Here is a 144,179-nt window from a genome sequence, read left to right on the forward strand (position 1 = left end):
AATCTTCTCTGACAAATCTCTCAGGCTTTCGCTGGCCAGCTGAACGTATCCTGCATCGCTTTCCTCCCACTTCGCATAAATCAATAAATACATTAAGTGTAATGCATTTAAAATACTTGCAATGTCACAAAATTTGAAAACGGTAAAGGTGTGTGAATACTTTTGCGAGGCACTGAACACAGAACAACTCGCATTCTTCCAAAGAAACCTTAAGTTGAGGCGTCACGTTCACCGTACCCTCCAAATGACCTCTTGTCTCCTACCAACACCTCCTACCTCCTAACCCTCCAGTCATCCAACCTCGCCACTGTTGCTTCCCTTGTTTCATTTTCATTACAGCCCTCCTGTGGGGACTTGAACTTGTTGCCCTGTCTGAACTGAGGTGACAGCTCAGTAAATCACAACCTTTTAGTGGTCCTTTTTTTTTTTATACACTTTAATCACTAGACTCCAGTTACCAGGAATATCAAGCCCAGTGTGAGGAATTCTGCTCGTAAAAGAAAAGGAGTGGGCCGCTGGTGTGCTTCCCATGGCAGAATCACTGCTAGAACTCATCTTGTTCCTGCTGAGACGGTGGCTTTTTGGCGGAGGCCGGCTGTGTGGTAGAAAGGTTGTTGGTGTCTGTCTGTGTGTGTGTGTGTGTGTGTGTGTGTGTGTGTGTGGGGGGGGGGGTGACTCGAGAATGGGTGACAATCAATCGCTCAGCAGAAGCAAGTTTTGGGCTATAAACATGAGGTCATCTCCCATCTGGGCAACCGTTTCTCATCTTGGGGATGCGTGCTTTGATGGTGGTAGGAGACCTTGGATTTTGTTTGTTATTTATGGTTAGTCACAGCTTCGGGAATGGTTCGGTATGATTGGAGGCTATCTTTCACCCGCAGTCTGTCACTTAAAAGTGTACCCGCTCTGCCTCGGAAGAGCAAGAAAGCAGTGAAAATACTGGGGTTTTTTTTTTGCAAATGCATTCCAATCCCAGTTTTTTTTTTTTTCATTCTACAACCACACACTTTAATCTATTTTGTTAGGATTTTATGTTATTGACCTAAAAGGGTAGCCCATGATTGTGAAATGGAAGGACAAAGGAGACACTGTCATCAAAATTAAATCAAAATTAAAAAGCTAAAAATCCCGTCCTCAGCATGGAAACTGTTGGTGGCAGCATCAACCTTTGGGATGTTTGTCCTCTCTGGAGACAGAGAAGCTGGTTAGAGTTGATGAAAAGATGGATGAAGGTAAATACATGGCAGAGAACCTGATAGATGTTGTGAAAGTCTTGGGAATAGGGTGGATATTTACCTTTCAGCAGGGCAATGACAGTAAACCTCCAACCATGACTTCATTTCAATAGTTCAGATCTAATCCTGTTCATGTGACAGAATGATCCTCTCAGATTCAAAACCTAAGAAATCTGTGGCAAAACCCGAAATTTATTGTTCACAGATGGTTTCCGTGCAATATGACCAACCTTGAGCTGCTTTTAAAAGATGAATGGGAAGAAACTTTAGTCTTTAGATGTACAAAACTGGCAGAGACATACCTCAGAAGGCCTACAGATGTATTTGCAGAGAAAGTGGACTCCACACTTTTTAGATTGAAATATGTTACAAGTTCTAAAAAAACTTGCAGCAAACTTTCTTTCTACTTCAGAAATATACACTACTTTCTACTGATTTATCACATAACATCAAAATAAAACCCACCCACTGAAGTTTGTGGTTTTAACGTGACGCAATGAAAAAAGTTAAATGGTCGGAAAACTTGAGCCAGGAACTGCACATTAGTCTGATTTTCCTTTTTGTAAATGAATCCTGCATTAAGGAAGATGGATCTAAATTTATACCAAATTCTTTTCCTTCGACTAATTCTTCCATCTATATATTATTTACCTTCTTTGATCAGTCACTCTTCTCAGCCCTCATCCCCTCTCTGCCTTCTTTTCTTCCTCTTCTCCTCCTTTTATTTAATCTCCAGCTAAACATTAATCCTTATCCTCCCTGCGGAAGCCCACTCCGTGGCGCAGCGAGGGTATTTAGAGACTGTGTTGACATTGGACGGCGCGTTAGATAAATATCCCCAACTAGAAACCGCGAGACAAATGGCAGACCTGAACTCTCTGTGTTCTGGCAGCGTGTTTGCCGGTGTGGCTCAGCTGTGGCCGGCTCTCCTGCAATGTTGACGTCTTAGTACTTGAATCAGTGACAAAATATGTGGGATCAGACGGAAGGTAGAGAGCGATGGAAATAAACAGGGCACCTTTCTGGATGTGTTTCAAACCATTGCTTCTCTTCCAGAATTGTGTTAAGAAATAAAAAAAAAAAAGAGGAAAAACCAGTAATAACCAATAATAACCAGGTGGTGACTTTAATTACTGGCGCTCATGACATCACGTTGAGGTGGAAGCACGCAGACAGCCCTTATAAGCGGACAAGGCCGCATGACCTTGACAAGCTATCTACACACGCTCAACACGAAAACCACATGTATACACACATACACACGGAGAGATACGGGCCCCACTCTGTCAACCACCAAGTTGCCTTGGCATTGGTCGGACCGGAGCGATCCAAGAAAAGCAAAGCAGACCCACGAGAGGGCTGGGGCTTTTGTGTTTGTGGAGTGTCACACTTCATCACGAGGGAAACCCATAACAGGCCCGGGAAGATCTTTGAAGCTCTGGGAGGGGTGTGTGGGAATCGCCTCTGTGGCTACGTCTGATGTCAGCTTCAATATTCTGATTGCAGGCCATTTCCTGGATTAGGATTGTGTTTGTCGGCTGGAAGGGAAACCGTTGCGGGGATTGCATATCAGAGAGCAGACGGGGCTAATCACCGAATCCCGCCAGACAATTTGCAGATTATAAACTATTTCCCCAACACTTGCCTCTGGGATGCCTCTGTTTGTGTTTTCCACTGGCATCCATGTGAAGTGAAGCTTTTCTATCTTTAGCTGATCTTTTTTGCATACTTTGTAAAAGTGTCTTCTTTTAGGCTCATAGTAATGAACTAAACAGACTGGAAGACTCCTGGTTCCTTATGAGGATATATTCAATGATTAATTTGGATAAAACTATGGATGGGCCATATATCCGAACGGTTTGGATTTCTCAGAGGAGAACGTCTTTGTAATCACCTGAGAACTGTTTGAGACTGCAGGGTCAGGTGAACGCAGTGCATGCAGTTTGCTTTGGCTCGTTGATAATTAGAGGAATGGTGGCGCACTGTAATGGATCACATCCTTTTGGCTGGACCTTCACGGGCCCCAACCACTTGCGCCCTGATTTGATTCTAAGAGGCCAGAAGCAGGGAACAACAATCTAATCAGGGAGAATTATTCAGGAAAATACATTTGTACTTTGACTATAAAGGATGATTGGCCGGCTTGGCAGATGGAAAGCTCCCATTTGTACCGCACTGTGTGGATGAGAAAGTAATGATTTCTTTAAGATTTATTTTGAAAGTCCTGGTTAATGCAAATAAGTCTCCATTAGACTCTTGAAGAATGCAACTGTTTTTTTTTATTTTCAGAAATTATTTTCAGCAGAAGTAAACTTTGATGCAATCTACCAGTCCATTAGAGACGGACTGTTTCATCCCACCACCCCTTTTGCAGCATATTTATGCTGCTTCTGCTGGATTTCTGAACACTCGACCCAGTCCTGTATGTCCTGGCAGTCCAGAAATAGTTTAAGTGATTAAATGCCTTCTCCCATCTTCCATCTTAAACGTCAAAAAATACCCAGATGTTACACTGTCTTTGCGGTTTAAGTTGCTTCTCTCTTATTTTAATTCAGAATGGGAGTTCGGGAATAAAAAACGGAAAGTGTCTAATGGGTTCAATGTATTTCCTAGCTAAATCCTGCATGCAGAAATTGCATCGTGCAGACCCAATCCAAACCTTAAGGGGGTCTTCTACCCCTGTTGAGCAGCAGGAAGAGTCCTGTTTCCCCATGATGCAAATATGCCAAAGATGCGTTTTCCAACATATTGTTCACCATATTGTTGGTGGCTTTGCTTGATGCCTGGAGCCGGACAACAAGCTCCACCTCCAGTGTCTTGCAAAAGTCGTCAACAGACACGGCACATCTCTCTGACCATACTACGCCCGCTGGGAAGCACAGCGGTGGACGCATCATGCTGTGAGGAATTGTTTTTCAGCAGAGACACGAAAACTGGTTATAGTTGATGGGAAGATGGTTGGAGCTAAATACAGTTTAGCTCCAACTAAACTGGGATCTAGACTGGGATCGCTTGTTCAATTGCTAGCAGGACAGTGACCTAATAGTACAGCCAGAGGTACAATGGAAAGGTTTGGGTCAAAGCACATTTATGTGTTATATAGTATGCTTTACTGTTAATATTTTTGTTTATGAGTTTGATAACTGGCGAGGAGTGCAACACAACACACCTGTTAAGTTGTGACGCAACCCCCATCATGTTGAAACACTGCTCTAGACTTGCTAAACTTCACATTTTTACACTTCCTTGTGTTGATTTATCACAAATAATACCTAATAAATACATTAATTATGACGACCTTTCCTGAATTGGATTGATCTATAGTTGGAATTCCAGTAGTTGGTTAGAAAATAATTTATTTAACTGTTCCAAAAATTCAAAATGCAAACAAGAAACCTCCCCAAAAGTGCTACTGCTCTCCTAAAGTCTTGTATACGATCACCTTTTTTTCATCTGTTACTAAATATGAAAAAAAAAAAATATATATATATATATTTGTAACGTCTTTCGCTAAACTGCAGCCAAATGGAGCTGCTGTCGATCAGATCCGAACTGCAAGATGAATAAAGGCAGCGCTCATTCAGCGGCACTTTTATAATTCTCCTCCAAACAAAAGGGCACTTTCCTCACAAAGGCAATCTGAAAAATCAACCAAATCATAGGCTATCAGAAAATGATCTGATGGCTCTCACGAAACAGAAGCAGCATATGAAGTGAAACATTTTTCACCCATTGCAAATCTTTTCTTTTGTCTAGAAGCCAACTGGAACAGGCACACAAGCCAGATTTTCATTGAGCAATTTAGAAAGAGCGAGAGAAAAAAACAAAAAAACTCCCTTGGTTACTGTTTGCAGATTGAGGCTGTTGTTAAGGACGATGTCATGATCAAACACAATTTGGATCAAACCACGACCTTATTTCACATTCTCTCACATTTGCAATCAAGGACCGATTAGCCTCAGACATTAATGAGCCTACTAATCCATTTGGGCCCTCATGATAACAGTTAATTGTCTGTAAAAATGTGTACAGATCCCCGTTTGGGTTGTTTACTAACTGATTTGGATGTGGTTGGGCCCTAAAGAGGTATCATTATGCTGATAGTTCTTTGGAAAATGAGCCCCTGATGGAGAAAACACCCGAGTGAAGTAGAGTCAAGAATACTCAGGGCTGCATTCAGCTATCACTCACTTGAGTTCAGATACATCACTGTTCCAGTGTAACATTTGGCTGTCATCAGTGCTCATTCAGCTTTATCTATAGTTAAAGTGAGTTTTATGGTCTGCCCATTACACTTAGAGAAAGACGTTAAGGAGCTGTTTCCCTTCAGTGACGTTTTGTTAATTCACTAAGACCAGTCTGAATAAAAAAAACTTTAAAAAAGAAGAAGAAATTGGACAACCAGACGTTCAAGAGCAAGGGGTTGAAGATTGCCCATCTTCTTTGCCACCTGCTTTATGTTTGAAGCACAGTTTTAAATTGATGGACCCTTCAAAGTCAAAATAAATGTTGTGCATTGGATTTGACTCATGAGGTTCTCACCTAGAACAGTTCCTGATGAAAAGGCTAATGTTAGCGAAATTGAAAACATTCATCTAGTGTCAACTAAAGACAAACAAATCGTTGACATTAATGTTGTTATGGGGCATTGATAAAACATTTTACAATCTTTTATTTTGTAGTTGAAATGTGTGGTGTGAAAAAAATGATCATATGATTAAAGATCAGGTATTATACATTTAAAGCAGGGTTAGGGAAATCTCACGAAGCACCTTTCAGTCCCTCATCGGAAGAAAAAGGAAGGGCATCACACAACTGGCATCGCTGGATGAGTGGGAGAGTCTGTGGACAGAGGAACTGATGGATACATTTTTACACAACCAAATACAGAAGGAAAAATTATATTCATGCATTGGAATGGCCTAGTCAAAGTCCAGACATAAATATGTATAATAACTCAAAAGCTACTATTCACAGACACCCTAAATAAAATCTGCTTAAGACTTTTTCAATGAGAACAGACAGATTCTAACTGTAAACAAATGTTGAAAACCATGAATAATTTTTTATCCATTCACAACATTGCTCTACTTTGTTTTGATCTATACACATAAAACCCCAACAGCGTACAAACAATGTGAACATTTAAAAAAACAAAAGAAGAGCAACAATAAAGAAAATGCATGCAAGCTGTGAAGTCATTGACAGATACTATTAGTTTTAGTTGGTTTTTTTTAAACATTCTTGCCATTTGGGAAAACCCTGCACTTTAAAACAAGTTTAGTTAACTCATTAAATCAACACTGTGGAGGATCATGTTCATTGAGATGACATTAGATGTCAGGACAAACAGTAGCAGGTCAAACATTATTTCCATCATGGGAGAAGACGTGGAGGTGGTTGAGGAGTATAAATACCTCAGTGTTCACCTGAACAAGAAGGGGCAGAGCAGACTGTTCTTCTTGAGGAAGCGTAGGTCCTCCGGTGTTGGCAGCAAGATGCTACATATCATCTATAAGTCTGTAGTGTAGAGTGATCTCTTCTGCCATCATGACTTATGGTAACAGCATCAGAGCAATTGACTTAAGGGAGCCTTAGGCGAGTGATGTTCTAGCGGGTAAAGCAGTGTGCTTGCACTCTGAGAAGGCTGCAAGTACCCGGTTTGATCCCTGCAGACTATCACTATGGGTCCCTGAGCAAGACCCTTAGCTCCAGATTGTTGCCCGGGCGCTGTAAGCTGCCCACTGCTCCCTGGGGGATGGGTTGAATGCAAAAGACATTTTTTTTTCTGTGGAATTTACAATTGCAATCACCAATAAAGATTTCTTTCTTTCCTAAAGAAGCTGTACAAGCTAGTAAAGATGGCCGTCTCTGTTCTGGGTACTCCTCTGGAACCTCTGGAGATGATTGTGCAAAGAAGGATTCTTCACAAGATGAAGATGTTTACAGATCTGAGCATCCTCTTCATCAGACTGTCATACAACCACAGAGCGTCTTCAGTCAGAGGATTCTTCAGAACTGCGATAAGACAGGCTGCTACAGAAGGTCCTTCCTACCAGCAATCATCAACTTCTACAACCAGTCTTTGAAGAAACCTGCATGTTATGAGTCACAATATCTCATTAATAAAGTGTTTTTCAATTGAATTTATTTTACCTATCCCTACCTATTATATTTTGTTGTTGGAGACATTATCAGTGTTTTACCTGTGTAGTTATTTCCTTTTGATAAATACATGCCGGTTTCAGCTATGGCGTTTATGATTTAAAATACATGATGCACCAGAAACTGTTTGCTTGCTTTTCTTTCATTTTCTTGAAGGGACTACCACCACGTACGCGAGTTTGTATTCTGGCCACCAAGCCTGCAACCTTGGCCGGCCTGTTCTGACACTCAATTTATTGTCTTGTGATTTCTCATTACACCCAAAGTTTTTGTGTCCTTGTGTGGCAAAAATTAGCTTGTGTCTCCGTGTAAATCACCTGTCATATGTACATGCTCCTTTAAGGAAAGGCCAAGGGTGTCATTTGATTCCCGCTGCCTTGCTTTCATATTTATGCGTATCATATTCACATCCCCTGGCTGTGTCTCTTGCGAGCTATCCATCAACACTTTTTATCCCCGTCGCACAAACAACGTGGACATAAAACCTTCCTTTACGTCAGCAAAAAAAAAAGATGCTGCCACGAATAAAGTGCAAACAACGCACCTCTTTATTTGTCTGATTACTTGGCAATAAACAAAATAAATTAAAAGCGATAAGTGACACAATTTGCATTAGTCAAATACTTTACGCTCGGGCTTTAATGGTATTACCTGAGGAACGGAGGCTGTAATAGAAAGTATAACTCAAGAATCGGAAGACATAGATGATATATTAACGAGTTCAGAAAACTGAAGGACGTCCAGACCCAGGGGTGTGTGTCCTGCTTTCCGAAGAATGGTCTATTTTTCAAACTAACATGTCAAAGGAACATTTTTAAAACTGTATCACTCATTGTACCAAAATAAATTTGTAACTGAGGTACAATAACAAATTTATTTGCTGTTGTTTGTTGTCATGGGGAATCAGATTGGCTTTGGTTCCCCTGCAACACTGTGTCAATACAAACTACATGTCAGATGTTTATTGGGGCCTTATCAAATTAAATAGGAAAATGGTATTGTAGGCTATCAATAGATAGATTGGTTAAACAAATTAGGAAGAAAACATAATGAGGTACAAAAATATAAACATCATCAGCTATAATACATTTTTAGAATGGTTAAACACAAACACCTAATTCTTACAGATTTCTTAATTTTCTGCTTTTCTTGGCCACACTTTTTAAATCCTAAAACAATGTTTTTACATCACATGAGACAACATTAGAAACTGCATAAGGATGCTTTCAAATGATTATTGCTTTAGAGGATTTTTTTAATCAAAACTAACCATGCCCTAGGTGAGGATATAACTGAATCCTTGTGAATTTAACACATTTTCAAAAAGCTGAGCTTCTCTCTCTCTCTCTCTCTCTCTCTCTCTCTCTCTCTCTCTCTCTCTCTCTCTCTCTCTCTCTCTCTCTCTCTCTCTCTCTCTCTCTCTCTCTCTCTCTATATATATATATATATATATATATAAATATAGATATATATATATAATATATATATATATATACATATATATATATATATATATATATATATATATATATATATATATATATATATATTATATATATATATATGTATACATGTAAAAAAAAGATCATGTTCTACTCTAAAATAAATAAATAAATAGAAGAACAGAGTTTGGTAAGGGTCATAACACCATATCTGAGGCTTTGGGACTCCAGCAAACTAATGTAGCTGATAACCAGAGAAGCCAATATTCAGCCAGACACAGCATTGAACTTTAAAAGGTAATGTAAATAACAACTCTGCTGCTGGTAGGAAAATTCTCAACAGGAGCGAGCAGAACGATGCTGGTTGCCGGCTGCTCACAGCAGGAGGGCTAAGGCTGGATCAGAGGCCAAAGCAAAGGCTTGTGTCATACACATAACAGAAGCAGGACCCGGCAAACAGATATGCTGGGACTTGGCAAGGTTCATGGTTGTGTTTCGGTCCAGGTCGTGTCCAGAATAAAGAAGCCAAGGAGATGTCTGACGAGGGCAATGGGAGACAGGGAAATTCAGGAAATAAGAACTTGGTCAGGATCAAGCAAGGCAGGCAAAGAATGCTGGGCATCTATTCACACAACGGCTTTCAAATAATCTGGAGCTGGATGTCTGTGGTCACCCAGAAATATAAAGGCAGGAGAACAGGTGAAGTGAACAGCCTTGATTGTGCTGCAACGGGAGTCGCCTCACAAGAGGATCTTGATTGCAGGGTTGCAGGACGAATGTCGAATGCAGAGCACAATGATGACTCATCTAGGAGATGATGGAGAGGCAGACACCCTGTCTACTTTTAAGACTAGGTTTAAAACTTTACTTTTTGACAAAGTTTACAGTTAGAGTGGCTTAGATTATCCTGAGATATCTCTGTAGTTATGTTGCTATAGGCTTAGGCTGCTGGGGGACATAAAGATCTACTTTTCTCACTCAGATGAACTCTTTTCCTATTTGCAATGTTGTTATTTCAACTTTTAACTTTTTGTTCTCTGTCATTTTTTTCTCTTCATAGCAGGTACACCTGGTCAATGTGTGCTTCTGTGCTTTTTTGTCTCTCTGCTCTGTCTTCTCTAACCCCCAGTCGGTGGAGGCAGATGACTGTTCACACTGAGCCTGTTGGAGGTTTTCCTCCCTGTTAAAGGGGAGTTTTCCTCTCCACTGTCGCTTCATGCATGCTCAGTATGAGGGATTGCTGCAAAGCCATTGACAATGCAGACGACTGTCCCTGTGGCTCTACGCTCTTTCAGGAGGAGTAAACACAATTTTTCAAGACTCAATGCAATCTTCTGGGTTTACTTAGAAAACCTTTTGACCAATCTGTCTGGAGGATTTGATTGAATTTGACCTGTAAAGTGCCTTGGGATGATGTGTTGTGAATTGGCGCTATACAAATAAAATTGAATTGAACTACAAACTAACAAAAAACTAAATCTAAGCCTGCAGGCATCGCTTCCCTTAGTAAAGGTCACTTATCATGATTAAATAAGAGGAAAGGGAATGGGGTAAAAATGGTATCTGTGGAAGAGTTGAAAATTACTGGTGACCAAAAACAGACAAAAGTCTGTCTAAAATTAAACAAGAAAAACATTTTAATGATCAAGGTTTGGGGTAGCTTTGCTTCTTCAGGACCATGATGATCTTCATTTTACAGACAATGAATTCTGCTCTCTTCCAAAAAATCCTGAAGTAGGTTGTCCAGCCTGACCCTAAGCTCGAACACAAATGTATGACGCAGAAGTACGTTAATTGGAATCAAACCTACTAGTTTACCTTTGAAACCAAAATAAAAAGATAAGGTTGTGGAGTGGCCTAGTCAAACTTTAAAGTTAAATCCACCTGAGAGGCTGTGGTATGACCAAAACAGATTCAGGTTTGCATCAGGTTCAAATACCCTTGTTGGTGGTGGAATACAAAGTACTAAAATACGTAAGGAATACCGGGCCAAAATACCTCCACCACAATATAAAATAAAAATTTTTTTTGCCAGTTATCGATAATGCTTGATAACTGTTGCTGTCCAGGGGTTGGCAGCACCAGTTATCAGGTTTTAGAGGCAATTACTTTTTCACATGGGGCCAGGTTGATTTGGAAAGCTTTTCCCCATAGTGCATAAAAATCAATCAAAATTTAAATCCGACAAATAAGCAAAAACTGAAGAAAACTCTAAGGGTGCAAAAGAAATTTCTGTTTGACATTCATGCAAATTGCACATTTCTGTAACTAAATTCATTGAACGGTAATGTAGTCTGTCCAATTTTGTGACTTGAAAAGGAGTCCATCAGCAGCTAAAGACTATACGCACGCTTAAGCCCCTAAGGAAGTGATGCGGTTGGCCAGTGCAATCAATTTGTTTATGACAAAAAGAAAAAGAAAAGATGAAGATCATGTCTTGTTGTGTCTGCATGTTATGTGTGTTTATGTGCATTCTGAGCCGTCTCTGCCTCACCCAAATTTCATTAGAGGAACACATAATAAGAATAAATCTTCTTGATTCTTGATTCTATACAGCTATATTTTCCCGATTTTCAACCTAGTGTTGCTATATCACAACTAAAATTATGCTCATCTGCAGGTTGTTGATTTTGTCAATTATTCTGAAAGAGAAAAAAAACACAAAAAGAAAAAAAACAACAAAAAAGGCAATCTAGTTAAAAGCGATGGGATAAAAGGACGTCTCTCTCAATTTTGTACTCTCAGACGGAATCAGTTGCCTTTGGCCCGCTTAGGGGTAGAAGGTGAGGGAAGCGCACAAAAAGCAGTGCAATTATTCTGCTCTGGCACAACAACAGAGAGCAAAAAGAGCATCAAAGGCTTTCCTCTGAGCAAAATAGGGCTCCCTCAGAGGAAAAGCACAACCTGCCTGTGAATACCACTGCCTGGACTTTTTCGTCCTCTTTCAAAACATAAGAAGTACAGTATCCAGTGCTGTAGTTGCTTTCATTTACCTTAAACTTTGAACTTATTGTTTTCCCTTTATAAATATGTAAAGCATTTCTCATTAATGTGAAAATCCCATAAGTATGTCCCACTAACAATCCCATTATACTAAATCCAACTGGAGCATTTCTTTTATTTATTTACCCTACCAGCGGGCACAGTGAGCATAATGGTGAACAATGTTAAAAATAAAATGTTTGTCAAACCTCTGCAAGAACATTTGATACTATTTACGTGCTAACTCATTGTTTGAGAATGATATCAGACCTAAACCTGTAGATTTTTACACTTCAACATAAACTGTACTCATGTGCTTTGGCGAGAGGAGACTATCACTGAACTTTTTGGCAATGAACACCTGTGGATGATTTAGTAGAAAACATATGAATAATATGTGCTAAAGAACTTTGTATCTAGTTTTAGGTATGGTGCAGGATCTGTTTTAAATATCGGGCATTTTCTGCTAAAAACCCATGACTCCTGCTAGTAAACTGAAAATAGGTTATATTTGAGTTTGATATCCAAACCATCTAATCAAATCACAAGTGGCTCATGAGACATAAATGCACACATTGCATGAAATATTGTTGTTGTTTTTTTTTGTAATTACAAAACAAACGTGTTTACACATGGCGATTGAACATGCCTGAATTGTTATCTGTGTTAAATGTTAAGACTAGAAAGTGAAATCATCTTTTCATTCAGTTACCTGTAATGGGTTTTAATATTATGCCTCGCTGCTGTTAGGTTTAGTATTTTAGTATTTTGGAATTATGTTTCCTTAACATTTCACAACAAAGTGCTTTGCGTTACAAATAGGCCAACTCTGAGGCCAGAAAGAACTCCTTGAATAATCTCTATCTGGCCTTAAATACACTTAAAATGTATGCTAAACCACAAAACAATTAAATCATTATGTGTAACAATTATTAAAGAAACATTTGGATTCAAACAGGGAAAAAGTTTTTCTTGCCAACTCCTGAAGCTTAAGGGTCAAGGAGCTTGGGAAGGGACAGTTAAAATAGAGGGAAAACATTACTGTAGATTTTGTTTTTAAAAATTTTAATTTGCAGATTTGTTTCAATGATTTGATAAACTAAGAGAGTATCGGTATGTTCAAAGATCATATAGATTTTTAATTGATAAATTTAAGCAGTTACAGTTACTACAGTTAAACAGTTATTAAGTGGTCAAAAGTGAAAAATGAATTAGTCATGTAAAATAATTTTTTTTAAACTTCATTGCATCAGCATTTTACAAGTTTGTTTTGTCTATCTTTTTATTTAATTATGTTTCATGTATTTTACAGTTTTACGTCATGCTTCGTTCGTTTTTGATGTATCATGTTTTTTTATTCTCTTCTATTGATTTTCCTGCAAAACCGTCCTCTTTCCTCAATGTGTAACCCTTTTATCACTTTCATTAAAATTGTCCCTCCTAAAAAACACAATATCCTCTACCCCTTCTGTGTTAATGCATAATTCAAAGAATTATATTATATAGTCTGCAATTACTATGTCTGAATCATCGTTTTGCAACTTTGTATTGTTGCATAAGGTGTTAAGCAAAACTTTCAAATAACATTTTTATTTAAACGTTGAAAAGGGAGTAGATTTTCATTCAGGCACATTAAAGGTCGTCTAACAATCCCAGCGGGGTCCTTGTCAACCCGGAAGCTTCCTCTCACATGTTGTTATGTACGTTCAGCGGTTGCTATGCGCGGCTATCAAGCTGTCACTGTAGTTTCTTCTCACTTTTCATAGCAACAGACTAATAATCGGGTTAGAAGAAGATGAAAGTGGTTGCGTTGATCAGGTAATCACAACTCTCTTTTTTTAAACGGCTCATAGTCATGTGTTGTGTTTTCAGAGCACCAAAAAAAGCATCTTAAAGAGGCTGTGTCTGTGTTCATTAAAAGCTAGACTTTTTGCGATCACGCCGCCTGTTATCGTGCATACGTTCAAACAATTGACTATAGCAGTGTCTTAAACCAATGCAAGCGTGGTATTCACATTCGCAACTCAGTCCTTATAATAACAGCTTCCCCTTCACTGCTTAAACTGTTGCCTGTTTGTGATGCTGTGTTCCAGTGGGGGCAAAGACAGCTGCTACAACATGATGCAGTGTGTTGCTGCCGGACACAGGATCGTGGCTCTGGCCAACCTGCGCCCTGCTCACACAGGTGAGGAAGATGCTCTGATGTGGGTTTACCGGGCTGCACAGAGATCCTCAAAGGCAGCATTTCTTATTTGGGTCAGCCAGTTGGACCTCTTGTCGACATGCATTTGTCTGTGTCACAGTAGTGGGACACTCTGCAATAAATAAGTACATTAAGCTATTTTGTTTTATATATATATATATATATATATATATATATATATATATATATATATATATATATATATATATATATATATATAGAACATACTACTACTACTAACAATAATAATAATATACAAATTGTCGATATTTAAGTTCAGCTTTATTTCTACTTCAGATACTCAAAGGAAATTGCCTTGTAAAACGCCCATGAAGTCCAGTGCATGCATTCATTTGCACCTGTTTTTTTCATAGTTTTTCGCTCTTCAGCATCTGCATGGTGAAATAAGAGATAGAAAGGAAGTGCTTTTATCATCTCCAGGTCTTAACCTTTTTAGGCAAGTCTCAAAATTGTAAGAACAACATCTAACTATGAGGGGAGAATAATGCCAGAGGATGGGGTTTCGAAAGGAATTCCTCACCAAATGTAAATATTGATGCTGTTATTTTTAGATTGAATTTACATGATTGTTTTCTGTTTTAATGTTGAATTTAGGACAAATTGAATGATAAGGGGGAGATTACCAGTAATTGTATTACTTTTCACAACCAGATATATTCCTTATGCTGCTTTCAGACCAAACGGTTTTTGAGCATCAAGTCTATGGTGGAAGTGCCTCAAGGGGCTTTGAGATGTCTCGCAGTGTGTGACGCGCATCGTGTGCTTTGAGTTTCGTACTGCCCGATTGGCTTGACATGCTTTAAGCGCCTCTAGAGTGCGGCCGACGCAAGAGTTAAAAAATCTGAACTTTTGCAGCTGGACGCGGAGAGTCAATCAATCAGAGAGACTCCACTATGTGACGTAATGGGGGATTTTCCGACGGTAAAAGTATTTTTACTACGGATCACTGATGAATGTTAACCACAAGCCTACTGAACGATGCCCACTAACCTGAGACAGATGCTCTTCAGCTGAAATGGGGCGCCTGTACCTGGTCTCCTGGCTGGAGATGGGGGCACAGATGCGGGTCAGCAGGTTGTCAAACTGGGCTCAGGTGAGACGTACATAGCGCTGAAAGTGACCCTCGTCAGCGCGGCGCTCCTGCAGTTGGTGATTAAAACTCACCAAACTCAACACGCCTCTGAATTATTTGATGAATTCAGACACGGCGCAGATTATATTATATTATTCAGTAAATAAAGCCAAGCCACTCTCTTGATTTCATCCGCAATTTTACAAAGAGTAGGGCAGAGGAAAAGAACAGGGTAGCTCCTCCCAACTTTGCCAGACGCGCCGTCAGGGCGTTGAGGCTCTAGACAGCGCGTCAGAGTTTTATGTGCACCAAGCGTCCCAAGTTGAGGTGTTGGACAGTCTTTTTGATGCTCAAAAGGCGTTTGGTCTGAATGCAGTATAACATTTTTGTATTGTTAATTTTACAGTGAATTGCTTCATTGCTTATTTGCATTTTGTTGCACTCCTGCTCACATCCTGTTTTTTTTTTACAAACATGTAATTAATGCACTGCTATCAGATTTTGACTTCAAACACTTTGCCCCATTCTACAGATGAGTTGGACAGCTACATGTACCAGACGGTGGGTCATCAGGCTATAGAGCTGTATGCTGATGCAATGGAGTTGCCTCTTTATAGACGTACCATCCACGGTTCAAGCCTGGACACGAGCAGAAACTACCGTGAGACAGAAGGCGATGAAGTGGAGGACCTGTATCAGCTACTAAAACTAATTAAGGTACTCTCTTCAAGAAGAATTTGTGGAAGGATTCCTTTTTTTTGTCATCCTTACATTCATTGAACCTGCATGTGACTAAAGGAGCACTAAACCTCTGCAGAAAGAATTTAAACTGCCAAAAAAAAATTTGTTTATTAACCGTTTTGTACGGTGGCAATTCAGCTAAAGGAAATGAATGGCATGAATGAGTAACTGCAGTCCAGTCAGTTTAAAGTCCCCTATGTTACAGGAACAGTCAGCTCAAACGTGCAACCTACACTGAAATGTGAAAGTTTCGATAAAGGTTTTGATTAATAGAACCATCTTTTTCATTTAGGCCCTCTTCACACTGAACTAAGACTATACAGCGGCATAAAAAAATCAGCAAGAATAGGCATGATCTCTGTATGGCCTTGGAGAAGGCCCCTGTGTGGCATCAAATATGAATGATGGAGCTTGAGAGTTCCTCGATTTCTTTCAAATAGCACAAAACCTCTATGGTGAGATCATGGCGGCAGCTCAGTAGAATCTTCAGGGCTGTGTGGAGGAGTCCTCACACCGTAAAGGAGCGATAAGCGACATTACATCATTTTAGATAGAAAAAACTAAAAATAGTTTTGCGAAGAGCGTAAGGCGCCTTTTTAGATGGAATATGTTACACACCAATATGATGTCACAGAGCACCTCTATGTGTTGTTCTCCAGTGTTTTGTTTACATAGCCGGGCCGGCAGCGCTAGTGCGTACATGCATGTGAACAGCTGCCATTCAGGACTTAGCCCCTCCCTCCCCAAAAAAATGCCACCACCGTGTTCACCCGAAGACGATCGGTACCCATTATTACCACAAAAAAAACAGAGAAGTTGTCAGATAAGGAAAGATACTAAACAAGGGTTAATATTGGCCTCGGATTTCCAAGGCGGAGAGCATTTTGAGAGCAGAAACAGCTCCAGTTTGACTCGGAAATAGCTTCTCTCTTCCGGGCAGGTAAATAACAGTGTGCAGTTGCATTTGTTTTTGTTGGTGTCACAGTCTTGTTAGACCCGTGTTCCTATGTTGATTTCATTCAGTGTAATCCTACAATTGTAGCATGTGGGTTAATAGTTGGAGTTTGACCAGCAATGGGCCAGGCGTTACTGTAATGTGATGCGAGTAGCCGCTAGCCCAGCTAACACAGCATTGTTTAATTCAGCCTGGCGGGCTCTTGAGCTGCCCGCTGTGTTCCTCACGTACATTCAGGGCGTCCGCATATTGACAAAAAATATTACACTGAATCAGATTTTGGAGGTAGAGAGAGGCGTGGCTTGCCGAACATCTTGTTTTGGTCCACAGCCACCCTTTTGGTGAAATTTCAGTCGTTGCTTCTTTAATCTGATTGCTTCAAGTAATAAAATATCAGCAGGTAATGTGGAAAATGAATCCTGCCACAGCTCTGGTTGCAACAAAATTGTTCTCATCAAACGGCATAAATAATACATAAAAGTCCGGTCCAACAAATAAGGAAATAAATGCGATGCTCAGGCTACTTGCACATGGAGATCAGTATTCGGCGGGCTCTTGGTGCAACACCTCCAAATTGTGCAAGCAGGCAGGTTGAGCGAAGGGAGTAGGAATTTTTTTAATACTGTACTTCAAGTGCAACATGTTGATGCTGTCAAAGAGAAATCCTGGCACAGTATTTAGTTATGAAAATGGGAATAAGAAGGAGGAAAATAATGGAACAGCAGCTTATAGGCCCTATAATATACCTTTACAATGACGGCATGCTGGATGGTGAATGGCACTTTCTACAGAAAGGATCTTAATCTGTACCTCACATTGCTGATAAACTGATGAAAGTCCTGATTGTATTGTTCCCCCACAACAATGCTGAAACTGACGGTGCATGTACAGGAACCTCTCATATGCAGGAAATATATGGAGATTGTGGGAAAAAAAATGAGAGTGCAAATGTGATACTTGTGGTGGCGGCATTGTGATTGAATCAAGTTTGAAGGGAAATTTAGTAAATAGTTTAAAAAAAAAGATTAAAACAAGAAGTTAACATTTTCTGTACTACTTAGCCTTTTGTGTAAAATTGTATACAACTTAAGGCTGGCTCGCCCGGCAATACTTTCATATTGGTCGGCTGATTTTCAAAGCCTGAGAGACACCACACCTACCAGTAGAAAATCGTAGTAGGACAGGTTTGCTCGCATGGTGTGATGTCCGGTCAGACGGCAAGCGCAGCACCCCACGCACCAACAGATTTCACTCAGGAACATTCAGATGTCTGATGGGAAATCTTGTGAAACCTCCCAAGGTTAAACGTGAGTTCACAGTAGAAAAACATGGAGGGTGAGGAAGAACAATAGCCATAGTTTGTAGACTAATTTTAACAGAGAAAAAAGAGGGATTTTCAGTATCATGAAGTTGGTTAATTTCTTACCAGGCTCTGTAATCCCGGCACACAGGCATTGATCTTGAGAAGTTTGATCTGGCATGTGCAGGATGGCCTGCTGCCAGGTGTCTCTTGAAGTTGCTGTTTTTTGCCAGGTATCGTCTATTCACAGGTTTTCCAAAAATTCCTTAATAAAATGTGAAACAACTCCATATGTTCACCTATTTTCCTTCTTTCTGGTGAGGATCACTTCCTGCCACTCAAGAAAGATTAAGTCTCTTTGGTTATTTCCAACCCCTTCCCATCCTGGTTTTATTTGTTCACCCAAAGGTTCAAGCGTCTTTTGGCATGGAGATATAATCTCTATAGTTATCATAATTCTAAGTGAGCTTTTATTTAGTTTTGGTGCTGTTTTGCTACGAAAGAGGTAGTTGATGAATGCATGAATGATGTATGATGGATTCCTAACCTTCTGTTTGCCACAAGGAGCTGCTACTTATGTTGTAGCATCATCTGAGCTGCTGCACTCTTCCTGACATCTATTATCATGTGCAACTGATCTGCTCAGAAAAGTAAAAAGTCATGTTAGTGCTTTTACTCCGTCTCATTTAGTATGCCGCAACTTGACTTCTAAGTGTAGCAAGTTTTCTACTCGCCCTGCTCCGTAACAATAGTGCACGCCGCATCAGTTGATCAAAGTTTTATGTGCAAAGTTGGAGAGAGGTGCCCTTCAACAATGGCTTCACGGGAAGTTGCGTTTTTTTATTTTTTTTAATCTCCGTTGACAGAAGATCAGATACAAAAATTAATCACCGAATGAATATTTCATCAAATGGCACGTTTGTCGGGACACTGAGAAAATATTCATTTGATGGCAAATTATGTATGAGGACCTCGGTGGTCCGCTGCGGTGCAGGGGTGGCTGACTGACAGCTTTGAGATAAGTGCATGTGTGGTTAACTCAGCGCTGCCTATCTGACCGCCTGCAGCCATGAGGAAGCTACCTGGACAGAAACTTCAACAGCGGGAAAAGCTCTTCCTGCTGTCAGCGCAAACAGTGCGCGGGGATTGATCCTGTGTAGGGTAACGCGTTATTCCCGCTGCATACCCCCCCCCCTCCCCCTCACATCATCCTATATTAGCCAGATGCATCAAAATTTAAACGCCTGTTGTGGGATTTTGAAGTTTACTCTTCAGATGAGAGTTGGCTCCATGTGCTGGAAATAAGACGGATAGTTGTTTTCTCATGGTCCTTTCTAAAGATGTGATGTGGAGACATGTTTATCTGGAACGCCGGGCTTCTCCAGGGCTTCAGCATGTCCACACATTCAGACGTAGAGGCAAGGGCCAGTCATTCTGCCCGGGGGCTTTTCAAACCCCCTGCCTGCCTTTTTTTTTTGTAGTCTTCTATATCAACCGCCTAGCTTTTACACTCTCTTTTAAACGGGGGAACCTCTTGATGTAGTCTTTTCCTTTGATTATAGGCAACTTCACACACCCTGGTTTCTGTTTTTATTCCGTCTCCTAATAATTTACATTTAAACATTTCTGCTGCGTGTGATGCAATACCATCCTTGCCTGTGGCCGTTTCTCTAATTGCAAAGGCCTGCTAATTTCCCATTTCCAGGGCTCTTCTGGCCTGACCTCTCCAGTCTGACTGGCCATAGATCAGGCCGCTTGGACTCCCATGGGGCCCTTGCAGGCCTGCAGAAACTCCAGTCATGTCCCCATTTACCCTTCTCACCGTCATCAACAATCCTTCACCATAAACAACAGGCTTCCTCTTTTGCTTACTGAGTGATGGCAACCATAAGAGTACAACTTGATGGCTCAGATTTCAGTTCAGCTGCTGCTCTCTAAAGCTGTTTCCCACTTGGATCTTGTGCTTTGCATTTATACCAGTGGTCAGTTTGATTTATTTTGTCACCTTTCTTAAAATAAATGCAACTTTAACAAATCAGTTCAATGTTTTATGGTTGTTTTCTGTGTGGTTAGTCATTCTTTTCAAAACAAAAAGCAAAACTGTATGTTTGGGTTCGCAAAGTATTTTAGTTCTTTTCTGGTAGCCGAGAAATTGATAGGAGGATAACCGTTGATTAGAAAACGAATTATCAAAATTTCATGACATAAAATTATTATAAAAAATCCGAAGCATTATCATTTATGAAAAACAATTCATCAAACTTTTTATAAAGCACTTTACATAATAATTGATGTAACAAAAGTGCTGCACAGAGGTTAAAAAGAGACATAAACAGAAATGTCACATTAAATAAGCTAAAAGGGAAAGAAAATACATTTTAATTAAAAATGTATTCAACAAATGCTAGAAATAAATTGGAAAAAAATAAATATAGTAAGAAAACAATGCAAAATACTAATTTGAATTCTACTTTTTAGAAGTTTCCGTTAATTTTAAGTTACATGATTTTATCTGGCAAAAAACCGTTGCATGTAGCTGAAAGATTTTTTTTTTCTTTTCTCAGATCCAAAGTCTGTGACTTTTTGAAGCTGGTATTCCTCCCTCCTGGTCGGCCTCCTCTTGCAAGGCGGCCAAAACAAACCCGTATCATGAGCCAACAGTGCCATCTATGGGTCATTCCTGTTATCTGCCAAGCCACAGTTGTCTGACAATGTTTTAGGCCATTCAGAAAATTCAAAAGAAGAGATCATATTCTTAAGAACCTTTGTTGATAGATGAAAAAACTGCAATTATATTAGAGGAAAAAAAAAAAGAGCTATCCTTTCCCTGGCAGTGGCAATATTGGCAGAATGACAATGCGGCTCTTCAGTTGGCCTCTGTTCTCTCATCGCTGGCTGTGCATGGCAGCGTGTCTTTGAAGTGTGTAACCTGATAGACATGCAAGCCACGCCGTACCCTGTCCCATCCTGCTAGGTGCGGATCTTTGAACTCTTCCTTTGAGGAGCTGAAATAACAGTTTTGGTGAAGAAGTTTTTTTTTTTTTTTTTAACGTCTCTCTTTTTTCCCCCCCTTTTTTTTTTTTTTTTTGCTTGAGGCTGCATTTCCACTGAATAAATTGCATCTTGGTGTCATCTGGGAGATAAAATCTAAGAGTCTTAAGTGCAAAAAAGATTTTGTTGTTGTTGTTGTTGTGGTTTAGGGTTTAAACACATTTTCTTTCAAACAAAAGTGCTGCTTTTGCGAAGGCTCACGAGTTACAAAATGTTATTTTGCAAGTCGTGTGCCCATACTTGACTGTGAGGTTGGTCTGCTCTGCTCTGTATGATCCGCTCTGATGTGTGATACAGATCAACAGTGCCAGTCACCCCTGGCTGTATCGCCAGTCTCCCCACTGCCCAAAGCCTGCAAAACCCCTCATATTAGTCATATCAAATCCCTCAAGTCCTATATCCTTCTCTCTGCGCTCTGTGACCTGACACAGTGGCTCTTTATGCCCCGTGACCCCCACTTGTGTGTGTGTGTGTGTGTGTGTGCTCATTGCATGCTCGTCTGTTCAAGGTCATTTCTAACCGGGGCCCCTGTTACATGATCACAGGTCTATCTCTGTTCTCCTTGCACACCTTTCCACAGGTTTGCCCTCTTTCAGCACCCCAGGTTAGACAGCGGTGCTCTCGCTCCTCTCGTTCATCCATGCACTCTGTTTTTCTCTTTGCCAGATCCAGCTCCAATCATGGCACGGATTAATAGTTATCAGTTGTTTTTGTTCCTTCTTTTTCTTCAAAACATAAACCATGTTCTTAGAAGGAGCTGAACAAGTATAATGTTGAGTTTTTGGGAAGCTTGTTTTTAGCTTTAGCTGTTCTAGCTGACATCGCAACAAAAAACTTCAGTTTGTTCTGTGGGAGTTTGTCCGATCGCCTGACACAAAGTCGTGCATAACTGAAGTGGAAGTACAACGATAAATGGTTTGAAATCTTTTTGCTAATAAGAATGTGATAAATGCTGTGCATTTTTATTATTCGGCCCTCATAAATCATTACTTTGTAGAAACTCAATTTAATGTGATTACAGCTGCAACTTTGTCTCAGTTGGCTCTAGGTGTGGACTTTGACTAGGCCATTGTAAATCATACACAGCACTTTGATCTTAAACCATTCTATTGTAGCTCCTGCTGTAAGTTTAGGGTCATTGTCCTGTTGGAAGTCGAACCTCTGCCACAGTCTGAACTTCTTTGCAGCCTTTCACATGTTTTCTTCCAGATCTGCCCTGTATTTAGCTCTGATAAATAAAAGCATCCCCATAGCAAGAGGCTGCTTTTGCTGCTCTTTAAGGGTGATGCACAGTGTTAGTTGAATTTTTGTCTATTCTTACCAGAGAACCTTCCCTGGCGTATTTACTGTTTCCTGTATATGGCTAGTAGCAAACAGAACTTCATATCGCCTCCTGTCAACAATGGCTTTCTTGTTGACATTCTTACACAAAGGCCAGATTTGCAGAGTTCAACACTAGTTTTCCTGCTGACAAGTTCTACCACCTGAGCTTTTGATCTCTGCAGCTCCTCTAGAGTTTTCATGGGTCCCTCGGTTGGTCCTCTGAATGATACTCTCCCTGCCCGACCTGTCCGTTTAGGTGGATAGCCGCGTCATGATGGGTTTTCAGCCGGACCGCTCTTCAGATGATGAATAGGTCAGCACTCTGTGAGATGTTCAAAGCTTGCGATGTTGTTTTGTAATCTAACCCTGCTTTAAACATCTCCACAACTTTCTCCCTGACCTGTCTGCTGTCTTCATTTGCCTTCATGATGATGTTTTTTTTCACTGGAGTTTTTAACAAATGTCTGAGGCGTTTACAGAACAGCAGGATTTATACTAAGCTTAAATTACACACTGGCAGACTCTGTTTACTAGTCAGGCGACTTCTGAAGGTAATCTATTGCAGTGGATTGTATATATGAGCTTTACAGTAAAGGGGGTTGAATACATATCCTGTCCACACTTTGTAGACTATTATGGACGTAACGGAGTTTGAAATAATGTATTGTTCTTACCCCGAGGCTTGGTGGTTGTAACATGACAACACGCGGTAAAGTTGAAGGTGTGCGAATACTTTTGCAAGGGAGACTATCACATCGACTCTGCAGCCTTTGAGCTGATGAATAAAGACAAAGGCATTTAAGCTCATTAGAGTGATGAGGAACAATAGATGATATCTACGCACATGTTCTATTCCGCCAGCTCCAATTAGGCGGGCTGTAACATCTCTGTCGCAGCGAGACCCAGCTTACAGGGCGATGGAAATGTTACTTCAGATCTAATTTTATTTATTTTTTTCAGTCCTTTTAATGTTTGACTTCTCAGAAATACTTTTACTTATGGGTAATATCTTCACACATGAGTCCATTGTTTTAGATTTCTTGTGGGGGCCGGGATGTGTTGGGGGGGAAAAAAGTGAAGAGGCACACTGAGACCTTTGGCCTTTTTTAGATTAAAAAATCCCCTCCCTCTGATGTGGGTTAAAACACCTTGTGTTTAGTGGGATAATCCTTCTCTTGAACTCGCACACACTCTTTCCTCCTCTTCTCCACGTTTCCCCTGACCTTTATTAAATACACACTCCTCTCCCCCCCCCCCCGCTAACGGTTTGTTATTGACATCCGCACACGGGAGTGGGGCCCTTGGAGATTGTCAGGCCAGCCTGTCCACAAGTCCAGACAATCCTCCCACACTCTCATTCTTTCTACCCTTTTCCTCAACTTCTTCTCCCTGGCGTTGCTGTCGCACTTTCATCCGCGCTCTTCAGAAGCTGAGATGTGAGCGTCCTGATTGAGGTGCCTCCTGCTGCGAGGAGAGAAGCCAGAAGAACCGACGGCAGTGGAGAAAGAGCGGAGGGCGGGGAGGTTGGAGGAATCTGTGGTCGAACCGGGAGCCTTGTAGTATCGATCAGGCAGCCGAGGTGTTGGGAGACAAGATGTTGAGGTGCAGTGTGAGCCATGAAAGGTGGTGGGGAGGGGTGGGTCAGAATCAAACACCCCGGCCGTCCTCTGATTACCAGCAGGGTGCCGCATTAGACGTACATCGGGGACCCGACAGGAAAATGGATTTCTTTAAAAAGCTGCTTAATACATAAATCATGACCTCTGGGGTCACTGTGAGGGTTTAGAAGATCAGATCGATAACAAAGCTAATTCAGGCTGGTTGTAGGTGGTTTTGTGGTGCAGGGAGACGTCTAAATGGTGTTATTGGAAGTCGCTCACAAGGAGTTAAGGGCCAGCAGGCAATCGGGTTTTTATGGTTACAGGTGCAACACAATGAATTTATAAAGGCATCCAAAAGTTTGTTTGTTTTAGTTATGTTGTTTGTAACGTAAAACGAGGACAGATTCATTACATGCAATATGAAATAATTTCATTGTTGTACTTCTGTTGATTTTGATGATTGTGGCTTAAAGCAATTGAAAACCAAACATTTACGTTCTGAAGACATTTATATGTTAATATTAATATACAGTATATTATACTCTATGCTTGGCCATGGCTTCTTTTACATGAATTAATTAAGGAAGCCCAAGTTGCTTTTAAAGTGGGTTTCAGCTCCTCTGCATTGCTGGGTCTGCATTGCAGGCTCTGATTTTCTTCTATATTCTTCAATACTCCATAGACGTTCAGTGTATTTCAGGTCAGCCCAGTCTGCTGGCCCGTCGAGCAAAAATGGCCAAAGTCATTAAAGCAGGTATTGGTACTTTTGGCCGTGCGGACTTTGGACTTGATACAAGCACCAGCAGATGGCATGCCTCCCCAGATCCTCCCAGACTGTAGAAACTTCACACTGGGCCTCTTGGATCTTGGATTTTGTGCCTCTCCACTTTTCCTCCACACTCCAGAAGAGCAACAGTCAAGCCGATTTTCTCCCATTGCCCAGGTAAGATCCGGTAACATCTGGCGCTGTCTGCTACGGCTGTAACTCATGTCCTACAAACATCTGTGTTTGGTGGCTCTTGAAACACTGATTCCAGCTCCAGCCAAGACCTTGTGAATCCCCAATAAACTGTTGAATAGGGTACCACAGTTTCTTCTTCCACTAAACTTTTCATTAATATAATTAATAATTCTCTTTTATGTTATTGGTCTTGTGTAATAATTTAAGTTTTCAGTGCTTAATTTGCATTAGCTGTGAGCCATATTTATAAAAAATGACAGTCATAAATACTTTTGAAGTAAAACATATACTAATATAAAAGTACCACTTTTTAAATGGTTGTTCAGAAATAAATCAGATTTTCTATGGTTTTCCACATTATAGAAAAGCACCTTGGCATTCAGCTAAATTTAGGAATATATTCCACTTTTCTCTAATGCACCTTGGAGCAGCTGAATCTCCGGTGCTCCCTCTCTTTGACAGTCCTCTTATCTCTTCCTCGGCTCTGAGATTCTTGTATTTGTGTTGGTCGACAGGCTTGTTTTGAACTTGAGGAAGGATAGCATTAGCGGTGAGATAATGGCACTGTGTATTGTTCACATGGCCGTGTGGAAATGGTGGGACAGGATCTATTAGATGCAGGCCCGTTTCCCACCAGCTGACGCTACCAGTTAGCCGCAAACATGAGATAAAGAGCCGAGCCACCCCGAGCCTTTGTAATTTGTTTGTGTTTTTCTGCTTAATGTACTTTGCTCAATCTTGTTTAGCGATGATGGAAGCTGATAGCCTTATCTCGCCTTACCAAGGGCATGAACCACCACAAACTGCTTGGTTCGAATGTTGTCCCAGTGAAGAATGGGGACTTTTTCCCGGGTGTTTATTTTCTGACACTATGAGCATCATGGAGCTTGTTTGCACTGACGTTTTTGCACCAAATTGGCCCTGAAATAAATTTACAGTGATCAAAATGGCATTCTTGAGTTTCCCTGTTCTCACTGTCCAGGCATTTCATTTCAAAACCTTTTAAATTCCTCAGCACCCACAGCTAGCTCAGTGCTATCTGCCTCATACCAGGCAACATGCTAAGTCTTTCAACTCTGTGCCAATCATCTAACCAAATTCTAGAGGGTTTTTGTTCTGTGAACCGCTCTCCCTTTAAGGAAAATTTGTTGCAGGCCTCATCGCCTCCCGCAGTTAAAGACCAGCGTTTTGTTTTTTTTCTATGCATGGAGTCTGAAGAGTAGCTTAAACCAGCAGCGGGGCTATATTTTCTTCTTATCTCTCTCTGGGGATCAGAGGAGGGGTCGATCATGTCTTGTGGATCTATGGACGATGCAGAAAAGAAAGGTTCCAACGCCAAAAGCCCGGTTTGAGACCACTAGCAAATTAAAGGAAACCATTTACAGTTAGGAGTTTGTGTGTCTGTGGGTATGGACACAAGCACATGACTGTGCGTACACCCTGCAGACCAGGCGTTTGTTTTGGGCCGTAAAAAAAAATCAACTGACATAGTTTACCTCTCTGTGGCGCGAGACCTGCTCTTTGATTTTGTCCCTCTCACTTTCTGAAAGCAGCGTCCTGTCTGACGTGCTCAAACAATCTTTTTTATCTCTCCGTCCAGCCGAATGGGAATGTTGCTATATGACAGTGCTCGGCTCATAACTTGGTTTTGATCCCTCAGGGGGAGCTGCTGGTGCAAACTATTCTTGGAACGTTTTAAGATCTTACCAAAAATGATAAGTTAACTAAAAGCAAACCTTTTAGTGACAGTTTGAGTAAAACCTGGTTAGAAGTTGGTTTGCTTGAACTGCATAGTTCATATCCTTCTCTGCTTCTCTCTGTTTAGTTTTCCCTGTGTGTTGATGAGGAAAGCCCCATTGTCTGTCCTTGGCCTGCTATCACAGTGTTAGTCCTCGCTTTGGCCAAAGAGCCGGTCCTCCCTCCCTGATAACTGTCTGGGCGTGTGTTTACAAAGCTGGATAAATCCTAAGAGGAAGCCCACGAAACGTTAACCTCTATATTTTCAACTCTGATGAAGTTCTACATTTTCCAGCTGTGACGCATGACACATTGATGCTCAGAGTGTTTTGCCAAAAACGATTCTGTCACTGTAAATAAATGACTTTGCATGTGTGGGTGAACTCTATGAAACAGTGCTTTGCAAATTTCCCCTTTTGCCTTTTTTGTAACATTTGGTGATGTCACGACCGAAAAAAGTGTCATAGTTAGGATCTAATGTGAGAAATCTTGATGCTGTAATTTTGGCCAGATCTTTGCAAAACATACCTTGTTAGATTGGATGGAGAGCGTCTGTGAACATCGACTTCCAAGGTTTGCTACACCTCCTCACTTGGAATTTGAGTTGAAACTTTGACTGAGCCCTTCTAACACCTTTATGATCAGATCCATTGCATTGTATCCCTGGTTGTACGTTTTGTGTTATTTTCTGCCTGGAAGACAAACCTCTGGCCAAGTCTCCAGTCTTAGAATCTAACAGGTTTTCTTTCAGGATTGCCCTATATTTATCCAGATTTATCCAGATTAAATTGCACACAGCTTAGGTTCTGAATGGAAGAAAACTTTTTAACTCCATTTGTGTTTTTTCTTCAGTTATTCGCTGCTTTGTGCTGTGATGTTACATAAAGTCTCAGTAATTTACTCGCTGCTGGAGCCCGCACAAATAAACTTCGCAAAAGGATGCCAACATTGCACCTCCATGAATAAATTCAGTGTTTTTCCTTGTTTGTCAGACCCAAATCAGCGCACACTTGCCTGTCACTCCTCCCATTTCTGGTTGATGAGCGTACCTCGTTCATCGGCCTGAAGAGACAACGTGTCATGTCATATCTGCTGTCGGCTGGTCACACCTGCATCGCCGCCTAAGCTGAGGATTATGCTCCTCTGCAGGCTGCTTCCGCCCTCCACTCCTTCGTATCCTGGCCTACATCATCTTCGGAAGTTTATGCACAGCTGGCTTATGGAAACTTTGTTTTCCTTGTTTCAGCACTGTGCATGGTTGTGCCCTGACACATGTTGAGTCATCTAGCTAGCCAGCCTGTCTGCAAGCGCAGAGGAAAAGCCCGTCATTCAGCAGCTGCTTCAAACACACAGCAAGACCAGGGGGAATGTGTTCTTTTTTAAAGCCGTCTCGAACAAGACTTTGCCTAATAGGTGTTTTCTTTATAGACACCTGCTAAGCTTCCAGGTCCTTTTATTGTTCCGTAGATACTCTTGTATCAGACATTTAGTAATAGTAATATCATCTTTATTGTCATTGAAACATACATGGAGTGGATTTAAAACATTAAATGTTAATCATGTGTCATTATTAAAAATGCTCCAAATATTTCTTGAGTATACTTTTTCACCAACTTCAACTTACCCCAATCCTTACTCAGTTTGGTCATGTTGGACCATACAGAAAGATAAAGAGGATCAAATAAGCAGTCTCCTTCTTTGCTCAGACTCAGCTTGCTGTCATTTTAGCATGTCTAAGGTGTCAGGGCACCTTATCGCGCCCCAGGACTTTGTCAGTATTCCATTAAATGCGATCGCTTGACCCCCAACAGGCCCAGACTCTGCACGGCATCCACTTTAGGTACAACAACAACCCCCAATCTCGACGTTTCCCACTGTGGGGACAAGCACAGGAGAACAATCCCATTACATTAAACGGGTCCAGAGTGCATCTAATGCAGACAACGTTAAAACTGTGTCACATCCAGCCACTTACGTGATGGATGCAGGGAAGGTGGGGCGGAAAGGTGGCCGGATGGAGTGGAATGTTGGAGACAAGGCGGTGTAGGATTTAGAGCTATGGGGTCAGACCTGGTGATAATGTGACGTTGTGATTACAGCATTGAGGAGTAGGGGAGTACGGTCGTGCCCTTGTGCAAGCTGTCATTCAAAGCACTTTAATTGAATTCCCCCATGTTCTCCAGTTTCCCAGCAAGCCGATATCACAGATAGAGCTCCTCCTACAACAGATAATAAGTGTATAACACGTATATAAAGCATTATGCTGTACATGTCAACCCTTTTGTAAAAAGAGGCTTTGGGATTTTCTGATTATCAGGACATTGTAAATATTTGGAAGCTGATTTAGCAATTTCCAAAATTGGAAAATATGAAACGTGGATAAATATTAAAATTTCCGTCCGACCGTCCGGCCATCTCTTTTGATTGCAGGTCTCATATTCAAAACGTAATACCTGTAGGACTGCCTGCAATGACTTCAGTTAGATTTAGTGTTTATACTTTAGAAATAAGCCGTTTCTAAGCATCTCTCATGTCAAAAGTCCATGCTTTTCCAGACTCGCGTTTTCGGCATGAAAAATGTGTTGGAGAACTGGGTGATAATTTGTTACTTTGCGTTTGTAATTGGTGCGATCTGGCAGCTCTGGGCTCGGACTGAATCTGGCATTTTGGAAATACCCACCACTCTGCAAATTGGAGCTTTGTATTGTTAGGGTGTATAATTAGAAGCTCAATGTGACAGCCACTGAAAGAGCATTAATGAGGGTTCTGATGTATTCCATATGAATATGAATATTGAATTGTTAATATTTTATGGCTTTCTAATTGCCTTGGTTGCTGTTAATGGCTTTGGCTGTTAAACATTTCCTTGACTGAATATCTAGCCAAGTGAGGAGAGGATTGCAGCTTCCTTCAGTCAAATTTTTGTATGTATCTTTAGTACAGATAGCTTTTGTGAATGAAGGCATGTCTGTGACTGTGAATACATTTGAACCAGTCTTTTACTCCCTTACAAAGATAAATGTACATATAATTACAAAATACATCACGCACGCTACCTGATACAGAGTTTAATGGCCCTATCGTTTCTTTGTGGAGCAAGTCGGCTGGCCTTAATCTTCTCCACAGCTGACATCTTAATAACTCAGGACCCTCCATCTTTTCCACGGGAGACATCCGGATGTGGGGGAATGATTAGTTTAATGAATTTGACAATTAGTAACAGAAGTTAATGACTGCATGGGGCTAAGTATCCTGATGGACATAGCTGGGGGGACTAAGGGCCTCCATTGCTGTAGGCCATAGATCCTCATTAATAGCTTCTCTGCCTGCTGGAGAAGACATGGGAAGTCATGCCATGCCTTTGTTTAGCCTGCCTTTGATGGAGCTCCTAGGGGTTTGGATTGTTGCACAACACAATGCCAGAATAAGACTGGGCATGAGATGATGTAGGGCCCCAATGTCGGAACAAGGTTAGGGTCATTCAATGTCAAAAATGATATTAAAAAGGAAATGGAACACAGAAAAGGGCCTGTGAAAGGTGTTCATGCCTCATCACATTTTGTCCCATTACAATCACAAATGTCATAGTATTTCATTTGTGATTTTATGTTATAGACCAAGGAAACGTTTAACATGAAAGTAAAGTGGAACCAAAGTGATGGATGGTTTTCGAAATATTTTACAAACAATAATCTGAAAAGTGTGGCGTGCACATCTCTTCTGCCCCTTTTTCTCCGATACCCCTATATGAAGATCCAGTGCGACCTGTCCCTTTTTAAAGTCCCATAATTACTACATATGTCATCTGTATGTAATTTAATCTCATAATAAAGCCATCTGTTCTGTGAAGGCTTTAGAGTGTTGTCAGCGGTCATTACAAACAGCCGCGTGAAGACCAAGGAACACGGCAGGCAGTTCAGGGATTAAAATGTAAGGATGTTTAAAGCAGAGTAAGGTTATACAACAGTATCTCCAGGCTACGAACATTTCACAGAGCGCTGTTCAATCTATCCTAATCATTCCATACCATCAAAATACGCACCAAGAACTTTGATTATCTCTTTATCATTTCACCACCTAGTGGGTGGAATATAACATAAGATGATTTAATTTGTCATTGTACATACAAGGTACATACAACCAAATTTCATAGATCAGATGGAGGGTTAGCCTGAGCCGCTGCGACCACCACTAATGTTAGAAAGCAGGGTAACAGTGTCTCCTAAAATTAGATTTGTTGTGTGCAAAAAGAATAAAATTGTGATGTGTAAGGATTTAAATGTGCTCAGGGCCAAATTGTAATGGCTAGACGACTTGTTCAGAGTGTCTGCAAAAGTGTTTTACATTGATCAGTATCTGTCAGAAGTAGTCAATAGAAGGAGCAGCGGTGAATGGACACCAGGAACTGAGGTTATTTGATGCATGTGGGGAGCAAAATGTTGCCCACGTTGTCCAAAAAAAGCTCAAATTGCTTAGGTAAAAGTCTCAGAATACACCTTGCCATGTTGCTTATGGAGCTGCGTAGACCGAACTGAAGTTTTTTTTTTTTTTACTATACATGCAAAGTGCTTTTTGTGACAGAAAACTAACATTTCAAATCACCACCATGAATGGATTGTGGTGACAACATCATGGCGTGGGGAAGCTTTTGTTCTATGGGGAAGCTGGTCAGAGTTAGAGGGTAGAATGAGTTAAATATCCGGCAGTCCAGGAACAAAACCAGCTAGGGACTGCGAAAGATTTCAGACTGTGGTGCACCTTTTTCTTTTAGAAAGACAGAATACCTGCAGCTAAACCTACAGTAAAATGGTTCAGATCAAAGCATGTTCATATGTTAGAATGACCCAGACAAAGTCCATAAATCGATCCAAATGAAAAACTCTGGCTGGCCTTGAAAATTGCCATTCGGGCATTACCATACGTATGGCCATCACAGTTATTCACAATGTGTTGCTCTATCACATCAAATCACAGTAAATGCAGGAGAATTTGTGGTTTGAATTTGTCAAAATCGGGTAATTTATTCTGCAAATTTGCTTCCTCTGACTCAATCGTTAATATCCCTCTGGTTTCACTTCTAACTCTGCCTTGTCTAATTAAATGGCAACTCTTTTCTTTTCTTTGTTGTTCTGTGAGGGAAGCTCGGGAATAATATTCTGTTATATTTTATTCAGTGTGTTACTGAGCTAACTTATTCTTATAATATTTTTTGTTTTAACTATACATGTTTTTCAGCTACCCTAAAATGTCAAAATCTTTTTTCATAGCAATTTCAATTTCCAATTCATCAATCATTTCTAATTTACTCCTTACTTCCAAATAATTCACCTTACTTCTTGGAATAGATTTAGTAAAAAATAACTTCCAGAGCAGCGTTAGCCCTCCTCATTCCAGCCTGTCTCCTGGCGATTCTGTAATGCCGACAAAAACACAGCCATATCCAAAAATAATCATTTCCCAAAGCCTTCGCCAAATGCTCCAGTAGGAAGAGTCTCCAGCGCAAACAGAAAGGGATGTGTAAGAAATTCATCTCATGTTAATAATTAGTGGCGAGCAGGCTGTAAGGCTTTGTGATGGGGTGTAATGAGAGCCAAGGAAGAAAAAAAAAGAAAAGAGTTGCCATTTAATTAGACGAGGCAGAGTTGAACCTTAGAGGTCCAAGTACCCACAACCGCCTGCCTCCTGAGAGAGGCGAGATAGAGCGAGAAAGACAGACTAAAATACACAAAGAAGCTGCTATTTGTTGTTGCTCTGGCACTCTGATTCTCCTGTCAGGTCCTGCCAAGTTTAAAGCCGAGGGACTAAATTGGTGTTGATGTCGCCTGCTCCTTTACAAACTCTCTCCTTTGTGAATCTTCTCGGCTTTCTGTCTGTCCTTCCTAATTCCACTCTTTGCCTCCTAATTTGCCTCTTTAGAAAGTGACAGTTGCATTTAGGCAAAAGGTTATCATTGTATTAGAGTGGTGTTTTCCTCGAGGCTTACCTAGAATTACATGACACCGCCTGCAGCCACCTTTCCCTCTATGCTGGCCTGAAATGTTATCAGTCTGACTTAATTACTGTCACCGGGCAATGGGATTGACTCTAATGTATGTTCTGGCCCTGGACTATCTGGAGAGATTTCCGAACTTGGGGGAAAATCCCTTCTTAAGATATTTCTGTGTCGGACTGTATGTGTTTGGCTTAATACCCCACATCCTCTGCCGCACAGCTAGGACTGTGTATATGCACGGAGCACATCCTTTATCTGATTAGCTGGCACGCCTATGTGGAGCTGTGTGCGCCTGTTTGCTCGTGCGTCTGGGCTCAGCATCAAGCCCCAGGCAGGGCATGGATTTCATTTAGGAAAGTATCAAAGGTTTACACCGTGTTCGCTTTAATCAGCATGTTTATCAGGCAGAGAAAAATTGCAGGAAGGGACCACAGGGAGAGGGAGGAGTGGCAGCGGAGGAGGAGGGGGGGGGGGGGTTATCTTAAGGACCAGTAGCCAGGGAAATTGATAATGGCTACAAGGTAATTTAGTGGAGACTTGGGCATCCCTCCACTGCGCCTGCCCTTGCCTCTCATTCTAATTACAGCCCATGTAATGTTCTAATGAATCTGCAGGTGTGTGTTGGGTACAGGAGGGGGACCGTGGAGGCATTTATGAGGATGCATATCCATCAGCATGTTAGCCCTTGCTTGGGATGGTGTGTGTGTTTGCGTGTTTGAGTGTGTCACTCCAGATTAAGCCTGTTTTTTTCTGTAAGGAGATTGAACGCGTCTCAAGGCTGCGCCAGCATCTCTCAAGTGCATTGTTGTCCCACAGTTTTTGAAGTATGACTATGATATGAAGAGCAATTAGATATGCCTTTAGAAATATTAAAGATACATGCCACTCACAGAGGGAAAGTTCAGCTGGTGCTTCAAGTCGCCACTGTGGCGGCATATTTCGGCTAGATGTGCAGAGGGTGGACACTTTGGACCAGATGCAGATCTCTGCTAATGCGGTTGCATCTCCTCGAAATTATAGTATCTTTAAGAGTCAATTCAGTTAAAAATTAATTGCATATACCATACGTGTTTTTTGCACACAAAGATTGATAAAAAAAATAAAAAATTCCGAATAAAAGGCTTTTTATTACTGAACCGTTATGACTTACCCTCCTTTTGATGTGTGTCAATGAATCTCTTCTTGTTAACTGTCAAGTCAGCACTCTTTCCTATGGTTGTGTAGGTAAGAACATTTCTGTAATAAAATGTTTTTTAGTGGTGTTGTGTAAAATCCTTTTTTTCTTAGAAACTGGATGTTGAGTTTTTATCATTTGTAAGCCATACCTGTCTACCATATGATCAGCAAGCTTGAAATACATCACATTGTAATACATCTATCTAATGAGTTTCATCTGTGCGATAAAATACTGAAATGAACAATGATGCTCTAATTGACGGAGATTCACCAGTAAGATGCAGAAACTATCTTTAGGAATGTCCATGTACATGCATGCAAAACACACATTAAAATTTAGAGACACAAACCTCAAGCTAATAGGTGCATTACCAAAACCTTGATACGACCAAAATGTTAATATCCCCACATGATCAAAAGCAAGTGAAAGCGGGACATTTTTCCTTCTTTATCGTTCTTGTAACATTTTTAGATTTCATTTCAGTTTAGAAAAGGGACGGTTTGCACTGTGAAAATGCGACATACCGGTGCTGGTATAATGCATGTTTTTTTTTTTTTAGGGTCACGATTAAAAACACCAATGAGCAATCAAGGGATTTTCTTTGTCTGTTTGTCCTCACAGGAAAAGGAGGCCATTGATGCTGTGTCTGTAGGGGCCATTCTGTCCGATTACCAGAGGGTTCGTGTGGAAAATGTGTAAGTCAAGCATTGGAGATTTAAAACTGCAAAAGCGCCCTCGCTCCTCTGAACTCAAGTGAGCCACATTTTGCGGTCCACCAAAGGAAAATGGTACATGCTTCAGTTTTTACCCTCGTTTGTGTCCCTAAACTAAACTAAGACAGGGTTCTGTTTAAACATGTGTTTGTATTTTCTTGGAGAGAAAGGGGAAACAAAAACAGAAATGTTGATAACTGTCATGGTTTTTCTGCAAAATGAAAAAAACATCTTTTGCTTTAGAAATAGAAGCATTTAATAATAGAACAAAACATTAGCATGTCTTACTTTTTTCTTCCCTCCTAATTTTTCCCAGCCTACTTTCGTTTTTGTTTTAAGCACAGTGCAGCACAAACGCTATCTTTTTTTTATAACAAATCAGAGATTCAGTTACTCGTACTTGGCATCTTGACACAACCCCATTTATTGGCACCACTGGTAAGCATGTGTCATTCCATGAGAAAATTTCACACACAAAAATACAGCCTTTTATTTCAGTACCGGTATTCAGTAAACTAGGGAATCCCACATTAAGATTTTAATTTGAAGGAGCTTTGCACAAGTTTAAAGGTTAATTATTATTTAGTTTCTTAGCCTTACCTGCCCGTACAATTGCCCGATGTGTAAAAACGAGTTTTCCTTTGTTTACTGCAGTTGCCTCTGTAGGCTCCATTAGTCAGTTCATGAGAGAGTGAGTTGGGCCAAATCCTCTGGACATGCACGTGGATGTGAAGCGCTGCCCGCTCTGGTTCACCTGGGTGTTTTGTTGAGTGTCCGCTACCAATGCAGGCTAACTTCAATATTTATAGCTTTCTCACCACAAAAGACATTATGCCTCTAAACAGAAGAACTGTGCAGTCACAGTGTCAGATGGTTTTCCTCTTCTCCCATGCACGTGCACAACACTGGTGGAATTTCAACTTGTCGCCAGAGGGGGCAGGCCTTTGCAAAAACTCTTGATCTTGCGCGATGCTCCTTTAATGTATGAAATCACATTTGGCACTATTATCTTTGTTCATAATGAGTTTTTTTGGTCTTAGTAAGGGACTTACCTTTTCTTCTGAAACATTTACCAAAGTCGGAGCATACAGACAGAGGAGTCATTGACCTTTCCACTTTGAACAGTCTCTCTGCTATCCAAGGTCCTAGCCCCTCTCTATAATGTAGTCTTTTTAGCAATGCCCACAGTTATGCCATAGAGTTCCATCTTGGGACTGAGATGGCTATGGTAGAATAGCTGATTTTGTGTCTGGGGGACCTTGTCTGTGTTGATTTGGCCATAGGTTTTGGATCATTTTCCTGCCGAAAGACCCAATAAAGATTTTTCAGTTTGCTGGTGGAGTCCACCAGATTATTTTTTTTAAATGATCTGGTATTTAAAAATGTTCATGACTCTTTGGAGCAAAAAACATACATACAGCATAATAAATTTTCCACCATACTTGAGGGTGGTGTTTTTCTAGTATTAGTGGTGGGCATGTACAGCAAATTGCCTCTAATAGTTATACATTTATTGCAGTACATCATATTGTGTACATCACTGTACACAATATGAAAGTCGCAAAGAATTGCTTGCACTGCAGGGCAGTACTTTGTCCCGCACTAGTTTTTGTCCAACTTAGTGGTAAGAAGCTAAAATAAATGTACCTTGGTGTGAAGTCATATTTATACCCCAGGGAAATGATGGATTGTGAAGAAGAGATTCCCACACACTGATCATTCTAAAAAGGCAAAATCATGCCGCTGGCAGCAGTTTAGCTTCATATAGTCAGCCTGATTTTTCAGTTACAAACACACCTTCCTTACATTAGACAGCATTTAGAAATGAAATAAACTTACATGTAATGACAGCGTTGTGGTACAGAAGCTTTTTTTTTTATTGTTTGTCTGAAAACTCCGACTTGAATTCCCCCACAGGAAACAGTCTTCAGTAAAGACCCCATAAATAAACTTCAGCAACTCTTCTATGATTCTCTCGTCTTTCAGGAGTGAGGGGGACCTTCATGCATTTTTTTACCAGCCTTGGACATATCAGCTCTCCTTTTTAGTAACCGCTGTGAAGTTAGTTTAAAGTTGACTGTGGGATATTCGTGCTCCGCGGCTTCCGCAGTGGCTGTCTTCTGTTCGAGCTGATACAGGGAGGCTGATCTGGGGCTGCTGCTCCTCCACCTTCTTCCTCTCAAGCGGAGCAGTCATACATGCTAGCCTGACTCATGGCCATTGCATCAGCTGGGGAAAGGGAAGGGGAGGGGGAAAGGCTGTTTGCTTGATGGTGTGCTCTGATTGGAGAATATGAATTACGTAGAAAGACAACCTGTTTTCTCATCTGACTGTTTTTGAGCAAAGCAACAAAGCTGATTTCCCTGAGCAGGTCCTTTGGTTTTCACTTTTGGCATTCACACAGCCTCAGTGCACAACAGATCATATTATGCCCCCAAAACCTCAGAACTAAATGTGTTGTTATGGCCCCTTCCAAGGTATTGTTTGTGGTAACAATAATTGAACCCCTGTGATTTAGTATAAAATCATTATTTCTTAACATGTTTATTTCTGACTAACTAGTAGTCGTCTGGCAATCAGAAGGTTGTGGGTTCGATTCCAGCTTCCCCTTGCCACATGTCGATGTGCCCCTGGGTAAGGCACTTAACCCCAAATTGCCTACCTAGCTGCGTCTCGGTGTATGGGGAGTGTTGGCTTAGTGGTTAGAGCAGCGCGCTTGCACTCAGAGAAGGATGCAAGTACCCGGTTCGATCCCCAGCGCCTGCACTCTGGGTCCCTGAGCAAGACCCTTAACCCCAGAACGCTTCCTGGGCGCCACACATGGCAGCCCACTGAACCCCAAGGGTGATAGGTTAAAAGCAGAGAACAAATGTCGTTGTAATATATGTTTCAATGTATGTTTCAGTGACAATAAAGATGATATTACTATTATAATTATATTACTATTACTAACTGTACTCAAATTAAAGGTCATATATTTCAATGTTTTTTTTTTTTTATTATTATGAGATGTTGCTGCTGTTGCAGTGAATGCTGAATTTATTCTAAGCCTTTTACACATTTTTACCAGAGATGCCGACACATGTTTCTGCATAGACACAACAATCCCTGTCAGTTCTTTAAGGCGTGGACATTTTGAACAGAGAGTTTGGCTCCTGTTACATCCTGCTTGTTTGTTTCACATGAATTTGGTCTGATGGTGTAACAAATGCCTTTAAATGGGGTTTTATGTTTCCCATTAATGAGGCGTGAGCTGTTGGCCTATCAGGGTGACAGCTTTTGTGTAAATAGAGAAGGTGCTATGGCAAGCTGGCGCTATGAAATTGTTCTCAGTTGGGCAGATATTCAATAATAACCACTTTGCATCCCTCTCCCTTATTTCATAGATGTCTGCGGCTTGGTCTGCAGCCGCTGGCCTACCTGTGGCGCCGAGATCAAGAGTCGCTCCTTTGTGAGATGATTAAATCCGACTTACATGCCATCCTCATCAAAGTCGCGGCCTTTGGTGAGTTTTCGGTTCGTGTTTTGCTTGTGCCCCAGCCAGTTAACCTCTGTTCCATTCACCCATTTCCCTCCCTTTTGTTTCCTTATTCTCGAGGTGCCAAGCCGGTCAGAAACAAGGTATTTGGATAAGTGAAAGATAGAGGGGGAAGAAAAGTGGTGGAGCTAAAAGAAAAAAGAGGAGACGAGTGAAGTAATACCCTACTCATTAATCTGCGGCTTAGCGGCGGTGTTAAGACTTGCGCCAGCGGCAAAGAATTGAACCGGAGAACAATATGAAAAGATAAGAAGCACAAAGGAGGTGGAAGAAGTTGTTATTGCGCTGTCGTATTGGCAGGGTATAGGCGGAGAGACGGCTGGCAGTTGAGAAATACTCGCAGGTGATTGCTCGGCACTTTAATGCAAGCTGTCAATAACCGGCGCAGGTCTGTACCGTGGAGGAGAGGCTCACTTATGCATAGCTCCATTTATGTGGTCCGTGAAGTGAAGATTAAAATCTTGTATCTCTCATTTGCAGTCTTCAACTGCTTCAGCTCTGAGGAAAGAGGTTACTATGGAGTCACACGCTCTCTTCTTGCCTGTTTTGGAGCCTGAGGACAGAAAGATCAGATTACTGTAAAACAGTAGGGATGGAACAAAAAATTTTCTTTTTTTTTTCTTTTTCTCATGTACATGATGTCAAGATCCGTACCTAATATCTACGCGAAGGTGCAGCTGGATCCTCTTTGACTGTTCCTGTGATAGATGATTATTATGGCTACAGATGTTTCTTTTTACGCTTAAATTACTTGAAGGGGGGTGTCATTATATACGCCCTGTTTATGTGCTGTTAAGTGCTTGTTTTCACCTTTGGAGGCAATCAGTCGAATCGGGGTCTGACTGATGACCTGTGAAACCGAGTAACATGTTTAGGATATTCTCTGTATCTTTCAACACTGCTCAAATAACTTCCCATGGCATGCTCTTACAAAGCCATTTTTTTGCCACTGAAGCTTCTGCAGCCGTTTCCCTTTTTTTGGCATTGATAAATGAAAGGGGTTTGACAGTAAATATGACGGCCATCAAAGAAGGAATGATGAGTTCATGTTTTCAAGATCTTATTTCCTTCTAAGAGTAAACAAGCTGGACAGAGTTTGCTTTAAAATCAAATCAAACATGTTTAGTCTAGTTCGCCCTCCATTGGTCAAAATCACAGTTTTTGCATTTGGTTTGCTGTTTTTGTTGTAAATTATTATTTAGCTGCTCAGACTTGATTTAAAGGCAGCAAATAACAGGGGTGGCCAACCAGTTCAAGAGTCGGCTTAAAATCCAGTAGTATTGCAAAGAATCGAAACATAAACTTTGAAAAACCTGATGTTTCATTTTTTTTTCTTGTTTGCTACTGTTGGTATTGTGTAGCTTGACCCGGCTGTAGCCCTCCGGACCAAAATGGATTAGAAAATTGGAGTTGCAACGTCATTTGGCGGTGAACGTCGGAGAGCGGGTCCGTCGACAGCGATGACATGGAGGATGTGGAACCGTTCTCATTAATTAACATAACAACGTAGTTGCTCCGTCGGCCAGATGTGAACAAAACAGAGCAATAAAAAAGCGATAAAAAAATGCAAACTCAAGTGGAAGTTATTATTTTTCGAAAATAAACAATTGTTCAAGATAAAATACCCCACAAAGTGCAGTTAAAGTGAGAGCCTTGAAAGATCAGCCACGTGGCTGCAAGCTACACTGGACAGGGAGAAGACCGTTGAGCTGGCGCGTTTGCAACTCCTACTAGATATGTGCTCTATATACAGATTGACGAGGGGTTTAGTGGAACTGTCAAATGGATTTTCTGTTAAAATTTGCGCAAATGGAAATTTAGTTCCTCATCTACCATTTATGGCCTTATCATAATAAAAACTTAGCCCAGTGAAAGAAACGTTTTTGTCAAGAAGACAGCCGACTCTGAAGACGTGTCACGCTGTAACTCTGCTGCCCTGCCAAGCTTTCTAATCTAAACATTACTTGGTCTGAAAGCAAATTCCCGACATTTTTTGAAAGATCATAATTAGAATAGAAGATTACCTCGGGTGCCTTTAAGTGTATGTCTTGGCCGCCGCGCTGAAGATGTTTGTGTGAGCATGTGTACGTGTGTGTTTTGGCTACAGGTAAAGCGAGCAGATCGTATCAGGCCTGACTTCTCACCTGTCCCAGGGCAGTAGTAATTAGAAAGGAGAGAATTGAATAGAGGGGCAAGTGCCAAAGGCGTTTTAGGCAGCCCTCATAATTGCAGCTTTGGTGGGAGCAGGTCTGAGCAGCGAGGTGTGCTGTTTGGGGGAGATTGGGTAACAGAAGGGCGTACCTGGTGGGCTTCAGCCGTTGTGTGTTTGTGTGTGGCAGAGAAAGAAAATGAGTCTTTGAGGGATTTGCTTGTGCAGACCTTTAGAAAAGGAGAAAAAAAAAAAGAACTTTCCTGGGGCAGAGGTTAAATCTGTGTCTAAAATCCCAACTGCAGCAGCTTATGATATTTTGTAGAAGAACAAAATAGGAGTGATATTTTCCTCTTTGGTTCTCAGAAATGACAAGACATTCAAGATTTATTTTCCATCATTAGTTCTCCAGTCGACAAAGATTGCACAAAAAACAGAAATTCTTGAAGTGCGTCCGTCTGAATGCAGGATGATCCTCAAAGTCAGTCTTGTTGAAAGCAAAGTTGTTTACTGATGAATGTGGAAACCTTTTTTCTTTTTTTTGAGATGCCAAGTCTGTCTCTTAGAGGCGAGTAAGTTCAATCACCCAAGTTTATGCAAATGAATGCTGGGAAATGCTTCTAATTAAAGGAGATTTTCTTGTGTGGTTCGGGAGCTGTCTCTTTAAAATGCAATATCTCTTGGGCTGACCGTGCTAATTGGCATTTCTACAAGGTAATATAAAATATTCATGTAATTAGATAATTGATTGATTAGTGCAGGTATGTATCAGGGCACAGGTTGAGCAGTTAATTGGTCCAGAGCTGCGGGAATAATTGGCACGTGTTGAAATCAAGGTCTGTCTGCGTGAACTTGAATGCAGCCTTTGAATTACCAAAAAAAGAATTTAGTTTATCCTTCAGGACAATTAACAGTCACAAAATTACTAATAAAAGGCTTTCACATTGGAACAATTGAGCTATTTTCTCCTGAGACATTTGGAGTCTTGTGTTTAGCTGATTGCTTTTAGTCAGCTGTTGTCAGTCTTTTCTAGAAGCACAGACACAAACGTATTAACTTCTTTATCATAAGTGCCAGTGATATTAAGGTATAAGATTGAGATTTCTGTGCTGTAGAAAATGCGTAATACCTGGAATTTAATTGAATTTGTTAAATTTTGGATGTGAGCTAATGGATCTAGGTTACAAACAAACTTATATTCAGCATTTTGTAGATATTAAGAATTATTACCTTCACGTCCATAAGAAAAGCATGCTATGAGGCGGGTGAATTCTCAAAGTCATAACTTAACAGAGAAGATGATGAAGTTGATTTATTTCATTTAGCACCCCATTATGAAACAATCCTTAACAGACTCAAGGTGCATATTTACCGAAGTCCAATATTTTGTCCATTAGAGGAAAAAAATTCGACCCCACTTTTTTTATTTGATGGAACATGATTACATTTACGAGTTTCTCTCTGTCTCTCCTTTTGTTCTATATATGAAAATAATGATTTGTACTTGAAATAATATATTTTTTTTCTTCAAATTTTGCTTTCAGCAAAGAATCCTCCAAGCTTTGTTTTTGATTGGGTTAAAAACGTGTGATATAGTTTTCTCATATTTCTCCACACTGAATAATGTATAGAAGTGACAGGCTATGAGGGGACACAAAGGTTCAATGTGGCCTCCTTCACTGAGGGGTATTTCTTCTATTTTACTTTTCTTCTGAAAGGAAGATTACATCCTGATGGGTTTGAAGCGAAATTCATGTTGCCTATTATTCTGGTCGCACCAACAGAATTTGAGATAAGAGCTTGACAAATTTTTACATATCCCGTTAATCTTACCATCCTTTATGCTGTACCACTTCCCTCTCCTTTCTTGTTTCGCTTCTATAATCATCTTTCTGCCTCGCAAAGATTAGGTGATAGTGAACAGCTGTTGTTTTGGCAAAGGGTCTTTTAGAGCGTTGTTTAAAGGCTGATGCGGCTCACCTACGAGGGACGAGATGCTTATTTCATCCATTTAAAGGCTAAAATGTTACACATCATGAATCCAATTTTCTCTGCCTTTTCTCTCTGAAGGCAGGGATTAAAGCGGAGCTGTCAGCTCGCTCACCAGATCTTAAGACAGCCGCGGATGTCTGTAATACTGAGCTCAGCTCAGTTTAGACAGTATCTAGAATCTCTCAGCTTTTTTAATTTGGCATTAGGCTCAGTAAGCAAAATCACAAGCAGTTTTAATTAAATAGGTAACCCAGTGCTGCAGGTAGCGACAACCTACCTTTTCAAGGGTTGAAAGACTAATCGCGGTCTCTAAAAAGATATGGAGGGAGATAGCGTTCGGGAGATAATTGTATTTGACTTTAAGAAGGATAGAAGTTAAAAAAAAGTATTTTCTGACTGAACTTCTGTTATATACAAATATATATATATATTTTTTTCATTAAATAAAAAAAAAAATTGTAAGTGTAAAGAGAAACATTTGAAATTTCACTGTTTTTTGTATTGTTAACTTCTGCTGTTCTTGCTCTGACAGAACAATTATGGCCAATCGCTGTATAAACAATAGACCTCTTATGGTATAATTAAATGTATGAAGTCGGGGATTGTGATGAGTTATTTGGCTTTGTTCAGACTGCCGGTTGGTGCCTACAGTGCAGATGAGGATATGTATCCGTATTTATGGACATTAATATCAAATTAATTTGGGCGTTTTAAAAGTGCATCTGAGCCGTCCTTTTTCCACGGTGCAATAATTATACGACAAACAATTTCAGGGATTTAAAAAAAAACAGTATTCAGTGCTCAAGTTTAATTTCATTTGACTTACACAGATACAATTGTACAAATAGGTGCGTATATATACTTACTCCCCACCTAAGTTGATTTATTGTCCCTTAAAGGCTGCTTCACACGGCAGGATTTTTAGCCCGATATTTGCCCCGATCTTACCCTTCCAAGAAGCGCTGACAAAAGGCGAGGCGCTTAAGCGATAATCCTGCCATGTGTAATGTGTTAAGAGCGATCGGTAGAACATCGAGAGCACTCTAATCTCAAATCGGGGATATTCAACATGTTGGATTGTGTTGCCCCGAAATCCTAGCCTGTCTGGTGTTCCCCGAGGACAAACGAGCAGGCAGCCTGTCGAATGTGACGTGTAGCCAATCAGAAAGCGCGGTGAGGGAAACCCAGAGAGAGAAAATAAAACAACTCACCTCCTCATATTAGTGCAGCAAATGTAGAGCCCCCTGGTCACTCTGTCTCCACTTCTTTAACTTACATCTTTTCTTTTTGTTATGTTTTTTTCTCCATTAAAATTAGTCCACAAACCATCACCATTATTCTTCCTGGTCGTCCATGTTTATTTACTCTGAACTCACGTTTGATCTTCAGAAGATTCGCAAGATTTCCCGTCTGACATCTGAATGTTCCTAAGTGAAATCTGTTTGTGTGTGGTGTGTTGTGCTTGCCGTCTGACCAGACAACACACACTGTACGAGCAAACCAGTTTTATCTAAGATTTTTTATTGTTACGTGTGGTTTCTTTCAAGCTTTGAAAATCGGATGACTATTTCAAAAATCCTGCCGTGTGAACCAGCCTTAAGCAGTTGCACCATCACCATATGCCTTTTATTGCTATCATCAAGCTCCTAGCAAAATTATCACTGGATATTTGACCACTTTTCATATAAGATATGATAGAGTTGGTTTCCAGTTATGGACATGCCCTTGAGTTATTAATTGCCAAACCAGTTTTACTGTCTGTTTGGGATTTTGTCCTGTTGGGTCACACTAGTGTGTTAATATTTCAATCATATACCTGTTTATTCAAGGTGAAGTTATAGAACTTGGAGGTAGTTTTCTATTTCTATGAATCCATCCACTTTGTGGATTGGACCAGTACTGCTAAGTATGACACAAACTCAAAGCATGATGCCTAAATCTTTGTTTGTGCCACATGGTACAGTGTTTTAGTTTTAGCTTTTGAGATATGAAAGCTTTCCCCTTCAAGATATTTGGCTCATAACATTTTGATGTGTGTTTCAAATCTTTACGGTCTTGAACACCCCATGGTCAGTGAAACAGTTCCTAGTTTTCTGAGGTTTGAAAGTTTTGACTCCTCCAAACATAAACATCGTATTGTGGCTAAAAGCCCATCCTTTGTCTCATCTGTCAAATGTCAATGGAAGGCATAAACCCATGTTGTATGCCAAAAAACAGTTGATTATGATAAAATAAGGCTATATACTCCATTCGTCCCTCGAGATAGTTTTTATAATCCTTTTTGAGCCTAAATAGAACCCCATTAACAGACACCATGAGCTTATATAAACAGGCACCATCTACCGTCAATACTATAGAACTATTAGAAAGACACATATTCACCATTGACACAGCTACTAAATAAGTCCCAACTGAGCTAACCGTGCTGTAATGCCTCGAGGAAAACCAACAGGTTGCCATGGTCAAAGACCAACCCGACCTAGTCCTATTTTAACTTCCACTTCTCTTTTTTGCTGGGAGTTCCACACTCACTTGAGTCCATTGCTTCAGCTTGTTGACCAATTGTACCCATGTACAGTGACGTAACCCCAGTCATATGATGTTGTAATGGTAGATATTCACAGAAAAAGCTATATTTACTAACAAATTGAGCAAAAACAAAGAATAAAAGATAAAAATAACAAATACTACGCCAGCAGGACACGACAATCTTTCAGAAAAATGTTGCATATAACCTGAGTGAGTTACTGGCATGTATATTTAAAAAAAAAATGTTAACTAACGCGAATATGTACCTTTAAACTGTTCTCCAGAATAAATTTGTAAAATCTGTTTGGGTAGATAAAAAATGCAATAGCAGGTTATGGTAAAAGGTTATGGTAAAATCGGCTTCATGTTTCCAGTAGTTTTCTGGCATTTTCTGTTTTGTAATGGACCTACAGCTTGGGGATCTGGGGGTTGTCGGTTCAGACGGTTTATACTTAGAGATGGCTGAGCTTTCCAACATGACAATGATCCCAAACAAGAATCAAAACCAGCTCATTTGAATGAGCTGCACCATTTCAGATCAGACGAGTAGCCATTTATTCAGACTGAGCCCTCATGAAGTTTAAAAAAAGCATGCTGCAAAAACACAGAGTTAGTCTACAAGTTGCTAAGTGACATTTATCCAAACATTAGTGTGGGTGAGTGTATATGTTTTGGAATCGGTCCATATAATTTTGGCCCTGTGTGGTTTTGAACAAATCCACAATGAATTTGCTTTTTAAAAAAAAAAAAAACATCTTTAAAAGCCCTAAATTAGTATGATATTCATGGCCGTGCTGAGTGGACTTCTCACCAGCGCTGTAAACAGGCTGGTGTTGTACAATCACATCCCATCACTGCTAAGATTACCTTTGGGCAGCTTGTTGTGGTCCTGGAGGTGGTTCTTGGTTGTTGTTTTTGTTTTGTATTGGTAGAAATTGTCCACTTGTTTGTTGCATTGGACAGCTGGGAGGGCAAATATTGTTTTTCTTTTTTATATTTTTCCGTATTTAGGAAATTGGTTAGTAGTACTGGAATCATACATGTTTTAGTGCTAGACTCACAATTTCTCAACAGAACATTGTATTGCTATCACTAAGCTTGTTTTTACCTTTTTTTGTAAATTCTTAGTTTCAGAAAGTAAACTCCTTTTCCTGGTTTCCTGGTTAACTTCGTCTTCGGCTTTAATATTGCCCCCTGAATGCCAACTGTGCTTCTAAAAAAAAAATGCATTCAGTCATTACTGGACATTGATGTTTTAAAGTTCACTGAATTTAACTGGACTTTTATGGGATAATAAGATGTAAAAGGCCCTTTTAAAAGAGAGTCATTCCTTTCAGTCTCTCTCAGGAAAGCTCGTGTCTCTCCAAAGAGTGGTCTTGCTGTCTCTGGTGGCAGACTAATGGCAGCTTCTAGTGGGCTTATTTGGGTTTAATGTGGCATAATGAGTGTAGGTAATTGGGTTTAGGTCAAGTTGTAAAACAGGTTTAGAGGAGACAGAGATGTGGAGATCATGCAAATGAGTGGTGTTAGATCGCCGATGGCTCACGATGATGGCTTCTTTAAGACTTTGCAAAGCATATATTGTACAAGTGTAGCCTTATCCCAGCTTCCTTCGTGTACAAATGGTTTCAGTAACCTTAATTCCATCTGGAGCATCAATTAGGAAAACACTCACACAAGTGCTAAGTGGTCTTTGGAGAAATAGTTCCACATTAATGCCATCTTGGTACGGTTTTATCACTCACTACTGTCGTCGTAGGTTTCAGTCATCCCTTTCTCTCCTTGTAAATATCAAATCATGTGTCATATATTATTTAAGAGCTGGGAAGTTAATGAACATATTAAAAAACGCTGCAACCTCCCCCCCACCCCCCCTCCAGGAGTTCGGAGCCAATTTTCAAAATTTGTTAAAAGGCATGACTAATTAAAGAGGATTTTTTAATTGGATTGAATTTTAATGCTTTTCTTCACCCTCCTTATTACCTTTGTGGTGGGGTTAAGATGAGAGGATGTTGAGATTAGATATTCTCACACTAATTAAGACTACAGATCCCCTGGGAGGAGAATAAGGGCCTGCTCATTCTATCCTTCCACACCCTGTCTACTCTCCTCCCTTCCCCTCCCTCCTCACCACCGTGGCCCTCCGCCTCTCCTCCCTGAAGCGCCGGACCACGGGGACCCACAGGAGAGAAGCAGCTGGGATTGAGACGAACGCGGGATGGGATGCGACATCCCTCCTTCACATCTTCTTTCCATTTTCCTCCCGTCTTCCAGCCGTCGCACCCCATGGGGCCTGAAGATGACACATTAACCTTTGAGGTTGTCAGGCCATGAGAGACGAGAGATTCTCACATTAGGATTAACTTCATTCGTCTAATTAAACACATGACGATGCCAATGAGCGTGGCCATGTGATCTGCGCTAGCAGAGGAACTATATTGGATTTTCGGGGGAAATCGTGCAGCCATTTCAGCAACTATTTTTAGTCCAGTGGCATTACTGTCACAACTCCACAGTCCATCCATGTAGGTCATCTGTTACTTGTTAATGATTGTGTCAGTCACAGAAATAGCCAGAGGATAATGTACAGGTGCCTTTAAATACATTTAAATATCTTCAACATGTTTTATTTAAGTCGTGCAAGTCAAAAAAGTGAAACTTGTACACGACATGGATTAGTTACACACATAAGACTATATTGTCACAAGCACTAAAGACTTTATCTCTGTTAATTGTGATGATTAAGGCTCTTAAGGCCTGTCTCAGGGTGGCACCAAAATTAAGGCGATCATCTTTGCCAGACCTCAAGCTCCCACAGAATACAGCTGTCCAATTTTTACAAAATGTTATTTTTCTTTTCAGATTTTTGCACTGAGAAAAGAGCTGGGAGTACCTTAAAGGTGGATTGTGCCAGAATCAAAAGAAACCATTTAAAATATGAACCGAAATAAATAAACCAATGACAAAAACCTATCTGCTGAAATAAAATGAAGAGAGGAGAAGGGAGAAATCAAAAGGCCGCCTACACCTACAAACTCCTAAAAATCATGTACAACACTGAAGATGTTCTCAGATGAGAATGGGCGACCTGTTTCATACGCCATCTTCTCTTGGTTAATGGCTCTATCACGCTGCTCACGGAGAGACACCTGCACAGTAAAATTTAAATATTCAGAAAAAATACAGCACTTTATGACAGCAGTCATTACAATGGCTTAAAACCTAACATATTACATAATATTACATAAATCCTAATTTGATACAGAGATATCATCCCCTTTCAGAGTATACCCTCACTACTCGGTGGGAGCTCCTTTTGCATGAATTGCTGATCAGCCTGTGGTTCTGCCGAGGTGTTAAGGAAGCCCAAGTTACTTTATTGTCGTCTGTAGTGCCTCTTATCTTCCTCCATAAGATCTCTGTGGGATTTTGGTCAGGTGAGTTTGCTGGCCAATCAGGCGCAGTGTTATGGTCATTAAAGCAGGTAACAAGCTTTTAAAAGTGTGCTGGGAAATGAAATCAGCTTCTCTGTAAAGCTTGTCAGCAGAGGAAAACATGAACTATTGTGAAAGTGTTATGGCCAAGAGCTGCACTGACTTTGGACTTGACGAAACACATACTTTTGGAGCTTGATTTCCAAATAAAGTCTGAAATTTAGTTTCACCTAAAATTGGGGACTTTGGACCACTGAGGAACGGTCCTGTCCTTGTTGCTCCTTAGCCCAGGTAAGATGCTTCTCACTAACTAAACACAGGGAATGCAACAGTTGTACCCCAGGTCCTGCATACTTCTCCGTGTCGGGGCTCTTGAAGCACTGCAGCACACTTTCGCTCCTCGTGAATCTCCCTGAAACTCATTAAATTGGTTTGCTTCCCAATAATCTCAAAGCTGCCGTCATCCGTAAGTCTTGTTAAACTTTCTCGACCAATCCATCTTTATTGGTCTGATGTCGTCTTCCAAACCGCTGAGAAGCCCAATTTTTTGCTTTTAATTCACTGTCAGCAATCGCCATTACGTTTTACAGAAATAAATCAATACAGTCATCTATGATTTTCACTTTTGTTTTAAATCTAACTCCAGAAATAAATTTCCTTTTCACTTAATGCATTGAGATGCTCCTGTAGAACGTTGAAGAAAGCTATAATGAACGACTGGCTGCACTTGTTTGGTTCCAGCAGCTTTACCCTCGCACTGTTTTTTTTTTTTTAACGGTAAAAGTAGGAGAGAGGGCAAATGCTACATGGTTTGGAATTTCCTCAGATTTAGCATTTTATGTTCATGTCCTGTTATGTTTTTATTGTTCCATTCTTTGTCGTAGGCACCTGGTACTGTAAGCTTTGTTTTTCGTGTGAGCGGTGAAGAATGTGCTGTAGGAAATCGAGGGCCGCACTTTCTCTCCGGGTGAGATGAAGTTCATCATTGTGGCCTCGATGTCAAGTGGCGAAAAAGCAAAACCCGCACCTTGCTGTCGCGAAGGAGTGAAAACCCCTTCAGTTCAGGACAAGCTTAGTAAATTAACTGGTTTATTTTACCGTTCATCTCTAAATTAGATCAGTCAGTGTGTCAATCTTAATCTGAAGCTGCAGAGTGCTTTTCATTCTGTAAATGGTAACTTGGACATTTTTGCCTTATTGTTTGGCCAAGGAGGGGGGGTGAGGGGGGGCAGTGAGCCCGTATTTCTAGAGCATGCCACTGCTGGGTATGTATGCAAAACTGACCCGCACCTTTTTCTTTCCCCAGTTTCTTTTCTCTCCCCGCCATGTGAGTCACTTCCATGCACCATTTCAGTCGAAGGAGAGAAAAAAAGACAAATAAACACGATCTCTTTCCAGAGTTTATGTTCTCAAAGGGAACTAGATGTGCAAGGGGCAGGCAAGGGTGCATTGGGGAGGTTTGTGGCTTGCAATTGAAAATTGTTGCCCTTACAGAGAGAGATCTGTGTAAACTACTTGCAAAGTCAAACAAACAGATCCAGGGTGCAGGTTTCGGAGTGTTTTTGTGTGACTGCCCGTAAACCTCCCTGCCTGTCATCTTCAATCACTGAGTCCGTTTCTGATCAGACCTTTTTTCCCCCCCCCTCTCACTCTCTCTCTCTCCTTTTCTGTGTGCACGGTGTTTGTGTGTGTTTGTGTGTGTGTGTGTGTGTGTGTGTGTGTGTGTGTTTGTCTCTGTTTGTGTTGCTTTGTGAATGTTCTTCTGCGTTTTCCATGCGGACGTCAGGCCTGGATCCAGAGAAGCACTTAGGAAAATCCCTGGGTGATATGCAGCCCTATTTGAAACAGGTCACACAACTTAATACCTTTCTAACTATCTGACCTCAGTCCTTTTTGATATTTTCGTACGTGCATGATTTTTGATTCGTATGCTCAAATATGCAGTTCCAGGCAGAAGTTTACACACATCATCAACAGCATGAAAGCTATTTACATTTTGAGCTTTCAAAGAGAGATTGGAAGTCTCATTCATTTCATATCAATCATTTCTAAAAAACACAATTCAAATTGATTACAAATGTTCTTTTTACAGGGACCAAATGTACTGCTAAAGAAATTAGAGTAAAACTTTAAAATCTGTAAAACTGAAATCAGATCTTAATTGGGGAGAAAAATCATGCTGGATGTCCGTACTGATGTGGAATGGGTAATGCATTGGGAACAAAAGGATTCAACATCATTTGATTAAAAATGAAAATTATCAACCCTCAAAAGGCTTAATCTGATGCAGCAGGCTTGTTCAATTTGCTGAGATATCTTTGCAGCAACTTACATTTTTATTCTGTAGTTTCTATGATCCCCCACATGCCTTTTTGTTTGCCTGGTGCATGCTCCTTATGAGAAGATGGATGGTGTCCTGGGGTACACTACCAATCAAAAGTTTGAACTCACATTAGTCCTTTAGTGGCTTTTTCTTATTTTTATGACTTTCTACATTGCAGATACATTGAGCAGGTAAACACAATTATCTGCCAATGGAATGAGTATTTGACCCCTAAAATAAGATAATCACATATACTGCACTTGACATAAGATGATTTTCCACTGGCAGATCATTTAAACTTGCCGGCTTAAATCAAGGACAAATATGCTCGTTTCAAGAACATTTTACTTACTTTTAGTTCCCTTTTTGCAATGTAAACTCCTGCACCCAGTTTTTTTCTTTCAAGGCTGAAAGTTTGTGTGTTGGAAAGTAAGGAAGAAAAAAATAAAAATAAAGATTGAAACGTTATGTAGAGCGGTCCTTAAATCCTGATGAACACAGAATACCATTCATGGTATTGATTTATGTTGATTTATGATTTATTTAATAAACTTCTGAATGGAACTGCAAGTTACAAAAACGGCTGTTTATCTATTGGTTTGTATGTTTGTAGTATATGGTGAGGTACCATAACACAAACTATACATTGCTGTAAACTGATTAACATCAAATTGTTGAAGGTTTTTACATACCATGGTATAGCTTTCAAATAGTGTTTTGTTTTGCTGGAGCAGCTCTCCAACAAGTATGGAGTCCATATTTGTGGTGAGGGAGGTGAATATGAAACCTTCACTCTTGACTGTCCACTCTTCAAAAAGAAGATAGTCATGTGAGTAGATGTATACGTGACAAAATCTTATCCCCCCTCCCCTGCCCCCCCAAATATCTGAATGCTTTCTGTTTGTTTGCGCAGAGATGAAGCCGAGACGGTGATCCACTCTGCAGATGCTTTTGCTCCGGTTGGCTACCTGCGCTTCACCAAAATGCACGCAGAGGACAAACACGTGGTGAGTCTGGTTTCCATAAATTTAGCCCGCTCCACAAATAAAGTCAATGCCATATCAATAGTTTTGCAAGAAAAAGTTTGAGCCTCTGTGGGGTTTATTGCATTCAAGCAGCTCTCAGGGCCAAACAGTATACCAGAACACAGCCCGTTGGTGCCTGATAACATTGTGGAGGAGAGGGGGGAAAAAACAAAGCTCTGCAGGGTGGGATCCAGATCAACCTCCAGAAGGCCTTTCTAACTCTACTTCCACACAGTCTAGCTCTTGGTCTCTCCTTTCATCTCTCGCTCTTGCTCCTCCAGCGCACATGGCCTAGTTTGACGTCTGCAATATTCGCTGCCGCCTGAAACTAGGCCCGGCTTAATAAACATGTCCGCTCGCATTAAGGCGCTTTGCATTCAGGTAGCTGGCTGATGGAACACAAGCAAGGGTTGTGGGGAAGGAGGAGAAATTGGCTTTTGGGGAATTGGAGGCTGAATTGGGCCTCCAACACTGGAAGAGAAGGACATTCTCCACTCTCTGTGCAACAGTGGACAACGAACTCTACAATTTCTCGAATTGTTATAGAAAAGGCTTAGAGATAATAGATAACAGATAATCTGGCTGGCCAGGTTACCAGTAGATAAATTGTATTTATTGTTTAATTATTCAAGATCCAGTGCTTAATTAAGATCGTACTGGAGGATCAGTTTAGCCTTTTTTTTGTGTCTACCGGAGTATGTGGTCATCACACTGAGGGATCAAGTGTGGGATTTGCAAATCACCTTGTGACATGCTTTATATGCAGACATTTTTACATATGTGCTGTATGTCTTCATGTTAGATGGGGGAGGGCACTGTTATGGACAGAAAACATACCCCCCCATTCAACAACCCCTGCGACCCTGCAGCCTCACCCCCTTAAGCTATATATTTTTTTCCTGCTCCCCTCCCAGCCGCTGCCTCCCCCGACATGCAAATAGACACTCCATGCTCCTGCGGCCCCTCTAGCCCCCCCTAGGTTGCTTGGAGAAAGAGCAGGGAAAACCAGAGCCTGAGAGAGTAAGGAAAGGGAGGGAGGGAGGGGGCGGCGGTGGGGGGTGGGGGGACAACCAGGGGAGAACCTGCCCCGGTTCAGCTTTCTGAAGCTCTTCTCGTCAGGGTGACAGATCTGCGGTGACACCAGCACTAGAGGAAACTGCACCGAGCTCAGGGGGTGGGGATGGACCACCATCATTTGCCCTCAGTTAATGCTAGTCAAGCTATTTTTCATGCTGGCCAGGAGAAGAGGGGCTGAAGTATAATTAATTTGATTATCATATGGCCTAATGCGGCTGACAGGAGACAAGGGGTGGGGGGGGGTGGGGGGGTGAATGAGTGTCAGGCGGCGTGAGGGTTGCACTGAGGAAATATGAAATATGTATTTATACACGTGACACCTTGCAGGATTTGGCAGGTAATATGTATGCCTTAGAGAATGGTAATGATTTGTTATTTAAAGAAGTAGCAGGGCGCGGAGGCAAAGTATAAGCAAACAGATGCAAAAGAAATGGCAGCAACCAAAACATGTCTCAACGATCTAGCGTTGAGTCTTGACTGACAGCCGCCGTGATTGAATCTACAGTATCAGAAAACACCACTCCCTGTTCGCCCGGGCCACGAATATGTTAGCAAGTTGATTCATATTCATTCACCTTGAAGTTATGCGCGTCTGGGTCCTTGTCGTGTGAGACTGACGCGCTGTGCTGCTCGGCGGCGTACGTGGAAAGGGTGGCTAATTATACGGCGTTTTGTCTGCCTTTGCAAACAGCTCCGCGCTCTTTGGTGGGCACTTGGCCTGATGTATTCCCCTGTGGTGCTTTATTGCAGGACGCGGTGGCGAGAGCTTTGCCCCATGGTAGTTGTCCTTGCCAGAGTGCCATTGACAAGATGACTGAGGAGGTGGAATATGCTGATCAAGCTGAATACAACCAGCACACATTTACATCAAGCTGTGACCTTAGTTGTCACTGGGGCCACGGTGAGATTCATTTGTTGTGAGACGCATGCATGCAGACATGCATGCATGAGTGTGTATTTATGTCTGGGTGTGTCAGATGATATCTTTGTGCGCCGCGTGTGCTGCTCTAGATCTGTGTCATATGTGGCCAGCATCATAATCCTTTTGCATGGCGGTTTGACAAGACTTGTCATTTGAGTAGTTTATTTGCAACGGTGCCTGAATGAATTTTTGCTGCTGACATAAAATGCTTATATGTGGCTTGTTTATGCAGAATGACACATTTAAATGTTCATTTAGTTAAAATGTAGATGTTCCAAACATTAGGATTAACCAAAACGTATTTGATTACAGGAGTTCTAACGTCTTTGCTGTCTCTTCCCACAGACAAGCCTCCGTCCTGCTCAAAAAGGTGTTCGAGAGGCTATCAGTGGATCTCAGGTATCCACGGACTTAAGAGCCAAGATCATGGGACTGAGGGCCAAACAATAGCAGCTTTCTCTATGCTTCAAGGTAAAGGGAATGTCATCAATAACGTCTGAACAGAATCATAATGTCATTCCGAGTCTTTGAACTTTACCAAACCTTTGCTCTGATGCCCCTAAATAAATTCCTGTGCATCCATTTCTCTTCAGACCGTCACCTGATGAATACATAGTCCACATATGTTGGATTTAACCTAAGGATAAAGACAGTAAATCGGGGAAGGCCTCAGACTTATGTTAGATAACAGCAGTGAACAAGTAGGATCGTGATGACCGAGGAAGAGAGCAGCCAGGTCAATGAGAAATTTTCTGACGAGTGTAACGCAAAATTGCGTTCTAAAACAGTATGATAAGCTTTGAACATCTGAACGGGAAGAGGAAAGGACGACAGCAAACCTATGAACACAAGGCCATCCAACTTAACTGACAGGCTGTGCAAGGAGAGCATTAATCAGAGAAGCAGTCAGGAGGTCTATGGTAACTGGAGGAGCATCAGAGATCCATAGCTCAGGTGGGAGACAAACTAATAGTTGCACACATCCACAAATTTGGCCTTTGTGGATGTGGGGCAAGAAAAAAAACCTATTGTTTGCAGAAAGTCATAAAAAGTCCAATTTGCAGGTTGCAACAACCCATGTAAGATGTGAAGGATTGTCCTTCAGGTCAGATGGATCCTAAGTAACTGAATCTGTGTTGTCTACATGCAAAACACTGTGTGGAGGAAAACTAGCGCTGCACTCAGCCCCACCACTCCTACCCTGAAACGCAGGGGTGGCAGCATCATGCTGTGGGCATGCTTTTCTTCAGCAGGAGCAGGGCAGCTGGTCAGAGTTGATGCGAAGATGGATGGAGCTAAATGAAGGGTTAAGCCTGAAAGAAAACCCATTGGAGAACAGTTTTTATGTCTTAAAATACTCCAGTCAAAGTTCTGTACCTATAGCCATATGTCAATCTGTGGTATGAGCCGAGCCCACAGCCAAACCAAAATAAACATGGCAGCGCTGGAAGATGCACACGTAGCTGCTGTTATCACATCTGTTTTGTCAGAATACATGATTATGTCACTATCCAAATAAGCACGCCTTGACCAGCGTAACTTGTTGTAGTTTCTCATGGCGGCTGATGCTTACCACATTTTTATTTGATACCGTGATTAGCTAAAACCAGCCTTTGGTAAGCCGCTTTTGGCATCAGCATCGCCTAATGCCAACTTTTTGGTAGGCATTAAGTGGCGCTTTGCCCAATCAGCTTGTAAAGTTCGGCTAAATGTCCCTCCTTTCTTCGAACGGATTCCATGGGAGCAGACCCAGATGGATAATGTGAAGAGCAGAGAGTGCTACACATTATCAATCTGACTGGCCAGGTTACCAGTAGATACATCCTCTGCCCAAAATTGTAGCTGTAATTACAGCAAAAGGTCATTCTACAAAGTATTCACTCAGGGAGGCTGAGTGAAAATACGTTTCACATTCCTCAGCCTATTTTATTTATTTTTTGTGAGATAAGTTCTTTGAACCATCTTGTGTTTTATTTCTGCTTTTATGGACTGATTGGCGGGGTGTTTAACATTAAAACCCAAACCCATACCGTCATAATGAACTTTAAATGATAAATAGTTTTGGAAATAAAAGGATGTGACTCTTAATTCGATGCATCAGCATCTTTCTCTGTCCGTGCTGTGTTAACTGGACTAAGAAAAACAGAAGAACTTGAGAACTACAGCGTATCTCAGAAGGGCTTCTTATCTCCACAGACATACGCCGTGTGTCACAAATTCTGTCTGTCAGATATATGGGAAATCTAACTGGCCGCTAGACAAGGACAAACATTTTTAATTAACACAAAATCATCAGTTTTGCAGCACACACAGATTAAATGAAACGTTGCAACTGAGTAGGGTGAACCAAATCGTGCATAAACTATCTATCTACGAAAAATGGGAAAAAAAACTGTGCAATTAACAGCAGGGATGTAAACAACTTATCGAGTTTGTTGGGAACAATGATGGTTATAAAGTCTAACAGCTGCTGGGAGGAAGGATCTGCGATGGTGCTCTTTAGTGCACCTAGGGGTGCAGCAGTCCACTAAAGGAGATCTCCGGCTCTGCAACAGCTTCATGCAGGAGAGAAATGTAGAGTGTGTTTATCATTTTTTGCCCTGCAGAAGTTTTAAAGCACACACTTTCTCCCACTGTATCTCTTTTTTTTTTCTCTTTCCTTTTTTTTATGATGGAGATGGAGGAGCAAAAGATGAAAAGCATATTTAATGTTTATGGTGGTGCTTGTCTGAGCAGCCCCTTCACAGTGCAGAGACAATATTAAACAAGTTAATATTTAATGAACAGCCTCTTTGTATGGGGGCGAAATAGTGTGAGACGCTAGTGTTGGCAAAGGGAAAACAAACTTGAAGCTCTTTCAGATGATTGTTGGGAGAGAGGGAAGCTTTGCTTTGAGCCATGGAGCTGGCGTTTGCATTCGAAGACCCCAATGTGTGCACGTATTGCGCTGGATTTCTCTCAGTGGAGGGGGGGGGGCACCAGCACTGCATTATACTTAAATCCAGATACAACTGATTTAGTGCGAGTAGGTGTCACTTAGAATTATATTAGAATAAGAGCAAGGACAGGAGGTAAACCAAACCAGACATTTCACATGGAAATATGTTGTAAAAAACTAGCAAGTTTGTGCAATATTCCTCTGATGTCTGCTGACTTAGTTTGTTCAGGTTAGGCAGCGTTTAACAACCTTCTGCCTGTTACCAGATGAGTTGAAAAACAAGGCTTGGAAGCTGAAGAACGTCGTCTTGGTTCATCTCTACGTAAAGAACATGGAAGATTTTGCTTCTGTCAATGAAGTTTACAGGAAATATTTCCACATAAACCCTCCAGCCAGGTAAAAGGTTAATATTCTTGTTTGCGCCATTAAAACTGTTCCTTAGTTTTTGGTCTTTGAAGTTGAATTTCTCCTCATGTGTACGCGCAGGGTTTGTGTCCAGGCACCTCTGCCTGCCGGACAGCTGCTGCAGATGGACTGTCTCCTACATGACTGGACCGAGCCCCTGGAGGAAGGCTGTTTCCGCCACAAGGAAGCGCTGCATGTCCAGAGCCTGTCCCACTGGGCCCCGGCTAACATCGGGCCGTACAGCCAGGCCTTCAAGGTAAGGCTCAGTTAACTCCAGGACGGATAAATGGATGCAATGTCGACAGGATACATTTAGGGACGACAACAACTAGGATAGGTAGGATAAAGTTTTGCTGCACAGTTAAGTGCAAGAATTATTTATAGCTTGGAGAGATTTAGATATAAAATAATAACTTTGTATTGTAGTTTAATTCCAGTTTAGCTAATAAAATTTTTTTTTTCTAACAAATTATCACTATTGTTTGAGGTTTATACAGTATTGTGTTCAGCTTTTAAAAAGAAACTAGTGTCGCCAAATGCACGCACTACAGATGACTATTTTGTAGAAATGCACCAGCAAAATATTTTTGGCCAATTATTGATTTTAGCTATTTTGTATTTGTCTTAAAAACTAGTTAACAGCATTCAAATATATAATTTTCTGTTTTTCCCGCTGTAAGCAGTCAATCATTATTTATGTTAGTAGCAGAGGTGAAGTAGGACCCCTGGTTGGGGGAAGCAGTTGCTATAAAACAGGATTTTATAATTTTAAATGTAAGACAATAATTACGAAGCTGGCATTTTAATCTATCTTTAGGCAAGGTAAGTTTATTTATCAGGCACTTTTCTGTAACGACGATTCAAAGTGCTAATTTTTAGCTTCTTAGATTAGGTGTTTGAATGATTAGCACGGTCTCCGTATGTGAACCTTAGAGAATTTAGACCCTAACTTTAACTCATAAGATCTCCAAAAAGCTTCCAACATTTTCAAATTCAATGAATTCATGACGGACGAATGCTAAATGCTCAAAACGTTCAAACCAAGACAAGACGGGAGGTCCATAAAGAGATACAAATTGACACCCTGTGGCTTCTTTTTGAATATTAAAAGGTGCAAAACAAACATAACTACATAAAGTAAAAAAGGCAAAATGACCTGCACCTGCCAAGGTGGTTATAAACATGGTTATAAAAACTGTTTTCTATTAAACAACTTTTTATTTTATTTATTTTTTTTGCTTCTTCTGAGTTGATATTTAAAAACCTCACTGAGGCTAAAAACAGCTAACTTCAAATTTTCTTCCCGCTGTACAAACGTCCACAACAAAGAGTGCTGTGTTAAGCGCCATCTGAGCTCAGGTATGGTACGGTCACTGATCGGAAAAGGTCTTGATTCGGGGGGTGGAGGGCAGTCACCTCTCAGGGTCAGACAATTTCTGAATGAATGTCTATGATTTTTTTTTTTATTATTATTATTGGTGGTAGTAGCATTTATTGACCCAATCAGAATCCTCAGGTAACAACCAGGGAGAGAAGTGGAAGAGACATGCAGCAAAGGTCTCAATCAAGCCCCACAGACATGTGTGGAGGACCTTTTTCTTGACTAGGTTTGTCTTTACATGTAATTATGTATCATTTTCATACGGCTAATGTGTACCCACCGTTTGCACTTGCTTGTGAAGCGGCATGTCTTTGTCTCTCATATTGTTTCAAGCGCCTAAAGAATGTGGAATTCAAAGGCCAAGCAGAGGAAGTGTGGGCCGCGGTTGCACGGTTGGCTTGGTGTTGTGTTTACCCAGTGTGTATTATATAGGATTACACTTGTCAAAGTACTGTCAACAAGGATAGTGTCCATCTCCTCCACACATCCTTGATCCTTCAGCCAAATCCATCTATGAGTGAGAACATGTGTGGATTAGCCATTCGCTCGGGTCTTGACGGGCGTGCCTCGGCGGCGTGTTGCTGAAGTTCAGTGTGGATTCCATGATATGTAAGAGTTTGGTTCGGTTTTAGCAAGCCAGCAGAGTTTGACATCCTCAATGACGCCTCGGTGAGACATAAAGACGAAGTCCGCTGCCTGAATCAACTTTGCCTCAAGAAAGACAAATTATAATCTCTCATTCGTTTAATTCTAATTCATATTTATTACAATATGAACAAAGTACGAAAGGAGTTTGCTCACTCAGAGCTGTGCACGGCTCTTCACACGCCTCCTGCATTGCCCCCTCTACACGACAATGGCTTAATTTGATCAAAAATGTATTAACAACCCTTCAGTGCAGTGGAGAGTTTTACATATTGATACAATTAGCCCCTTGCTGTGAGCACGCACGCAGCTCATCCACCCCCACTGTCTCAACACGGATCTGCTGCGATTGTCTCCGTCTTAATGACAACTCTCCTCCATGCTCAGAGAAGCACAGAGACAGAAAAAAAAAAAAAAAAAAAAAGTGGCCTGGCACCAGATAAGACGGAAAGCGTCTCCAGTCCTCATGTGTTATTTAGGACATAAAAGTTTAAAACGTGCTTAGGAATTAATTTGTTTTCTTAACCACATCTTCGCAGTGTCTTCAGTTATGATGTCTTTTTAGGTAATGAGCGAAACCTTAATGGAGGAACAAATTGAGCTTCGGCGTCCTCAGCTGAACAGTTCTGGGTAATTGTTTGCTTTATTGTTTATCAGTCGGGGGGCTAACCAGTTGATTCAGCTAAGTAGGGCTTTAAGCACAATGTTTATTGTCCTGCTATATTGGTGCCGTTCCGTTCCTCTTCGTCTAATGATCTGAGAGCGAGCACATGGCTAGTGACAGAAAATGGCCCCGCAGAGTCTGAACCAAGGCGGGCCGCCGCTGGTGGAAGGATAGAAGAAGTGCATATCGGATTGGCATGTGATGGATGCTGGACCTTCAAACTCCATCCATTCATCTGTCTGCTTGGCTTGTCATGTCTCTCAGCGTCAGCTCTCAGAAATGGCAAGCTGACTCAACGTCGACTTGGTCTGGCAGGATGACAGATTCAGATCTGACTTGATTTAGAGAATTAGTTAACCTTTTTAATGTCAAAGCTGGGGGGGGCTCTCTGTGTATTGTGCACTGATATATCGTAGTCCATCAGTTTACTTTAAAGCTGCAGGCGACAAAGATGCAAGCTGTAATTTAATTTATGATATGTTTTTCACTTTGTCATATTGGTCTTTACATGACCGACACATGTTTGTATGTATTGAAGTAGTATTGTACAATAGTACCTGCATCTGTAGCAAATACAGCTTCTTTTTAAATACAATTAAGCACTAAATTATTAATACTGGCAGATTTAGGTTTAAAATAATCTGAATTTTTACCATGTTTCTTTTGACTGGTGGTAATATGAATGTTTTAGAGCGGCCCAGTTGCACTCCTGATTTGAATCTGATAGAGAATCTGCAGAGAGAGCTAAACATTGGGGTGAAAACACTTGGAGCTCATTACCAAAGATGAATCTTTAAAACACCAGTGGAAACATATAAGGAGCTGTATAGATTTTTTTAACATATTAGTTAATAAATCGTAAGCTAAAAACCAAACCTAATTGTTTTTTTTTTTCAATCAAAGCTGTTCTGCTTTTGCATTATTTCATTACCTGTTGTATAAGAAACCAACTTCTTGGTTGAACGGAAATAATTGTTTATATAAATCTGCCGGAAGTTCTGAATAACTGAGCTGAGCTGTAGCTCCTTACACATTCTGCACATTTTAAACATATCATAATTGAAAATGGCTTTAAATCTTTCCCTCACAATTCATATACAACTTATTGTTGTTATTGCAACGAGTAGCAATTTAGCATGGTGCGCTTACTGACTAGAAAAGGATAGAAATTTAGATATTTTTTTTAGAATTATTTTATTGTTATTGTTTTTTTTTGACCAGCCAGGCGTTTTAAAACAGGAGTTTTGAAGTGTTTAGAAAAGTCTTAAATTTGATTTGATCAGTTTCCAATTCTGGATGACAATGACAAGTAAAATTGACTATGAAAAAAATGTTTAAGTTTCTAACCTTTATTAATTATTCCCTGCATTTTTATAAAATTAAATGTATCCCATCCCATCACACTTTAAATTTTGTCTAACAAACGTACTGAGATACAGTTTAGATTTTTGTTTTGTTTTGTTGTTTTTACAAAGTGAAGATCTAAAAAATCTGTGGTTAATGTTGGATGACTCAATCTAAATTACAAGAGTCACAAATCAGTTTTTCCATATGCCCAAAAGAAGTGATAAACAATTACCTTAGGTGTTTCATGATTTGTGAAACATTCATCTAGTAAAACCTAAAAAGTAAGAATTTTGAAAAGAAGACTCTGTAGGGACCCCAAATTCTGCCGCAGGTAAAGCCATATTATGGAATGGTTTAAAAGGACAGTTATTCACTGCATTTAATATTGGTGACTAAAATGTGCTTTTGTCTTTTTTTTTAGCCATCAGTATTCAACTTTTTTGCCAACAAAATGTCATTTAAAGCCACAATTTCTCCTATAAGTAGGTAAATTAGTTATATTGGTTTATCATCTACTAAAGCCAGAGTTGGCATCAAGGGTCTGCACATTTTCCCCCCATGTTTATTTAAATTGATTCTGCCTATTTGGTAACATTCCCTTTGGAGGCACACTTACAGAGGTGTGCACAATAGGCCAGGCAGGTCTGAATAGAAGGACTATCTGTTGAAAGGTTGTTAAACATCTCCTCTTTCCTGTTAAGGCAAGTGGCACACCCCTGGGATATTTGCCGGGAAATTATACTCGCTGATCACATTCTGCGGGGTGCGTTTAGGGAGCTGACTGCACCAGCCGCAGGTTGCTATAGTGCCTACCAATGCTTTTCCCGTGGTCTCCTAATTGTGACTGACAGCCAATACTGTGGGAGATAGTCTTGCGCGAGCCAGCAATAGGATTTGCATTGGGTTTTGAACATTGTCAAAATGGACTGCGAGGCATCAGCAGGGATGTGGAGCTGACGCCGGCTATTAATGTCAAAGGGAGGGCTGCATTGAGGCGGGTGGTGGAATTTGAATAATCTTCTTACAGAAGTCTAAATATCTGAAAGCAAATTAATTGAAGTTTGTCTGTCCCCTTTTTGGAGTGGGAATGTGGAGGTCAAGCTGGGTGTTGGTGAGCCACCCATACTGGAAAGACGAGTTTGTGTGAAAGAAAAGGATATCTGGAGATTTCTATCGTGGTTGAAGCCTACATTTTGTTTCCATAAAGTCAGGGACTAATTAGTTAGCATCCCTGGTAAAGGGGTCTAAAAATCTTTGAAATATATGTATCTTTCATCGCAGCTGCCTATTCTCACACTAAAAAATATTACAAAAATCCAACCTATATTACATTAGAAATGTCCCTCAGTGGGGAAATTCAGTGCATGCAAATCTGAGTGCAAATAAAAGTGTTTGTACTCCTAGTTATCTCTTTCAAAATAGATGTAACAAAAGCATTTACATTTTTACTTTCTTTTTAAGTTGATCAAGAACTTGTAATTAGTAATCTGTGGCTTTCTGGGTCCCTGGAGTATAAATATGATGTGCCACTAAATCCTGTTTCTTTCAGCCTTTAGCGACAAGCCTTTTGATGTCATGCCTTTGCTGTCCTACTATCACAAACATAAATATGTGGCGTTTGCTAAACTCAACTGGGAATTGAACTGGAACCACATGCTTCAGAAAGATTTGACTAAGATTTTTGTGTCAAAAGTAAAGTAGGTGTGAAACGTTGAATAGGAACAGGCCCACACCATCACAGATCTCCACCGTACCTAACAGTGAGCATAAAGAGACACCACGAACCGTCCGATCCAGTGAACAGATCCGTACAGATTTTTTTCCTGACCTACTGGCTGCGTAGAGGCTCCCTCTACGGACCACCGGAATTGCGAGATCAAGTATTGACATGAGAGTATGTACCGAAAAATCCACCATCTTAAAGAAGCGGGTCTTGTGTGACTCAAGTAAAAGCAAAACTACTCCTAAATGTACATTTTGTTCAAAAAGTTACTCAAGTAAACATAACTGTAACTAATCACAAAAAAAAAAAAAAAGTAAACGTAAAGCTAAACTTCTGAGCTCCCACCATGGGTAAGTATACCGTTTATTGTAATATTGTATTGATTATTTATTGAGCCGCTCGTTTCCAGACAAACCTATATGGGGACGAACTAGAAAGTGTGTTGAGTTTACCTTGCGGTTTAGATATTTCATTTTTTATTTTCCCTCAAAGTAGATTTCTTTTACTTTGCCAACGTGTCTCTCTTCCTGTCTGACTCTTGACTATCCTATGAAATTGGGTAGAACTGCAAGAGATTCTGCCGGGCCCCCGCTCCCCTCAACCAGAGGTACGACATAAGACCTACTTTCCCGGCCGCTAGTTCGGATTTGGTGTGTCTCGGCCTTAAGGCCCGTTTCCCACATGTTTGTAACTGTTTTTTCTATTTGTACGTTGTGGCAAGGACGAATATGTGGGAAAGGCCCTTATGTTCTGTGTTAAGCACGTTGGGGGATCTGTGATGCTGTGAGTCGGTTTCTTCTCCAAAAGCCTTTGGATTCTTGTTAGAGCGCATGGCATCATGGACTCTTTGAAATACCAGGAGATTTTATATACAAATCTAGTGAACTCTGCCAGAAGACTGATGATGGTTTGTCTTTTGGACTTTCAACAGGATAGTGAGTCGAAATATACCACCGAATTCACAAAGAAACGGTTTACCCGACAGAAAATCAACCTTATTTCGTTGTCTTCTCTGTCTCTAGACTGAAATCTGATAGAAACCCGGTGGGGTGAGCTGAAACGAAGAGAGACCTCAGGTCTTGGGACAGTCTAAACACAATGTGCAACAAGCGATGGTCACATATCCCTCTATTTATGTTTCAACATTGTTAAATGTTACAAGATCAGACTTAGGGCTGTTCTATTGGCAAGAACGAGGTTGTACAAAGTATTAACACCATGAGTGCCACTAACTGAGACAACACAGATTTAGTTAAAAACTATTACTTCCTATGAAAGTAATTTTTCCCACTAAATTAATGTTCTCAAATTCAATTCCCTTTTTTATCCCTGTTTTCTACCCGTAGAGTAAATTATTTACAAATCAGACACTTTAAAGCGGCCCAGTCATGCATTTTGACCATAAAAAGAAACACAGAAAAACATTTATTCATCTTCAAATAAACCAATATACGCCAAGTGTTTGTGCTGATAGTGTTCCTTTTTGAGCCTCAAAAGAACAATCAGCAGGCATAAACATTGTCCAAAAAAAAAAAAAAAAGGGTTAAATTCTCTATAATGTTCAGTGTGACATTGTGCTACTGCAGTATGAATCTTTACACATCTTTACCAGGGGTACCAACAAATCATTCTGTGTGTGTAGTCCCACTAAATGGACCAAATTTACAAGCCAAAGCGACACCTAAATTGAGTTAAAGACAGTACGTGTCTCCATTTGTCTCCAAATGCAAGCTAAAAAAAACAATGATGAATAGTGGAATTTAAAGATGTTTGAATGTTCTGCTGAGAAAGAGCCAGCTTGCAAAAATACAGCCCTACCACCAGCTCATCACCCCCCCCCCCCTTCATCTCATCTCCCCACCTTCCTCAACCCATATCTAGAGACTACATCTACCTCAATTATCACAGTAGAGTAATTAGCTAAAAAACTGTGTGTGCATGCATCTGCGTCCTGGGAGGTATTCATGCAGCACGAACAGATTAATTAGGACATTTAACTTCATTTCTAATACAACAAAATGAATCCCATAAAGTACGAGGCATCTCAGAGGAGGTGGTGCCTGTCAGCATCTGATGCCTCTCCCCTGTTTGCCATAATCTATTAAAACCTTGCTTTTATCTCACCTCTCCCTTGTCATATTTTATGGATTTTTTTTTTCCCATAAACACGGCCCATACTTCATAAATGTCTCAATTTTCTAGTCTATTAACATTACTTCAAATGTGCTTGATAAAAGAGGAGGGCATGCGTGAAATAATGCACCAATAATACGAAATGCTGGAGGCTAAAAACAGTAGGGGCGGCTCTCCAGCAAGCACGCTCAGACAATGCAAGGGGATGTTATCAGGTTTAATAAAAGAACAAATGATCACTTCCAACCAAGGCGGAGGGGAGATAAGGCAGGGGAGGAAGGGCCGGGCCGAGGAGGAGAACAGTTGTCGAGTAATTGAGCTGATGAAAAATGAGGTCTTGAAGGCTCAGCGGTTTGAGAAGTTGGGAGATTGAAGGCTACTCAAAGCCGCGGCGTTCTTCCGCACGTGTAGTCACTCGCTCCAATTTTCACCAGAGGAAGTAACCCAAATTTGTTTCTCCCTTTTTCTTTTTCGCTGGAAACATAAGCAGAATAGGCTCGTTGTTTGGTTCCTGAACGCCTGATCTGTGCACAGCTCTGTCTGGGGAGAGCCAGGAGAGGTTTTGACTGACAGTCAGGCTTCACCTCAAAGCTTTTCCACAGCTAGCATTGATTCGGGTTCTTTCGCTGCTCGTCACCTCGGCAGTGTTTCGGTAAGTTTGTTCCTAAACAACATGGTCAGCCGTCCTTACTTGAATTAGACAAATAGGAAGCGGACTGATCAAACCCAGTCAGACTTGGGCAAAGATTTTTTAGAGATACTGTTGGACGCACACCTTTGCTCTTTGGAATAGCATATGTGTGACTAGCTGAACTGTTTCTGCTTGTGAAAATGGTGCAATAAATGTAAAAAATATTAATTAAAAGGAGTCCTTTTTTGTGTTTTTACAAAATAAATAAAGCTTTCAAACATCTCAAGCTGTGCTTTTCGGGAATATCTGTTCTTTGCAGAACTGTGCCGTTCAGATGTGATCAGTTGAAAGGGCAGCACACATCAAAAGCAACATACATTTCTTTTAAACCATCCATACCGCCAGCCTCTGAATGGTGGCCGACGCTCCATGGCGCTTCATCTAGCGAGCGATTACGAATCGATTCCATTCAAAAGCAAGAACGCTTCTGATAAAACGAGCCAACGATGAAGCCCATTAATGGCTTCAGTCTCTGCACATGTGACCAAGATGCATTAGATGTTTTTTTGAAGGTGCCAATTGAGGCCAGTGTGTTTTCCCATTTCACATTTTGGACAAACATTGATGGAACGCAGTCCCAACTCATTAAAAAACTTGAATCCAACCCTTTAGGTCAATGCTGTTGGGAAGTTCAAGGCAGATACCAACTTTAGGATCGTTAGCCGATAGCATTTATGTCACTATGTCGCTGCTTCTCTTTTTGACTGGGTACCAAAAGTCCTGCAAGATAAACAACTTAACAGTTCTGGAGGCTTTTTGGATTCTAATGCAACTAAATGTTGTCAGCCAACGTGATAAGAAGTTTTTGTTAGCACGACAGGGAAACCCACGAATTGCTTCACTCTCTTCTTTAAAATAAGAGCCTGGAAACTGGATGTGAGATTTAAAGCCCTCTCATTTAAATCCAGGGCTTATGATAATGATAATAGTAATCTTTATTTTGTCATTGCACTATACATTCCAAGGAAATTCCTCCTCTGCATTTAACCCATCCCTTCGGGAGCAGTGGGCTGCCACTGTGCGGAGCCTGGGGAGCGTTCTGGGGCTGGGGGTCTTCCTCAGGGACCCAGACTGAGAGCCTGTGGGATTTGAACCACTGAATTTGCTGCCTCTCCAGGACGAAATTTCCCTGCTCTGACCATTTAGCCACCACTATTAGCTTACTGGTTTCTGGCTTATTCCGCCAGAAGTCGTCACATTCTGACATCAACAGGATGCTGCTCAGTGAGACAGACGTTCAAACGAATTATCTTGACGTTTTAATTTCACGAGACGTTGTTACACGCCAACGAAATCCATGCAGTCACATCAACGTGACCAAATAAAAATACGCACAGCACATAGTTTATGTGCATTTATATGTAAATATTTATGGATAGTTGAAACCTTTATTCCATATACATTATTTATTCCTCTTTCTTTTGATACATCTTAAGAAATACGTATCTCTTTAAAAATATGGTCTTGTATTCTAGCAGTTCTGGGCCAGTTTAACTTGGGTATGGGTTCTTGCACCTCTAAGGTCAGATACGTATATGAAAGAGGTCAAATAACACCACCTTTTTTAATCTGATGAGGGGGCAGTTTTATGTTCAGTGGTAGACAGCAGCACAGGTAATTATTATTATCCTCTCAGGCCCTCCCACTTCTCCTCTTCCTCTCTGGCTTTAACAGCATGAAGCCTGACCTGGCTTGGCAGTCATCATTTTCAGAAAACATTGCCGCGTTTTTATCTTCTTTTTTTTTTTTCTTTGTTGTTTTTTGCTGCGGTATCGTGCCACTGCTGCAGCTCCATCCTGAGCGCAGGCTGGTATCAGCTTGTACCAGGCGAGGACAGGGGAAGGACTGGATCTGTCAGAGCGCATCGGCTCTCAGGCAGCGGCGTTCGCCTGTGCTGTGCCTCCGCCTCGGCCCCTGCCACACTCCGACTCATTAATGGGGCCGGCCCTGACAACTGATCCTAATTGTCTTTGAACAGCTCTTCATGTATTATTGGTGCCTGACTGCCTTGGTTCATGTCAACAAGCCATAGGAAGTTGGGACAGGATGGCTATCGTGCCTCTTTTTTTTGCACATAGGGTAGAGACAGACGCAAAGACATACATACATGTTGTGTTTGTGTGGCTGCAGAAAAGGTGTGCTTCACGAAAGTGGGGTTTAGATGGCACCTAAATAGGGCTTGGGCTCTCACAAAAAGGAATGGGGCCAATTAACAGCATGAAGGTGTTTAAGGTATTAAAAAGTTTGAATTTTAAAACTACGAAAGGTTTTCATACCATTTCAACGAGTCAGAGTTTTCTCTTAGTGTAGTACTAGGGAAAGCGCCGGATTTGCCATAATTTTCTCCGCTGCGTCGTGTAATGTAGTGTTGCCCCTCCCCCACCTGTTGCTGTGGACTTCACGTAAACTGGCTAAAAGTGAGGTTTTCCCTCTCTTGTATAAGAATGTCGCAATTGGCTGTTTGGGAATATTTGACCCCATACTTGTTGCTGGTTGTATGAAGGCACGTTACTCTCGCTTATAAGAAAGACAAATCTTGGCCTTTTGGGAATATTTCTGATTGCAAAAAAACATGGACAGCCATAGCGTCAAAATTAAATTAGCGGCACCCGACTATTGTATTAGGACAACTATTTTAAAACTGCAGTTGTCCAAAATGGCATTTCTTGTAAGCAGATGATTGCCAGCGCTACTAAAGGCAGATTGATGAATGAATTAATCAGCCAATAGAATACATCACTCTATTAGGAGCAAAAGATTTGTTGTTTTGCAGAATAAGGACTTGAAAATAGATTGTATTTAGGATTTCCCACATCTGTGTATCAAAATAAAAATGGAAATAAATACATTTTGGCGATGTCATTATTTAGGTGTAATAATCCATGTTCTGCTATTATTTGCAGAAGAAATAATGATTTTGTTTTTATTTTAAAAACGCTATAAAATTATTTTTGTTTAAAGTTTTCATGCTTGGAGAATCACCTTCTCATAAATAAGCGCAATTTCTATAGAAGAAATTGGATTGTGTTGTTACCGTCTTCATTCATGGAGAGATTGTACCAAAACATTCAATTATATTTTGATTAATGCAATCAATTATAGTGTTTGAATATAATTACATTTGATAAATGATCGACAGTGCTTTTTAATCTGAGGCGCGCGCATGCTGCATTGGTGTGTGTGAGAGTGTGCGTGTCTGAGAAGATCCTTGTTTGCATCTCACTTTGTCACTGCTGATGAGCAGCGGGGAGGGGGCCAATGGTTCAGAGACATCAAGAAGGCATCTGAAAAGCATCATGTAAAGATCCCACCACCGCAGACATCTGCCAAGACACTCGCGCTATTACAATCGCAATCGCAAACACTCAGTCAAAACACATCAATTATTTGTAGTTTCGTTTGTGAATTATTACCCCATACCCAACTATTTACTTCCCATTTCAACCCTGCACTTCGGATCCAGTAAAAGGAGCAGTCTGATGGCTCGGCTTCTTTATTATTATTTTTTTTTTTTTATTTGGAGAATGAAACAACCGAATACCAGATGCATAGATAAAAAGCATAGCGGCGTGTCCTGTCCACTCCCATCAATGTCTGAGAACGGAGAGATGTATGACCATCCCATTACTATGGTAACTAGCCACTATATTCAGAGCTGCCTGGGTGTGTTTCTTCCCCCTGCAGTGACGAGAGGGCATAGCTGACAGGGCCTACACACACACACACACATACACACACGGTAACAAACAAATAAAGAGGATCTGCAAGAGCTTTCTACATATAGCATATAGACAAAACAATATATGAACCAACTCCTACACAAAGAATGTTGCAAACATACAGACTAACCAGAGGCAGCGTTCGAAAATGTTATTTCATCATCTTTTTTTAATTTTTATCATGTAGAAAAACATGCAGCTTCAACAAAAACAAAAACGAAATCTAAGGGTTTTATTTAATATCTTACTAGCCTACTGTAAATCTTGAATGAAATATTTAACATGATCCATGTTGCAGAGAAAAACTAGGCTTTCAACTCTGCAAACAATCCTTCCTTTATAGCAAGAAATGTGTCCTGTTGCAGGAAATTGAGTGTCTCGTCTATTGCCACAAGGGCTTTTATGGAAAAAACTCCTGCAATTATATCAGCACTGCAAATTCCACGAGTTGTATAAATTTTAACCATCTATCAGTGACTTGCTTCAACATATTACTACTAAAAAAAATGACTAGATCAAATTGCTACCTTCCTGAATTAAGATTATTATTATTTTTTTAAATCTCTGCTACAAACGACTCAGGAGAGCCTCTCGCTTCTCACTGAATTTCATGTGAGAAGGATTTTCAGAGTATTAAATTTTAACTCGGGTTATTCGCTTTTCAAATGCTGTTGTCATCAAACCATGCCTTGCTGCTGTAAAAAAAAATGGCTGTAGATGAATGATGTACTGCCTCTTTTTTTTTTTCCCCTCCCAATACGCCAGCGTGTTCACTTTTAATATTAATTTATCATTCATGCAGTACATTTGTAATAAACAGGAAGTTTATTGTAGCCCTGTGAATGTATGCACTGTTATGAAGTAGATATGTTAGGGCTAAGGGTTCATTCTCCTGATACGGACTAGACAATATTTACTACATGTCAACATTTATTGAGCTGAATCTGAGGTACTGAGGGAAATGCTAATATTTGCTGTCTTTTTCATATGGGATTCTGTGCATTTTAGGAACACTATATCACTTTGCTGTGGTGGCAATATTATTTTATTAAATCTTATTATATTATAAATTATGTATTTGTGGAAAAATATATACATTACATTTATAAAATCTCCTCTGGAGCTTATCTTTCTTCACTTTTTTTGTCTTTTTCTGTGTTTTTTTTGCAATAAAATTGTTTACTCTTTATACCTCTTTATTGAAAACTAAATAGGAATAAAAACACTGTCTATTTTTTATTTATTTATCTATTTTTTACAGAATCACAGTCAGTATTAGTCTTTACATGCTTTATATGATTTCAATTTTACTTTACAATCATTTTTTTCTTGCATTTCTCTTTAGGATTGTGTGGATTGTCCCCCCCCCCCCTCCCTCCCCACGCCAAAAGAGAAATAAAAAACGGAAGTAAATCCAAAGGGACTGTTGATGCTCTCTGGTCAGCCTCCACTACCTTTATGGCATGCTTTAGTGCTGCTGGTGCTCTGTGCGCCCTGTTAATGCAGCCATACTGCCATCTGTTGACCAGAAAGGGAAGTGCATGTCTTTACCTTAGCTACGTTGTAGTTACTGTTTTGTTGTCACTCTTTGTATTGTTGTTGAAGTTGTTAGGCTATTTATCTTTTTTTGTGAGTCTTGGACTACACATTTAGTCCAGTAACGCTGTGTGAGGAAGGAACAGTGACACAAAGGTTAGAAGGCCTGTGTTTGTCTGTCAGGTCCATGCCTAGGCAAATGTATTTATTAGATAAATCGTTAACTATGTCTAATCAGCTCCAGATGCTCATCTTATAAATTTTCTATAATCTCATATTGTCCCTCACAGTCACATATCAGGTCATTTAGCTTCTGAACTTTCTTCTTCATTACACTGTTATGGTTTTACTTCTCTGATTCTATTTGGGATTATTTATTATTTGTGTCCAGGTCAAATTGACATTTTTTTTCTTTTCTTGCAAAGAGATGGAGCCTCACAAGAAAGGAAAGAAATCAGAAAAGACAGAAGAGATGAGATGGTCACAGCTGGGAAGGGAGAGAGAACGGGGGAATGAGGGTTGCAGTTTCAGCATCATTCAGTCAGACAACATGCCCCTCAGCTTAAACAGCGAGAGACCCTCCCCGATTCTCTCGAATTAGGGAGATTAGCGGGGGAAAGCGCATAATGCAGGATGATGGAATTTGTCATAATTTGCATTGTCCTGGAAAGATTCAGCTTGATAGAGCGATGCGTGGAGGGGGCTTGTCATGTCCCACGGGCAGGTCATAGAGGAAGCTTGGCAGAAGTGATTTTTGCGATATGTGCATCAGTCGTAAAAGCCTCACAACCAATTTGTCAAAAAATGTGCGGCCGGGACAGTTGAAGGCAGTGGGGCATTTTGCCTAACCCGATGAAAAAGCATGCCCCTCCATCACTCTTCGTTCACAGCCCCGACTCTGTTGTGGCACTGCGCTGCAGCGCAAAAGCCAATTTCATTACATCTGCCTCGAGTAGTTTGTGTTTCATTTTTGCTGTCTCTTAAACGTTAAAAGCAAACAACAAAATGCAGAAAGGAATGCTATTTTACGATTTATATGTTATTTCCTATCTATTAAAGCAGGTAATGTATTTGTTCTGGGTTTATTTAGGCTGTTTTCCTTGCAGACGCATCTCCCTGAGCATTCAGTAGGCAGCTCCCCTCTGACCTTGGTTATAGTCTGAGTGGCAGCTTCTGACCAGCATAAAGTTGACCAGAGCTGACAGTGCAGGGTTACAGCTCTGCACAGTTCAATGTCTACAGAGTGGACATGTCGAGGCCAGACATAGGAAGCTGAAAAAAAAACAAAAAAACATACAAGCTTAAAAAACTTGGGGGGCAGGGAATAGCCTCTGTCCCCCACACTGACCACACATTGTCTCTACAATAGCTCCTTAAATTTCTGGACCTTTATGTATTTGTTCAAAATTTGCCAGCATTTCCTTTTGGATTTTTTTAACTCGTACTTCTGGATTAAATATTTTTGAACAGCTGAATTAGCTGAGAAATGTCTCGCATTTGTATTTTTCTTGTACACTTTTATATGGCTATTTATGTCGCCGTTTAAAGAACGCTAATGTTTTGTGACAGATGAGCATACAGGGGTTAGGCTCAAACTAGAGCACAAACAGGAAGAGGAGAGGGAGAGAGAGAAAGGGGGGGGGGGGGAGAGAGAAAGAGAAGGGAATAAAATAAAAAAAAAGAAGAGGGCTAATATATTTCCCCTTTCCAATCCAAATGAACAAAGTTTAAGGTACCGCAGGAGAGAGAAAGGTTGCGCCTCTCCTGAAAGGTTTGCATTTGTAGAAATGAGGTGTCAGAGGAGGCAGGATTTCCTCAGGGCGCGGCACAACACGAGCCCGTTTCTTATCATTTCCCACTCCCAGACGTGATCTGCTTTGAATTCGCTAATGCTGAAAGAACCCCACAGACTCGAAGCCCGTTCAAGATGGAATCACGGCACACATCCCTGACAAACTGCCATCCACCGCGCAAGGATTAAACAGTCACTGCATTTCAAATACCTGCCAAAAGGAAGTAATATATGCACTTAAATGCATGCAACAAAACTTCAGCCTCGGGATTTTGATCCTCCCATTTTGAGCTATTTGTCAAGCCTGAAATATTCAGCGAGGCGCGGGTAATTGTGAAAGTGAAAGCAGAATCAGGAAAGAAATCTTAAAATCTTGAAAACTGGTTAAAAGTAACCTAATTATGCCCAAATGAAAGTAGTTCTATTCCTCAATTGCTGGATTAGGTTTTAAATGGTATTTACAGTGCTTTGCAAAAGTATTCAGGCTCCTTGACCATTTTGACATAATACCTCACTGGATTTTATGTTATGGATCAATACAAGTATAATTGTGAAATGCAAGAAAAATTATTGATGGATTTTCTTCAGGATTCAAAATCGGAAAACTGTTGTAGACTTTTTTTTTTTTTTTACTCAAACCCCTTTAATCTGATACCCCTAATAAAATCCATTGTAATCTATTGCCTTTAGAGCTTAGCTATTTACTTAAGAGTCCACCTGTGTGTAAATCTGTCTATGTATAAATAACCACAACAGACACGAAACAGTTTTGCAGGCTTTGAGAATCTCATAGATTACCAAAGTAGACCAAAGCCCGGAAATGTAAAACAAGCGGCGCTACAAACCTACTGAGACATAGCTCAAGTAGGAGAATCTGTTGAGAAGATAACTATTAGACATCCAGTCCACAAATCTGGATGTCTAATAGGGGACAACTTCAGGGTGACCGTCACCACTGGCTCCAATGTCATTAGCAATTGTTTTACCTTTGAAACAATTTCACATCAGTTGTCGATGAATGAGTTTCAAGAAGTAAGCTACCGCTGTTTGAAAGCCGCAAGAAGGGTTTTTGATTTGGCAAAAGACATGCAGTGGACAGAGCAAACCGGGAAGAAAGCGATCTGGTCGAACATTTTGGCCTTCATGGAAAATATGATCAAATTAACACCGCACCTCTCCATCCCCTGTGATAAAACAGGATCATGGCAGCATGGTGCTATGGGGGATACTTTTCTTGAGCAGGACAGGGAAGCTGGTCAGAGCCAACGGGAAGATGGATGGATTTAAAACCCGTTAGAGGCTATAAAAGATTTGAGACTTTTGTTTAACTTCACCTTAGATCGAAGCACATTCATGTGTTAGATTTGCCTAGATGCAGTCTAGAAAATGCAGCTGAGAGACTTGGACAGTACAGTTCACAGTCGTGACAAACAGATGTGACAAAATTTGAAAACCTTAAAGGTATTGTAACAACGCGGTGTAACGCACATCCGGTTAAAGGCTTCACGCGTTGTAACTTTTAAACGTTGCTCAATAATAGATCCCTTAAAAATGGTCTCTTACTTTCATGTTGTTCTCATTTGCTACTAAGACATTTAGTAACATTATAAATACATTGATGAATAACAAATAGTAAGCACCGTTTTGACTTTAGCTGTTGTTTTGTTCCCATAACCCTATTTAAAGTTTTATTAATCTAAACTGTTTTACACACTTTTTCCTTGCTAAATTATGTATAAGGTCTCAGTGGGGAGAAATGTGTCCATTAGCATATCGGTTAGGAATAGTGGAGCCATTTTCCACCCCTCTCTGTCCTTGGAACCAGGGAGGGGGGGGCAACCCTGACTGTTCATCAATACCAGGTAATTTTATCCAACCCAGGATAGTTAATCCACACCGTTCTAAAGTTTTGCTAATGATACTCTGAGGCGTCCTCGGTGTGATGGGGGGACCCAGAGGGCTCCAACACCAATATGAATATAGTCTAGCACTGTCTGGTCCACTCTGGAAGCCTTTTGACAAAAAAAAAAAAAAAAAGCTGTAATTAGTAACACCTCAGATGTACCAATCTGAAATCAGACTCCACCAAGTTCCTTTTGAGACCATTTAATTATGCTATTGTCTGCACCTCAAAGATAGAAGAAATGTCACTGGGGTGTTGACCTTTGGACATGGCACAAGGTTCATTAGAAGAATTATGCAGTTTTCAACTAGAGGGTAACAAAATACGAGGTACAAGGTGAAATCACAGCTCACTTACACATGTTGGACAATAATAAAAAAGTGAACATTGTTTTAATCTTGGTTGTAAAGCTAACCATAAAATTGTTTGGCACAAGGAAGAGTAATTAGAGAATATTACGGCCGTGGGAAAACTCTTTCAGCTCTGTTACATTTTCATCTGAAAGTAAAAAAAAAGTGCTATTCTTAAATTATCATTCAATCAGCCGAATGACAAGAAAGACAGAAACAAGTTACATTCATCCCCTATGCCCTATAGATGAGAACAAATTATCCCTTTTTTCTCTGGGCCATTTAGAGAGCTAAGGGCAGCATTTGAAAAATACTTAACTTGTTAAAAAAAAGTTTAATGTCATATGCAATTATTTGACCCTTATGAATATTAAAGGTTCCCATCTATGGCCTATTAAACATTCATGTGGCATTGTGGTTGTTGATCACATTTAGAACGGCCATGCAAATTGGACTGTCTTCGCTGTCAAGGCCTCAGATGAATAATGTAGTTGTGTTGTATATTCAGGGACACACCATTGACAGTCAATTAACAAGTTTGATTGGTGTGTGAACTCATTCTTTTGAACTGTTAATTTTATGTAAATAGTATTCGCTCTTCCCCTTCCGCCGCCTCTTCCCCCATCCACGACCAGCTCGGAAACAGCTAAACCCAAGATCCCCAATTCCACCTCCCACTAAGAGTAACCAGAGTGGGATCCTTAATAATTGATCATCACACACCTGCTCGGTAGACGCTATGGGAATCTGCCTTTAACAGTCAAGAGGCCCCATGCTTTCACCTTTTGATATTCAAATTGACAAATGGTAGTTGGTCTTTATGAATTCCAAATGCAGGAAGCACTTTTTCATGGGAAGAGGTTGTTAAAAGATTGTAGCCACACGTCCAACCTGATGGACCTCCTCTTTGTTGGAGTGGATATGATGGCGTTTGATGGCTCATAAATGGAATGCCAATTGACAATTTGTTGTTGATGTGTGGGAGCCTGGCTTTTATGTTAGGCAGTCTCCGTAATGCAGGCTCCTGGGCAGATCGTGCTAGCAGGTAAATGATCCGGTGATTGATCCAAATGGTTGAAAGCAGCGAGGGCCCTATCTTCCCTTTCACTCACTCGTGCTCCTCTAACTCGCCTTCCCTCCATCTCCTGTCTCATACACTGTCCCAGTAATTTGCTGCAGCAGAGATGGAAGCTAAAGCTTCATCAAAGCTGACAAGTGAACCCAAGAGCTGAGGATCATGGTTAACCCATTCAATTATGGAAATACCAATGACAGTGTCTGCCCTTTAGCTAAACAGTTGTGCAGCTAACATCTTGTTCTCTTAGTATTTTATAAAAAATACCGTAAAAGGCATACCTCGTCATATTTCCTACTGATAAATCAAAAAATCTTGAAAGTATGAAGCATTTGGCTTTAAGATTGTTTTCAAAGTGAAAACTGTCTCCCCTTTCTGAAGCAAAAGGGAGACGGTGCCATATTTGGATCGTGTTTGTAATGCTACTGTCTGGAAATCTCTCAATTCTCTGTATTTTCTAGACAAAACAATATCTTTTATTAGGAAAATCTGGAATGAATGTGGTGTTGCTTATTGTTGACACATAAAATGGATATATCGAGCGATTTGCAACAAAACAAAGACAAGGGTGGATTAATTTCTCCTCACCCAAAAAAAAAAATAAAGAAAGAAGGAAAACACATTGTTTCACTGTTTGAAGCACTTTAGGACCCAGGATTGTGAAACAATTGGAATTTTCGATTTAGGGGAAGAAACAACCCGAAGCTAAGGGAAGAGGACACATCATTTAAGAATGGGCTGCCAGATCAAGAGGTGACTGCAAGTGTTGCTTATGAGCTTAAAGTTTATCGAGTAAGACACTGTTTTCTTGCATTGATATTAGCTTTCGCCCTGTCTGGCAATGTAGCATTGAGAATTGTTGCCTTGATGCCAAAGAGAGCCCAACAGATTTTACTTTCACAAGTGGAGCCTTACTGCATTCACCATAGTGCTCTGCTTAGTTTATATATGGAAGACTCTTTATTAGATTTTATGCTGGGACTATTTCATGTTCAATGGACACAGAAACGGGAAGGTAGAAGAGGGAAAAAAAGAAGAGAAACAGATGAGACAAAATGCTAAAAGGGAGAAAAGGTGAAAGAGAGAGAGCAACATAACATCCTCTGAGTCTGCTTCTACTCTTGCAAAGAGAGGTATAAAAAGAACAGGAAAACAATCAGATAAAGTATTACAGGTACAAACAACCAACGCCTTGATACCATCACTGAAGAATATCTTCAATATTAGCTTTCCCATCTTTTTTATAATAAAGGAGAACATATTTGATTGCAGATCTTAAGTACTCTAATTTCCCTTCCGGTCACTATGCATATAGCGTAGAGGCTGGAAGGAAAGTTGTACAGTAGTATTAGCTTCAATAGACTTCTTGCCCTCAAATGACATGTGGAGAAACCGCAGACTGACATAAATATGTGTGGCAGAGTGTATTGACTTGTAAAATGTTTGGCTAATTTGCTAGAGTACAGTTAAACCTCTGTGAGTAAAGCACAGATTGATTATGTGGAGAAATGTGAGACCCAACCACTGCATGGCAGCACAATAACAAGTATGCTCTCAGTTTTTACAGAAATTGTATTGAAGAATCCTACGAGCATCATAGTAATAATACTGGTCAGAACTGAAACAGAGAAGACAAAGGCTAACCTTAAAGCAGCAAGAGTTTTAGCATTTCAAATTACAGTTTTTGTCACGACTGGTCTTTCCCGACTGTGTTCAGTTAGAGACATACCGGTCTCACTAGAGTGCTTTTATATCCTTCCGTGGGGTGCTGGTTTGTTGAAGATCCATGCGGTCGCAGAACATTTCCCTACTAGAGAAATTGCACATACACATCTTTATGCTAGCTGGCAGTTAGCTGCTTAGCATAGCTAGGTTATGCAGCAGTTTTCTAAATCACCATTTATTGCATGACTACCTTCCTGTTTATTAACTGTCAAATAAAGGCCACTAGTGTGACAAAATAAAAAAAAACACATCCTTAGTATTCCTTCAAACCGGTAATCAATCCATGCCTAATTTTAAATGTAAAATTCTGTTGACACTCACCCTTTAACCTCCTGAAAAGTCATCGTTAATCAGTAAAGAGCCTTGTTCATGTATCAGCTGATCCCTGCTAAATATTTGTATAAGCATGGAGGTCTCTGTGATTCTTAGCATACCTAGCATCCATTAGCATTGACCAGTACCCAGTGTCCAGGCGTAATGTCGTCCAGCCTCAAACGCTGCTGATCTACTGGGTCTCTAAAGACCTGACCTCCTTAATGTCGCCCCTTATGCCTACTCGTCTGTCTGCATTAAGCAGATAGATTTTTTTTTTCACCTTCCATTATTCAGGGAGCTTAATTCTAACAGAGGCATTTAACAGAGAATTGAGCTTATTATCACATGGTTAATTATGCTTATGAATAACAGCGGCACCGCTGAGATAGATTTGCAAGCATCTAACAAAATACCTGCTCGTATTAGACTTGTGAAATATGAGTTGGTGGTGATAAGATGCTGACAAATGGGAGAAGGAACCTGTTAATTATTGTACTGCTAATGAAACATAGGTTTATAATTAATGTTAATTTGATTATACCACATCTGTGAATGCTGTACTTTTGTTATTTAAAACAAAGCGTGTTTTCAAATTTCCAGGTTAAATCGCATGTTAATTAAAGATTTATTTGATGGAAGTTTTTTGTTTGTTTTTTTAAACTGGATTGCCAAGTTATTCAAACCCTCTTTATAAAAACATCACACAGTTGCTTTAGTAGTTGTTATTTTTAGGTTAGTTGACAAAGTTTCATCACTTTTTTTTCTTCAGTAAAAATAGGCTTTTAATTAAGCACTGAGGTTATAGCAAGATAAATAAACTTGTGAAGGTTTTCATATTGGCCCTGTAGCAATATTATCATTTCATGCTCTAACTAGTGATTGTGAGAGTCTGTTATTTTGAAACAATAAAACAAAATGATTTGTAGTCTGCATTTTAACGGTATTATGTGTCTTAAATTAGTGATTAGCTCAGACTGAAGGAGGTTTTGTGGGTCTTCCCTAGAGAATGTAGATACTTAACACTGACATTTCTTAAAGGTCACTAACATTTCCAAATCCAACATGTTCTATGATAGAGACCGAAAGCTCTAAAAGACAAAACGGAGCGATTTCACTGTAGCCTTTCTGCTATCTGCTAGGGTCTGGCTATGAGGTAAGGCTTCTGTGAATGAAAAACCATATTCACTGTTTATTCTTCAGTGGCTACCTCCACACTGAAGAGTGTTGTTGTCATCTTGACCCTGTGAGGTGTGTTCACTCAGCAGAAAAGGTTCCGATTTTTGACTTTCTCTAATTAGTCAGAGCTAACATATAATATTATTTAGTTTTGTAGCGTTGGGTCTAAATTATTAGGTTTTTACTTTGTTCTTTAGTTGCATTTTAGATTTTGACATTGGTGTAACAATGAACCAATAAATAAAATCAATCAATCAATCTGAAAAACCCTTTGATTCTGGTCACAAACCGATTTCTCAGCACATCTCTAAGCATCTGTTTTCACTAGAATTCATGCCCGGTATGCCATTTCCTCTTTTCCCTTTTCTTCTTCTCCAGGTGGATGAGACGGTGTTCTGTGCAGGTCAAATCGCTCTGGTCCCCTGCACTATGTGTTTGGTAAAAGCCGGCACCGCCGTGCAAGCTCGGCTCTCCTTCAGCCACGTGAAGAAGGTGCTGGAAGCTGTGATCCACAACCTGACGCCGGCTCATGTTGTTCAGGCCCACTGCTACACCACAAGACACCGAGACACTGCTACCATCAGAGCTGTGTGGGAGAGCATGCTGAGGGCTACAGAGGAAGAGAAGGTCAGTCAGTGCCAAGTGAAGGTTTTGAATATCCCCTATATGACTGTGGCAAACATGGGATTTATCACTCTCTTTGTTTTTTATATAGATGCAGAGAAAATATCGATCATACTTATAGTTACTCACCCATACTCAATGAGTTAATGTTTAATAGATTAAAAGATAAATGAACCCGTGCATCAATTAATAGATAAAAGAAAAGGAACTTGCTCTGAAAACCAAGTTTTCCAGAGATGCCTTTCAGAATTGTGTTTTATAGTTGTAGAAAAAAAAAGAAAAAAGTAGGGGCATGTTTCACGCCCTTCTCTGCTCCCAAGAGACCCAAGCCATTGCTACTGATATTTACCAGTGAGTGCGCTCATGAAAAGTTGATGATGTGGGAAACGCTAGTGTCTTTGATAATGCAGAGCTTGGCACAGAAGCAGATGTCTTCCTCAGAGCCCTGCTAATCCTTTGCCCCCACACACCATTTTGGAGCAGCGTTCAAGTCTCAGAGCAGCTTATCCCCCCCCCTCCTCCTCGCTCGTCTCCTCTGCCACCACCCTCCACCCTTTGCTCCGTGCTCCCGCTCTGGCTTACAACCCTTGCTCAGTGCTTCTAATAGGGGCTTCAGTCTCCCTTGGCAGCCCTTCTCCTCCCACAGTAATCTGTCTAACCATGGGAATAGGGCCTCGGGGAGAGACGCAGGGGCCCACCTCCAACATGTGGTTAGTTACCGTGCTGAACACTGTTGAAGACTGGGGCGAGAGTGTCAACTTTACGTCAGTTCTTAGCACAGTATCAAGTCAAACTATATGTAAAATTGTAATCATATTTAAAGTGAGTAATCATATTCATCCAGCTTTGACATGTTTGATGGAAACCTCTGAGTTCCAAAACATCCTTCACATACACCTGATAAGGCCATGTATGGTTATGAGATTTAACACATTTTGCCAAACTTCAAATTACAGTTGGATAGAAAATACATTTTAAATCAAAGACTTGTCAGCGCAGATCAAATTTAACATATGAATGCAAAAAGTGTTCGTTTTCTTGAACTGTGCCATACGTTTTCACATCGCAAACTCAAACTTCAGCATATTTTTGGGGGATTTTATGCCATAGACCAACAGAAATTAGTCTATAATTGTGAATTGGAAAGACAAAGCTGAAAAATCTTTTGAATGAATAAAAATCAGAAAAGTGTGGCATTCATTTGGCTTAACTTAATACTTTGTAGTAATTGAGGGCGACTTAATAGTATGTCTCAACCAGTTTTACACATCTTGACATTGCGAGTTTTGCCCATTTTTCTCTATATAAAAGCCCAAGCTCTATAAGACTGGGTTGGAAAGGTCGTTATGTAATAAAGTGAGAAAATGTTTAAGGGTTATGAGTTCATGACTCTTTATGAATTATTTAGTTAAAAATAACTAAGAACTAAGCTTTGTAAAGTAAATTTTTCCTTTTTACTTCATGTCTGAGGTTAGCTACTATGAAATCATCTATGTGTTGGGCTTTAATGCCACCTCTCACAACAATATAAAGATATAATCTATAAATACATATAGTCCCAATAATATTTGGTTAAATGTTCCTGTACAAGTTGCTCCATGGCCACATGCTTCTTCTAGCCATCAATAAGCTTCTGGCATCCTTCAGCCTGTCTATTTTACCACAGATTTGGTAGATGTTGTTTAATTTGGTTGTCTCCAGGCGCAGAGCCAGCTTTTTTTTTGGCTATTCCACAAGCTTCCAATCGTGTTGATGTCTGGCCTTGGGGGAGGCAATATCCACTACCAAACCAATCCTGTAGCTGGCATAAATTTCCTGCTGGGACACCATATTGTGTTGAACTGTTTTAACCATCTGATCCAAACTGGAACCCTCAGAGAGAAATTAATTGGTTATGATCTACAGGAAAAAACTCAAAAAGAAAAAAAAAAAGGAGCAAGCTGTTTGTAAAATGGAAACTCCTAGCATCACTATTTAAATTTAAATAAATAAATAAAAGTTTACATTGCCATGGACTAAGAGAGGGCTGACCAAGGGCGAATAATCTTCTCCAAAACTGAAACGTTCGATCTTGTCTGAAATTTTTTGCTTTTTTTGTGTTCAGAGGAACCAAAGAAATGGCTGTTTTGGCTGAAAAAACAATGTTTGGGGTAGTCAAGGTAAGGCTTTTAAACCCAAACACAGTATACCGTCTGTCAGGCCTGGTGGTGGGAGCATCATGCATCAAAGTCCCAACAACAACCATAGTAAACTATTACAAAGCCAAATCTGTGTCAGTTCAGATGAACTTTATCTATTCTGCCAAGAAAAGTGGTCACATGTCCAACCAGGATAATCCAGAAGCTTGTTGATGGTGACAAAACAAAGCATGTGGTTCAGATTAAGTTTGGAGAAGGAAATAAAACCAAATATTTTCTCAATTAGTGAAATTGCATAATTATTTAAAACTTGACCAACTAATATTCTTTGTAAATTACATTGAAGTTTGTTGTTGTGTAATTATTATACCCTGTAAACAAGAAGATTTAAGATAAATAGTTAAAAATCCAATGGTTCATGGTTAATGCATGTAAACTCCTGACTGGAACCGTAAATGCGAAGTATGCATTTTCTGTCCAGCTATTGATACCCTGAGACCAAATTGAAAAAATGTGACCTGTGAATCCAACACTTATTTACACTACCAGAAAGCAGGCACATTTCAGTCAACGTCGCTGGGAAGATGACGTTTGGAGCAGAAATGCCTGACTTGTCTTTGAAGCCACAGGGTTCCATAGTTTGTTGTGCGTTGATAATTCCTCTAATCAGGTGGATGAAGAAGCTTGCAGGGTTAATTGGGAGCATACTGGAGTCGCTACATGTGTGAAATTGTATTTACGCTGCATTAAACCAGAAAGAGCCTGTTTGACAACGTGCTTGCCAGAATGTTTGATAAAACAGGAGTTATGCATGTATGTATGAAAGCCAAAATATTTATCGCACTCACCCCTTTGTGAAGGTCTATTTTAAGTGTTTTAAATTAAAAAAATCACTTTTATTTAAATGGGTTACATGTAATTTTTTGGTATGAAGTTTCTTTTCTGAATCACACGGCAAAAATAGTGTTTTATGGGAGTCTAGTTATTCCGGCAATATAAAAATGGCCGCATAATTATAAACTCTTTTACACCCCACTGACATTGCCCTGTGTGTTTCATTTACACAAACAATCTAACAAGCCTCAGAGTGGAATCTGAGAACAGCTAGTGAATAAAAGAGTGAATTGGGGATGGGGGGGGGGGTTGTATTATAGCAGACTGACAGCACTACAGTAAGTGTGGAGACATAAGAAGCACATGCTGAAGGCATCCTGCTGGGCAGGAAATGTAGGGGAACTGGCTAAGCTGTGCAGCCCCATCAGCTCCCTGCTGTTCTCCCCCTTTACACCACTTCCTTATTACCGTGTTTACCGTTCGGCTTTCATGCCCATCGGCCCTCCAACCCACCACACGCTCCAGGCGCATGGGCACAAGTTGGAAGGAAGGAGTGGGGGGGAGGGTGGGGGGTTTGAGGAAAAGGAAAACAAACATAAAAAGAAGCAGGTCACGCCCAATCAGTATAGGGAGCAGAACACAGCAGATTCAGACTGTATGTGCTTTTACCTTGCTACCTACAGAGTGAGAGAGAGCACAGGGGGAATGGCGCATGCCCTGGAACTGAAATGGCATGAAGTAATGAGGTGGTTTGTGTTAAGTGGCTGGCGAGGAGTGGAAGAGAGCCCTTTGAACACACACACACACACACGCACACACACACTCCTGCCACCCCTTGCAACTTGCCTCTCCATCATATATCAAACTCTGCCTTTTATCAGATTAATTTAATTAATGGTGTCTAATATGAAAGTGTTTCCCCCTTTTTTCACAAACTCTGAGACATTTAGGCCGATTAACGGGTGGATACAGAAACGTGCATAAGACGTACGAACTGTTTCTGTAATTCGATTCAAAAAGTGAAACTCATTTGTAGATTTATTACACAAACTGATACATTTTAAAGTTTTTATTTCTGTCAAACTTTACTGTCACAGCAAAAACAAATCCCAAAGTATAGCTCCTCGGATAATTAGGTTATTACATCTGACCATATAAAATATAGGATTTTTGAAACAGAAAAATTATAATAAAGCCTAGTTATAGGAAAGACTGGTGACTTGATTGTAGTCGGCAAAAAGGGTGCGCTGGAAAAGCTCACTGCTAAAACAAAAGAAAACTGGCTGTTCGCAGAATGCTGTGTCCAAGCATATGTAGGGAAAGTTAAGTGGAAGGAAAATCGTAGTATGAAAAGGCATACAAACAGCAAGCATAACAACACCCTTGAGAGAATTGTGACGTAAAGCCCCTCAAGGGAGATTCATTGGGGCCAGTGCTTTAAGAGCCGCTACACTCTGACAGATTCAGCACATGGGCTCCAACGGTCTCAGTCCTTCTGGCAAGTCCCCGCTGGACTAAAGACAGCACTGGAAGCAAAGCTGAAAAAAGACTGGATTGTTTCTCAGTGGTCCAAACTAAATGCTGTATTTGACCTGGTCCCAGATTCTGGAGCAAGAGTGGAGAGGTTGTCTACCTGGAAATGTTCATGCTATAATCTGCTGACAAACTTTGTGGAGATGCTGATTTAATTTTCCAGCAGCACCTGCCCAAGCTGCCAAAAGTAACAGTACCTGCTGTAATGAACTTGGTATCTCTGCATTCGATTGGCCAGCAAACTGGCCTGACCTAGAACCTACGGAGTATCGTCAAGAGGAAGACGAGAGGGAGATGCAAGGCTGCTGTTCCGCAGTGATGCAGAAATGCATGCGAGAGGAGAGCTCTAACCAAGCTCTGAGCACATAAACTGCACTGTATAGGGGCATGCTTCTTAGTCGGACAGCTTTTCTCTATTAAAATCCCTTTTTTATGGATTTTTTTATGTAACATAATTATCTGAGAAACTCAATGTCTTTCCTTCAAATGACCGATATAATCAAACTTTTCAATGCTGTGCTAATTCACTGCCATGCATCCAGTACATTTAGTCACACAACTGTTGGGTGAACTTCCCACGTCATGCTGAATCGCGGTAGGTAGGTAGGTTGGAGGGGGGGGGGGGCAAGGACTGATGTAAACTTATCCGACAGCTCTTATAAAAAGTCAGCAACTGTGCTGTGGCAATAAAATCCTGCCAGAGGCTGAAGCACTCTGCTGAAGTCCTCAAATCCCCCTCACAGGCTGCCGGTCGGGTATGGTACCCTGGCACTCGGGGCCTGCAGGGTGGCCTTTAAGCCTGGCTGAGCAAGAACTCCCCGTCCTGTCACTTCACTCCCTACTTTGCACTCTGTTCCATGTTCAATCACTATTGACAAGCGCTGGAGCACTTCCCCTCCAGGAGAATACCTAGCCAGTGCCAGAAGTGCTAATATAACATTTATCAAAGCGCTGGACACGTATATGTGCTGTCATTCTGCCTGACACGCAGAGCGCTCTGTGCTGACATGGCTATTGTTGTGGGCCTCTTTGATTCCACTACAAACAAGCGCTCTTCAAAAATCAACCAAGTACAGATAGTCCTCAGCGCACCCGTTGCCGCGCGCTCATTAAAACCCGCGCTGGTTTCTGTTCGTGTTTCTTTTATTTATTTATTTTTTTGTCAGAGTTTGCTTAAGTTTAATCTGAAGCTAAGTGCTGCTTCGGCGGCAGACCGGGTCATGATGAGCCCCGTCTCCTGAAGGGACAAAGGGGCTATCATCTGGTCTTGTCAATGATTTCTTTACGTTTTTTTTTTTTTTTTTGTGCGCGTGCAAGTATCAAAATAAAATGTAAGCAACCTGTTATTATTCTGCACTTACGAACTGGGGTGTAAGTGGATGAAAATTGATCCAGCAAATTGAAAAGGGGGGGTTAAGTGTTTTTGCCCTATTGACTCCGACTGGAATGACGGTTACATAAAACACTCATTTCTCTCCCATTAGCAGATGAAGCCGCGGCCAAGTATCATTAGAAGGCCACATTGTAGCACTGCTCTAAGACATTTTGTTTTCGATGATTGCCTTTCCATCCAGAGGAGACGGAAAACAAAAGATAGAATAAAGATATTTCGCCCACCCCCAATTGATGAAATTGGGCTCCTAAACGTGTGTGATGAAACACGTTGTGAATGATCTTCCCCAAAAGGTGAGGAGTCATCTCGGAGAAAGAATCTGTCATCTTGGCAAATGCACCTCAGAGACAATTGCATTTTATTTGTGTTTTGCCGACGCCGGATTCTGTATGAGTTGTTTGCACGCTATCATTACTAAGGGTCGTTTCGCCGTCTCACATTAATTGATAGGCTGTCAATCTGTCCAGTAGAAAGCCTGTCTCAGTGCTGCGTGGTAGCCTTTTTTTTTTTTCTCCTGATGGGCTTTTATAATAACGTTGACGGGGTTAGTGCTTGTGTTCAGAAAACCGCAACACGCGTCTCAGCAGGAAGGCCGCGCGTTTGATTGATTGTAGTCTGCGGTAAAACGCACAGTATGTAATTTCCCATGAGGTTCATTTGAATACCATCTGTCTGCTTGCAGGAGCGGCTGTGGGAGTCTGAGATCGAACCCGCGCCGCTGCTGATCGCCGTGGTGCCCGCCCTGCCCAAGGATGCCGCCGTCGAGTTTCACGTGACCGCGGTGAACGACGATCCCTCCGGAAGAACTCGGTGGCGCACCACGGCGGAGGCGGCGTGCGGATCCGTAGAGTGCCACACCGTGCTGTCCGCTGACCGCAGTAGCGCTTCGCTGTCACTTTCGCTGTTCGCCCCCGGGGACGGCCTGGGAGCAGCCGATTGGAAACGCGTCGCAGAGGAGGTTGGCGCCGCGTTCCTGGAAGCCACGAACACGACAGAAGCCGAGCTGGTACCGCAGTGTGCGAGGGTGTTCTACAAATGCAGCTCCTCAGCTGTTCAGCAGGTGGTTCAAGGTACGCCTCTGAAGACACTACCACCAATCGGTCATGACGTTATAACCACACACACTTTACACCCTCTGTTTGCAACCCACTAAGCAGGATCTGCATCATGGTTAGCGCTTAGCTTTCATTGACAGAGTCACTTCTGGTTGTGAGATGGAAAGACAGATTAGTGAGCTGCCACAGGAAGTCCTGGCGTGATCCGATTTTTCTCAGGCTCAGGGCTGACCCTCGCCCACTTGTTACTGCACGCTGCTGATCAGCTGGCTGAAATAAGGCCACGGCACTTTTACCTCATAAACCACAAGTTCAGCTTTTTTAAATGGTAAATGGTAAATGGCTTGTACTTGTATAACGCTTTAACTTGTCTTGATGACCTCCAAAGCGCTTTACACTACAGTTCAGTCATTCACCCATTCACACCCTGACAGTGGTGAGCTATGTTAGTAGCTACAGCTGCCCTGGGGCAGACTGACAGAGGCGGGGCTGCCATACACCGGCGCCACCGAGCCCTCTGACCACCGCCAGTAGGCAATGTGGGTCAAGTGTCTTGCCCAAGGACACAACGATGGAGACTTTCAAAGCGGGGGATCGAACCGGCAATCCGCCAATTGCAGGACGAACTCTTTGCAGGACGAACTCTGCGCCACCATCGCCCCCGATCGGGGAGGAGTTTTTTTAGAAAAACTCCTCCCCGATGGGGATACTAAAAGTGCACCACCATTCACTCCTATTAAACTAAAGTTGGTAAGCCATGCATTGACACTATTCTGTGCAACAACTGGGTTCTTAAAAAAGTGATTTTCTCTGTTCGAAAGCCTCGAACTAGGATAATCAGATTTCTTAAATCATGTATTTATTGTTTGATGGAGGAGGGGCAACACCGCTCGTCTCTATGGTCCAAACGGCCGGAGAAAAACTTTGGTCATATGAGGAATCTCTCTGGCCTCTTAATAAAATGGAATTGAAATAGTTGTAAAGGTTGCAACTGTAACTTATAAAACCTTAATATATCTTGATTAACAACGTATTGGCAAAGGTGTTTTACCTTTGCACATTCGTAAATTAGCTTTTGGTTTTGTTTTCGGCAATAGTTTTGGCGTCGGCCCACCCTTCTCTGCGAAGAACTTCTCTAGAATGGTTTAGGAGTTTGCGTGAATTGTTCCTCATTCTTTCAGGAGAGGATTTTTGAGATCGGACACAGATGTTGGATGGAAAAGTCTGACCTACAGTCTCCATCCTAATTCACCTCAAGGTGTCCTATTGGGTTATTGACATCAAACTTGCTCATTCTGGTCCTTAAACACCTCGAGTTATGCACTGGTGCACAGTCATGTTGGAACTACAGAGGCCATCTCTCTAAAATGTTTCCACTAAGTGGGGTCATATAAGTATCTAAAAGTTTCTTGGTAAACTGAGACATTAATATCCCAGTCATTTCCACTTGTTTATACTAACACCAGCGGATGATTGTGGGATATGGAATTGCGTGGGCATTTCTTGACTGGATTCATTGCACAAGTGGGATTCCAAAACGATACAATTCTGGACATGGGTATTGAAACAGCCCAGTGAACAGATATGCAGCACGGGTTACTCTTTTTTTGGTGTGGCGGTTTTATGTTGATTCATTAGGCCGTTTCAAGAGTTTGCAGCTAGATTTAGTTAGAAAAGAGTCCTCTAGATGCTGTTTCCACGAGTTTTTAGAAGCAACAGCTGAATGGTTAGAGGTCAGAGACATCTGGAACCTAAACCTCCAAAGCTGTGAAAAGTTTCCTCTGCATTTTATCTTATTTCTAAGGATGAAAGAGATGCAAAACACTTCTAAGGCCGATTGAGATTTAAGTCCTTTGACCGTCCCTGACGAAGCGACTTTTATGCAGTGAGTTGGACCAAACAAACTCCCAGGAAGAACGATGAGGCTATAATTTAGCTATTACTCCTAATATTTACTTTTTTTTTCTTGGTAGTTTAACAAAGTATAATGAATATTGACAGAGAATTTGTACATTTGTTGGACTGCAGGGAGTGATTAGATTTCTTTGGGTCAAAAAAAAACAAAAGTTTTCAGCCTCACTTTTAAAAATGGAGGAGAAATTGGTCCACTTGCCCCAACGTTGAGACACGGGAACCTGGAGTTCACGGAGCTCTTAAGAGCAACCCATTGTTTCAGAAATGTTTGCAGAAGCTGTCTGCTTGCCCAGATGCTTGACTTTATAGACCCGTGGCCATGGAGGTGGTTGAAACGGCAGACTACACTTTTGGCATATATAGTATGTACCATTGTAGATCAGGTTTCTTCAATACATCCCTACAGATTATGGGTGACATTAGCAAGTTGTGTTTCCATCCTATGGCAGGCATTTTGTGAAATGCCAAGCCTACTACAGTTATCTGTGTTTTACTTGAAAAAGTATAAATCCCAGACAGAAGGTTTCCCAGTTGAGCTTGAATGGTAACATGAACATCCTTATTCTTTTCACCTGTTGGTGGTTTATTGCGTATCACTTATTGGCGTTAACAGCAGACTTAAAGTGATCTAATGTTTTCACTTATAAGGAGGATTAATCCCATAGAAGCCTTCCTGTCACATATAACACTTCTGTCATGCAAGTCGAGCTCCATAACACTCTATTAATGGAGGCGAAGTGTCAGCCTGTCTTGCTCTGTGTTCTGTTTTCAGGAAAAAGTTTGAGCTGACGTTGGTTTTAAGCCAACATGAAGTATTCAAGGAAACGGTCTCCCCAGAGGATCTGCTCTTCTTCCTGTGTTTAATTATTGTAAGCCATTTGTTGTGTCTTCAGTGTGTACAGTAACCCAGGCAGCTGGCACAGTCTTTTGTCATCATTACACTTTTATACGCCGCCATCTCCGGCTCCCAGGATTCTAGGATCTCATCGAGGCAAAACGTGGAGCGGTGTTTGTTTTATCCTGAAAGATGTTCTCTCCGAGAGGAAAAAGGGGGGAATGAACACATCGATCACGCGAGCCCAGCTGTCAGGCCATCGCCAAAGCAGTCAATTAGCATTTCTGAATCTTTGCCAAACCAGCCATCTTTCAGTCATTTTTTATTTTTTTTTTTAACTCTGACATAACTCTTTGTTGTCACAATGTTGAATTATGGCGACCGGTAATGAATAGAAGGAGGTCAGTGCGTTTAGAATGTGTCTTAAAATGCATGACAGTAAACCGGTGCTATTTAGATACCTAATTATATACTTGTTAATGAGCATTTATGATGCTTGTCAATCTTTCTCTACAACAGGAAACATGCAGCAAACATATCATTAAAATATATTTTTTTATCTGTTTATATACTACACTGCTGTGGAGATAGGACTGATCTCTGAAAGGGTGCTTTATCTGTTTTTCAAATATTAAACGTTTGATTTACATTTTCAGAACCAGTTTAGAGACGGTTTAAACAAAACGGCCAAAACCTTCACGTCCTCTTTTACCAGAAAGCTTTCCCTGAAGCCATTTATTGACTCGTCGCTGAGATGGAAATCGGTTACCTTACGACGCTGACACGGCCAGGCCCTGCCAGCTTACCCACTGGCATCTTTATGGGTCAGAGCTGATGCTCATTGGGTGATAAATCCAAAAAGTCAAAGGGGGGAAAAGTAACACCTCTGGCGCCAGCAGTCACTGCAGGGATGGACAGCGGAGCAAAATGTGAATGCACAGCCCCTCCTTCTTTTGCACGCTGTAGGTTTCACAGTTGATAGACGTGGCATATGGCTCAAATGAAACCTTTAAACATCTTGTCTCAACGTGTTACTTACGATACAAAGGCTTTCTCCACGATATGACCCCCACAGCTTGGTAAAATCTTCAGAATTGTTTAGGACAGGTAAAATAATGCCCTGTGATCGTATATAGACATATATAGACGAGAATATAAATCAATCCATGTGATCCTAAAGATTTGATATCTTTATTCCTTTCAAAACTCCAGGGCATTTTATTGGGATTATATGGGATAGACAAACACAAGGCAGGGCATCACTGTGAAGTGGAGGGGAAATGAAACCTGGATCGTGGCCTCAGATGTTTTTAGCCAACAATCAGCATCATAAAAGCTTAACCAGGTATGCCAAGAATAAACGTCCATAAAAGAGGGTTAAGTTGTAAAAGAATATCAGTAACTCTGGAGGAGATTCACCTACCTGCTGGACAACGACACCAAGCACACAGCCGGATCGGTGGAGACATACCTGAACAGACTTGCAGGTGAAATTGTGAAAGTTGGTTCGTAAAAGCTAACGGTGTATGAATTATTTTGCTCTGTATTGATGGCTAGCTAATTTAACCCCATGATACATGAAGTGTGTAATCTTAAACCTTGAAACATCCCGATCAAACTGGCTACATAGCACGATACAAAATAATGATGGTACCGAAAACATGAAAAAGACAGATGTGGATGTTACATGCAAATATTGATTTCAGACTGATGAGCCAAGATAAAAGGATGAACAAAGACAATCTCTTCTCTGCATGTTAATTGCTTACATTAATGCACTAAATGTCTGTACATTTTTATTTGATTTAGGTGATGCTGCGTCAATGCACCTCTCTCCCAGGCTAATCTATTTTTTATCTCTTTGGGCCACATTGCTACAAGCCTAAACCTGCTAATTAGTATTTTTGTTCAGAGGATTATTTGACCAGTCTGGAAGTCAGTGTAACGCAATTATAAACCTCCGGCTCTTAGCCTTACTACCTGCTTAAACGGGAGGTGTACATTGAGTACATTCAAAGGCTAATTTAAGCACATCATTGCTGGAGGTTTGAGGAAATGTGGACTGCCGTTGCTCTAATTTCACTAACAAAGATTATATAAATACTAAAATACTAAATTGCACGGTCATTCATGTCACCTTCAGCACCCCTCGTCGTCTCCCTTTTATCAACACGGACCCGCCGGTGAGTGCAGAGACTGAGAGCAACTCAAAGCGAGCGCAATTATTTCCCATCCGGTGGTATAAAGATTAAAACATTCAGACATTAAACAGACTTAGTGGGCTAGGTGTGATGAAGGGTTTGTTTCTTCTCGTAATGGAGCCATCCCCCGTCTGTGATCTCTGCGGCCCGTTCGGTTGTCAGCCAGCTTCCTCCGGAGGACCCCGCTTCCCATGACGCTCTGATAACACATATTTAGGCTTTTCATGCCCTCACAAAAGGCCCGTGTTCAGTGGGGGCATTTTAGGCTGTGATGCGTATTAGCTAATTGGGGTTTTGGGTCCTTTGTGAGGGAATCCGGCATGCTGTGCGTGCGTCAAACGAGAGAGAATGAGGCTTATTAACAGCCTAACTGCTCCTGTAACCTCCGTGTGCTGACTTGACTTTCTGCAAGTTCGCACAGATGTCACAAAGTAGGGAAAAAGGGGGACAGCAGATTTCGTCGAAGAATGTGTTGTTTCTTTGCCTTTTTAAGATTAGGATAGGTATGATGCAGCGCGACGCTATTTGTCGTCTAAATTCACAGCGGTCACATCCAAGTCCTGTCCAACATTTTGAAAGAGGAGGAGGAAGAAGGCTGGACAGGAGACGGTGAGGCTCTTGTGACCAATTAGCGCAGCGTCCCAGCTGGCTGCCGCTAAACAGACAGACTGTCATCGGGCTTGGCTCTGATGTGCTCAGTGAATTCTCAAAAGTCCGTACGGTCTGGCTGCAGAGACAGTAACGTATTAACAAGAAGAAGGAGCAGTCGTGTTAGACGTCCCCGACATCCAGGGCAGAGAGAGGGTTTAGCGGAGAGGAAGAGGCCAAGCCAACCACCCTTCTAAAGCTGACCTTAATGCAGCCTCTGGTGGAAAGTCAGACTGCATTCAACTGTTTCATACCTAAACACCCCAACCCACACCCCCCTAAGAGCTGATTCTCAAGAGTTACAATGGGCCTCTTGGCATCTTCCCTGAAAAAACTCTTCTCCTCAACTGGCCTACTAGTCTAGGCTGGCCTCCATGTCTTTGTAGATTGGACTTTTGCCATTCTTATTTTTAGACGAGAGACTGAGCAGTGTTCTGTAGGGTGTTGAAAACTTGGGATATTGAACCTAACCTTGCATGCAAAATCCAATTTTTACCCCTTTATATGTTGAGTATTAGGAGTATGTTGGAATGCAGAGAGTTTGGTTTTAGTTAGTCCGGGTACTCCGTAGATATCTGTATATTCTGTTTGGGTCATATTTTCCCAGCTATAGTGTTTTCCCTTTTTTCTACGTTATTTGAAAATATTTGTTGCCGCACTGTTAAACAAGGTCATGGACTTCCAGCTTACCAGTTTTGGGAATCCATAATTTCTATGGTTTTTATGGTGTTTATACACACTGGGACTTTTCTGCTGGCTGCTAACAGATATTTTAACCCAGCTATTTGCTTTTTTTGTTGCGCAGTGCAATAACCAGAGAAGGGGGTTTTGTCTGAAAAAGAAGCCAAGCCCAAATAAACGACTGCACGTTCAAAAACAAGTTTGTGACTCACGAAAGTCGAAATATAGAGAGGTGTCCTTGGTCAGATTTTCCACAGTAAAGCCTTCTCGCTTATAAGCTCGTATCCAACGTTGACATCTCTCAGACATTCTTTGGGAGCTTAAGAAAATGAATGGGGGAAAAAAAAACCCTCATATGGTCACGATCATCATATCGCGAGTCCCTCCGGCAGATACCAACCCAGCTGTGTTTTGTCAGTACCATAATATGTCTGTTGAAGCAATATTCAGGACAGATCTGTTCACTATCTGACTCGTACCAGAAAACTATCGAAGTGTTACCGCTCAACATTTGTCCAAATCTAAAATGGCTGCATCGCATGCACACAGTTCTAAATTCAGCAATTTGACGTCATATCCATCCATATTCGCTGCACCGTCCCTCAGCATACTATGAGAATGACTGCACAAGGTGGAGTGCAATACTCTGCAATCTGGTGTGGGCCCTGGTGTGAAGTGCCCCCTTTGAGTTTAAAGAGGCTGAACCAAAACGAGCTGCTCTCAGACGCACCTCAGAGACAAAAAAGGGGCCCGTAGACCTAAAATAACAAGGAATTCAGACCAAAGCATTGCAGTTCCTCTTTATATAGACCATTATTGAATGATTTCAATGTGAAAAGGAAGGCATTAAAAAGCATGATATGTCCCCTTTAAACTTCTGTCTGGATTTCACTCAACAGGTGTATTTATGTACTGGCATTAAATCAACCATAAGTAGATTCTGTTTAGTGATGAAGTGACTTCTGAAGGCAATCTGAATGCCCTGGATTTTGCTTTGTGGTATCAGATTCATGGAGTCTGAATGTTAGGTTCTGATGATTTTGACCTCTTACCGTCTATCTCTTCCACACTGTTTGTGCCTTGCAGGACTTGAAGAAATCTTGCGAAACAGTTTGGGAGAATCCAGTCCATCTGTGGCCTTGGTTCCGGTCCTGGATCTGCCTGACTCCCGCATCCTCCACTTGTCCTGCTGGCTCAGTCTATAGAAAGACACCTATAGTCGAGGGGGAGATTACCAGGGACCCCACATCAGTACGATTCAGAGGGGCTTTTCTGAAAAAAAAAAAAATAACTTTTATAATGGATAACTTTTTAGACTTAAAGAAAAACATATGTTTACATATATATAATAAATGACATTAAAAGATCTGCACGTGTGCAGCTTGGTGCATGTATTCATTGTGCCCTTTGGAGCGTCTGTAATCTGAAGGTGCATACCTGGAAACTTCTTTCATTCCAACAGGAAATAAACTCCCTTGATATCCTACCGTTGCTGGTCGACTTTCTCGGACACCGCTCATAACAGCTGAGCTCCACCTCTGACACCGTCCGTGTCAGCCGCAGACCTACAGATTTACCGTGTCACTACTCCGGGGCCGCGTGTAATGTATTTGTATGAGGCGAGCCAGTTTCTCCCGCATGCTCCACGGGGCACTGGGTGTGTTATTATTGTGTAATAGGCAATCAGCGCCAAGCACCTGAAAAGATTAAGCCTCTTTATGTTTTCTATTGATTCCGAGGCAGCCTGGTTAATAGAAGGAGGACACTAGGACACAAAGCTGCAGGGCAAGCGTGTGTGTCCTCCGCGCGTGTTGAGGGGCGGTGTCAAGGGACGAGGCGTAACAATGTTGAAAGAAAATAACACCATTAACCATTGCGCCTGGAACATTCTTTTTCTTGAAGATCGTGAACTGTATTGATAATCTAAGTTTGAACGCCTCTTCACTCTGGCAGTTCGCTCCGGCGTGCTCTCCGAGTGGAGGGGGCTATTGATCTTCACCCACTACAATGTTGTTTTGATTGTTGTCATCAAAAATTGAACAATAGAGGCAGCCGATGGAGCCTTAAGACTTTTATTGAGGGTTAGAGAAAATACAAACAAGCAATTATTTATGGGAGCAAGCATCTGATCCTTCTTGAATATATATTTATATTTAAAAACATCTGTACACTGAAAACAGTGGAACCCACGTCAGATTTTTTTGTTTGTTTGTGTGCACAGACTTGGCCAATGAAGCCGATTCTTCTTGTTCTGCTATAAAGTTTTACAGTGTCCGAGAAGAAGGAAAGAATTTGATTTTTTGACGGATGCTGCTGTTAAATCTGTACTAACGCATCCAAATCCAACTTATTTATAAAGCACATTAAAAAAAACAGCATGTTTACCCAAAGTGCTGTACTAAAATATATTGGATAAAAGATAAAAGAGATGAAATCAAAACCTAAAACAGATATTAAAACAGCCATAAGATTGAAAAGAGACAATAAAAACATGTCAATCCACTCTGCGCCAACTGCTATTTAAAAAGATGTGTTTTTAATAGAGAACTGAAAACAGGAAGCGATGAGGCCTGTCTCAACATTTAAAGCCAATGTGTTCCAAACTTTGGGAACCACAAAAAAAAGCAAAAAAAAAAAAAAAAAAAAAAAAAGAGCTTGATCTCCTCGTAAGTTGTTGCTTAGTTTTTGGGAAAAATAAAAACAGATCTAAGATTAGGCTGGAGTAACACCGAAAGGCAAAGAGGAGCAAGACTGTTTAAACATTTATAAGCCAACACTTAGATTTTAAAACTATTTATTTGGTGCACAGGAAGCCAATGAAGTGAGGTGGGATGTACTTATGGCTCTGTGTACCAGTTAAAGGATGGGCGGCAGCATTTTGAACAAGCTTAAAATGTGCAAGGGATGCATAAAGTGCATTGCAATAGTTGAGATGAATTAAAGTGATAAAGGCATGTATTATTCTCTCTAAGTCATTCCTTGATATAATTGGCTTCCGGTACTTTTTTTTTTTGTTGTTGTTGCAAAACAGACCTGACCTGTTCTTACAAAGTTCAAATCGGACTCCGTGATTCAGCCCAGATTTTCTACAGGCTGTTTGATGAATGAGTCGAAGCAACCAATACTAATAAATGGGTTATGTGAGGTACATTTAGGCCTGTATAAAATAACCTCTTTTTTTTGCTGTTATTGAAGCTCAAAAAATGTATAGCCATCCAGGCCTTTATGTCGTCACGGCAATTTAATAGAGGCTGGATGGAGCGTGGATTATTAGGTGTTGGAGGCAGGTAAAGTTGGCGTCCGCTGTGGAAAGGGATGCCATCCATGCATCCGTACATCCATTGTCTTTCACTTATCTGAGATCGGGTCGTGGGAGCAACAGGTTCAAGAGAGAAACCCAGACATCCCTCTCCCCTTGCTCATTCCGGGGGATCCCAAGGCGTTCCCAGGCCAGATGGGATATAATCATCCTGTATCTAACGCTGAGCACAGCCACCCTCCAGAGGAAGCTCATTTCAGCTGCCGGTAACCAGGATCTCGTTCATTCGGTCATACCTCATGACCATAGGTGAGGGTCGGAACGTAGACAGAACCGTAAATCAAGACCTATGCTTTTTGGCTAAGCTCTTTGTTCACTAAAACAGACCCGGGAACGCCTCCATTACAGCCGATAAGGCCTCAGGAAGATCTAAATGTACAAAAATCACAGAGCTTCTAGAGTCATTTGGTAAAAGGATGTCATTAAAAAACAGTGAGGCTGCAGTGGGAGGTAAATGTTTAATACCAGGCAGGAGAAACTCCACAATACCATTAGTGCCCCCCCCCCCCCCCCCAAAAAAAAAAACGTTTAAAATGGGTAAAAAACACTTTTCTTCAATTTTTTTTAAAGGAATGGGTGTTTCAAGATTGGTCTAAAGTTTGAGCAAACTGATGAGTCAAGGTCAGGTTTTTCTTCTTAGTGAATTAACAATTGCATGTTTAAAAGCATCAGGGACCATGGCCTAATGGAAGTAATACTGCTATTTATAATGGCATGGGCTGAGGTTCCAGTCGAAGGGAAAACTTCTTTAAAAGAGACGTGTAAGGATTACATCAGCAAGAGAACCTGAAGGTTTCCGTCGGTAGGGAAAGCAGAAATGTGTCTTCTTTTAGGGGATTTTTCTAAATGTTGCACCTAAACAGCCACACAAATGGGCTTCAGCATACCCTACACATTTTCAGAATAGTTTCCCTATTCCAGAAACGCTCATTTGAAACCATTGTCCTGCTTGAACCTTCATCCCTGTCCAGTTTCAATGGTTTCTCTTGATCTGGAATGAAGTTCCAGATTTCAGAGAGATAGTGTCTATATCTGGTGTCATAAATGTTTTCTATATGTCCTTTTTCCACAGCCAGCTGATGCAAAATGGTTTAAATGTGTCTTTATTATTGTTTCAAGTGCAGAGGTTTGGTGTGGCCCTTTTTACACAAAGAAGCTGCTTTGAAAATGGGAAACACGTCAAACCCGCAGGACAACGGCCCTTCAAGGACTGAGCACGGATACAACTTCCCTTCTTGCCTTTCAGTTTATTCACAGTTTACGAGCATCACTGGTGCCAATACAGCCCCACAGCATGATGCTGCCACCACCGGTCTTAACACGGTGTTCCTGAAGTTTCCAGTTCATGACAGATTTGTGGCTGGTTTGTTGTTGAGTCGTTCCTGAACATTTAAATCATTTTGTTTTTCTATTAGAGAGGGACAGTCTGGATCAGATTATTGGAACTCTGACACAGATGTTTGAACGAGACAATGATCACTCATTAAAATTAGTTTTAGAATGGACAAAACCAGGCGAGCATTAGGCTTGGGAAGCAGCCCTGATCTAAAGCCAAATTTTAGAGATTTATTCAGTATACTTTAAAGGCTGGGTCTGCCCAAGCAAACTGACCAGTTAAGATAAACTCCACCGTTCCTGTCAAAATGACAAACACATGGTCAAATAGCCAGCCACAATTATGTCAGGATGGCTTAAAATGCGTGTGTGGTTGAGGTGGATCTCACTAAAGGGCATTTACCAAACATCTGCAGGGGTGTATATATAAACTTCAACCTTTATTTGGAATTTTGATCATGTATGGATTAAAGAAAATCCACAGTAATTTTAGATTTATACATGCAGCTGTAGTTTAAAAATTAGAAGAAAGATACATTTTTGGAGCACAGAATGAATAGGGTTAATGATGATGAAGAATAAATGTACATGTCTCATCAGAACTGTACAAAGCCAAAGAAGGGGATTTTTTTTTTGTGCCTGGTTTTGATTGTTACGACTACAATTCCTAACACCATACACGAATTCTGGTATTTGACAAGGAATTGCAAAGTAAACATGCATGTATCAAATGTTTTCTATATTATTCATCATTTTTTTTTTTCTTCTTTGAAACAATAAAGCTTTTAGAAAGAGTAAACAACACTTGTTACAGATCTGTTGTGAAATTAATTGGTAAGTTATTTAATTTTAATTACAATCCAATCCAGAGTCACAGATCTTCACAAGTGTTAAATCAGTTAAGCTGCTCTTTAATTATAGCACAGCAGCATATTCTCGAAATATTTATTTTTTTACAACACACAGACTTGTAATAGAGTTTTCTTCATAGTAACCACTTCTCCATCACATACTAAGCCTTATAGCCTGTTTTTTATGAGCCGTGTTTTTATATAGACAGTGGCAAAGCCACGGCCACGTCTTCCCAGCCTCATCACCGCCAATGCGATGGCCTGTGGAGACATGCTTTTTTTTGTGTCCTCACCACTGGGCCGCTTTACAAAATGAATAAAGACAGGGTGACATTTATCTTTTTTTTTTTTTTTCATGTGTTTTGTCAAATGTACATTTTCTACCAACCTGACCTGCCACCACAATGAAATGGGCTTTAGTGGCTAATACTGTCCTTTGTGTGGAGTGTACCAGCCTGCGGCCCTTGTCATTGTGGCCTTGCACATGGACTTTAACTGTGTTTCTACCTCCAGGCAAACCCTGCTGATGTGTGTGACTTTCTTTTCCCCCTTCCCCTACACCAGTGGGTTGCAGTAGGGTTCCCTTGCTCAGGAGTGGCCTTGTCGCAGCATGAGATGCATCCTCCTCACGTTGCGGTCCTCTTGCCTCAGTTACTGTTTTTTTTTTTTTTCTTTCTTTGTTTTCAAGTTGGAATCCTTTTTGTTTCATAATCGTTGATTTCAAAGCTAGAGCGACTGTACAGCATGTCTTAACAGTCACAGCACTTACTTGATGGAACTTTGTTTGCTGAACCCACTGTCAACCTCATCCTGTTCAGTGGTGTCTGCTTCCCTCTTGTGGCCACTTGAAGTACTGCAGTTGTATCATGCTAGAGAAACACTGCACAAAAGGGAACTAAAAGGAAGAAAAACTTTTCTTAAAAAGAGTGTATTTGTCATTGGGCAGGTAAATAAGATTATCTGCCAATGGAATTAGTATTTTGAGCCCTGAAATAAGATAAATAGATATACTGCACTTGGAATAAGATGATAGAGATGAGTTGTTCCTATTTTAAGTGTATAGAATTGTATTCCATTTGCAGCTCATTTAAACTTGCCTGCTCAAAATAAGAACAAAAACACTCATTTGAAGAAGATTTTGCTTACTTTTAGTACCTTTTTGCAGAGAAACCGTTTTTATTCTCTATTTTCATATTTTCCATCACAATTCAGGGACTGTCCACAGAAAATATGTTAACTGGGAAAAAAAAAGATTTCGATTACTTAGTATCTATATCCTCAACCAAGTAAAGTAACATTTGGGTTCTAAGTCGTTTTTTTTTTAATAGAAAGGTTTTTTGCAACTTTCTAAAAAGTTGGCTTTGCCACTTTCTCAGGGATGATTAACAAACAAATTTTGGGTTGTTTGCATAAGAGAAGCTGAGCAGAAAAAATGATTTGTGCATCTAATCCTTTTATTTTATTTATTGCCGTTATTTGCTGTGTGATTAGTTCACACTGGAAACAACAATTTAAATAAAATCATTTGCGGTTTAAGTAACTGGACCTTCATTTATGAATGTAACCTTCTCACCAGAACTGTAACCTCCAAACAAACAAAGACCAGGACCATATTTATGTTCTTTGGTTTCGCAGCCATTGCTGAGCTTTAGTTTAATACATTTTTAAGTAAATGTTTTAGTATTCGTATTGTTAATCAATCATATTTTTCTCTGTTTTTAGTATAAAAGGCAATTTGTATCAAGAGTTTCCCCCATTTCTTATGAACATCACACTTGGGTCCTCTTTTGTTTTAGTAGATTTTGTTTCCAGGTTTGCCACATGTCCTTTGTCTTCAACTGGTTTAGTTTGTTTTAGATCAGTGCAAATGAATAAATAAAGTGAAGATGCACCCCAAACCATGTCTTATTGGGCCAACATCTCAGCTGTTGGTCTTTGAAACTTGAAATAAATCACAAGAAGGTCTGAGACCTTTAAAGCAAGATATAAATAATGTAGTTCAAGTTGTAATAAAAAAAATGTTTTACTGTAAATTTCTGAACTCTAATGTTATTTAAAGAAAAAGCATATGCTAATTTGCTTGTTTATCATATTGACCAATGTTAGCCATTTTTCAAAATACTGGTATCGGTTCAACAAGTAAAACCTTGCCAATATTGATAGCCAATATTTATTTCCATCTTACTGCTGTTTGTGAATGTGTTTCAGGAGGTGGATGGGAGGGGATTGGCCATGGGGTATTTTTTTGGGCATGTGACAGTGATACTGGTGCACTGGAGGATTGTGAGGTCTTCAACCAAAGCAAAGAAGCGGTTTCAGGTGTAGTCCATTTTTAATCTTTACAGTGACAAAGGTAAAATGAAATGCTTAGGTATTTTCAGTAAATATTGGTTAGCGGAAATAACAGCAATAACAAATTGGATATCGATAATGGCCCAAATTTTCATATCAGTTCATTCCTACTCTTATCTCATTGAAATCTAACTTATTAGGACAATACCACTAAATAAAGTGAAAATGATTTGTACTTGCAAGTGTCACTCTGGAAATTACAGTTTATTGTTTATTGTAAAATGAGAACAAATGTTTCACAATAAGTCAAAAGCTTGGTGACTGCCCTCTGAGTCATTTTGTCCGAGTCATAAAAAGACCTACAAAAACCACAACAATGTGAGGAACTTATAATAGCAATAAACAAATAAATAGAGGTTGTTAGAATAATTGTCATATTTACATAATCAAAACTGTAAATTGCTAAAGTATGCTGTCATATCTACATGATAAGAACTGTAAAGTAGAAGTTATTTGTAACTTATTGAAGTTAGCTTCAATAAGTTACAAGAAGCTAGCTTATAAATTGTCTTCCAAGGAAAGGGATGATTTTCCTTAAAAGTTTTCTGCAACATAGTAATGATCAAAGTTAGACAGATATTATATTTATTTACTGCTTTTGAACATCTTGTCAGCCTTATATAGACACATGTTTATATTAAACTAATTTAAAATCACTACTCTGAACAGATTAGAATAGAAATATCCTTTGTTGTTCCACAGTGGGAAAATTCAAGTGCACCAGCAGCAAGGTGAGATGCAAATGGAAGCATGCAGATACAATGGTAAAAAGAAATGAATTACTAATTATTATTAATAATAATTAATAATAATAGAAGAAGAAACTATACAGTAAATCCAAATTTACAAGATAAGAAAAAAAATACTGCAATTATCAGTTATTACAAATAGCATATTCCAAAAAGTAGTGTGCAATGTCTTTGTACTTTCATGCATAAAAAAATGACTAATTATTTGAGACGTCTGTTAAATCAGTATCTGAACGATGTATCATGGTGGAAATATCAAATCAAACCTTTAGAAGTGCAATTATTTGTTGTTGATATCCGAAATTTAAACACACAGCAAATGGATTGAAAGATGAGAAAGACACAGTGAGGTGGTTTTATCTTCTGTTGTCATGTTTTTCGCTGTACCTCTCTAGTCGTCTAATTACCCTGTTCAATCTTTCACTTGTAACATGAAGATCTGTTTCCTTTCCATTTTGGCTGCCATTTGAACCAAGCCAATCTCTTTGAAATTGCAAGACAGCCATTAAAAGCAAATGTTTTATTCTGACATATGTTGCTCTTATGTTTTTGTCTTTAAACCTTATGGTCATCCTCTAAAGTTTAGTTTAGACAGACTTTGACATTATAATAAAGTGTTAAGCCATTTCAAAAGGCTATTTAGTGGCTTTGTTTGCTTTGAATCTTTCCCAGACACACCACATGGCAGAAAAGTAGTTATTAAGACTTAAAATTATTTTGGAGAAACTTTGCCTTCTCCATACACAATTGTCTTTAGTAGAACATGATGCGATGCCTTAAAATCTTTTGGTTTTGTTTTTAGCCTATACTATGTCTATTCTTTTGGCATTATGAGTTGTATTACCAAAGCAATGTCTGTAGCAATAGTTTGCACCTCATAATGTTCTGTAATAAAGCTTCTGTATAAAAAAGTCTCATGATTTTTTTTTTTTGTTAGGTTGTACTTCTTTTTTTTTTTTTTTTTTTTTTTTCCCCAGTGTCCTGTCTAGCAAAGTGGCAATAAAAATTGATATCTTAATGCCAAATAGAGCTCGACAGATTTTACTTTCACAAGTGGAGCAAACAGCTTTTGCCATAATGCTCCGCTTGATTTGTGCGTGTAAATAGCTTTATTGTGATTCCTGCAGGGAGAATTTCAAATTATATGGACACTACAATGGGAAAGTAGGAGAGTAAAAGAAAAACAAGAAGAGAAAAAAAGAGAAAGAAGAGGTGAAAGAAAGAAGAGATAAAAGGAAGAGAATGATAAAACGTCCTCTGTCTGCTCCATCACCTGGAAATAGACGCAAAAAGAACAGCACAACCAACAGACATAAAGCAACAGATACAATCGTGTAACACCTTGATACCATTGCTAAATCATATGTATTATTATTTAAGCTGACATGTGTAATGTGATACCTAAAAAAGAAAGTAAATAAATAAATTATAGCCTTTCTGTATATAAGTGAACATTTAATACCTGGTTAAGGTTGTACTTCTTAAGAAAAATTAATAAGAAAAAAAAAACATCAAGCGAAGACCTGGCACAAAACTGAGATCTACTTTTGGCAGGCAAATATACTTTTTCGGAATACTGTTCACATAACCGAAGCAACCAAACTCTTGATACAGAAAGGTAAGGCTGAAATGAAGACCCAAAGTGGTCAAACTCGGATTTTACCTCGCGTACTGTATAGCCATGAACAAAAACCTTGCTCAGCGGAACAAATTATTGGAACCTTTGTAGTTGGGGAAGATTATCAGGGACGTACCCATTCAGGAAGTTAGACGCACTCGGCGCGTTTTGTCACGCTCATGTTGAATAAACACAACAACGGTTAGTAAACTCTCTTTAGTATTTATTTCAGTGATGTTTTTGTGCATATTATTTACATCAAAGCGTCCGTAATAAACAACTTTACTTCTGTGGCGCGCTCTCCACCTCGCTCCGTCCTGCGTGCTCTGTTTACGTCAACGTTGTAGCCCTGTTCCAGCTCCTGAAATGCCCTGTTTTTATTCTGTTTGGTCTTTTCCTCTCGTTTTGAACGGCAGCTGTTTGACATGGCCACCGCGGAGAAAGAGACGCCGGCTAAAAAGGTCGCGGCGCCGTCAGTGTCCCAGATAAACGCTGAATACGTCACGCAGGTAACCGCGCGCATCACCGTCCCGTTGACACGCCGTGGCGTAGCGGGGACACGTGAGAAGCTGCGGGATGTTAATATCCTTCACCTCTTACACCGTCCCGGACGGATGTGTGTGGAAGTTGGTACTTGATGTGTGTTGAGCGTCTTGTCTTGTTTCTTGTTTCCAGCTGGCTAATAAATACTGGGCTCCCCATGCCAAGGAAAAGCTGCCTTTTGATCCTCAGGTGAGTTATGCTCTTTAGTATCTTAGAGACGTCGTTATGTGTTGTTTATGTTTATGGCAAAACTGTTGGAAGTATCCTTGAGCCACATATAATGGTCTCCTATCACATGGTATTAGCAAATCATGACAATATTGGTGGTAAATATGATGATGATGTCACTCACTTGCGATAAATTAATATTTTCCTCACTCTCATGTCGTCTTCTTTATATAATAACTAGGTGTGTGCATTTACTGTAAAGAGATTCCATCTAATAGGTTGAACATGACAATGAAATATAAAGTGTGTTCATGTGACATTGACTAAAGGAACGTATAAAGTTCTTTCAGCAGATTCTCGGTGTACCCCAGGGCTTATTTTCAATGCGACGCTCCTGGATGATGTCCTTGAGTAGGGGTCACTAACATGTTGCCCGCAGGCACCAAGTAACCCCCGAGGACCACATGTGGTACCCATAAGCATGTTCTTAAAAAAAAAACAAAAAAAAAAAAACACAATCCACCAGTTAGCTGCGTCTAGAACTTTATTTTATTCCATTACTCTTCCTATTTATTCACATTTTCATTTACATAGATTTAAACATGGCCATATCTATAACAAAGCACGAAAAGTTAAGGTGAACTCTGAATCTTCTAGTTCAAAGGTCAGTGCTGGTAGCCCTTCGTATGACAGCATACCGGTGAAGTAGCTCTCAGTTTCTAAAAGGTTGCTGACCGCTGTCCTAGAGCCTAAGATGCACTATGGCTGCGTTCACACGGCAGGGAAATGCAACCCAAATCCGATCTTTTTACCCATATGCGACCCGTGTCCGTCTTTTTCAATGCCCAATTCCGACCTTTTAACCCCCCCCAAAAAATCCGATTTGTGCCACTTCCGTATGTGGTACTAATTCTGATACGTATCAGATTTTTTTTCAAGGTGTTCGCTGTCTGAACGGTCATGTCACATTTTGTCCGTGTTCACGTCTCTCTCCTGTCTCTGACCACACATCCACACACAGTAGCAGTTAGCGTTCCATAGAAGACTTTTGTTAAAAGCTGTGCTGCTTTCTTCCTACCTTACTTGGTCCTGCGATCTTAATATCAAATGTGGTCTTAATATCATCGGCTCCCATTGAGCAGTAGCTTTCTTATAATAACAAGTAGAGTTTTGTTTTTTTTGAGTTTTTGTTTATTATTACAAAACTTTATTGAACACTTCTAGAAACAATTACATTCACCATCACTTCCGCAAACAGTGCGCTGCTCTGTGACGTCTTCTGTTATCTGCGCATGTGGGTCGCTCTGTGGCCTTGAACCGTTCAGACAGCAGTTTGATGGCGGTTGCATTTAAAAATAGTAAATACGACCACCTCAAAAAAAATCCAATTTCAGCAAAAAAATCAGAATTGAGCATCAAGACCTGCAGTGTAAACATAACCAATGACTAAAAAAAACATGTCATACAGGACTTAAACATTTCACACGGTGAAGCTACTGTCACACTGCATGATGGAAGATACCAGACTTTTCCGTCAGACGGATCCAGCAACAAATCAGCAAGTTATACCTGTTAATGCGATTATTTTTATAGTTTTGATGTTGAAGCGACGGAGACGAGGACATGAGGGCAAAGGAGACAGCAGCCAAAGCGCTCATGGCGGAGCAAATAAGGAGAAGAATCATACCTCGGTGGCATGGCAGACACTGTTTGATATGTTTCCTTCGCCTTAGGCTGTGGGAGCGCCTAAGTGGTTGCTGGTTAGTCTGTTGCACCGAGTGACAGCAGACCACCTATTCAGGCTTTTCTTTCAAGACAAACAGTTTTGCCTGTCGTAATCTCTATCTCTTGCTCTGAAGTGGATGCTTATTAAGTAGATGGCACATAAAGCAAAATCTGGATCTAAGGAGACCAACTGTCTGTAATGGTGTTTTTGTTCCCGCTTCATCCTGTGATTTTATATTTCTTATGTTTAGGTGATGGAAGATGTCTATGAAAAAGAGATCCTCACGTCTAAGTAAGTAAATATATGCTTTTTATTTTAACTTAACGTGCGGTTAAATATCCGCTGACCAAGGTGTTGCTGCTTCTCACGTTTGCCCTCTTCTTTCTGCATTTAACAGATTCGCCATCAGAAAAATTATGCTGCTGGAATTCAGGTGAGTTTGTTTCCGCTTCACCTCCTCGCTGCAGGTATCGTGCTTCCAGTACGATAGACGTCTGTTTTATTGTCTCCTCATTGCAGCCAATACCTTGAAAACTACCTGTGGGTGAACTACACGCCCGAGGTGTCCAGCAAGGCTTTCATCATGTCCATTTGTTGCATTGTCAATGAGAAGTTCAGAGAGAACGTTCCGGCTTGGGAGGTAAGAGCATCGCTGGGCTACGTTGGGGCAAACATCTCATCTGACCTTCAGATCGCTGTACTTCCACCATTTTTATCTGGAAGCATTTCAGGTGGTCCCTTTCTACAACTCTGTCTCTGCCTTTGCTTTGGTGTTTGTCAGGTGTTCAAGAAGGAGCCCACACACTTCCCGTTTTTCTTCAAATGTGTGAGGGAAGCTGTGCTGGCAGGCGAGGAGGCTGGCCTCACCTTAAAGGAACAAACCGTGCTGCTGGTCTTCCTGGACCACTGCTTCAACAGTCTGGTGTGTATTATTATGATGCCATCCAATACCTGGATGACCTCCCTGAGGAGGCAAAGCTTGCTATGTTTGTGGATGACCAGTGCTGATCACAGGTTTATCCTTTGGTCGTGATATAAACATGGTCTAAACTTATATACCGTATTTTTTGGACTATAAGGCACTCCCGAATATGAGTCGCATCTGTCAAAATACGTCATAATAGGGGAAAAAATCATCTATGAGTCGCACCGCACTATACGTATTTATTTTGAAATTTATTTCACTCAATACCAGGACTAAAAACAGACATTTAATATGGCAAAAGCAACTTATTCCATTACACAACTGCATCCACAACCGGCTGAATAACATGCAGCATACCTGGGAGGTTGAATGGGGTAAATTAGCACAACAAGCCAGCAACTAAAACTGGGAAGGTTCTCGCCAGCGCATTTCAAAATAATAATGGATCATTGCTCTGATAGTTGTCTAAATTACGCTGAAATTAGACCGTGAGCGTAATGGTGCTACAGGCTAAGCTAACACACAAAACTCACGTTCAGCATCAGCAAAGTTGCAAACCGCCCGGACAACAGGCCTGTAAGCTAGCGCTAGCTGTTGTTAGCTTCACGCTCAGCCTATGAACGGGGTTCTGTTGGAGTCTGGGCGAAACAACATACAAAGCCTAGAGAGCCTTCATGAGGCTATGGGCGTGTTTACTTCTTGGTTCATGTCGGTCAGTGTGAATTCTAAGTCGCATCTGACTATAAGACGCAGTATCAGCCAAACTATGAAAAAAAAGTGTGACTTATAGCCTGAAAAGTACGGTGTGTATGGAAAAAAAAACTTGAATTAAAAAAATTGTTACATGGTTTTATAAAATAAAAGGTTCTAAACCACACCACTATGAAACTCAAGGGGAAGTATAATTGTGTGATTGGTGCAATTATGTTTGTCTTAAAAAAAAAAACTCCTCATAGTGGCTAAAGTGTTGGGTCACCCCTCCACATCATTAAACTCAGGTGGTCCAACCACTTCCATGTCTATAGGTGGTCTATATAAAATCATTTAACGTTCACCAAACGAACGTCCAATCAGCGTTGGCTTTGAGGCGGGTTGAGGTGTGACGCAACGAGAAGCGCGACAGTTCAGTCTAAAGACATGGCGGCTTCAGCCGATGAAACTAGCGTTAGCGCGGCTATCGAGCAAGTTTTATCGGAATTACAGAGTATTTCTTCACTGAAAGAAGAGCAAAACACTGCTCTGGAGGCTTTTCTCAGAGGAAAAGATGTTTTTGCTCTTCTCCCAACTGGTTTCGGCAAGAGCTTGTGGTTGTGTTTTCGTCGTCGCTGTTAGTACGTCATATGCTTCGTTGATCTGATTGGTTTATTTGGCCTGTCTATCACCAACATAGGCCAATCAGCTAACCAGTATTTTTGCCCCTTCCCAAAATTACTTCAACGGAAGGTTTCCAGATGGATATGCGGAGCAAATCTATCTGGCGGAGTCAGGTTACTCTAGAGTAGCTCAAGAAGGTCGTTTAGAGAACTTTGTGTAAAGGCTTTGAATTACTAAGCATCCCCGTCCATCAATAGGTGCAACGCACCGCTTCGGTTTTGGTCGTTTAAAGCATGGACTTTAGAGCTGTGGGGACGTGCTGCAAAGAGCTGCAAATCACACCTCTCTGTCTGGCAATCCAGTGGATGCGTCTGGGTTCAGCGGTTGCCAGGAGAACATCACTCGCCCGGCTGCATTGTGTAAAGTTTGAGGAACGTGGGATTATGTTGTAGGGCTCTTTTCCAGGAATTCAGCTCGTCCCCTAGTTCAGTAAGGGGACCTGTTATCGCTTCACTAAGAAGACATCTAGCAGTGGTCCCTTCATTCCAACGTGACTGCACACCAGTGCACATAGCAAGGTCCCTAAAGACACGGACGAGCACGTCTGGGGGGGAATAACTTGACTGGCGTGAATTAGAGAGCAATTGGAGGAGGGTTTGGGTTCTCCTGAAATTTTGCCCAGCTCTTTCTGAAAATGCTTCGCCTCCTGTCCAGGTGTCTTGAGCAGATTGCTCAAGCGTCAGCCACCAGAACTGACAGGGACTCCTGGATAGGTGTCGAAATGTCTTCAGAAAGAGCATCGCCAAAGTCCAGTCGGCTCCGATTTAAGCCCGCTTGCTGTTGTGATGACCTGGATAGCTGAAAATCTACACATGCATGTTGTAAAATATTCCCACAAACATGCGTCCAAACCAGGTAGACAGCCTCGCCAGAAGAGGCGAAGCTAAGGGTGGGTCCACCTCATGCTTCACCTGATGTACTTATAGTGGGATGTCGTCAATGTTTCTTTGTTTGAGACTCTCACAGCATGACAACCTTAAGGTGAAACACTCTTAACTTAAGTGTTTAAACTAAAACAAAAACCCAAGCTTTTATTATCTGCTGCTTGCTAAAACAACATTGCATGTAGACTATTCCAGCTGTAATACTGTTATTTCATTATTTTGATTTTAAAACATAGGTTTAAGCAGAAGGTATTTAACGGACACCTGATAAAATGTAGTACTATGTGCTTAATGTGCAGGAAATACATTTTTTGTTGTGTAACAAGCTGATATTAGCCCATGGATTCCAGGCTGCACGTGGCACGGACCTTGGAAACATGATAAAAGTGATGACAGTAGCCTCTTTAGTTTCTACATCTGTGTTTTTCCAGACAGAATATTTCTAGATAATCAAACATGTCTGTCTTTTAAGTGAAGCAGAGATATAATGAAGCAAACTGATCGGCAGTGAGCAGCAGCAAGCTGGAAGAAGGCGTCGGGTTGCTTTTCTCTGCTGCTTTCCCTGGTGTCTCATTAAATAAACTTCAAACCACAGAAACCATTTGATGGAAAACTTTAGTGGTTTTGAAGCTTTTCAACACCTTTGTATTGACACTGGTCATTTTTCCCATCCTTAACCTCCCTATTATGTCTGCATTGAGAGTAGAGCTTCAGAAAGTATTCCCTGAATATGAATGTCTTATTGCAATATAGTCACAATGAAAAAACAACACAATTTCCAAATTAAGGTCTGCAATTTATGTCTATGTAATAATTAATGGATAAGACGCGTCCTTTAGCTGTCGATGATGCGTTTAAAGTGGCTTTGCCTCCACATGGAAGGGAAGAGAGTTGCAGCAGTGGGATAATCTAATTTTGTTATTTCTTTGAGTTTATATAATCATACCTTTTCAACAGGAACTTTCAGGAATCTCACCATATCATTAAGTACCGGTCAAACTGTTCAATACATATCTAAATACGGATCTAAAAATAAGTAAAATGTTCTTAAAATTTGTTTTTTTTGTCCTAGATCTGAGCAGGTAAATAAGCTTATCTGCTAATGTAATGAGTATTTTGACCCCTAAAATAAGATAATTAGATATACTGCACTTGAAATAAGATGATGGAGACGGGTTGTTCCTATTTTAAGTGCAAAAATCTTATTCAATTTGCAGATCATCTTATTTACCAGCTCAAATCAAGGACAAATACACTCATTTTAAGAAAATATTACTTATTTTTAGTTCCGTTTTTGCAGTGTAGACTTGTTTGTAGGTTGCACTTTGTGTTCAGCGAGGATTGATGTCCAACTCAACAAGCTATTCTCTTGAATAATAATATTCTGATGAATAAAAACAGTAAAATTTCTTATTTTATATTTATATTATATTATTTACAAACATCTTTATCTACAGGGCAATTTTGTTGCTTGTGGTTAATGCAGAGAAAAATGAAAATTAAATCACAATTATTGTTGAAATATATCGCAGTATAAATTTTTGGCAAAATCGTCCAGCCCTAATATGTCTCTGATATGGTCAGTAGGGAGCCCTTCATCCTAAATTATTAGTTAAAACACTGTCTTAGCTTTAAGGATCTTAACTGACTGGCTAAGAGTTTGCCAGGTTTTTCCACATGTGCATGGAATGTGCTCCTACTTTTTAAAAAGTTTGAAGCCGATCAAATTGAAGTTGAAGTTCTGGACGTTTTCTGTACACCTCAGGATTTTGGTTCGTCTGCGTGTCTGTGACAAACATCATTCTGTCTTTGAACCAATTCTTTCTTCTTCTGTATGCTAACGGTAAAAACAGAAAGTCTTTCTGTGAAGATGAGCTTTCATGGATTCTCAAACTGTCAGGCTAAACCTTAAAAAAAATCTACTTTTATCCACCTTACATTTTTATGAAGGTTACATCTGACAGCAGGGTGGCGTTAAATATCCAGATGATGTCAGAACTAGCCTGTCAAGTCAAAACAACAAATGTGTGGTCTGATATAAATGTGGCATTTATTAGCACATTTATTTAAAATATTAGTCAAATCTTCCCCCGGGGGAAAAAACATCTTAGATGAGGTGTGATGCATGTGTCCGAACAAGTATTTTTCCCTACTGTAGGAGGGGTGAGGGTACATCGGTGACCCAGAATGTGAATCAGCGTCCAACAAAGCAATCATTTTCAGTTAAAATTTATTTATTACAAATTATTTCTGCTTTAAATTGAAATAAAATTATTGCTAAGATTAAATAAATAGAGTCATAGAAACCTGGCAAGTGTAAAGCAGAGTAAGTTCGCCTTAGTGAAGGTGCAGTGAGACTTTGGTGCTGTTACTCATAATGCCCACTAGGGGGCAGTAACAGATAAAGCAGTGCTGGCGCCTTCTTCATTATCCCAAATGACTGCAAGGGACCAGAGGGAACCACTGCAGATGTCTCACCTCAAAATCTGCTGTGATAGCTTGCTGGTCTGCAGTTGTACCCTATAAAGGCTCGTAAATATTTTATTTGCAGACTTTTATTAAGGGCTCAGGTGCAATAATAATCTGTCACGCACTGTGCATTCTGACAACTCCTTCTCCCCCTTTGTATTCCTCTCTTCCTCCCAGGAGGTAGATTTGATCAGAGAACAGGTGCAGCAGCTCATCTCTCTGCCTATGTGGATGTGCCTCTTACCAGTAAGACTTCAGCTTATAGCTATGAATACATTTCTGTGGTGAATATCGACTGTACACGTAATTGTTCCCGCCTTTGTAATTTCGGTTTCACCGCATTCTGACTTATTTGTATTTGTGTGTGTGTGTGTGTGTGTGTGTGTGTGTCTCCGTGTGTGTGTTTTATAGTCCAGACTCCAGCAAGAGCTGAAGAAAGTTCCCAAGTTGCAGAAGTTTTGGAATCTAATCAAGAAAAAATTTGATAAGATGGATGCTGAAACAGCCGAGCAGTAATATCATTTTCTTTGCTAAGCACTTACAGAAGATCTATACTTATTGCAACGTTATGATTCCTGATTTGCAGTCACTGATTTGTTTTGTTTCTGTCTTCCCCAGAGCCGGCAAAGAAAGGACCTTCCTTTCATCTCTCATTAAAAAGTTTCGGGCGGTTCTGATGTCGGTTCCAGCAGAGGGTAATTGGTCAAGAATTCCTTTAGCTCTTTGGGGAAACGGAGCCTATCGGGTAGAATAAAGTAGGATGGATTCAAATTAGGAAAAAAGGGCATCTCTGTTATTGATTATTGCCTTTAAAGTTATTACCAATATGACACAGGCCTTCACGACTTTAACCTTTAGGGGAACCTTCATGGTGTAGCCTACCTGGGTCCATTGGAGGCAAAATGAGGATCTTTTAGAGCAGGGGTGTAAAACTCATTTCTATGTGGGGCCACTTTGGCGTCATGAAGTCATTAAAAGGGCCGGTTGCCTGTGTATAGACGATACTTTTCATTTCATAATTTCATTCCAGTTCACATAGAAGTATAAAACATGCACAGTACCATGAAAGTAGCAACCTTAGGCCCAGTTTATACAGTTTATCTGCATAAAAAAGTTGATATTGGGGTGAGTTACACTTACAGGAGGCACCATTTTAGCCACTTTATACACTTTAAAAGGATATATGCCTCTACTTTATGACATGATATGCCTTTTTTTTGGCTCTTGAGGGCCGGATTATCTACTTTGACGGGCCGGATTTGGCCCGCGGGCCTTGAGTTTGACACCTGTGTTTTAGAGAGTACCATTTATGCATCAATATATTTTCTTAATAAATGCCATTGTTATCACCAATATTCATGCATTTTTAACCCCTTCAAATACATGAGTTAGCGATTCAAGATGGGCTTGAAATATTAAATTGCAACATTTATTTCTTTATAAGCAAAATTTAAACTTCAGTCTTTGCCATCTATAAGCAAATCTTAATTTGAAAAAAAAAATGCCACCACTAAATGCCTTTTTTTGTTTTTGTAAAAGACAAAAAGGAAATGTTTAACCCCCATCCTGTCAGATTGTTTTTTCTTTTTTTTTCTTTTGTGTATTATGGGCCTGGCAACCTTTCCACAATGGCTTGATTTATTCAAAAAGATAAAAAAGGTTTGAAAACTCTTTAAAAATGGTTTAATATATATTTTTTTCCATTCATTAAATAAACTAAAAAAAGAAAAAAAAGGCATATTTATAAGCATACACTGGCATGAAAAGTCCTGAAGGGACACATGTTTTTTACTATTTAAATGCACCTCAAAATTCTCAACCTGGACGTAGTTCATGCCATTTGGAACAACCCAGTCAAATCTACGCAAAAATAAAATACAGAAAGCAGAAAAAAAATAGTAAAGCTACACAAACAGAAACTCTATTGAAGACATGTCCTTTTTTGAAAGCACTACTTGAGTTGCGCTGCTCTCTACTTTCCTGTCTAAGTGCTGCCGAAGGAGCACTCAGCTGCCATACACCCATGGGCAGCGTCCACGGCGTGCTGTAATGCAGGCCGACACACGGGCCCCCTACCTGACTGCTAAAAACAGAATCTGTGTTTAGATAGAATTCAACGCTGACAGACTAGATTATGATCTAAAGGCCAGCGGGATCCGCTCCACTCTAATCCTTGCTGCATGCGTCTGCCGTAAGTGCACAACGCGCTCGCCCTAATGAGGAGCGGGGGTCCCAGCATGCCGCTGTGCTGTACGTGGAGCAGCTTCTAGAAAGGCCCGCTCGGACAGCGCGACACCATCACTGTTGTCCGCACGCGTTTCTTTTTTTTAATAAGGTGTCAGGTCTAAGCTGCGGTAGAATTCAACACGATGTCGCTTGTTGCTCACAGGGCTGGTGGTCATGGACAAAGTGCATTACTGCGAGAGGTTCATTGAGCTCCTGATTGACTTGGAGGTAAGACACAATCCTTTATTTGCTTTCTAAATTAGAGAATCCTAAGACATTTTTCTCTTTGTTTTTCCTTCCGCCAATTTGTTTTATTTAAAATCTACTGTAAAACATAATTGTACAGTAATGAAAACAGTTTTATGGCAGTTTTTAGCCCCCCTGAGTCAATATTTTGTAGAATCACCTACTATTGCAGGTACAGCCACAAATCTTCTGGTTCTTTGCCAGGTTTGCACAATGTTGAGACTAAAAACATGCATTCAGCTCCATCTATCCTCACATCAACTCTGCTGAAGAAAAGCCTCCCTGCAGCATGATGCTGCCACTGCCTTGCTTCAGGGTGACGGTACAGTGTTAGCTTTTCACGGTGCAAGTCTGGAGAAAAAGCTCCATTATGGTCTCAGCTAACCAGAACACATTCTTCCTCATGTTAGTTATCTAGTTTTTTGGCAAACTGGACTTTTTAAATCCTTTTTTCCCCCCCAATAAGGGGAAAACTCTTGGCAATCATCCCTAAAGTTTCCCACCTGAGCTGAGAATCTCTGCAGCTCCTCCAGAGTTACCGTGGGCCTCATGGTTGTCTGGTTATTTCTATCCCTGCCTGCCCTGTCAGTTCAGGGGGTCGGCCACATCTTGGTAACAACCATGACAAGGCCGACCATTTTAACAACCACGGATCAGTGTCCTTCCTCTTAACTATTATTCAACATGTTGACGGGGATTATCACGCACAGTTAAATTGAAATGTATTGAATTATGTGGTAGAAAAAAACGTGCGTGAATACTTTTGCGAGGCTGTGTAAGGGCTGGCTGTTTGAAGAGGGAGTCTTTTATTTAACCGTCTGTTTTGTTAGTGTTTTTTCTTCTCATTAATATCGTGCAATTTTGAGATCCTTTTGCTTTTTTTTTTTTTTTTTTAAATGTATTTGGTTTTACGACCTGTTTGGAAATTTGACGAAGGCTGTCACATTTTTAACAAATAAGCTGCAAACTGTTTTTTGCGAAACAAGACTGCCGTCGTTTGCTATAAAAAATAAAAAAATAAACAAGCGGAGCTGGAGAAGTACATTTGTGTGCGAGGCTGGCGACGACGCATCGCCACTTAAGGTTGATATCGGTGCTGCTGTTAGCGGTGAGCGAGGTGAATAGATTTCATCTGGCTGTCCGCTGACAGGCTGGCCTTGCAGTTCCCGGCTGCATCGGGTGGCGGGCCGGCCGGCGGACCGTCTCCACAGACTTCCCCCGTCCTTCAGCACTATCCTCTTACACAGCCTCGGCTGCCTGAAACCTATACTTCCTTTCCACGATGATGACCTGGAAATGAGTGCAAAGGAAAAGGATCTGTGTGGCTCTCTTTATGCCGGCTCCCAGGGCCGGGTTGAGATCAAAGACGGTGTTGGATATCAAAGTGTCTGTCCTGCTGCCACTAGCTGCACCTGTTATCTCCAAGAACAGTTTTACTGGAATAAATGGCATTACATTTTACTTCCCTTTTGTCTTACTCTTAATGCGTTTCCTATTTCTTGGGTCATTCTTTCAGTCAGTGTGGCTTGACTCTTTCCGCACCGGCCGTTCTTTTAGCCTTGATTGTCCATGACCGTGCTCAGAGTTTTAACAAAGTGGGTATTTTTTTTTATACTGAGATTTTTCCCCTTCCTGCAACAACAAGCTACTATAAATGTCCATGGAGCGAGTTCAGGCTGTAGTTTTGTCACCAGTGCTGATATTGTTTTCTTTTTTATCAACCTTTAAACAAAAATAAGAACCATCGGCTCATATAAAACCTGGTAATCATGGTTAAGATGGCAAAGAATGACGTGCACTGCAAACGGGGAACAAAGGGTCAGTAAGATTTTTTTGATTTGAGCAGGTAGATAAGATGATCTGTCAATGCAATGAGTATTTTGACCCCTAAAATAAGATAATTTGATATCCTGCACTTGAAATAAGATGATAGAGGTGAGTTGTTTCTATTTTAAGTGCAAAAATCTTATTCCATTGGCAGATGATTTAAACATGACAGCTCCAATCAAGGACAAAAATACTAATATCAAGAAAATTTAGCTTACTTTTAATTCCCTTTTTGCAGCGTGATGATGCTGTTAATTGGCTCCTTCTGGTCCTCTTACGTGTCTTTTGTTGTTCCTGTCCATATTCTGGCAGTCGGTCCAGTTACTTATCTCCAACACTTTCCGGCGCCATTTTTTTTTTAAAGAGTTCCCCCTTATTTATGATGTTGGCATTCTAAGATCATGTTTTGTGTCTTTATCTTTATCTTTGTAACATATTAACCACTATAAACATGGACCTCTATGTATAGGCCCTGCTTCCCACCCGCCGCTGGTTCAATACCGTGTTGGACGACTCCCACCTGCTGGTCAACTGCCAGCTCTCTGGTCTCACCAAAAGAGAGAAGGAGGGCCACCTTTTCTGTCAGGTACAAAACACACCAAGATTGTCAAAATTTGAGAATTTTAATTTAAATACTTTTATTCAGTGAAGGAAACAAAAATCCCGGATGGGACAATGACAATCACTCTGATTTCTGTAGCTGCTTGACATGCTGAAGTTCTACACTGGCTTCGAGATCAACGACCAGACAGGAAATGCTTTGACTCAGAAAGAGATGACCACTTTGCACTACGACAGAATCACCTCACTGCAGGTAAAAAACAAAAGCAGGGCAGGGAGGAAGGATTTCAGTTACAGATTTTTTATTAATTATCTGACTGAAATGCTTTTGCTGGCCGTTTTTACAGGACATTCTTCTTCGTAATCTGTTATATTTATACAATGTGTTATACTCTCTTACTAATGTGTAATTAGCCAAAAGTAATTTCTTTTTACATTTATTTTCCTTCCAGAGAGCTGCCTTTGCTCATTTCCCAGAGTTGCATGACTTTGCATTGTCCAACGTTGCAGCTGTGGACACCAGAGAATCATTGACCAAGCTCTTTGGGCATCTCAGGTAAGAAAAGAGGAGTGATCCAAACAAGGTCAGAGTTGGTGAAATCTGTTTTTCGGGGGTTTCTTTTGACCAATTTTGGTCAAGTTTGCCAGGAGAATTGTTCAAATCATGGTTCTTCATGAGTAATACTGACTTTTTCCTGAACCACCGCTTAATAAAAAATGTCATCCTAAAGCTGGCAATGGGATTGGGAGTTGGTTTGGGGGCCATCTTTAATTTAAAAAAGGTGCATCTTTTCTTGCAAACGACCAGTTTTCTTGTTTTGTGGTTCTCTGTCCACAGCCTAATTTACTGGCAATCTCAAGAGGCCTGCATCCCTCTGAAATTCCTTTTTTAATACAGAATTTTGGACTTTTCAGGTTCTTTAAAATCTGTTTTGTTCCTGTTTGGCTTCAGAATCAAAGCTGCCAAAAGCGTATTCATACCTTGATAGAGTGTTGATCTCCTTAGGCCAGACCCTGGCTTAATCTCTTTTTTTGGCCAAGTCTGGACAGGATGTACAGGCTACAAAAAGTTTGGGTTTACAACAAGTTGCTCCGAGTTAAGTCAAAGACAACAACATGACAGCCGTGAACAGAAATATAAATAAATCAGTATATTTCCAGTGTTTGGAGGAGTTTTACCTCACCAGAATGAGACAGAAGTCACAGTAACAGTCCAGGCCTCACATTTCCAGTTAAGTTACTGCTGAGTTGTCATCAAGCCGAGCTGCCAGTGCTGCCCGACTTCCCCGCTAAAAGGCGGCTAGTGAACCCTTGAACAGGCAGCTGGTACCAGCCTGAGAGGCACGCCTCATTAATTTCATCGATTTGCAGCGGCTCGCGAATAAACTCTTTGAACAGCTGTGTTTGTCAGATCATATTAGCTTGCCAACGAGCCAAAAAGCCACCCTCACGTTGATGAACGGTCCTGTGGCTGTGTGAGTCTGCGTTACCTTCTTCCATCACTGATGTACTGATGATCGGTCACATGTGTGCATTGATATTGCAACGTCACCGATAAAGTTTCCCGAGTGCATGTTGTCATGGTGGTAGTGCCGTACGACACATTAAGCAGGCTATGAAGTCTTAGCGGAGACATTTCACATGTCTGTATCAACTCCACCCCCCTCCCCAGAATCAGGGTTTTGAATATTGAACACTGTTCCCAGCTTTCCCTGCTGCCACCGATGCAACCCCTGGGTATCTCCAAATGCGGCGATCAGATTTAACAAGGCAGTTTTCACCCAAACAACTCATGCTAATGCCAGTTTATTCTAGCTGTGCTAATCACAGGCTAAGCTCCCAGTCAACCACCACTCTGAATTTATCCCCTAAGTGCCTCACACACAACAAATGCATCATTACTCTCGCAGCCTGCCCACACTCCTAACCCCCCCCACCCCACCCCACCCTATCAGCCTGACTGCACAGAGACACACTGTCACTTCTGCCAAACATGAGAAGTGCATTTTAGGCGTAGAAACATGATGAAATACAGTAGTTAAAGTATTCACTCTCAAAGGGCTGCAGCTTTTGTTGTGACTTTGGGCCTTAAATCAGCCAATCTACAGACTAATAATTATGCTAACAGGCAAAATTGTCTTAGTAAAAGTGGAAAATTACTTGTACAACTGTATTTTACTTGCCTTCGGTACGCAAATTATCCATACCGTTTTGAACATTTTCACATTTTGTCTCATTGCAACCACAACCTTCACTGCGTTTTATGTGATAGATCAGGGGGTCTTCAACACTGGTCCTCAGGACCTACTGTCCTGCATGTTTAAGTGTTTCCCAGCATCCACACACCTGACCTAAGTGGAAAGCGTAAAGCAATGAGAGTTTTTTTTTTTTTTTTTTTACAAGTGTGTGGTGCCGTTTGCATGGAAAGGTAGAGCCGTCACACCAGCAAAAGAAAGACACCTCTATGTCCCGTCAGAGCAAGATAACTTCCTTGTGCTAACAATATCGTTTCTTGTTTGTACAACATATCATGATCTTACAGTATTGTTTTTCACAAATCAAACAATATATCAAGTTGATACAATATACATATTTCTCACGTTATTCCAACAAACCTTTCATGCTCTTACAATATCAAGAATCTCAATTGTCATTAATGTAACCATAATGACATTTTGGTGTATAGTAATTATACTGACATGCTAATATGTTGTTGCTACAGAAATGTTGAAGTTGGTTCCAACAATTATCCATGTTTTGACAGAATGTGAAAGTTTTTTTTTCTAAAAACCTGATAAATATGTGTATTGTAATAGCATGTTATCTATTATAGAAACATAAAGGTTTTGTTAATACAGTGATGTTTTTTCATTGAAATATGGGGATAGCATCTCTATGCTTGCTTACATTTGCGATGAGCATTGCTGAATGCAAACCTTTGAAAACTTCCTTTTCGCTGCAGTTACATCTGCCTGTGTTTTGGGATATGTATCTTATCAGCTTTACACATCCAAATATGAACATGCTGTGATCTAAACCCTTCTCTTATAGCTCTGGCTGGGTGCTCGGGGTCACAGTCCTGCTTCACTGTGAACCTTCACCCCCAGTTCAGTGTTTTTCTTCCACGTCTGCACTAAAGACTACCGCAGACCAGCTGTCATCCTGCTATCCAATAGTTGTGGGTTCGATTCCAGCTCCCTACTGTTACGCATCGATGTCTTTCTGGGAACTACACTCAAATAAAAGTTACCTACCAACCAGGGTCCTCACCTGGATTTATTTCGGTGTAATGTTGAACGGCTGGCAGCGCGGCTGCGTTTGCGTGAGCTACGCGCAACCGAGCATTCGCACGCGTTTGTCTGTCGGGAGGCTGGTGCGCGCGTTGGTTTGTCGGTCTGCTACATTTCTGGAAGCTTTCCCAAAGCGAAGCGTTGCGTAGTGCAGCCTGCAAGAGGCTGTTCGTCAAGCTAATAAAAGCTAGCGCTAGCCAATGTGGTTCGGGAGGTCTATAGCTGCGCTGATGTGCGTTCATGAGCTTTAATGACGTCTCTATGTTGCTCTCAAACAACCGTGTCGTACTGACCGTTATGCTCATAAAAAATGAGCATGACGGTCTAATTTCTGCGTAACTTTGACAACTTTCAGCGTAACGGTCCATTACCTTGAAATGCGCTGGCGAGAACCCTGCCTATGTATGAATGTGTTTGTGAGTGCAACGGGCTAAACGTAGCTTTAGTGTGAAATGCTTTGAGTTGTCTGTTGGATTAGAAAAGCGGCAAAGAAATTCAGTCCATTTACTGCGTAGCTCTCTCCATCTTCCCTTGAACTCTGACCAGCTTTCTTGTCCTTACTGATGAAAAGCATTCTCCCAACAGCACGTTTCGCTCTGGGAATGGTTTGCTCCGTGGTTTCCACAGGCCTAAGAGTTGAGTTTTGCCACTCTTTCTTTAAGAGCAGATGCATCAACAATAATTGTCCTGTCAACCATTTTTTTCTCACCTGTGCCGTAAATATTTACAGCTCATTAAGAGTCACCACAGGCCTGTTGGCTGCTTGGTTTTAAGGTCAGGTGGGTTGCCATTTTTTGGTAGGTTTATAGTCGTGCCTTTTCCATTTTACAGCTTCAAGCTAGGGCTGGGCGATAAATCGATTTAATCGATTAATTCGAATTTACAATTCTTTAAGATTTCATTTTTGGAAAATCTGGATTTTATTTTGCCAATACACTCATTGGGTTTCCATGAAGAGAACAGCATGTGATGCTGAATATATGTTTAGGTAAATGTATTGTCAAAATATTGTTAAATGGAAACTTTTTTTTATCATAATACGAGGTACTTCATTTACTTATTTACTTTTTTTTTTTTAACTTAGTTTGAAGTTCACAAGTGCAGTGAAGCCTGTTCTTAGCTCAATGTGTAATACCACTAGCAGCAAATGTTTTGTTATATTTTCATTGTTTATAATGGCATGGCTACCATTTTGCATGTTTCACAGCTTGTTTTTAGTTGCTCTTTGAATCCAGGTCAACTCCCTGACGAAATGCTTGACATAAAAAGCAAGGTTTTAAAATAATTTCTTTAATTTCTTTTTATAAAACAAAAAGGAGGAAAAAATTTGATTAATCGGATTTGGTATGATAAAAACGGAGATTTATTTTTTAATTCATATCGCCCAGCCCTACTTCAAGCTCCTCCACAACTTTCTCCCTGATCTCCCTGCTGTGTTCCTTGGTCGTTTGTTCACTAATGTTCTCAGAGTCATAAATGCTTGTCGCACTTTTTGGATTTTTACTTGTAAATCATTTCGAAAACGGTGTTTTCGAAAGGCATTGTAGCATGTGCTTGTAAGATGCCGACATGGGGGAAAAAAAGTTAAGGAAGCAGGATTTTGCTGTTTACTGTTGAAAATTTTCTAAAAGGCCCCGTCGGTGTCTCTGCTGTCAGTCAGGAGCTGATCCAGTCATTCCCCCTTATCCCCGAATGACTTGTTGTGCCGACGTTATCTTGTCGCTAAGGGAGGGAATGTCCACACAAGCCACGCCAGGTCAATCGCTGGGCCACCAAAGTGCCACATTAGCAAAATTGCCACCCCGCCGCTCATGTGTGGCATCATAAGTTGCGAAACGGGATGCACATGCCCGCTCGCACTTGTCCAGTGCCACGTGTGGCTCTCCAGCCCTGTCACAACGTGTCCAGGCCCTGTCCTTCGCTGCGCACCAGAGCCTGCCTGTGTCACAGCGTGCCAGCCTGATTAAAACGGTTCCGCATGCAAAGCGCCGCGCCTCAGCTCTCCCAGACCGAGATGGGCTTTGATTTTCATAATCCCGCCTCTGAGTGTGCCCTCGGCCCTTAACGCACATGCTGACTGTGCAGAAGAGCCGCGTCAAACCAAACAGAGAAATTGCTTTGTGCCGCAGCGCTAATAAGCATGAATTATTGGACGAGGTTGCGCATTCACACACATACAGCGTCGACGGTATTTTAAATGTCTCGATTAAGAGCGTAGTGTCCAAAGGTGCTAAAGTGACAGATGTTTCTTCATAGATATGGTATGCAGAGGCATAATACTTAGATATTGAATAAATGTGGGTAAGACACAGATTGTCCTTGTTGTTCCTCCCAGTTTTCGCCATTTTAGTTATTACCGAAATCCTTATCTCAGTACTCCAGTCAGTTATCTGATTGTAGTCTCCCATATTCCGGATGAGAGTGTCAGCTAAATTTGTTACACACAAATCTCTTTTTTTTTCTTCGTTTTCTTTTATCTCATTTTGCTGACTAACCAATTGTTTGTGTTTTTCTGCAGTCCCAATATGCTCCACCGGGTGGCCTCATACCTGTGTCTGCTGCCAGAGCTGCCTGAAGGCCAAGACACAACCATAGAGAAGGAGTTTCTCCTGGAGATGATGGTAGGGGCTTTGTTCTGGGAGCTTGTCCATTTTTATCATTTGGACTGCAAGGATAAATGTGTGGTACTTCAAATACTTAATGTGGAAGAAGGAAAAACCGCACATCGCATGATGTGGGTCTTTTTTTTTTTGTTCTTTTTTTTTGTTTCTTTTAGTAAATCTCATTCATTTAAATCGATTTATCAATGCTGGGTGCCTAACCAGGATTTGAAGAGCTGTGTTTTTTTTCTCTGCTATGCCATCATCAGTTTTCTGTACCATATTCGAAAGTAATCTAAAGCTCTTCACTTTGCCACATTTCTAGCATCCCATCTTTTTGCTGTATCTCGCATCAGTTTCCCTCCCCCTCCAGTTATTATTTCTGAGCATTTCTGTAACACGGGGTAAATAGTGGTTATTAGATACATTGCAATTGAAACCTTTTATTTTTTCTCTCTCCTTACCGGGATTCATTTAATTCTGTTGTCACAGTTTATTTTCTCTGAATTCGGCCTTCTCACGGTGTGATAACCTTGACGGAAGGAACACCACAATTTACACAAAAAAAGAAAAACCGTGATTTGCGCAACAATTACTCACATTGCTGCTAAAATAATGTCATGATACATGTACCATATACATTGCTCTTTCCATTTTGACAGACTTGAACATAATTTCAAATGAACACCTCCTGGTTTTAGTAGTAGTTTTTAAACAAGCATGCCTCCTATGCAGCTTTCTGTCTTTGTCTCCCTGATGTTTGCAGAGTGTTGCTGCTCTAAGTATTATTATTTCTTTATTGATGGCTGTAAAAGACATCTGCTCGAGTAGGTGGCTTGGGGAAGTGCTGTTCGTTATTGACAAAAAAAAAAAATGAGATCAAACTTTTTGTTCCAATTTTCCGATGACTCTTTGACGACATTTCAATGATGCAGAAAAGTGTCAGACCCCATTTCTAACTTGAGCTGTATTGAATAGCATATTTACCATTGCATGTTGATACAACTTAAGATTCCGCTCCCAAAATACTAAAGTAATATATGTACTATATGTACTATAAAATATAAATTTAAATGACATGACCATAAGTAGCACACAGCCTCTCACCCAATGATAGCTAGAGATGGGCCCCAACCCCCCGACACCCCGTAAGGACTAGTGGGTACGGGTGATGGACTGATGGACGACCATAACACTCTAAGAATAAGAATACATATTTATCTACATTTCTGTTTCCGTTATGAACACAAGTTACTGAACGAGGGATGTTTGAGGCCTGAGTCCCAAACAAGGTCGTCAGTAGGTTAGTTGGCAAAACCTCATGTTTGCACATAAACATGAGACAGCTAGAGGGTTTAAAATGGTCACCTTCCAGGATCATTTATGATCATGTTAAATGTGGAACCCATGGAAGGTTAAGAGCTCTCACAAAAGTGCTTCGGTTCGGTAACATTGGTAGATAATTTGCCATGAACTAAATGGTCCTTGATGAATGGGCGACCTGTTTTCAGTGGTTAGAATAAATGTCAGTAAATTGACTTGTAGAGGTTATGGAGTCTGCTAACGTTACATTTTAAGTAAACATAGTTCTATTCAGAAGCTAAACTTCACAATGAGCTCATGACAAAATTGACCAAAAACTTTCCCTCCATCTTAAAAAAAAGGTAGTAGGTGAATAGTACCAAATAAACTGCCAGAGTAGTGTTTTATTTAGCATAATTAAATTGGCAGTAATTGCAATCTAATAATACACAGTTAAAACTGTTGTTTGTAACTCTCTGTGTATCATTTACTAACTTCAAAGGGAAACATCTTACAGGCTTTTTTCCAATTCTTTTCTTCCACTTTCTAGAAAGTGAAAGTTAAAATGGAGCTAAGGCAGCAGAGAGAAAATGTCTTATTTTCTTTACACCATTTCCTCTGAACTTCTCGCTACATGTCATCGGTGTCCCTCCCAGGTGTCTCGCCATGAGCGCAGAATCTCTCAGATCGAACAACTCAACCAGATGCCCCTTTATCCCACAGAGAAGATAATCTGGGACGAAAACATTGTCCCAACAGAGTATTACTCAGGCGAAGGTAGGAGAACAAAAAAAATGTGTGAACTTACTGTATGTTTACTGCCTTTACGCCCACATAGTGTTATAGGCTTTATCTGAAGTGCTGTGCATGCATGGCTTAGGCACCTTTTTTATGTTTTAGTCATGCTCATTTAGAGCTGACACAATTAAAGAAAATCCTATTTCTGCTTGATTTGCACAAACTCCCACTCTGTTAAATCACCTGTTTTTACTTGTTTATTGTTTAATGCGTTTGCCTTGTTAGGCTGCTTGGCTCTACCAAAGCTTAATCTCCAGTTCCTGACGCTTCACGACTACCTTCTGAGGAACTTTAACCTCTTTCGCCTGGAGTCCACTTACGAGATCAGACAGGACATCGAGGATGTGGTGTGGAGGATGAAACCATGGTGAGATGTCTTCACTTCGGGATTCAGAATGAATCTGTAGTTTCTATGTTGGGGGAAAAAACGGCCAGATGTCCCCGTCTACAGATGCATATTCCTACTACAATATTTAGAAACCCATTAGAGTATTTCAAGTGATGCAGTGATTTGCTTAGTGTTGATTATCAGATATAAATAAGTAAGCTGTAGAGCTGCGTGCTGCGTTACGTCAGTGCTAACAGTAGCCGGGTTCTGTCGGGTCGGTCTCTTCACACAGGCAGTCAGAGTACGGGGGAGTGGTGTTCGGAGGCTGGGCTCGCATGGCTCAGACGATCACCTCTTTCTCCATCGTAGAAGTCGCCAAGCCCAACATCGGAGACAGCTGGCCGGCTCGTGTGCGGGCTGACGTCACAATTAACCTCAACGTACAAGATCATATCAAACATGAATGGGAAGGTAAAGTCGGACCGTGGCCCAACTTCCAGCTTAAATGCTTTTTCGCTTTTTTTTTTTTTAATGTAAAGTTTCAACCAGGCGGTTTCCCCCAAAAGCCATTTCTAAAACCTGTACACATGTCTTTGCTGACCGTATCTAATCTCCAAAATATCTTCTCTGTCGATCTTTGACTGCTGGTTGTCTGTATCAAGACAATTACTCGCAATTACGGACCCCTTTTTATGTTCCAGTTGTTTATTTCTCTTCATATATCCTCATTCTTTTATAAGAGCTTAATAGATAACCTCACAGTCTTTGATTTTACTGAAGTAGTTCTCATCCAATGCTTAGAATCAGATCGGGAGCTGGACTTACCACCAATGGAAACGCCTTTCGGCTGAGCTAATTCTAGGCAGCGAAAAAATTTTTACACTTTGATTTTTGATCAGTGTGATCATTCCACTTCGAAAAAAAGCATCCCAAGAGCATGATGCTGCCACTTCTGTGCAGTCACCCACCGTAGAAATGTTATAGTTATAGTCAGTCAGTCAAATTTTATTTCTAAAGTGCTTTACAACAACCACCGATTGATCAAAGTTCTTTACAGAATTAAAAACACAAACAAAAATAGTAATAAAAAAATAAATCAGCTGTACATATAGTCCTAGCTTTATTCTACAAATTGTTTAGTTGATATGTAGCTAAAAATTATTTTTTAACACCAATATTCCACTGTGGACTATTTTAGTTATTAATAAAATGTCCTTTCTCTGTAATTAAAAAAGAGGCTTCATTTTTTGTAATACCTGGATGTTATTTTGCACGCTACATTATGCTGCTGCTGATATGTTTATTCTTTAAAAGGCTTTGTTATAACTTTAATGAATCTATGGGTGGAGAAATGTAGATAGAACGAAAATTGTAAGCCGCAAAAAACTTCAGCTTCTAGTTATCGCTATAAAACTCCATGTATACTGGGTTTTTTTACATGTATACTGGGGTTGTTGACTAATGTTAGGAAAATTAAACAATGTCAGAGAGTTTAAAAAAGTAGCTTTTCAGTATTTTTTGCAAGAACGTGGTTTAGTGTAACTTTCATCCATCCAGTTTAGCCTCTGTTTTGCCTCCTTTTAGGCCTGCGAAAGCACGACGTTTGCTTCCTGATCACGGTGCGGCCCATGCTGCTGTACGGCACGCGTTTCGACCGCCGGCAGCCCTTCCTGGACCAGACTGGCCTGATGTACGTGAGAGGCTGCGAGGTGCAGGGCATGCTGGATGAAAAGGGCCGCGTCATCGAAGAAGGTAAGAAGGTGCATCATGTAAAAAAAATAAATAAAAATACAACAACAACAGCAACAACCAGTAAAACATTCATATTCCACTCGGACATATACACGTTTTGTCACGACTCGGAAATCCTCTTGTAATTTTAAGGTAGTATACAAAATAAAACCTGGTCTGTTGTCATTAAGATTTAATCAACTTTAGTCAACAACAACAACCTTCCCTCTGCCTTATTCTTTAGATGTAACTGACAGGAGCTTTTCCTGCAAAAACCAGTAATGTAAGCTCATTATAGCTCTGCAGCAATGCTTTCCCCTGTAGTAATATAGCTCAGCTTTATTTTTACCTTTTAATTTAGTTTTCTCCTCCTACATAAATACAGATTTAGTTTACAGCTGATTAAACATTTATTTTATGCAGCTTAAATTTATATCAGTGCAACAGCTGCCATCGCATCGCCCTCATTTCCTTTCATTTAGACAAATTACAGTTTTTTGTTTGTTGGCCTCTACCTTTTTCCATTTGGTTTAAAACATAAAATGTGCTTATGTCAGTGCTGCACTTTTAAGCCTCACAAATGAACCTGTCACGGTAAATTCAATAGATTGTTATTCTAAAACAATTTCTCCTATGTATAAATGTGCTGTGATAAGAAGTTGGTGCCATTAAAGTAATCATAAAAACGCCCTTTTGGAATATTCTTTTGCGTTGCATATTTCCTGCTTTTCTAGCTAGTTGTGTGACAGGCTTCACTTCACTTTACACCAACTTAAAAAATAAGTGAATGGATAAAACAAAGTGCCTTGTCTTAGGGTAATAGGGTTTCCTCTTTGGAGTATATTCACAATATATTTTCTTAAACATATCTTCAATACTGAATGCTATTATCACAATTTCCCCGTTTGGGACTGATGTAGTGCAAAGTTTCATGGAAACCTAGAAAAGGGGATAGGCAAAAAAAAAATCTTGATTTTTTTCAAAATTAAATCGTCAGCAGTTGTAAATTTGAATTAATGAATAAAATGTATCGCCCAACCCTACTGGATGGTCTACGCAACGTCCGATCTCCGTAATTTGGGATGCAGTGAAATCTGTCTTTAGTAAACATTGTTTTTCATCCCAGCTTTAATCTGAATCTTGGAGATTTGTTTTTGTGCTTTTCAGAAAATAACAAACTGCAAAATACAATTGACAATACTTTTAGAAACACTGTTATTATTTGGGACCAGTTGCTTGAGTTTGGGGTTGTGGAAAATGTGCCATTTAAAGACTAAATAAGAAAAGATTTTACAAGCACAACATTGTTGTAGTTGTATTTAATCCCCCATTATAAAACATAAATAAATTGATTTAACATGTAAGATATTTTGGAATTAGCCTAAATAATTGAGTAAAGTATGTTCCAACTCAGCTAATACCTAATGATAAAGTTCATATCTCCGTCACTGACTGGCCGATGAATCACAGCCTCTGTTTATTGAGCCGACGCTACAAGGTTGTCTTCTGTGGCTTCACCTAAGCTCCCCTGCAAGCACCTTCCTAGTCTTCCCCTTAGAGCATGTGTCCCTTCGCCGAAGCACCCTTTTCCTTATCCTGTCTCATCTGCTTTGATCAAATATGGAGAAGGAAGGGTTTTCTAAGTAGACACAATGCCAGGAGACATGTCCTGCCAGAGTGGGCTTGGTTAAACTTTCAGATCCCCAACAGGGATAAGTGGTTGTGCGGTTAGCCGGGTGGTGTGTCCATGTCACATAAATCACCGAGCGTTTGCTGAAGGCTTCGGTTGGGTATGAGTAAACAAAATAAGATCCACTTATTTTTTTAGTCACAATTGACTCTTGTCTGGTTTTAGAAGCTGTGCTGTTTTAAATACAGTAGAAGTATTTCCAGAGGAACGAAAACTTCTCGTTTTATTTCTTGCCGTTTTATTAGCTGAAAGTAACAGTCTTGCCTTTTAACTTTTCCCATGTTTTCTACAATAAAACCACAGATTTAAACATTTTTTATTGGAGTTTTATGTGGCGGACCAACGTAATGTTCCCTAGTTGGTTTTCTTTATTTTCTTTATAGATATATTTTGTGTATTTGTTATTTTGTACGATACATACATACTTGTATGTTTTGTTGTGGCCGTGTACAGCACTTTGAACAGAGGCATCTGTATTAAATGTGCTATAGAAATAAATTTGACATTGAGATATTGAAAAAAATATCTGCGGCTCTTCATTTGTAAAAACATTTTTGAAAACATAATTTTTCTTTCAGTTTATAATTCTGTGCTACTTCACTGCAAAAACGGATCTAAAATAAGCAAAATGTTCTTAAACATAGTGTTTTTTGTCCTTGATCTGAGCAGGTAAATATGATCATTTGCCAATGGAATGAGTATTTTAACCCCTAAATTAAGATAATTAGACATCCTGCACTTGAAATAAGATGATAGAGATGAATTGTTCCTATTTTAAGTGCACAAATTTTATTCTATTGGCAGATCATCTTATTTACCTGCTCAAATCAAGGACAGATACACTAATTTTAAGAAAATTTAACTTATTTTCAGTTTCTGCAGTGTTTGTGTTGGTCTGTCTCGTAAAATTCAAGCTAAATAACAGAATCAAGCTTGTGGTTGTATTGTAAAAAAATAAATAAAAGATTTCTATCTGTTGGTAATCTAAAATCTAAAAGGAATAAGCCCCAACGCTGCTGTTCACCCAGTCTAGCATTAATGGCCAATACTTGCCGATGAGAAGGATGGTTATGTCTTCTCCTTCCTCCCTCTTCAATCAGGACCCGAGCCCAAACCTAAGCTGCGTGGGGACAGCAGAACTTTCCGCGTGTGGCTCGACCCGAACCAGTATCAGCAGGACATGACCAGCAGTATTCAGAATGGCACCGAAGACCCATACGAGACGTTCAACGTCATCATGAGACGCAAACCCAAGGAGAACAATTTCAAGGTAAGGACTAAAAGCTGAAGATAATTTAGCATTTTATTTGGCGACCTTGAGCTTTGCTCCTAAAAGCACCATCCTGTGACGATGCGCACATGATATTTCTTTATTCTCCTTATCCTGTTACTCAATAATCATTTTCTTTCCCATAAGTACAGAAAGAAAAAAAAAAACGAGTTCTCAAGCAATTTGGAAAAGTGTGCAATTTGATTTAAATATTTCGCTGGTTTCCATAAGGATGGAAAAGAGACTATGGGAAAAAATATTTTCTTCCATAGTCTCTTTTCCAACATATTTTTAGAGTTCTATTTTTTCCTCTCACATTACCTAACAGGTTTATTTATCCATAAGTTTATCTATACATCCTCTCTGAACCTAAGAACTCCCCGTCATCAATGTATAGATGTCTTGTCTATGTAAATATCTGTATTTATACTTTAAAAATGGTCTAAAAAGAACTGAGAAATTGGGAATTTTGGGTCTCAAAAAAATCAGAAATTCTGATACAATAAGTGAATAGGAACCCTAATGGGTATAAATGTAGTGTCTTTCCCTCTCTGGTGCTTGATGGGAACAGTTCTAGAACATCTGTAGTTTGTCTAAGTATAATGCGTTGTCATAATATTACCTCTGGTCCATTAGATCTTATTCTACTAAACCACCTCTGGAGAGATGGCTGCTCCTTATTCTGATTTATCTTAGATATCCGTTCACTGTGTTTTCAGGCGGTGCTGGAGACGATCAGGCACCTGATGAACACTGAATGTGTTGTCCCAGACTGGCTCCACGACATCATCCTTGGCTACGGTGACCCAGGCAGCGCCCACTACTCCAAGATGCCCAATCAGATCTCGACGTTGGACTTCAACGACACCTTCCTGTCCCTGGACCACTTGCGGTCGTGCTTTCCTGGTCACACCATAAAGGTTGCTGAGGAGAACGCTGAACTTCAAGTCCCTCCTTTCAGGTGAAAATCCAAAATTTTAAATCTACACAAGACACATTTTAAATAATTTTTTTTTTATTTAATTAATGCTTGTATACATAATCACTACCTTTATTTACTTTCTAAACAAGTCTAATGTCCTTTCTGTTATTCTGTCATTTATTTGAATTACTTAGAGTTTATGATATTAACCCTCTTTTCCTTTTTTTTTTTTCAGAATCAAGTTTCCAATCTCAAACACAAAAGACAAAGGGCAGAAGAGAAAGGCCGATGACGAAGAGAAAAACAGCGAGGAAGATAAAACCTTGATTGTGGAACCATATGTGGCCCCCAACCGTGGGCCGTACCCCTACAACCAGCCCAAAAGGTGAGAGCACCACTCTCAGACTCATCTGTTATTAACATGATGGGCCACATCAGTCTGCTATGCTGAAAATGTTTGAATAAACCATATAGAGGTGTGTAATTGTTATTGTGTTGCAGTTTTGATGGAATTGATGTCCTTAAAGATAATTGTTATGCATCAAATAGAGACTATATTAGCCATGCATAACGCAACACAGATTAATTACGGGGATTTTATTGCTGGGTTTTCTGCTTGGTTTGTTTATGGGAGATTGTAACACTTGATTTGTCCACTGCTCATAAAAGTAAAAGGACATTTTTAATCAGAGGACAGCCTCAAGCCAGTTCAACATCCGGGGTTCTGAATTGCTGAGTTAATAAAGCATACAGGGGTTTTGATCAGTTCCAGTAACTTTGGTGGTTTTTCACAGCTGAGATAGGGTTCTCCCTGAGCATATGTGACAGACGTGAAAGGATCTGGGGAATTCCTGGAGAACGTTATGTTGCTTGTATCGTCATTCGGCATGACTGGTTTGATGGTGGGTCAGTCATGGTCTGAGGAAGTATATTCACGGAGGAACCTATAGACCTCTGATCGCCATTAGACTTTAGGATGAAATGCAGTTATCCAAAATCAAACCCTATGATTGTGGAGTGGATCCAGGGATCCTCTTGGTGCACAACAATGCCCGGTGATGAGAACGTGCAGGCAGTTCCTGGAAGATGAAGGAATTGATATTATCGACTAGCTCCCATGGTGGCCTGACCTAAATCCTATAGAACACCTCTGGGACATTGTCTTTACTCTGAGTGTACGGCTGCACCTCAGACTTTCCAGGAACTCAGTGATGTCCTGACCCAGATATGGGAGAACATCACCCAGGACACCAGCTGTAGTCTCACTGGAAGCATGCCCTGTTGTCAGCCATGTTTTCAGGCATTATGGGGTCAAACAAACTGCCGAGTACCATTCTGAGTCTCTGCACAGAAAATATAGTCACATAAACCAGCTTACCTCGTCATTTCGTTACACTGGTTTTTGACTTGTCATCGCCTACGCCGTGTTAGGTTGAGAAGTTTCATTTTTACTAAGCAATGTGGCAACCATTTGTTCCCTATACTTAGGCCAGGCTATAGTTTGGACATATACATATTTCTCATACTTGCCTACGGCTGTCTTTCAAAAACTGTGCCTGTGAGACATTTGAGATAAAGCTTTGATTTAGAGATGCCTTTTTATAATTACTTTATGAATAGAAAATCATATTGAGATAAATAATGTATATCGGCATTCAGTCTAAAAATATCGAGATATGAATTTTTTCTCCATATTTACCAGCCCTAGCTGAGATATATCTCTTTACCATATGTAACACTAAAAGCTTTTCTTTGGTAAAACAAATAATACAAATGCTTTAGTCCTGTCAAAGAAGTTCAATAAATGAAACGAGTCAGCCGGCTGATTAACTTTGGCTTTGCACACTGCAGGAACACGATTCAGTTCACACCTACTCAGATTGAAGCCATTCGAGCTGGGATGCAGCCTGGACTAACAATGGTAAGGTTTTTTCCCCCCTAAAGTTTAGTTTTATTATATATGGAATGAATTGTAATATAAATGTAAAAATAATAAAAAGCAGTAGCCTGCAGCCTCTGAGTTCTGACGCTGTAACTAACGGTTTATAAAACTATTCGAGTATTCACCACTGTCCAACCTGCTATTTAGATACGAAGATGCTGTAACACATTCCATTGTGGTGAATGAAAGCCAGCAGCGGGATGTGGGTTCTTTAAGTGTGCCGCTAGTGGAGTTTAATATGACAAAGAAGCTATCAGCAGGGTCAACGCCACATGCATGCTCTCATCTTGTCCCCTCTTCACCTCTTCTAACCTTCCCTCTTGGTTTACACCACATTCATTAGCGGCCGGCAACAAGCACGCTCTAGCGCCTGGTTTAGCTAGCTCTCGTGTAGGGAAACCAAGGAGATGATTATGCGGTGATTTATGTATGCATATGTAATTAGGCTTACTATTTTTAGCAGAAATTACTCACCTGAGAGACTCATACTAAAAGCAACCTGTTTCATGAATATTTATTTAGTGAATTAGATATAACCACATCTCCCGCTTCTCGTTAGTTGAGTAAATATGGCCCGAGGTTGTTATCATGATAACTTGTGCACAGTAATGAAGTGGCCGTAATATTTACATGGTAGGTTTAAAAGAAAGCCTGGAAGTGTAATTTATTCTCCCCGCTGGCTCTCTGTCCTTACCTACCTTACTGCAGTTTGCAGCGAACAGTGCAATGCGCCGCTTTCATGAGAGCATCGCTTTATTGTGGTGGTGAAGTACTAAAACTCAGGCTGTCAGATGAATATAATTCAGGGGGTTTTGTACAATCTGGAAAACATTGGGGCGATATTAGTTTCAATTTCAGTGTTTTCTAGGACTAAATAGGTATGAAACATTGTTGGTATTTCAACAATTTATTCTCCTTCCCATTATCTAAACGTCACATCCATCCATCCATCTAAATGTTGGTTTGTCCATCCAGCCGTTTGACCAACCCTCTATCAATTTATTCATCCATCTTTTTTTTTGCCAGTGTATCGATCTCTCCACCCATCCATTTGTCCAGAGATTCAGGCCTGACCTCTGTAGAAAAATATCTTTAAAATGTCATTGTGCATTTTCTATTTATATCCTAGAATTTGTGTTCAAAGGACTGAGAGCGCTGGAAATTTGAGCACCAGTATGAAACATGGATATGAAAAAAACATAGAGTCTCTGCTCAGTCCTGATAGTACCTCTTGATATCTTTGTGTCTGGCTGTTTTGTCTCCAGGTTGTAGGGCCGCCGGGTACCGGAAAGACAGACGTGGCTGTTCAGATCATCTCAAACCTCTATCACAATTTCCCTGAGCAAAGGACTCTCATAGTCACCCACTCAAATCAGGTCAGTACACACAAACGCGAAGAAACAGGGAAAAAGGTGTTGCAAGCACTGCTGAAATAAGCGTCTAGAGAGTTCCCAGTTCATTTATACCACAACGGCAAAAACTTAAGCTCCTTTGTGCCACAGCCCTCCCCTTAAGTATTAAATCATAAAGTAATCTGCTCTTGTTTTACACTGGTGGAAGTTTGCCAGAAGGAACCTTATCCATCAGAAGCATAGCTCAATAATAATCCCCCTCCTGTAGTTATTCCCAGTAGAATATTTCTTTATGCTATTAGTAATACATTTTTAACTGGCTTAAAACAAACGTCAACTAAATAGAAATTGAACTTTCTTGCTTATTTTCTCTCCTATACCAGGCTTTGAACCAGCTCTTTGAAAAGATTATGGCTCTAGACATCGACGAGCGCCACCTCCTGCGTCTTGGCCACGGAGAGGAGGAGCTTGAAACAGAGAAAGACTTCAGCAGGTGAGGGCAATGGGAAACCAGTGGAAAAACAACACACGCACAGACTGATGGGTCACATGGGGACTCGGGCAACATAAACTCACAATCATGTGTGAAAGGGCATCCAGCTGATAAGCCGACTTACCGTTTGTCCTGAAAACAGCTGCCCATGTACTTAATGAGTTCAGCACAGCGACGGGGCTACTCAATAACCTCATGTGGACCTTGCTTGACTTTATCAGGCTTTGCTTCATTCTCAGCCCCGTTTCACTAATCAAAAGATTTTGTTCCTTCAATCTCTGTTTGATCAACTCTTTACATACGTAAACATCAAATGGTGCAAGCTGCTTCGTTAATTGGCATTTAAGAAAGCGGCTCAAGTTTTATCGCGGTATAGAACTGGAGCAAGACTCCACTTAAAGTTATAAACCTGTTATTTCTGGGCTGGTTTGATGATTAGAGCACAGTATTAACTCCCAGCTAATATGAACTTAAATTAATCTCAAGTTGCTTTGATTGCATAGATCTTTAAAAAATCACTCCATGTAGTTATTCAATTAATAAATACTATCAAATAACAATGGTATATTAGTCATTGTTAGACACATGCTGCCATTTGTTTTGATTGTTTGTTAATGTTTGGATGTAGCTCACAGGGAGTTTCATCTATATTTATTTGGTAGGGGATTTAAAAAAGTGTGATAGCATACCGTAATTAAATAAATAAATTCACAAATGACTGCATGAATAAATGCACCTAATCTTCTTTTAAAACCATCAGAATGGTTATTAGGCTTTGGTGAAGGTTCTGATTCCAACATACACAGCACAGCTCTTCTGACAGAGAAGCTGAACTGGTAATTACTTCTATGTTTAAAAAAAAATCCAATCATCATTTGATCGAGGTAAAATACTTGGAACAGTATATTCGTTAATAGGAAACAATCAAACCAGTTTATTTCTACTCTACAGTGGGTTGCCGTTGTAAGGGGGAGTAAGTAATTGTTCCAAACAATTATTACTGGTGTACCCCAGGGCCAAAATCTTGACCCCCTTGATTTTATGTCATGTATATCATTACTAATCATGTCCGAGAGCAAGTTTCTAGAGGTATGTACCGAATTTTTCAGACAATTAGTCACACTTTTTTTTTTCATAGTTTGGCTGATCCGGCGACTTATAGTTAGGTGCGACGTATATAAAATATATATATTTTTTTAATGGTAAAGTATACTGACCAACATGAACCAAGAAGCAAACATTACCATCTATAACCTACCATCTAGGCTATATGCTCCTCCTGTACTAATTGAAAATGAATTGAAACATGAACTTATAGACAACAAAAACCAAGCACGTTTGTATGTTGTTTCGCTGTTTCATAATGCATTCAGCATTGCGTGGTGCAGCTCAAAGGGGAAGCCCAGACGGCGACAGAACTCCATCTTTGGGCTGTCCATGAAGCTAATAACAGCTAGCTTTAGCTTATGCTGTCCGGGTGCCTTACAACTTCGCTGATGCACATTCAAGAGCTTTACTGATCCTTCTATGTTGCTCTCAAACATCCGTGTCATACTGTTAGTTCAGCATGTAGCACTGTTACGGTCATAGTCTAATTTAAGCGTAATTTTGACAACTTTCAGCATAATGCCCCATTACGTTGAAATGTGCTGGCAAGAACCTTGCTGGTTGGAGTTATTATGCTAATCTACTCCACTGAACTTCCCAGGAATGTTCCATGTTTTTCAGCTGATTGTGGATGCAGTTGTGTAATTGAATAAGTTGACCTACCAGATTAAATGTCAATTTTTAGTCTTGGATTTTGTGAAATAAATTTTCAAATAAATGCGATTTATAGTCCGTGAGACTTTAAATGTTTTTTTTCTCTTTATGACACATTTTTTTTGACTGATGCGACTCATCTTCCAGAGCGAATTATAGTCCGAAAAATGGTAGATGATGCAGATCTGTATGTTGCAAGCAGGGATATTTATTCTGTTTCTACAGAAGTTTCTTAATATTTGGATTGGATTGTAGCACAATTTGAAAAGCCAAGTCTGACGTTGATTGTTTGGAAAACGATGTGTAGATATGCTGTTTCTCTAGGCTTCATTCTTTGATTGACTGCAATGATTTACATGCTGGAATAAATGGTGCAACATATCAAACACATTTCAGAATCAAAATATCTTGCCATAAAGTAGAATTATTTTTCTATTTAACTAAGGTCAATATGTAAAAAGTAGAGTTCCAAAAGCAGACTTGCATAGATTCAGACCAACCAGACAATTTTCCTTCAATTCAGTAAGGATTTTTTTTCCATTCCTATCTAAATTATCATTCAACCTTTTGGACAGAAGCAGCAGCTGAGCCACTGAGGATTATCTATTAGGGGGATTAAGAACTTGGACAGGAAGCCCATCAGATCACTTTACTGTTATGCTCTTAGGAAACCAAAGAGGATGATCTTCCGAAGTTTTAATAAATGATCAAACCTCAAACGTATTTTTAAATGCTTACATGGCCCTTCCAGTGTTCAATGTTGTTTCTCGTTTCGTTTAAAGCTACTGGTTCGGTAACTTGAGGCTCATTTCATGGGTGTTTTCTGGTGTCTTTACTTGAATGTATACGAGACAGCCTTCTCTATACAAGTGGTCAACATAAAAAATCCTTGCCCTGCAGCTCTAAAGCTTCACAATACATTTCAATATCATCCATCCATCCATTTTCTAAACCGCTTTATCCCTCATGGGGTCGCGGGGGTTGCTGGTGCCTATCTCCAGCGTTCACTGGGCGAGAGGCAGGGTACACCCTGGACAGGTCGCCAGTCTGTCACAGGGCAACACAGAGACAAACAGGACAAAGAACCTTTCACACACACACTCACACCTAAGGACAATTTGGAGAAGCCAATTAACCTAACAGTCATGTTTTTGGACTGTGGGAGGAACCCACGCATGCACAGGGAGAACATGCAAACTCCATGCAGAAAGACCCAGGGGTGTACTCGAACCCAGGACCTTCTTGCTGCAAGGCAACAGCGCTACTCACTGCGCCACTGTGCAGCCCCATCCATCCATTTTCTAAACCGCTTTATCCCTCATGGGGTCGCGGGGGTTGCTGGTGCCTATCTTACATTTCAATATCAGTGTTTGCAATATTGAAATCACTAAAGGCTGCTTGGATGCAGCGGATGGTAAGATATCACATTTCAAGTGCCGTGCATTAAAGCGTCGTATGCCGGTCATGCAAAGTAATGTATTCGCCTTGATTGCTTTTGCATGTCCTTAATGCCCACACAAGGATGTATGTTTTATGTAGCCATGATGTTTCAATATAAAATTTAACCCATTATAGAAATCCTTTGTTTTATTTCATCAAAAGCAAACCTAGTGAGGTACGTCAGGCTCTACATGCTGAAATATACATTACTAGTTTATTTGTCTTCAATAAAAATAAAGTAAAACCCTAAATCGAACTTCTTGCATTGCAAATATCTAACAACAACGCTTAAAGTCCTGTTGCAGAACTTACAACTGCTTTCAGCTCTTAAACACTAATTTTGTGTGTGAATTGCCTTGAAGGCCAGTGACTCATGTCCTCGGCAGGTCGACTATGATGTAGCGTCGCATTTTGAGCTCTCATGACTGACTTGGCTCAAGATACTCCAAGCATTTACAGCTCGCCATGCTCGCTGCTATATTTAACACCACCAGCGAACAAATCAGTCCGACCATTTTTGAGCAATTTTCTGTATATAAATAGCACCATATCACAGATATTAATGTAGTTCCTATAGTGATACTATTTAAAGCTTCCTTACAGGCGTCAGTGTAAATTACCAAAGTAATTATACTTTCAGACTTCCTCTGAACTACAGTGGGGGGAGATTTCTCTCTTTCCCATGTTATTTGACTGCTATGTGTGCCTGTTGTGTTCAGTGCTGTATGTAAACCGGGATCTTGACTTGAAAGCAGTCAAACTTCCATTTTTAAATAATGCAAAAACAGAAATGTGAAAGAGCTATAGTGAGCCACGTCCAACATGTTCCCCCCGCCTTGCTGCCTCCTAACGACATGCAGACTCCACACTTCTTCTACCCCACTGACACCAGCTAGAGCAGAGAGCCAGAGGGTTTTAATTAACACTTTCTACAAGGTAGGATAAAAAATGGATGGCAAAGCTACATTTATTGTCAGACAAAGGGGAAAGTACAACCTTGTGCAATACATGGCAGACATTTTTCTGTTTTATTGAGAATTTAAAAGTAGAAGCAATGTGGTTAGCTTTATTTTTAAGAGCTGAAAAATAAGGGGAGAAACAAATACATTGTCCTTGTTCAGGTTTAACACAAGTCTGGACTAAATACAAGGCGGTTGCGTTTGTCACCAGCCGGTTCACTTTCCATTTTTAATTTTATTCTGGCCCAAACAGGCAGGGCTGTATGATCCTCATTTGTGTTGATCCTCAACGTGTCATTTGCTGACTGAGGATCTTTGAAGATGGTCTAAAAATAGCGCTCACCTCTAATATCACCCTCATGACCCCGCCTACTTCCCTGCGTGTGTCTGACATGGCTCATTGCTTTTCAGAAATGTCTGGCTGCAACAACAAAAAAAAGAGACACAGAAGAATTGAAATTAATCCAATCTCCCTTTTCTCTGTAATATTTGAATCGTTTTAACATATTAACGTATAATCATATAGAAAAATCAGTAATAACAGGATGAAATATTTGTTTTAGGAAATAATTTACATGTAAAAGAGTGACTTTTTATGATTTCAAACTAACATGACTGTTGCATCGATGTTAAAATGAAACAATATAATATGATTGTGCAAATCCACTTACACATCTATAATTGAGTTGTATTTTTGTACAGGTACGGCAGAGTGAACTATGTCCTTGCTAGAAGACTGGAGCTTCTCAGAGAGGTGGGAAGATTACAGGAGAGCTTGGATGTGCCAGGAGACGTGTCTTATACCTGTGAGACTGCGGGGCACTTCTACCTCTATCAGGTAAGCATAACCGTAGGAATGTCTGCTCAAACATTCATTTTTTTCCCCTCATTTTGCACTTAGAGTATTTAATAGTGTGAGCAAGTGAAATGGTTTTGGTTTCCAAATAATATCTTGGTCCAACTTGTTTTTCTCTTTTATTCTTCTTCTGTTCTTCTACAACCAGTTAAATTAATTTGAAATCGGTTGGATTATGTTATTGATTTCTCCGAGCAAGAGAGACTCCAGAGATATTTTGCATTTCTGTGATCTCCATCCTTTTACTCAGACATCTTATACTAATCAACTCCTTACATATCAGAAGTTTTATTTCCCCTAACTCCCTGAGTTTTGTGCTGAAAGTGCAAATATTTTAGAGCTATTACTGTTTACTCCTGATTCTATACTATACATGCTCTTATATAGTATACCTCTCAAAGGTGATGCTGTTTGGCTGTGTATTTCTCCCTTGCAAATATGCCGGGACGAGGCGAAAAGGGAAAGGTGTGTGGGGTGGTGGGCTGCAGCTGGGATGGAGGTAGAGAGAGGCGTGGCTTGTCACATGTCTTTGTCTTGTTTTGGTCTTACAGACAGTGCTTGAAGCCAACCTAGTGGTGAAATTTTGTTTAATGCTCCTTTGAGCAACATGTCACCCAATAGATTAGAGAGCTTGAACGCATGGTACTTAAATAATCCAAGGGTGCACAATACCCTTGGTGCTTGAGAGAGACTGGATTTACTCTGATTTCTTTTTTTTCCCCACAAAACAGAAGCGACATTTCAGTAGCGAAACCTTAATAAATCAGGCAAGCACTTGTTCATGATTCGTTACAATATCGTGTGTATTCACATGTTTCCATTGTGATCACATCTTTTGATACAAACAGGTTTGCAACTTGCACTTAAGTCTTCAAGGTGTCTCGCCTAAGTTACACTCAGTTTTTTTATGTTTTTTTTTTTTTTTTATTGGATTATTTATAGAACAACCTGCTGTTTGGTTGAAGCTGCTTTATTAGTTTCACAACACCGTTTGTTAAGGGGGGGACTATCTGTTCTCATTTGTTCAGTTTTGTGTGTTTTATGCAGTACCTCAGTGACCGTAAAAAGCAAACTTGTATGCACCAGTTAGAACCAAATGGAGATCAAATCTAGAGCTCTTTCTGTAAGTTCATGATTTCTCTCCTCTCCACAGGTGATATCGCGCTGGGAGCAGTACATGAGCAAAGTCAAACCTCAACAGGGCAAGCAGGTGGAGGTGGAGGCTGTTGCTGCACACTTCCCCTTCCACAAATACTTCTCCAACGCGCCGCAGCCTGTCTTCAAGGGTCGATCCTACGAGGAGGACATGGACATCGCGGAGGGCTGCTATCGCCACATCAAGAAAATATTTACGCAGCTGGAGGTGAGGCGTTTTAAATCGTCCACTGGTTTCTCCACTGCTGAGATACGCTCAATGATATATAGAGGTTATCTGAGGGGGGTGAAGGGAGGCCATTTTATTTCTAGAGCATCAATCACAACTTGTATCTACAGTGCCTTGCAAAGGTATTCAGATACCCTTTGAACTTTTTACCTCTGTGTTAGGGCTGGGCGATAAATCGATTTAATCGATTAATTCGAATTTACAATTCTTTAAGATTTCATTTTTGGAAAATCTGGATTTTATTTTGCCAATACACTCATTGGGTTTCCATGAAGAGAACAGCATGTGATGCTGAATATATGTTTAGGCAAATGTATTGTCAAAATATTGTGAAATGAAAACTTTTTTTACTATAATGCGAGGTACTTCATTTACTTATTTACTTTATTTTTTAACTTAGTTTGAAGTTCACAAGTGCAGTGAAGCCTGTTCTTAGCTCAATGTGTAATACCACTAGCAGCAAATGTTTTGTTATATTTTCATTGTTTATAATGGCACGGCTGCCATCTTGTTTTACAAGCATGTTTCACAGCTTGTTTTAAGTCGCACTTTGAATTCAGGTCAACTCCCTGACGAAATGCTTGACATAGGAAGCAAGGTTTTAAAATAATTTCTTTAATTTCTTTTTTCAAACAAAAAGGAGGAAAAAATCAATTAATCGGATTTGATATGATAAAATCGGAGATATATTTTTTAATCCATATCGCCCACCCCTACTCTGTGTATATCATTTGGTTTTTGAGAGGTCAGCACAAAGTATTACATATTCGTTAAGTGGAAGAAATCTGTGGTTTTCAAAAAAAATTTAACAAGTAAACATAGGAAACGTGCAGCATGCATTTGTATTCATCCACCTGTAATCTGGAACCGCTAGAAAACTCCAGTGCAAGCCTTCAGAAATCACCTAATTACCGGTAGTCGCTGGAGTCCAGCTGTGTATAAATTTATCTCAGTATTAAATAAACAATAGCACAAGTTTCGAGCGTCTCAGGAAGAACTGTTATATTTCAAGACCATGAGCATTCATTTTTGTTGAATTCCCACGAAATTTAATTTAGCTGAGAAGATCATTGACAGGTTGCCAATTTACAACGTTTGCTTTCATAAAAAATTGGCAAGAAGGAAGTCATTATTGACAGAGAGCATCAAGACGTCCCATTCAAAGTTTGCCTCTAAGTCATTAAGGTGGCACAGAAAACGTGCGGTAGACGATGCGCTGATCAAACTAGACCAAAATCAATCCACATTCGTTGGATAATTAGCACTGCTGAACTCACCGTTTTGTATGCGCTCTTTTCATTTTAGATACACAAAGCTGGTAGAGAATTGTACAGACTTGTAGCTCAGTGGCTGCGAAACGTGGTGCTTCAAAGTATTCACTCAAAGCAGCTAAATAGAAATGCAGCCCACACTTTTCCCAAGTACTTTCTGCTGGTCTATCAGGTCAAATTGAAATCTGTCTGTGTTTGTTATACAATACGGGTAAACGTTCTGGCCGTAGGTTTACTTTTGCTTGGCCCCGCATACCGTATATCGGGACAAACGGCTTACTCTCTTATTCTTTTTGCTCGACACGGAAAAGCTTTGCCAGCTGTATTCGGTTGTTTTCCCGAACTGTCTGCCAGCTGCAGGTCCAGATGTTGCACGTTTTGTCATGCACAACTTGCTGCTTTTCTGACCGGCACTATATATATATATATATATATATATATATATATATATATATATATATATATATACTGTAGATTACTGGAGGCTGGTTCAACACTGTGTCTGCAGAGCTCTCGTGTTACCATTGTTCTTTTCATCAATGATCATATAAGCATGCGGTCAAATGCTCAACAATATTTTTGTCCAATGATAAATGGGTTCAACAGTCTGAGAAAATAACCATCTAAACAAAAGTATTAAGGCTCCTTTAGTTTTTTTGTTTTTTTTTGTACTTGTTTTCACACTAACGCACACTTGAAAGCACACCAGAATAAGTGTTATCATTTCCTCTCAGCTCATCGACTGCTTCTGTAGGAATAACTGCAAATATATCTGATTTATATGAACACCGAGGTGGTTTCCAAAAAGCAATAAAGAAAGTTATTTGCTAGAGGTAATATCTCGACATGTGTCGTGTGGTGACCTTGATTTATCTGGCTGGCCTCCGTATCACTGCATCGCAGCGCCTCTCCCTCCTCCCTCGGCCTCACCCAATGCTGCAGTGAAATCTGCTCGCCCATTAGGAGAGGGTGCTGTACGTGGCGCAAGGTAGCAAAAGTAACATCCTGCTGCGGTTGCTGATCCAGCTACCTTCTGAATGAAAAAGCAGTTTTAAATAAGCCGTCGTAGGACTGCTCAGGAATGTATTGAGATAAAGTGTTGCTTCGTAGTTTTTGTGTAGACGTCTCCTCCTTTACAGTTATTCCAGTTTTTTTTCTTTTATTCTTTTTGCTCACTCATCAATTTCTGCAAATACTTACTATTTAGGTTTTACTCTTCCGTCTGAGGCCATGATGGTTAAAAGTAGACTTCATCAATATTGCATGTTTTGATTGGTTTAATATTAATGCTAAAATAGTAACACATCAAATATTTATACCCACAGCGCTGTCCGAATGTCGCTCTCCCTTCCTCCTCTCTCGTCTCTCCACAGCTTCTGGGGCTGCAGGAAAAAAGACCAAATTTTCCCCCCCGACCGCTTTAGACCCACAGTCATTTGTAATATCAAGATACTGACATGCTGAGGTAATCTGTTGTAGATTTTAGGGCCGATAACGTTTCTTTGTCTTCACATTGCACTAGAATCGGGGTTGCTCTTATTGAGCAATTAATCATACTGAGTGTACTCCACCACGTAGCAGCTTGTTGGTTTCTTTAGAAGTGAGGTCATGTTGCGGTGCATTGATAAACGCAACAAGAAGGAGGAATTGGATAAACATGTATACAGAACCAAAACAAACCGCATGCATACACGTATATGATGAGAACGTTGTTTTCAGCAGAACACCTACAGATAGCTGCATCTATCGCCGAGTCAGAAGTCCTTAAACATTATTCAAGGAGATCCAAATTCTTGATAACTGGGCAATAATAAGAATCAAATTATTAATTAAAAAAAGATATAACATCAAAGGTATTAAGATCAAATTGAAAATGTGATAGAAGCCCCACATACTGTATGTCTTTTTAATTTTTTAAGGAGACTATAACTAATTTTCAGGTCATTCAGAGTTTCAGGGTTCAGAAGTTTGAACGCTGTTTTTTTTTTTTTTGTGTTTTTTTTTCAAATGCTTTATAGAGTTTGCTCAAAAATATGACAAGTAGTGAATTTCAAGTAAAAGCCAGCCTAAGAAAAGGTTTTGAAGAGTAGCTAAATAAAATGTTATATTACTATTAAAAGAAAAAGTATAAAGATAGAATAATTTTAAAAAATCTGCTTCCTTACAACATATCCCACTGAGGATATGTTCTCAAAGTAGGGTTAGAGTTATAGTTTTTGTACGTAGTATTTTTTGGTTACCTAACTGAAGTTATCTAGGAAAAACACTTAGTTTTGTTTTTCAGTCGTGGTAAAGTTCTGGTTCCCTTCTCTGTCTACCAGTTTGATTCTGGCATGACTGGGATTTTCCATTGCATCGATTATTACAAGTCTTTCACTTTTTACAGTTATACCAAAATGAAATTTTCATAGTGTTTACAAAACACAGCAAATCAATTTTTTTTTCAGAAATAAATATGCCGTTAAGCTTGATTGCAATTTTTTTCCCCAGTATGCTCCCAATTCTACCTCTTATCAAATGCCACAGTTCTTAAAGTCCAGATCCCCACTTTTTATCTCCCCTGACAGGAGTTTAGGGCCTTTG

At 40.4% G+C, this 144,179-nt stretch overlaps 2 protein-coding genes across 4 annotated transcripts in view; both read left to right on the forward strand.

Moving 5' to 3' along the window:
* The first annotated feature begins 13,494 nt into the window (after nucleotides 1–13,494).
* On the forward strand, nucleotides 13,495–94,520 carry dph6 (diphthamine biosynthesis 6). The gene is made up of 15 exons (XM_012861596.3): nucleotides 13,495–13,642; nucleotides 13,918–14,009; nucleotides 15,653–15,837; nucleotides 34,580–34,653; nucleotides 38,058–38,176; nucleotides 50,100–50,161; nucleotides 51,371–51,465; nucleotides 51,550–51,643; nucleotides 53,489–53,639; nucleotides 54,006–54,131; nucleotides 56,865–56,994; nucleotides 57,085–57,259; nucleotides 79,557–79,805; nucleotides 86,383–86,770; nucleotides 94,121–94,520. The coding sequence occupies exons 1-15, from the start codon at nucleotides 13,620–13,622 to the stop codon at nucleotides 94,237–94,239; spliced, it is 2,082 nt and encodes a 693-aa protein (XP_012717050.2). The 5' UTR covers nucleotides 13,495–13,619; the 3' UTR covers nucleotides 94,240–94,520.
* An 8,850-nt stretch (nucleotides 94,521–103,370) lies between these two features.
* Nucleotides 103,371–144,179, forward strand: part of aqr (aquarius intron-binding spliceosomal factor) — a 96,345-nt gene continuing 55,536 nt past the window's right edge. Inside the window, exons 1-28 of one of the 3 annotated variants that reach the window (XM_036150561.1) lie at nucleotides 103,371–103,459; nucleotides 103,675–103,767; nucleotides 103,934–103,990; nucleotides 105,946–105,986; nucleotides 106,093–106,128; nucleotides 106,215–106,335; nucleotides 106,477–106,617; nucleotides 111,525–111,593; nucleotides 111,759–111,859; nucleotides 111,966–112,042; nucleotides 113,737–113,801; nucleotides 116,116–116,232; nucleotides 116,347–116,460; nucleotides 116,660–116,763; nucleotides 122,016–122,118; nucleotides 124,056–124,176; nucleotides 124,423–124,564; nucleotides 124,818–124,996; nucleotides 126,110–126,277; nucleotides 129,047–129,216; nucleotides 129,936–130,177; nucleotides 130,374–130,523; nucleotides 131,990–132,059; nucleotides 133,346–133,456; nucleotides 133,816–133,925; nucleotides 138,788–138,923; nucleotides 140,095–140,304; nucleotides 144,164–144,179. The exon at nucleotides 144,164–144,179 is cut by the window's right edge and continues 122 nt beyond it. In XM_036150561.1, coding sequence (XP_036006454.1) covers nucleotides 103,684–103,767; nucleotides 103,934–103,990; nucleotides 105,946–105,986; nucleotides 106,093–106,128; nucleotides 106,215–106,335; nucleotides 106,477–106,617; nucleotides 111,525–111,593; nucleotides 111,759–111,859; nucleotides 111,966–112,042; nucleotides 113,737–113,801; nucleotides 116,116–116,232; nucleotides 116,347–116,460; nucleotides 116,660–116,763; nucleotides 122,016–122,118; nucleotides 124,056–124,176; nucleotides 124,423–124,564; nucleotides 124,818–124,996; nucleotides 126,110–126,277; nucleotides 129,047–129,216; nucleotides 129,936–130,177; nucleotides 130,374–130,523; nucleotides 131,990–132,059; nucleotides 133,346–133,456; nucleotides 133,816–133,925; nucleotides 138,788–138,923; nucleotides 140,095–140,304; nucleotides 144,164–144,179 — 3,055 coding nt within the window. In that variant the 5' untranslated portion in view covers nucleotides 103,371–103,459; nucleotides 103,675–103,683. The remainder of the gene's footprint in view (nucleotides 103,460–103,674; nucleotides 103,768–103,933; nucleotides 103,991–105,945; nucleotides 105,987–106,092; nucleotides 106,129–106,214; nucleotides 106,336–106,476; nucleotides 106,618–111,524; nucleotides 111,594–111,758; nucleotides 111,860–111,965; nucleotides 112,043–113,736; nucleotides 113,802–116,115; nucleotides 116,233–116,346; nucleotides 116,461–116,659; nucleotides 116,764–122,015; nucleotides 122,119–124,055; nucleotides 124,177–124,422; nucleotides 124,565–124,817; nucleotides 124,997–126,109; nucleotides 126,278–129,046; nucleotides 129,217–129,935; nucleotides 130,178–130,373; nucleotides 130,524–131,989; nucleotides 132,060–133,345; nucleotides 133,457–133,815; nucleotides 133,926–138,787; nucleotides 138,924–140,094; nucleotides 140,305–144,163) is intronic. The other 2 variants (XM_012861569.3, XM_036150560.1) reach the window with 2 other exon arrangements.

Source organism: Fundulus heteroclitus, chromosome 19, assembly GCF_011125445.2.
Source record: "Fundulus heteroclitus isolate FHET01 chromosome 19, MU-UCD_Fhet_4.1, whole genome shotgun sequence".
Lineage (NCBI taxonomy): Eukaryota > Metazoa > Chordata > Actinopteri > Cyprinodontiformes > Fundulidae > Fundulus > Fundulus heteroclitus.

Bases quoted from the DNA above. Each gene is read 5' to 3' on its own strand.
- dph6 (XM_012861596.3), top strand. From the start codon at position 13,620: ATGAAAGTGGTTGCGTTGATCAG. The intron at 34,654-38,057 runs GTAAGTCAAGCA...CTTATTTCATAG, and splicing joins AGGGTTCGTGTGGAAAATGT to ATGTCTGCGGCTTGGTCTGC. The intron at 50,162-51,370 runs GTCACACAACTT...TTGCTGGAGCAG, and splicing joins TGCAGCCCTATTTGAAACAG to CTCTCCAACAAGTATGGAGT.